The sequence below is a fragment of the Coregonus clupeaformis genome, chromosome 21, assembly GCF_020615455.1.
Source record: "Coregonus clupeaformis isolate EN_2021a chromosome 21, ASM2061545v1, whole genome shotgun sequence".
NCBI classification, from domain to species: Eukaryota; Metazoa; Chordata; class Actinopteri; order Salmoniformes; family Salmonidae; genus Coregonus; species Coregonus clupeaformis.
In genome coordinates, this window is record NC_059212.1 from 24315602 (window position 1) to 24459780 (window position 144179).

Genomic DNA, 144179 nt, shown 5'->3' on the forward strand with positions numbered 1-144179 from the left:
AAGAACCCAAGTTAGTTACCCTTAGGACTCGCAATGACTGTGGTCAAATTCTCAAAATGGCCTAGCTACATTCGTTGGCTTCTTCACGACCATAAAGATAAAATACTAATTAGGGTTGTATCAGATTGCTTTCACCTATAAAGACCTTTCTGATCAAGTCAGAGGAGAGCTGGCATGCAGCCAAAATAGACATCTCTCAGCAAGGGTCTCATTCTTCCCTTCTGTACGGTGGCTGCTCTAGTGTTTAGCTAAATTATTATGCTTATTGCACAATTAAATATTTCTAAAATGTGATTATTAATTGAATTGTTAGTAGATATCTGTAGCAGACAGAAGCAAATGAACACATTTGGCAAGAATGTCCATATGCACTTAAAAAGCCTTTATTTTCCTATTCTGGGGGTAATAACTTCACCACCATGAATCAACCAACGTCATTTAACACTCAAAATAGACATCTACATTTAACATCCAATTAAAATAACTCAACAAGAACTCCGAGTTTGGTTTCCTAGGCGAATATCATGATTCACTTTTATTAAAAGCATCATAACTACAGTTCATCATACATGATGTTCAAAAAAAACACAAAAAAGAAGAAAACATTTACAACTTATGTCTGTAAACTTCAAGGCTAGTTAGAATTGAGGTAATGCATTTCAGCTTGGTGGCTAAAAGTAACAAAAAGCCCATTCAATAGTTATAATAAAAGGTACCTGATTATTTTACTCTTACACCAGTGCATCAACAGGAATAGTGTGAGACAAATTGATTGCAGTACTTTTTCATGTCATCGTTTATATGCGATTTAGTTTCTCTTTTTCACCGACACTTGTGGTTGTGTTTTAATGGGAGAGCGATGTTTTGAGACATTCAAAAGCTGCCTTAGGTTATTGCTGTCTCCTTCCGCGTTGTGGAAGAGAGGTCTCTCCCCTGTTCGGCTTTGTCAGTGTGTCAGACTAAAAACAGTCAGGAGAGTCAGGGCCATCAGTGTGTGAGACTGGAAAACAGTTTCTATAACGATGTGTGACTTGGAAGAGTCAGACAATATGGGTGTTAGTAGTAGTAGGCAGAAAACTGGTACTGGGAAGAGTTTGACTGAGAAGGGTAATGGGGTCGTTTCATAGACTGGGAGAGGAACGGTTGGAGGGTGTGGGTAAGACCGTCCGATTGAGACGGGGAAGAGTTAGAGATTGGATTGTTAATGTGTAAGACTATAGGAAGAAACAGTCAGGTGTGTGTAGACATGTGTGTGAGATCATCAGTGTGAGAGACTGGGAACAGTCAGATTATTAGGCCATCTGATGTGAGGACTTCATCCTGCTCTTCAAGGCAGAACAGTACAACAGAAAAAAATAAAAATATTATCCTTTTCATCAGCAGCATATAGTCGCTTAATGCAGTTAAATTGTACGCCACTGGAGAGTTACGAGATGCTACTTACTGTCACAATATCAAGAGAGTAAAAAAGAAAAGAAAAAAAACAGAAAAGCAGCATAGCACTATTGGAACGATTCATTCCTATAATAATATTTCGGAGGAAATTTCCCATCTCATCTAGAATGCACTGTTCAGAGCACAAAGACCAAAAATAACACCCTTTTGACATCTGCAAACTCTAGTTCAGTTTGCTTTTTCCCTGACTACGCTATTAACGCTACAGTGAGAGCCTTTTAGTTACGTATACTCTCCCTGATTTCATTCTTACCTGTAAAAGAAACAAAGACATAAAACAAAAAAGAAAAAACTAATTTGGATCAAGTTGGTGTGTAAACGTGTCATGAGAGCACTCGGGGTGGGAGGGGCAGTAGAGGATTGGGGGGAAATGTCAAAGGCCAGTTAGTTTCCGTCACTCTTCTCCTCAGGGGCATCCTCTCCTTCCTCCTCATCCTCGGCCGCTAGGTCTTCCGGCGAGTCGGCTTCCTCAGCCAATGCAGAGGCCTCGTCTTCTAGGGCTGACGACTCGGCCGTCTTCTCCAGACTCTCTGCTGAGTCGCTGTCTTCGGCTGTCTCTGGGTCTGCGGTAGCGGCGGCAGGGCGGTCCGGGGCAAGGCCAGCCTGGCTGGGCTCCTTCTCCTGGCCCTGAGCTCCAGAAGCAGCCCCCATGGCTCCAGCCATGGCGCTCTGCAGGTCGGCCAGGGTGGTGGGGGGGAAGCCAGGCATGGTGAGACCTCCCAGGCCAGGGGGCAGGAACATGTAGGGGGAAAAGAGCCCAGGGGCCATGGTGGATAGCAGGAAGGGGTTGAAGGCCAGGGAGTTGGCCGACATGCCGGAGGCGGCCATTGCGGCGGCGGCTGCGTTCAGAGCCGCGGCGTCCCCATTAGCCTTGCTCGACTCCGCCTCCACCCCAGTTTCCTTCTCCTTGTCCTCATCCCCCTCTTCTCCACCCTCCCCTTCGTCTCTCTTCGACATCTCATCCGAATCGCCCTCGTCGTTGGTGCCATTGGAGGCTGCAGCGGGCGTGGCTGCAGCCGAGGCAGCGGCCAGGTTGTTTCCGAACAGGCCTCCCAGGCCGAACATGTTTGGCAGGCCGCCCATACCAGCCATACCAGGCAGCATGAGAGGCAGCATGGCCGAGGCGTGTTTAGCGTCAGTCCCCCCCATGCCGGGGAAGCCCATGAGCTGCAGCTGAAGACTCTGGAAGCTCTGTAGGCCCTGCAGGCTGGTGAGGTCCATGCCTCCAAACAGGCCGTTCATCAGCAAGGGGTTCAGGCCGCTGGAGGATGCAGCCTGGGCCTGAGCTGCCGCGGCAGCCACCGTCGCCTTGGCAATCTCTGATTTGGGGCGTCTCCCCCGACGACGGACGCCCTCCTCACGCACCACGGGCCCAGTCAGGAGACGGTCGAACATGGCCTCAGGGAGGAAGCCCTGTGGAATGAGGGAGGAGACCGTGGTTAGTTAGAAGTCACTCATGGCTGTCAATGACAATTTTGCGATTCGGCAACAATTTCTCCTCAAACATCAGTTTCCAACAGATAAGGTTAAAATCTAAAACAAGTGCTGATTGGAATCATTTGAGGGCTAAATGGGTGAATGACAAGAGACTCACCGATTGCTTGACAATGTCGGTCCAATCAGGAGCGATGGCAAACTCTGGGTTCTCCAGGAGCCATCTGGGCAGTTCCTTCATGGGAGGGGCCATGGCTCCACCCATCTGGAAAAAAGAGAGGAACAAAATGGTTGACAAGATAGCAATACCTTCAGTTTTGCTATGAAAGGCTAAATTAGGTGTTTGAAATAGTTGCCAAACGGTGACCAATGCATTTGTGACAAAGCTAATTTGATTTGTACTGAAATGAACCCATACCTTTCTGCCGTTTCTCCGGTTGACCACGGGAACCCGCTCTTCTCCAGTGAGAGTGTTGATGTCGATCTTGTTGGGGTTCCGGCAGCGGTGCCGCTTCTGCTTGGGTTTGGGGAACTGGGAGGAGAGAAGCAACTCCTCACTCTTCTACAGAGAGACAGACAAGGGAGAGTGGACAGGGGTTGGAATCACAACAGGGCAAGGCATGAAATTCTTGAATACTTCATTATATACTACAACCGTTATGAAATAGAATAGCTAAATGTTATATTTTGTAACCATATTTGAATCACTGAAAGGGTGGTGTAAGAGTTGATTTAGGAAAGGGAACGGGGTTGAAGGTAGGGGTTATGCTCATATTCCACATTGATGGGATAGTTTTACTGGATAGGGACATCTGATAAACAACTATACTGTATTCCATTTTGTTTAAGTACATACTGGTGTGTATGCAGTAGGCATGTCCATGGTGTATGTGGGGTGCTGTCTGAGCCAGTCCCTCAGGTCCTTGTCAGAGGGGGTACCAGCTTCCCCGTCCTCCATAGCGCTGACAGAAGGGACGCGGGCGGAGGCGCTGGGACTGGGAATGTTGTGGCGGTGGGAACGCGGGGGCATCTGCACCCCCTCCACCGATGCTTTGGTCCCCTCGGAATCCTCCTATAGTTTGATTTGTATTACATTTTATCAAAGTCCTACCAAACTTTTATTTAAATGTAGGTTAGTCTAATTGAGATATCCCCTTATCCCAGGCAGACCCGTGCTCATTTGACATTTTATTAAACTTTAACTTCACATCAGACTTTTTCCCGTTGAACCTATGCCCATCAGGTGCTTTATAACTATTTATTAAAGGTCCAGTGCAGTCAGAAACAGGATTTCCTGTGTTTTATATATATATATATATTTGTTCACATTATGGAGGTTAATACTGTGAAATTGTTGAAAATTATGATTATGCCTTTTGGTGTAAACAGCGTTTCCCAAACTCTGTCCTGGGGAACCCAAAGGGTGAACGTTTTGGTTTTTGCCCTAGAACTACACAGCTGATTCAAATAATCAAAGTTTGATGATTAGTTGAGTCAGCTGTGTAGTGGTGGGAAAAAAGTGCACCCAGGATAGAGTTTGGGAAACTCTGGCGTAAGAGCTGGTTGAGTGGAGCTGAAGGTTGGACTAAAAACATACAAAAGATAACAATTTTTAAATATACTGTATCAGTAAAATGTAAACTCAGCAAAAAAAGAAACGTCCCCTTTTCAGGACCCTGTCTTTCAAAGATAATTTGTAAAAATCCAGATAATTTCACAGATTTACAAGATTCTCTGGTCTGATGAAACCAAGATTGAAATCTTCGGCCTGAATGCCAAGCGTCACGTCTGGAGGAAACCTGGCACTATCCCTACGGTGAAGCATGGTGGTGGCAGCATCATGCTGTGGGTATGTTTTTCAGCTCAGGGACTAGGAGACTAGTCAGGATCGAGGGAAAGATTAACGGACAGAGAGATCCTTGATGAAAACCTCAGACTGGGGTGAAGGTTCACCTTCCAACAGGACAACGACCCTAAGCACACAGCCAAGACAATGCAGGAGTGGCTTCGGGACAAGTCTCAGAATGTCCTTGAGTGGCCCAGTCAGAGCTCAGAATTGAACATCTCTGGAGATACCTGAAAATAGCTGTGCAGCGATGCACCCCATCCAATTTGACAGAGCTTGTAGCGTCATACCCAAGAAGACTCGAGGCTGTAATCACTGCCAAAGGTGCTTCAACAAAGTACTGAGTAAAGGGTCTGAATACTTATGTAAATGTGACATCAGGTTTTTTTTATTTGATAAATTAGCAAAAAAAATCTAAAAACCTGTTTTTGCTTTGTCATTATGGGGTATTGTATGTAGATTGATGAGGGGAAAAAACAATTGAATCCATTTTAGAATAAGGCCGTAACGTAACAAAATGTGGAAAAAGTCAAGGAGTTTGAATACTTTCCGAATGCACTGTATGTATGTATATATACATATAAATAAAATAAAAAGAGCTGTTTAAAAATACCCGTTTTGATGGGATGGAGTTTTGACCGGTAAATTAGTTAGTAGACCAATAAGGAAGAGTTCAAAACCTTATAACAGCCAATAACAGCTAGTTTTCCCCTTCCAACTCAGAAAATTCCCAGATAGTCCGAGCAAAATTCTTGCTTAAGAAATTGCTCTTTGCCAATAAGCTATTTTTGTTTCTTTTTGACCATTTTAATTGAACACAATCACAGTACGGTACTTAATTGTTACCCAGAAACCATATGATATCGAGATAAAAACAGCTGAATTGGACCTTTAATAAATTAACAAAATATATTTCCGTAGTGACTGTTAGTGACCGTGTTCCGTACCGTGGCTCCTCTCTTGTTGTTGATGAACAGCAGCTCCAGCCCCTCCACATTTTTCCTGCGGCCTCGCCTCCTCCGGGTGGGCAGGTCAGCCTCGGCCAATGAGCCATTGGCCCTATGTCTGGAAGGCGTGGCCGCCTGCAGCAGCTCCATCTGAGCCTTGAGGGTAGCAGAAGGCACCATGCTGCTGCTGGAGTAGCCCGCCAGGGACGACGCTGACTTGTGGTGGTGGTGCATGCCCTGGAGAAGAATAACATGTCCCAATGTTTAGCAATATGGAACGTTTTCTAAAGCTAACCAGCTTCGGTTAGCTTCACATTCCAGCTCAGGCTTCATCCGTACTACGACGGTGGATATTGCTAATCTGCCTGCCGCTAACTCTAGCAGGCTTGTAACTGCGTGTGCATGTCGCACGTGGCTAGTCGAATGCTGAACTCTTCATTGAGACAATTCTGACACATCAATCCAGAGGCAAGTCAGTACTGCATTTACATTTGTGCCGAAACCAAAATGAAGGAAAAGTTATCTTGCAAAATCAGCAGGCTATGATGTCAAAGAAGCTTTTAGAAATGCAGTCTTTATTTTATTACGTATCATTAATGCAGTCTTTGCATGAGCACCTTTTTCCCCCCACTCCTATCAATAAAATAATTTTACCAAAATAACACTTATTTGTCATATAAAAGTTACTGTCCCCGTGAAGTTTTAAATGCATTTGGTCATTACTAAATAACGTGATAAATTATTTTTACAATTTTAAAATACCTAAAACAAAAAACATTTGATTAATACAATATTTAGTCAGTCGTCTTCCTCAAATGAAGGGGATGATGGCGCAATCTTTGCGAGAGGGAGGGAATCTGATTTCATTGGTCCTCAACTCACAGCTCAGACACTTCATTCAGGAAAATGGAGTTAGGCATGAATTAGTATGCCCCGGAGCAGGTTAGTTCTGAAGGATTCATTGCCATAGGAATTTACCTTGATTGAAAGGTGAGGCACATTCATATGATTGCTTATCCCGAGTTCAACTCAAGAGTTGACCAAAGTTACCTCGCTAACTCCTCAAACCTGATTCGTAGGACACCCCTCTGACCCAAAAGTGTAATTAAAAAGTGATACATAATTCTAAATTTAGAATTAATTCATAAAATTCTAAAGACCCTACCTTGGTGAGGTCCATGGCCTGGCTCTGGGACTCAGCTTGGTGAGACTCTCTGAGCTGGGCCACCATATCCATCAGGTTCCTTCGCTTGGCGGCGCGCTCCGCCTCAATCTCCACCTTCCTCCGCCTGCGACGACGCTGCTTTGGCAACGACATGCTCAGAGCATCCTCCTTTACAGAGAGAGAGGGAGGTAGGAAGGGAGGGAGAGGGAAATATAGGGTTGAGAATTATGTGATCACCAGAACAACGAAAATCAATGTGGAAAATTGGGACACTGGTTTGAAATTAAGTGATTTAAGTAAATTATGTAGTAATAAGGGAATATTCATTTTTCAGACCTCATCCTATATATCAGTATGAATACACTTAAATCACTTTATTTTCCCAAGACAAATCATCTGAGATGCATGCCATGTTAACCATTATACAAACTATTTTTTTACTACTTACGTTAACCTGTGGCGAGAGAGTGAGGTCCTCGCTGCCGCTGAAGCTCGCCTGAGCAGCCGCCACCATCGACAGCTCGGCCAGGCCCCGCCTCTGCAGGGGGCTTTCGGACGCCGTGGGGCCAGGGTATCCAGGCAACAGGCCCGGGATGTCGAAGAACTGGCGGCGGTTGGCGGGCCACTTGCCCTTGATGACCGCCTCACAGATGTTGTCCATGCGATTGATCATCACGCGATCCTGGAAGGTCAAAATGGCGCACAGAGGAATGGGTTAATACAACTAGAGAAGTACTTTGATGATGGAGTGAGGTCCGACTAGAAAACAGGGCTTTTTGCTCCAGTTTTTCTCAATTTTCTTTCTTTACGTAAACTGATTTCTGTGTTTTATATATACACTGCTCAAAAAAATAAAGGGAACACTAAAATAACACATCCTAAATCTGAATGAATGAAATAATCTTATTAAATACTTTTTTCTTTACATAGTTGAATGTGCTGACAACAAAATCACACAAAAATTATCAATGGAAATCAAATGTATCAACCCATGGAGGTCTGGATTTGGAGTCACCCTCAAAATGAAAGTGGAAAACCACACTACAGGCTGATCCAACTTTGATGTAATGTCCTTAAAACAAGCCAAAATGAGGCTCAGTAGTGTGTGTGGCCTCCACGTGCCTGTATGACCTCCCTACAACGCCTGGGCATGCTCCTGATGAGGTGGCGGATGGTCTCCTGAGGGATCTCCTCCCAGACCTGGACTAAAGCATGGTGCAACGTGGCGTTGGTGGATGGAGCGAGACATGATGTCCCAGATGTGCTCAATTGGATTCAGGTCTGGGGAACGGGCGGGCCAGTCCAAAGCATCAATGCCTTCCTCTTGCAGGAACTGCTGACACACTCCAGGCACATGAGGTCTAGCATTGTCTTGCATTAGGAGGAACCCAGGGCCAACCGCACCAGCATATGGTCTCACAAGGGGTCTGAGGATCTCATCTCGGTACCTAAGGGCTGTAAGCACAACCCCCACCTGTGGACGTCGGCCCTCAACACCCTCATGGAGTCTGTTTCTGACCGTTTGAGCAGACACATGCACATTTGTGGCCTGCTGGAGGTCATTTTGCAGGGCTCTGGCAGTGCTCCTCCTGCTCCTCCTTGCACAAAGGCGGAGGTAGCAGTCCTGCTGCTGGGTTGTTGCCCTCCTACGGCCTCCTCCACGTCTCCTGATGTACTGGCCTGTCTCCTGGTAGCGCTTCCATTCTCTGGACACTACGCTGACAGACACAGCAAACCTTCTTGCCACAGCTCGCATTGATGTGCCATCCTGGATGAGCTGCACTACCTGAGCCACTTGTGTGGGTTGTAGACTCAGTCTCATGCTACCACTAGAGTGAAAGCACCGCCAGCATTCAAAAGTGACCAAAACATCAGTCAGGAAGCATAGGAACTGAGAAGTGGTCTGTGGTAACCGGTCCTTTATTGGGTGGTGTCTTGCTAATTGCCTATAATTTCCACCTGTAGTCTATTCCATTTGCACAACAGCATGTGAAATGTATTGTCAATCAGTGTTGCTTCCTAAGTGGACAGTTTGATTTCACAGAAGTGTGATTGACTTGGAGTTACATTGTGTTAAGTGTTCCCTTTATTTTTTTGAGCAGTGTGTGTGTATATATATATATATATATATAAATAAATAAAAAATACTGAACCTAACACTGTTCAAGTACCTTTTGTATATAGTGTGCCTCTAGGGTCCAATGTAAATATAAAAACGCAACATGTAACAATTTCAACGATTTTACTGAGATACAGTTCATAAAAGTACATTGAAATAATTTCATTAGGCCCTAATCTATGGATTTCACATGACTGGGAATACAGATATGCATCTGTCTGTCACAGATACCTTAAAAGGTAGGGGCGTGGATCAGAAAACCAGTCAATATCTGGTTGAATATTTTACTGGTATTTCACAAATGTTCCATCCCATGAATAAAATCACTTTTCTCCCAGGTAACCCGGTATTTCCCGCCAAAACCAGAAGGCTACTGCACATTACGCACGACAGAAAAACATAAAAGCCCATAGCTGTAGCTAGCTATATGCTCTCTTGGGTAAATAAATGAGACTAGCTCCAGTAGGCTAATCGTGTGAACTGTATTACTGTATTGTATTATACTGTATAATATGGACTTGAATTACGCACATTGTTCAAACCATGATAAAGCAGAAGAGAACATGAGATTCTGATGCAGCACATGCCTACAAAGTTACAAGTATAGGCTAGCGAATTTGATTTACATATAATAGGACCTATTTGTATAATTAGTAGGCTGACGCATATATACCTTTCATAATATTTATCCTAATGTTATTAGCCTACCTCCTCTCTCTCTCTCTAGTGTTACTTCATTCCTTCCCCGCTTTCAACAGTTCTAAGAAATACTTTGTTGTCCTTATCTTTATCACTCTAATGTCATCCTTGAATAATATTGGACTAGATGCAGAACGCTTTGAATTCTCTTCATGAAGATTGAACGTTATGGGTCTGAATAAATAACTGCTATAGCCTACCGCCATCGCGCATTCGCTCTTCTTTCAAACTACCCGTGAGTTCTATTGGCCGCTGTATTTAACGTTCAGCAAAAAAGAGCTTGCGTTCCTCTTCGAATAGTCTATTGGTATAAGAAATGCTAAAAAAAAATAATGTCAAGCAAGCTATTCTAGTTCAGCTTTTCCTGTTGCGCAAGAGACTGAGGCTATAAATTAGAAGCTTATTACGCATAACCATAATTAATTACCTAAATATACGGCTAATACTACATTGAATTTATTACCTGAATTCTTATAATAGTTAATTTTTTACTTTTGTTTATTTAGTAAATATTTAATTAACTCTTTACTTAAAACTGCATTGTTGGTTAAGGGCTTGTAAGTAAGCTTTTCACTGTTATATTCGGGGCATGTGACAAATACAATTTGATTTGAAAGAGGTAGGCTAGGACATCTAGATTGATATATAGCCCTATATATAGAACAGGATTTTCTATTTGGAGTTGATGGAGAGAGAGAGAGAGACTGCAGTAGATTTAAATCAATGATATTCGAGTGATAGGCTGTTTTAAAACTCTGCAGCTGCAATTAAAAAAATTATAATCTTTCCAATTAAAAAACAAGGTGACCCCGAAAACCAGATGGAGACGGGTAAATTAGATGCGCATTACTGTAGCATAGACTGGCAACAGCTATGGTGGACATTCCTGCAGTCAGCATGCCAATTGCACGCTCCCTCAAAACATGAGACATCTGTGTCATTGTGTTGTGTGACAAAACTGCACATTTTAGAGTGGCCTTTTATTGTCCCCAGCACAAGGTGCACCTGTGTAATGATCATGCTGTTTAAAATCAGCTTCTTGATATGGATGGATTATCTTGCCAAAGGAGAAATGATCACTAACAGGGATGTAAATCAATTTGTGCACAACATTTAAGATAAGCTTTTTGTGTGTATGGAACATTTCTGGGATCTTTTATTTCAGCTCATGAAACATGGGACCAACACTTTACATGTTGCATTTATTTTTTTGTTCAGTATATATTTCACCACTACATGAATGAATATGAGTATGTATACTGTGGGGAGAACAAGTATTTGATACACTGACAATTTTGCAGGTTTTCCTACTTACAAAGCATGTAAAGGTCTGTAATTTTTATCATAGGTACACTTCAACTGTGAGAGACAGAATGTAAAACAAAAATCCAGAAAATCACATTGTATGATTTTTAAGTAATTAATTTGCGTTTTATTGCATGACATAAGTATTTGATCACCTACCAACCAGTAAGAATTCCGGCTCTCACAGACCTGTTAGTCTTTCTTTAAGAAGCCCTCCTGTTCTCCACTCATTACCAGAATTAACTGCACCTGTTTGAACTCGTTACCTGTATAAAAACACCTGTCCACACACTCAATCAAACAGACTCCAACCTCTCCACAATGGCCAAGACCAGAGAGCTGTGTAAGGACATCAGGGATAAAATTGTAGACCTGCACAAGGCTGGGATGGGCTACAGGACAATAGGCAAGCAGCTTGGTGAGAAGGCAACAACTGTTGGCGCAATTATTAGAAAATGGAAGAAGTACAAGATGACAGTCAATCACCCTCGGTCTGTGGTTCCATGCAAGATCTCACCTCGTGGGGCATCAATGATCATGAGGAAGGTGAGGGATCAGCCCAGAACTACACGGCAGGACCTGGTCAATGACCTGAAGAGAGCTGGGACCACAGTCTCAAAGAAAACCATTAGTAACACACTACGCCGTCATGGATTAAAATCCTGCAGCACACGCAAGGTCCCCCCCTGCTCAAGCCAGCGCATGCCCAGGCCCGTCTGAAGTTTGCCAATGACCATCTGGATGATCCAGAGGAGGAATGGGAGAAGGTCATGTGGTCTGATGAGACAAAAATATAGCTTTTTGGTCTAAACTCCACTCGCCGTGTTTGGAGGAAGAAGAAGGATGAGTACAACCCCAAGAACACCATCCCAACCATGAAGCATGGAGGTGGAAACATCATTCTTTGGGGATGCTTTTCTGCAAAGGGGACAGGACGACTGCACCGTATTGAGGGGAGGATGGATGGGGCCATGTATCGCGAGATCTTGGCCAACAACCTCCTTCCCTCAGTAAGAGCATTGAAGATGGGTCGTGGCTGGGTCTTCCAGCATGACAACAACTCGAAACACACAGCCAGGGCAACTAAGGAGTGGCTCCGTAGAAGCATCTCAAGGTCCTGGAGTGGCCTAGCCAGTCTCCAGACCTGAACCCAATAGGAAATCTTTGGAGGGAGCTGAAAGTCCGTATTGCCCAGCGACAGCCCCGAAACCTGATGGATCTGGAGAAGGTCTGTATGGAGGAGTGGGCCAAAATCCCTGCTGCAGTGTGTGCAAACCTGGTCAAGACCTACAGGAAACTTATGATCTCTGTAATTGCAAACAAAGGTTTCTGTACCAAATATTAAGTTCTGCTTTTCTGATGTATCAAATACTTATGTCATGCAATAAAATGCAAATTAAGTACTTAAAAATCATACAATGTGATTTTCTGGATTTTTGTTTTAGATTACGTCTCTCACAGTTGAAGTGTACATATGATAAAAATTACAGACCTCTACATGCTTTGTAAGTAGGAAAACCTGCAAAATCTGCAGTGTATCAAATACTTGTTCTCCCCACTGTATGTGAATGAATGTACATCTTTCTTCTACAAACCTTTGGCCAGAAGGAGAAGGAGAAGGTTCTCTGGATGGCTGAGGGTTCTCCATCCTCGGGGCAGAACCCATCGCGGGTCTCGTCTCTGGCCGTGGTGCTCAGTGAGGCATTGCTCTCCTCGTCAAAGTTCTTCTGCTCGGAGGTGGCACCCGCTGAAAAATGACACAACAGCGCTTTGTCAATAGCAGCCACAAGAGCATCTACAAATGGCTTCATGTAGTGCTTTCTCAAAATTAGCAACAGCAGAATACTAGAAGGGTCATACAGTGAGTCTTCAATTCAACCATAAGCAGCAAGCTTAAATAGACTATACACAGATATATAGTCGTTTCTAAATGCCAGCTAAAGCAGACCAACTACACACAGCCACTTACTGTGTTGTGGCTGGCTTCAACATAAAGGAGTAGTCATGAGTCATGCACTTGCATGGCCCAACTGTCTATTGTAGACTTCTACACAAACTCACTGTTGATGGTTTGCATGAATTCACACCCTAAAATTAAAATGTTCCTTGTGAAAATGTATTTCAGCAAAGGAGTTGAGAGTAGGATATACCGTCAGCTTGAGAGGACTTCTCAGACTTGTCGTCTTCCTCCATCTTCTCCTCATCCTCCTCTTCGGGCCCTTTCTCAGCCACTGGTTTGGGAGATTTGGGAGACTTGGCTGGGCTCCCTTCTTTCTGCTTTCCCGCCATCTCTTCCTTCTTGGTTTCCTGGTCTTCCGATGCTTTGGAAGACTCCGGTTTCTCCTGGAATTCCGGCTTCTTGTCCTGGTCCCTGATGTCCTCATTGGGAGTGTCTTCTTTCTCTGGTTCGGCGTCCTTGGAAGTCTCTCCGTCAGCATCGCCGTTGACCTCCATTTTCTCCTCTTTCGGTTCTTTGTCTTCCTCGTCTTTTAGGTCCTCTCCCTTCTCTTCCTCCTCCTTCTCTTTCTCGTCCTTCAACTCCTTCTTGGGAGACGCAGCCTTCACTTCCTTCTCCGTCTCCTCTCCCTCCATCTCTTCGTCCTTGTCTGGTTTCTCGGTTTCAGTACACGGAAGGTCGTTGTCACCTTCCTCTTTCACCTCCTTCCCTTCTACCTCCTCTTGCTCCTCTTTGACATGGGAGGGTTTCTCAGCAGCAGCAGCAGCTGTGGCCTGTTCAGAGGCAGTAGAGGGAGCTACATCGCGGGGCGGCTGAGGCACCCCAGCCGATCCCCCCTTGGTAAACTTCCTGTGGGCCTCAAGGAAGCCCAAGGCTGGGTCGTTGAGGATGTGGTAGTCAGTGCGGCTCACGCCGTGCTTGGAGGCGCCCAGGAGGAGGTCGCGGTCATGCCTGCTGCAGTCCCACCACTCCGGCAGGTCAGAGCTGGGCTGGCAGAGGCGCAGGCGCTCGCCCAGCAGGGGGTGGGGCAGCACCTGCTCGCGGATGCGGCGCAGCAGCTCGATGCGGTAAAGGGTGCGTGAGGCGCGCTCCTCCGTGATGGGGTCGATGATCAGGGTGGGGTCTGGAAGCTCTGCCAGACAGAGAGAGGGGGAGGGAGCGAGGAAGAGGGGTGGGGGTAGGTAGGGAGGAAGGAAGGAAGGAAGAGATGAGTGAAGGGAAGAAAGCAGGGGGGAAAAACAGGGGGGTGAGGAGAGAAGAAAAGAGTTGTTGTTAATCTAGTCAGTCTGTCCAGGGAATGATCCTTTGCTTTAGCTTAAGTAAATTTAGGTATGGCTGAAGTTGTGATCAATAGCGTTCTGTTATTAAATATGTGAGGGCCTTTACCTGTGTCGGTCTTGACCTGCATGCGACACACCCGTTTGCACATGGCCACGAAGGAGAAGTAATATTTCTCCAGGCTCTCGTCAGTCTTCTTGTCCAGCCGGGCAAAGGCCCTGAACTGGGTCCAGTCAAAGCGCTGGCGGGCCGTGTCATAGATAACGCCAAACGTGGACACCACACGGTAAAAATCAGCTTCCTCACGCCTGGTCCACCTGACGACGAGACACAGAAGGGTTAATCCAACAACCAATGGGACGGAAAGCAATGTATGAGTAGTGTATTGATAAGGAGACTGGATCATTATGGGTACTGTAGTACATACATCATGTTACAAGTAGGGCTTCTCAAACAAACACCAAACAATCATACAGGAAGTTGAAAGAACTACAAGAAGCTCGACTGTACCGCCTTCTATACAGCCGGCTAACAAATTGGACTGTTTATTATATACAAGTGATCATATAAACTGTTCACATTGTTTATCGTGTATAACATATCCTAAGTAATCTAGATGGAAGTGTGCCTAGAAAACATCTAATAAACTCAACCAATCAAATCAAACTATTCAATGTTTCGATACCTCTGACGCCTCTCTTTGAAGAAGGCCCCTCCTTCCGCCAGGAGAGCCGTCGCCTCGGGAATGAACGCTTTGCCCGTGGCCATATAAGGACTCCCCTCTGCCATGAAGGCTCCGCCCTCCTGCACGTAGGCCCCTCGTCCATCTGTGACCATGGAGAGGAGCTGTTCTCGGGGCCGCCGGCGGCGGCGTCCGTCGGGCCGGGCCATGGCCTCCTGGCGAAGCTGCTCTCGTTTGTGCGTGCGCTGGTAGGCAGTGATGAGGCGGCGGAGTCTTGCGGTGAGGGCTGAGGCTGCCGGCCAGTACAGACGACCAGCCCCTCTGCTGCCTGCTCCATTTTCACCTAGTTTAGCTGTGAGGGGGAGGAGAAAAGGGTGGAATATTAGGACTAGGACAAATAAATGTGTCTGCATACTGTTGACATGGTTCTGAAAAGCAACTCTGGTTTCTTTTGGCGCGTACATTGGTGGTTTGATATAAAAATACAAATTTGTAACTATTGATTGATGGATGGTGAATCCTCTTCAGACTGATATCAGATTGCTAGTAAATAATACATTGTCTACCTTTTTATTGAATTTATCCCAAAATGGTGGTCAATATAGATCTGAGAGCAGAGATGGCCGCTCCACTTACATTCACCACTCTCAACGTCCATAGCTTCCTCTTTGTCATCAAGGGGAGAGTTAGTGAAGTCATCCATCTCATCTTTAAAGGGCATACGGAGAGGCTTGTACTCTGGGTCCTCATCCTCTCTGTACACACAAATAACCAGGGATGGAGAGAGAGAAAAGAAAGATGAGTTTTAAACTTAAAAACAACAGAATCAAACAAAGGAGCGAGGGAAGAAAAGAGGGAGACAGCCAGGAAGAGAAAGGAAGAGAAGATTGAGGGAAATTGGAGGTCAGGAATAAATACACACACAAAACAAAAAAGAGGTGGAGGGAGGGAGGGAAAGGAAGATCGAATGGAGAGAGGGAGACCGAGACAGGAGGTCAAAAAACAACCAAAACAGAGGGAGAGACAGGAAGAGAAGATGAGAGATGGAGGGAGACGGGGACAGGAGGTTGAGAAGAAAAAGAGGAGGAAGAGGGGAAAAAGAGGTGGTGAATTTTGGCTGAGTGTCTTACCCCTCCGGACCATCTGCCATCATGTCCGCCCCCCTCTGCTCTGCAGCGATGGCCTTGGCGTCAGGCATGCCCACCCGCTCCAAGAAACACAGAGCAGGGTCGGCGCGCACCGAGTTATACTTCTCATAGCCTGGGATGGAGAGATATATGGAGAGAGAGAGTGATTGAGAAAGAGAAAGAAGAGGAGAGTGGGTGAGACAGTGGTAGTGTTACAGAGTTCTACTTTTCACATCTGGTGAAGAGGATAAGGAGAGAGGGAGTGGGTGAGAGATGATTGAATTATGACTGGGAAACCACACACACACAGGAACTAGGCCTAGAACTAGGCTGAGTTTGACTTTGACAATTTACAGTGAAAATATGTAGGCTACATACACCTAGGCATCAATCATGAAAGACGCAACAAAATACAAAAGCCAAATGGAGTTCAAACTAAACCATCATGAAGTTCAGAATCAGAACCACATCGTAAAAACCAACTGCCGTCCGTATAAATAGAAGAGAAAGAGAAAAACAGAAGGCTAGACCCCAGGGTCCAGATGCAGACAGAGGGCAGTGCCTGTTGGAGCGTGTGTCTGACTGGGTGTGTCTGTGTGTGTGTGTCAATGTGTGTAAGAAAAGATGTGTGTATGTGCCTAAGTCTGTATGTGTGTATTTGCCCAAGAGAGAGAGTGTGTGTGTGTAGCAGAGAGAAAAGTGCCCGTTGGAGCTTTCCAAGCAGAACAGATTAGAGCCTGCAGATCCCACTGAGCACGGCGGGTGGGAGGAGGGGGAGACAGAGGGGGGAGACAGAGGCACAGGCTGGAGCCCCCTCAACCATGCCAGTGAGCGGACCAGACTATCCCCAACCCCCTCCTCCACTCCTCTCGGTCCGTCCCCCCCTCCCCAAAGCCCCCACCAGAACATCACATTTCAATTAGGATTTATGCGGTGACACATTGTTCCTAACCGCTGCTGCGCCCCGAGCCAAGCGCTAATCATGAGGGGGTTTCTAGGCCATCACTCTTCCCTCTCACAGCCCTGGAGAGTTGTGTGTGTGTGTGTGTACAGTGTGTGTGAGTGAGTTTGGCAGTGTCTGTACGGCGTGTACGGTGTGTGTACCAGACACGTGAGGGTTCGGTGTTTGTGTGTGTGTGCATGCGGGTATGTGTGTGAGGCAGAGAGCAGCTTCCTCCCCCGGCCTCCCAAGTGAATGAGGATTATGATTAACTATATGCTAGCTCTATTATACCCATGTGTGTTTGTGTGTGTGTGTGTGTGTGTGTGTGTGTGTGTGTGTGTGTGTGTGTGTACGCATCAGGGCTGAGACACAGCTCGGATCCATAATTGAATCAGAGAGGGTGGCAATTACGGAGAATAATGACAATTATCCCAAATTAATATTAATGTTTATCAATACAATTGACACTTAAATCGTTACAATTCTGGCTTGTAATCTTGTTTCGCACTGTAATACAATTAAAATGCTTAAATCTAAACCAGCTAGCCCATAGCTAGAAGAGAAAAAACCTTGATAAGTGCATCAACCAATTGTGGTTGATAGAACGCTGGATAACCAGGGACTAGATGGAAGCTGCAACAGGTCTGTACGCACGCACGCACACACACACACCTCCACGGCCTCTCTTCTCGGGCTGCTGGACACAGCCATCAATCAATCTCCTGACGTCTCACTGAGCCAGCTGTGCGCCGCGGTCGCTATGGGAACACCAATCAAGCCGAAGCAGCCAGAACTCAGGCGGTGTGCATTTGTGTGTGAACCGGAGGGGTGGGGCTTACCGTGTTTGAAGACGCCGATGAGCAGCGATTTGTCAGACTCGCTGTCCCACCAATCGGCAGGGACCTCGGCGTGGAAAGGCTGAGGGATCCAGATATCCATTTCACTGTCGGCCCAGACCAAGGAGAGAGGGAGAGAGAAAGTCAGAGCAAGAGAGAAGGAAAGAGTAAGAAAGAGAGGCGGAGGGGAAAACTGATTAAAAGGGTCTAAATCGGTGCGTGTCCATAATAGGCCCCATCTCCAGGCATCTGGGAGGAAATATGGTCATTAGCCACCATGCTGGAACATCTCGACAGCGGGCCAAATGGCACCCTATTTTCCTACATGGTGCACTACTTTTGACAAGAGCCAAAAGTAGTGCACTATATAGGAAATAGGGTGCCGTTTGGGAAGTAGCCCTCATCAGGAAGGAGAACTAGGCAGAACAGGCCTAACCTTATCACCACTACACCAAGCCTGCCCTGATGCCTGCAATGCTATCACCACTAGCAGACTGCCTGGCCTAATCCAATACAGACACACAGGCAGGCTGCACTTACACACAGGCACACACTAACTGGCACATATATGCGCGCACACACAATAATGGCATTGTAACTATTCAGCGAAGAGCCTCAGACGCAATCGACATGGTGTGCACGTTTCTGCATTATATATGCATGCACATCTGGGTGAGGGGTGAAACGAGGGGAGGGAGAGGGGGACGGGAGAGGGAAGAGGTAGTGTGAAGATAAAGCAGGCAGGGGCTTGGGAGTGTTGGAGGGAGAGATAAAGGGATGGAGGGAGGAGATGCCAACCTTGAGTCAGTTCCCTCTAGGATCCGGTCGGCTTGGTCACCGACGACTTCCTGTCGCAGATAGTAGAGCATTCGGACCCTCAGGAGAACTCTGTGTGGAGGGGAGGACAGAGAGAGGCAGAAATAGGAAAGAAAATTTAACAGAGGGGGAGGGTAAAAAAATGAAAGAAAGAGTGTTTGCAACTCGGGTCCCGTGCCCCAGCAGCAGTAGCTGGCTAGAGTGGCTAGCTGCGGCAGTGGATCTTTGGCACTGGCCGTTGCCCATCCATCACGCTGCCAGGCCTGATTAGCCACGCCGCGCGCCAGCCCCTGCGCCTGACAGATGGCACCACATAATCGCCCCTGTGTGTGCCGCCTTTCACCCGCTTCCAACAGGTCTGCCTGGCACCTGGCCTGGCGCGGCGCCAGCCTCAGCCCACAAAACCCGGCCGCCACAAAATCTCCCCGACAACAACAGAGTAGAAAGAAGAGTTGTGGCCAAGGAAGGAGGAGGAGGGAAAGTAAATAGGACACTGGCTAGAACTAAACAAAAGGAGTGAAGTGTGTGTGTGTGTGTGTGTGTGTGTGGCTAGCTGGAGCAATGGAACTCATGTGAGATAGGATTACTGGGAACTGCATTGTGTGTTTGATTTTATTGAATTATAAAGAAACCAACTACCAACAGAGTTGGCCTGCTTATCTGTGGACACTATGGTGGTGTGTGAGTAGGGGTTGTGTTTGAGTTAAGGGTTAAAGGTCAGAGGTTAGGGTTGACCAGTGTTGTGTTCGAGACCACCTAAGCGAGACCGATTCAAGACCAAGACCGGAGGGGGACGAGGGGTGCGAGACAGAGTCAAGACCAAGACCGGAGGGGGACGAGGGGTGCGAGACAGAGTCAGGACCAAGACCGGAGGGGGACGAGGGGTGCGAGACAGAGTCAGGACCAAGACCGGAGGGGGACGAGGGGTGCGAGACAGAGTCAAGACCAAGACCGGAGGGGGACGAGGGGTGCGAGACAGAGTCAAGACCAGAAAAATGTGAGTCCAATTCAGGTCAACGATTGTAAAATTGTTCAAAATGTCAAGTATTTCTGTGTTCATATTTCAGAAGAACATATGGATTCTTTAGACATTCAGAATGGTGAAAAAAATGCATGCCGAGGGCAAATAGAGCCACTCTACAAGTTGTTACTAACCCAAACACAGTGGGGAACAATGAGGGCCTTCTACAATGTCAGAGAAGGGCTAAGGATTTATAAAATAATAATAATATTATTTTCACTGATGTTCTGATTGAATCTCTTCAGTTTTTGTTGGAAATGTAAAGGGTTAACACCGAAGAGGAAAAAAAGATCCAATCAGGATTTTTCTTTGGTGGTCTTTGGGGAGATAAATCTAGCTAGCTAAATTGTATTAGGGAAGCATTTTGGAGTGACAGTGGACATTCAACCAATCACATTTGGACTTTTAATGGGTTGGACTGTTTTAAACAAAAACGTATGGAAACTTCTTCCTTCAAAGGCCAACAGGTCACTGCACAATAGCGAGCAGTAGTTTTCCCACAGTCTAGCTAGCTAGCTTTTGTTGTAGGCTAGTTTGCAGCGGCTGCAGCAGGTGTTATCGAAGAGGATGTTGTTGCTAATTTGTTGGTGAGTGGAACTGTGTTTTTTTATTGCAGTTCTCTTGCTGTTAGCTAAATCTTAGAAAATAACTGTTGCATTTAAACTTTAGATCACTGGTTACTTGGTGTGCTGAATGTGAAAAAGATGTTTGCAATGGGAAGTAATAGTTGTACATTTCGATTGGGAAATACTTAGCCTAATGGTTGTGTTTTTGTATTCTTAGGATTGGGACCTACTGGCTTATTATGTCTGAGAGAATGGGCTGCTTATCCTTTAACATCATGCTGTGTGTGACTGCTGTCTTTCCATCGACCCTATGTGTTTTACAAAAAGTGCGCTCTCCTACATATTACGGCACTGTCCTTTCAGCATCACGAACCTGTCACACTCACATCCTTTGACGTGTCACTGTTCTTGCTTTTGGTGATGGTGTGATCGTGATGGCGTTAGGCTACCATAGGTTGTGCAAGCAGTGTGGTTGTGGTTGTTGGTAGCATTGTCCGTGTGGGTGCTATCTCTTATGTGAGTGGCAGCCCGGAGCTCGGCTCAGCCCTGTTTTATTCAGTTGGGCGCATTAAGTGACGCTATGTTTGTTATTTTTCTTGATTTTTGAGTTTGGTACAACATGTTGGAAGACCCCCCCCCCCTCCCCCAAGGCCTAGGTCCAATAACCACGGTTCGCCACTGCGCAAACATGTATATAATAAATATAAAGACTGTTACAATTCCCCCCGGTCTCCCCTTACCAATAGTGAGCGCGCAACTTTCAAACAATTCCCCCCCACTCTTCCCTAGCAGCGAATCAAGGAAATTCTGATGAGCAAAACAAAGTTTGAGGATATTTTTCAACGAAAGTAATGAACAGTAATGTTACGAGTCAAGTAGGAGGCCCAGGTTTCAATAGGTGATAAGATATTGTTTCATGAATGGAGTGTATATATTTGGCCTGGCAAAGCAGTTTTATGCGCTGACTGAATGGAAGCTGCTAATTACTGTGAGTTTCTTACTCCACTGGTCTCGGGAAGAAATTACGAGTCCTCACTGTCCGAGACCGAGTCAAGACAGAGTTAAAATGTATCCGACAAAACCGAGACACTAAAAACAGGTGGTCTCGAGACCGGACTCGAGCGCTACAACACTGGGTTTGATCAATGGCTCATTTGTTATTGTGGTGTTTGAAGAACGACAGTGTTGAGGTTAGAGTTCAGGATTTGGGGTGACTTACTTGTTACAGTGGTGTTTGAGGTGTCTCTTGTAGCTGTCCTCCTGCAGTAACAGGTCAGGGTTACAGCTGGCCAGCCACTCTGCCCTAGGGAGCTGGGGAGGGGCAGGCGGGGCTGGTTTCCCCTTCTTCCCCTTACGACCCCGTGGTACTGGAGTAGACAGACCTGCAGGAGACATTACAATTTAGAGTCATAGGTTCATTATTTCTCATTGAGATCCCTTTATAAGAGAGACCTGGTTTGGACAAGTCTAGCACCAGCAAGGATTTGATTCATTATTACAATTATTTATTTGAAATCTGCAAACTATAATTGATAACATTAAAAACATTTAAATAGCAAGGAATTGGGCCAACTCCATGGTTCTTGTAGCCAATCAGACTCCACAGTTTGCTTAGGTGTGAAACCAATGAGGATCAAGGTCAAATAAGTAATGTAAAGTCAGACAACCAGTTTGAGCCGGTTCTAGTCCAGGGCAAAAGCAGACAGAGCATAAGGTTAAAGCAAGGTCAGGAGTTGTTGTGGGGGGTTGAGTGAGCGAGTGAGGGATGTTAGTGGTAGGACTGTGAAAATCCTATGGAATTCAATGTATGTTTATTCACTCTACACCTACTGGGGGCTATTGGGGAGGCCTAAAAGAGCAGTTGGTGAGGTTGTTACTGTGAGATTAAGTGGAAAGGTGGGTGTGGTGTGTTGGTTATGTTTTGGTTAAGCTATGGTAATGATGCAGGAAGAGTGCGTAGGGATACGTACCGGAGTGGTTGGTGAGCGTGCGGCTCTGTCCATCCTCGGTGGGCGTGATGAGGTCCCAGATGAAGCTCTTGATGTTCTCGTCGCCACGGTAGTGCAGCAGGCAGTAGGCCAGCAGGGCACGGCAGATGGTCTCCACGTCTTGCTCCCGCAGGGGCCGCTTGAAACGCCCGTGGGACAGGATGTCTCCCCAGCGACCCCACCTAGAAGGGAGGGAACAGAGGAGAGAGAGAGAGAGAGGAGAGAGGGGGGGGAAAGGAGAGGGAGATGAAGAGACAGTCACAGAGAGGAGGAAAGAAAAAGGGCGGGGAGAGAGAGGGATAGAAAGAAGTGATAACGGAGAGGGGGGAAAAGGGAAAACAAGATGAAGGGAAACGATAAGAAAAGAGGAATGAGGAAAAGAAGAGTCAAGGAAAGAAACGAGGAGAAGAGAAAGAGAGGGGGAGGAGAAGTATTTAGTTAAGTGTCTCAAGTATTATCATTTATCCTGAGGATTCACATTTACAGTCTGGAGCTGGAAGGTTTTATATTTCCATGTTCCTCCCCACCCAAACTACTACAGTAACTGAAGAGATGAGGGGGAGGGGTGGGTATGAATGGGGCGATGTTGTTATGTCTGGCTCTCTGCCTTTCAACCATGGTCCAATGTCACACCGCGATCTGATTCTGTGACCCCGTTCGTTCATGACCGCACACGCAACCGACAGCACATCTCACTACCGTGGGTGACCCAGAGTAGATTTCTATTTGTGACAACCGAGCGAAGACTCTTGTCTCTCCCTAAACGTTTCTATGCGGCGGTGAGATAACCCTAGTTGGCATGCCGCCCACTGACACCCAGACGCTAGGAGTGTGTTTGTGGGTCGAGGGAGGCTGGTCTATGGAGGGAGATACAGCGAGGGAGGGAGTCAATGGCAGCAGCGTCAGTTGAAAGGAGTCCTCTCAGACATGATGGCTCTAATTTGCCCTACAGCCCCGGGGTCTAGACAGTACAATTGAGTCGGTCGCATTTGAAAAACAAACCCCACTGCTGGTCAGAGGTGTTGGGTGCATGCAGCCAGCAGTGATCTCTCGCTGAAGAGGGCAGCCAGGCACGGTGACTAATGAGTGTGTGTTTATATGTAAGTGCTGGGACATTGTGTGTGATGTATGTGCTGGTTGGTTGGTTCACTGTGTGGTTGTGTGTTGGGTCATTATAGGAGTGCAAGCAAGATCGATCTCGGCTCGTGTGTTTGCAAGTATACAGGCACGTTTAATGGCCCCTTGTGCCTCAGATTGCTGTGCGTTAAATTACTCTACATGTGCAAGCATTAGTGTTCCGTGGCCGTCATTTCCCCCCCCAGACCACCGCAGCATGACCAGACCAGTCGCCTGTGACTCGTGTTTAGCCAAGCACGCATCCTCAACCTCATCAGCCTACAATGGAGGGGAAGGAAAGATGAGATGGTGCCCTGGAAGCCATGAAACCAGACAGGATATGACATCTCTCAGCAATCAGATGGACTTCCTGACCGAGAAGATGTAGATGTGAAAGGATTGGATGAGTGATAAGCAAGGGATATTGTAATATCCCTCTGGTATGTTTGGGGCAGTTCGACGTATTTCTTACATCCACCTGATTCACCAAACGGTCTGAAGTGTCTAGCGGTGGATATTGGAATGGTTTCCATACCAAATTGACCACTATGGTGACAATCTTTTACTGAATTGCTAAAAAAAACTATTATATTATTTCAAATCTATTAGGGTTAGACTTCCAAAGGGGCTTGGGTTTGGAGAACGGTTAACCCTTCGCTAACACGTTTCTAAGTCGTTCAGATGTCCACTCACCCATAAACCAGCAGGTTCTTCTCCACCCTGAAGCACTCGCTGCGGGGGTACCCTTGGGCTCGGTCTTGTGGCCGCCTGGGTTTGGTCAAGGGCTTCTCGTTCTCGCCGTCGCTCTCCAGCTCGGAGAACTCCGCCAACTCGTCCTCCTTCATTGAGCTGTAGTGGCGTGTCTGCTTCCGCACCCTCGGAGTGTCAATCACCAGGGTGTTCTAAAAAATTTAAATTAAGTCCCACCAATACAATAAAATTGTGTCAAAACCCCCCAACCAACATTTCCCTCCCTGTTAAAATGCTAAAAACGGGTAGCACGTTTTTATTATTGACCTTATTAGCAGTTTCCCTGCTAAGCTCAGTATATGTTTGTATATATACACATACACACACATATATATATATATATACATATATATATATATACATACACACACATACATATATATACACACACATACATATATATACACACACATACTATATATACACACACATACATATATATACACACACATATATATACACACACATATATATACACACACATATATATACACACACATATATATATACACACATATATATATATATATATATATATATATATACACACACATACATATATATACACACACATACATATATATACACACACATACATATATATACACACATACATATATATATATACACACACACATATATACAGTGAGGGAAAAAAGTATTTGATCCCCTGCTGATTTTGTAAGTTTGCCCACTGACAAAGACATGATCAGTCTATAATTTTAATGGTAGGTTTATTTGAACAGTGAGAGACAGAATCACAACAAAAAAATCCAGAAAAACGCATGTCAAAAATGTTATAAATTGATTTGCATTTTAATGAGGGAAATAAGTATTTGACCCCTCTGCAAAACATGACTTAGTACTTGGTGGCAAAACCCTTGTTGGCAATCACAGAGGTCAGACATTTCTTGTAGTTGGCCACCAGGTTTGCACACATCTCAGGAGGGATTTTGTCCCACTCCTCTTTGCAGATCTTCTCCAAGTCATTAAGGTTTCGAGGCTGACGTTTGGCAACTCGAACCTTCAGCTCCCGCCACAGATTTTCTATGAGATTAAGGTCTGGAGACTGGCTAGGCCACTCCAGGACCTTAATGTGCTTCTTCTTGAGCCACTCCTTTGTTGCCTTGGCCGTGTGTTTTGGGTCATTGTCATGCTGGAATACCCATCCACGACCCATTTTCAATGCCCTGGCTGAGGGAAGGAGGTTCTCACCCAAGATTTGACGGTACATGGCCCCGTCCATCGTCCCCTTTGATGCGGTGAAGTTGTCCTGTCCCCTTAGCAGAAAAACACCCCCAAAGCATAATGTTTCCACCTCCATGTTTGACGGTGGGGATGGTGTTCTTGGGGTCATAGGCAGCATTCCTCCTCCTCCAAACACGGCGAGTTGAGTTGATGCCAAAGAGCTCGATTATGGTCTCATCTGAACACAACACTTTCACCCAGTTCTCCTCTGAATCATTCAGATGTTCATTGGCAAACTTCAGACGGGCCTGTATATGTGCTTTCTTGAGCAGGGGGACCTTGCGGGCGCTGCAGGATTTCAGTCCTTCACGGCGTAGTGTGTTACCAATTGTTTTCTTGATGACTATGGTCCCAGCTGCCTTGAGATCATTGACAAGATCCTCCCGTGTAGTTCTGGGCTGATTCCTCACCGTTCTCATGATCATTGCAACTCCACAAGGTGAGATTTTGCATGGAGCCCCAGGCCGAGGGAGATTGACAGTTCTTTTGTGTTTCTTCCATTTGCGATTCATTGCACCAACTGTTGTCACCTTCTCGCCAAGCTGCTTGGCGATAGTCTTGTAGCCCATTCCAGCCTTGTGTAGGTCTACAATCTTGTCCCTGACATCCTTGGAGAGCTCTTTGGTCTTGGCAATGGTGGAGAGTTTGGAATCTGATTGATTGATTGCTTCTGTGGACAGGTGTCTTTTATACAGGTAACAAACTGAGATTAGGAGCACTCCCTTTAAGATTGCGCTCCCTAATCTCAGCTCGATTACCTGTATAAAATACACCTGGGAGCCAGAAATCTTTCTGATTGAGAGGGGGTCAAATACTTATTTCCCCTCATTAAAATGCAAATCAATTTATAACATTTTTGACATGCGTTTTTCTGGATTTTTTTGTTGTTATTCTGTCTCTCACTGTTCAAATAAACCTACCATTAAATTATAGACTGATCATTTCTTTGTCAGTGGGCAAACGTACAAAATCAGCAGGGGATCAAATATTTTTTTCCCTCACTGTATATACACATACACAGTTGAAGTCGGAAGTTAACATACACCTTAGCCAAGTACATTTAAACTCAGTTTTTCACAATTCCTGACATTTAATCTTAGTAAAAATTCCCTGTTTTAGGTCAGTTAGGATCACAACTTTATTTTAAGAATGTGAAATGTCAGAATAATAGTAGAGAGAATGATTTATTTCAGCTTTTATTTATTTCATCGCATTCCCAGTGGGTCAGAAGTTTACATACACTCAATTAGTATTTGGTAGCGTTGCCTTTAAATTGTTTAACTTGGGTCAAACATTTCGGGTAGCCTTCCACAAGCTTCCCACAATAAGTAGGGTGAATTTTGGCCCATTCCTCCTGACAGAGCTGATGTAACTGAGTCAGGTTTGTAGTCCTCCTTGCGAGCACACGCCTTTTCAGTTCTGCCCACAAATTCTCTATAGGATTGAGGTCAGGGCGTTGTGATGGCCACTCCAATACCTTGACTTTGTTGTCCTTAAGCCATTTTGCCACAACTTTGGAAGTATGCATTGTCCATTTGGAAGACCCATTTGCGACCAATCTTTAACTTCCTGACTGATATCTTGAGATGTTGCTTCAATATATCCACATAAATTTCCTCATGATGCCATCTATTTTGTGAAGTGCACCAGTCCCTCCTGCAGCAAAGCACAACCACAGCATGATGCTGCCACCCCGTGCTTCACGGTTGGGATGGTGTTCTTCGGCTTGCAAGCGTCCCCCTTTTTCCTCCAAACATAACTATGTTCATTATGGCCAAACAGTTATATTTTTGTTTCATCAGACCAGAGGACATTTCTCCAAAAAGTACGATCTTTGTCCCCATGTGCAGTTGCAAACCGTAGTCTGGCTTTTTTATGGCGGTTTTGGAGCAGTGGCTTCTTCCTTGCTGAGCGGCCTTTCAGATTATGTCGATATAGGACTCGTTTTACTGGGGATATAGATACTTTTGTACCTGTTTCCTCCAGCATCTTCACAAGGTCCTTTGCTGTTGTTCTGCGATTGATTTGCACTTTTCGCACCAAAGTACATTAATCCCTAGGAGACAGAACGCGTCTCCTTCCTGAGCGGTATGACGGCTGCGTGGTCCCATGGTGTTTATACTTGCGTAATATTGTTTGTACAGATGAACGTGGTTCCTTCAGGCGTTTGTAAATTGCTCCAAAGATGAACCAGACTTGTCATCAAGGCGGCTATTTGAAGAATCTCAAATATAAAATATATTTTGATTTATGTAACACTTTTTTGGTTACTACATGATTCCATATGTGTTTTTTCATAGTTTTGATGTCTTCACTATTATTCTACAATGTAGACAACCCTTGAATGAGTAGGTGTGTCCAAACTTTTGACTGGTAGCGTATATATACACACACACTCATCCAGGGTGACTTGCAGAGATGTCACGTCTGTTTATGCGGCTGGATTAAGTGCTATACTCCAGGGCCCTTGATGAGATGGAGGAGGAGAGAGCGGGAGCGGTGTGGGTTAGAGGAGGAGAGGAGAGAAAAGGACTTGCTCTCTAGACTGACTAAGTGATGTCTCTGTTCCCCTCCGGCAGCAGCATAAGCTGCTTACTGCCTCTGGGTCCACCGAAGAGGGGAATGCGGGGTAATTAAGGAATAGAAAGAGATTCCCACAGCCACCGTTTTAAATGAGCTTGCCTTAGCCCAGTTATGACTGGGGCTCCATGCATGGCTAGCCTGGGGTAATAAGCCATATTAATTAACGCTTTAGATAAGTGTATGTATGAGGGAGATGATACTATTGAGCTCTGATACTTTAACATGTGGTGTCTAAAGGGAGGGGAAACGCTGGTGTGGTGTGACCACCCCAGGCTGGGTTTCTCCCATTCCCATTGTAAATACTGCAACTGAGAATTCAGTCACAGAAGCCAAACTATCATCGCAATCAGTAGCCACTGTCCTCAAGTAGCCGTTTACTGTACGGTCCTTGAGACGGAACTACTGACCAAGCCAAGTCTCTACCCCCTAGGTCACCCCTGTTACACTACATTTCCCACAATACAATTTCCTGAGGCTCACCCGTCCATTGATGGCATCCATGTCGAGTTCCGCCTTCTTGGCCCACTTCTGCCAGAAGTCTGGGTCCTCCAGGGAAATGTCCGTCCTGTTCCCAGCGGCCACGAAGCTCGCCTGGGGAGAAAGGGAGAAGAAGAAACGGTCCCTAACGGTGAATCTCCGGAATGCATTTCCCCCACCTTTTTTTAATCAAATGACGATTTTGATCTCAAAGAAGTACTGCTCGGTTAGCTCCCACTGACTGCAGTTTGATTCTGAAGGAGCCTGGCTCTCTAGTGGTAATGACCATAGAAATATAATTACTAGAATGGGCCGTCGGTCCACCCAGGCCCATAGACTTGAATGGGGAAATCTGTTCTAGTAATTCAATTCCTATGGTAATGACTACTGAAATGAATGAGCACCGCTACAAAAAGGGTGACAAGAATACATAGGAAACAGTGTATTGAAGCTACCTTGGCGAAAGTGGACCCCTTGCCCTCGGACTCAATGGTGATGGTCTGGGTTCGTCTCTGGAGGATCTGGTCAATGTCTTCCTCGCAAAACTTCGAGCCTTCGTCCTCCTCGTCCATCAGAGCTCCGTAAGCTCCTTTACGGAGGAGGTCCTCCACTTCCTTCTTAGACAGCTGCTGCACCTGAGGTGGTGGAGTACATTTGAGGGATTAGATTACTGAGCTCGGCACATCAACAGAAGTTTACCTTTCTTAAGACAATGAAGTAGGGTTGAGAAGAACCTCTTATCAAAAAGACAAGTGTGCAACCTAACTGTTCGATTGATGTACATATGCACACAGAACTTAGAGAGAGACTATAACAAGATGTCCTCAAGCCTGGTCTTGCTATTTGACTGTGAGAAATGTATGTGTGTCGTACCCCATTGGCTGCGTTCTCTCGGCCACTCATGGATTGCAGCACAGCCTTGTCAAGGCCCAGCTTGAGGCTGGCCTTGTCAAACATCTCCCTCTCATAGGAGTTCCTGGTGATCAGTCTGTAGATCTTCACTGCCTTGCTCTGGCCAATCCTGTGGCATCTGGCTTGTGCCTGAGAGAGAGAGAGGAAAAGATAAAGACCGAGAGGTATGGAAAGAGAAAAAAACATGCTTAGATTCAGAAAAGCATAGATCAACTGATAATAACAAACAAAGTCATGGAGTGGTGTACCAGTGTGATAACATATTGTCTGCCCTGTTTTGGAAGGTTCACTCCTGTCTGTGCCCTGTTTTTTGTTTAATTTACAAAACCTGTGTACTGCATTTTGACTAGTGTCTGTCTACTGTATTTTATCGGCACTGTATTGACCTGTGTAGTTATTTGAGTAGTGACCACAGTATTTTCAAAGATTCTAAAAATTGCACCTTCAACTATCAAACTAAGTGGTAAGACTAATTCCAAGCCAAGCCCAGTCTTCACACCTGTAAGTCATTCTGGGGGTTCCAGTCCGAGTCAAAGATGATGCAGGTGTCTGCAGCAGTCAGGTTGATGCCCAGGCCGCCGGCCCGGGTACACAGCAGGAAGACAAAGCGGTCAGAGTCCGGTCGAGAGAAGCGGTCGATCGCTGCCTGCCGGAGGTTACCCCTCACGCGGCCGTCGATACGCTCGTATGGGTACCTAGTCGGATTGAGACGGTCATGGTCAGCTTCAACATCAGATTCAACACAGTCATACTAAAACAACCCACATCTCTGAATCTGTCATTGATGTGCTTGCACAGACTACTAGTAAAATACATAACATTTATATATACACTGCTCAAAAAAATTAAGGGAACACTTAAACAACAATGTAACTCCAAGTCAATCACACTTCTGTGAAATCAAACTGTCCACTTTGGAAGCAACACTGATTGACAATAAATTTCACATGCTGTTGTGCAAATGGAATAGACAACAAGTGGAAATTATAGGCAATTAGCAAGACACCCCCAATAAAGAAGTGGTTCTGCAGGTGGTGACCACAGACCACTTCTCAGTTCCTATGCTTCCTTGCTGATGTTTTGGTCACTTTTGAATGCTGGTGGTGCTTTCACTCTAGTGGTAGCATGAGACTGAGTCTACAACCCAAACAAGTGGCTCAGGTACTGCAGCTCATCCAGGATGGCACATCAATGCGAGCTGTGGCAAGAAGGTTTGCTGTGTCTGTCAGCGTAGTGTCCAGAGCATGAAGGCGCTACCAGGAGACAGGTCAGTACATCAGGAGACGTGGAGGAGGCCGTAGGAGGGCAACAACTGATAGATTAATTTGTATTTTAAGAATAATGACTAAAGGATTTCACCCCAAATACAGTATAAATGTGTAAACTGTGTTACAATTATCAACCCACTAACAGAGGGGGGGGCGGGACTAAACATTCCAGGGTGAAGGAGAAAGGTGGAAACTGTTTAAGAAAGCCTCCTAAAGGTGGGCGGAGCAAAGTGCCTTTGTGTGTCAAGAGGTATAAAACAGTATGTATGTGTTTTGGGCGACAGAGCTCTCCATGAATAAACATACAGATCATTATTGTTGGTTGTGGACCTTGAATCATTTATGATTAAAACCAGAGCCTTACAATCTCTGGTAATGATTCAAGCTTAGGTTGAATTAGAGATAGAAATTCTCCTAACAACAACCCAGCAGCAGGACCGCTACCTCTGCCTTTGTGCAAGGAGGAGCAGGAGGAGCACTGCCAGACCCCTGCAAAATGACCTCCAGCAGGCCACAAATGTGCATGTGTCTGCTCAAACGGTCAGAAACAGACTCCATGAGGGTGGTATGAGGGCCCGACGTCCACAGGTGGGGGTTGTGCTTACAGCCCAACACCGTGCAGGACGTTTGGCATTTGCCAGAGAACACCAAGATTGGCAAATTCGCCACTGGCGCCCTGTGCTCTTCACAGATGAAAGCAGGTTCACACTGAGCACATGTGACAGACGTGACAGAGTCTGGAGACGCCGTGGAGAACGTTCTGCTGCCTGCAACATCCTCCAGCATGACCGGTTTGGCGGTGGGTCAGTCATGGTGTGGGGTGGCATTTCTTTGGGGGGCCGCACAGCCCTCCATGTGCTCGCCAGAGGTAGCCTGACTGCCATTAGGTACCGAGATGAGATCCTCAGACCCCTTGTGAGACCATATGCTGGTGCGGTTGGCCATGGCTTCCTCCTAATGCAAGACAATGCTAGACCTCATGTGGCTGGAGTGTGTCAGCAGTTCCTGCAAGAGGAAGGCATTGATGCTATGGACTGGCCCACCCGTTCCCCAGACCTGAATCCAATTGAGCACATCTGGGACATCATGTCTCGCTCCATCCACCAACGCCACGTTGCACCACAGACTGTCCAGGAGTTGGCGGATGCTTTAGTCCAGGTCTGGGAGGAGAGATCCCTCAGGAGACTATCCGCCACCTCATCAGGAGCATGCCCAGGCGTTGTAGGGAGGTCATACAGCCGTAGGCCCACCCCTGCCTCATTTTGCTTGTTTTACTTATTTTTTGAGGGTGACTCCAAATCCAGACCTCCTGGTTGATAAATTTTTGAGCAGTGTAGTTCAAATGCATCAACAATTCAAAGCAGAAGATGGGAAATAATCTATGGAGAGGAGGTAGGGCACTGGTCTCAAACAAATTTACTAAAACAACTGCGGCCCACATTAAAATCGGCTTACGGGCTGCATCTGGCACACGGGCCACCAGTTTCAGACCCCTGGGTTAGGGGATTGAAGAGAATAGAGGTTAGATCCGCACCGTTTCTGGATGAGGTAGTCCTCCAGGATGTCCAGGCAGCGCACCATCTGGGAGAAGACGAGGACCCTGTGTCCACCAGCCTTCAGCTTGGGCAGCAGCTTGTCGATAAGCACCAGCTTGCCCGCCGCCTGGATCATGGCCTGCAGGTGGAACTGGGCCATCTCGGCATGGTGGTTCTCACGGAAGTCCTCCAGGATCTTCTCCTCTGCACCTAGAACACAAGAGGAGCATGAGAATCATTCAAAGCAGCAAAACTAAACCCAGTCAGTTCAAACAAACAAACCCAAGCCAAGTACCAACAGTGGTTGTCATTTTTTTCCTTAGGCGGGGCACAGGACACCAAATCAACATCCAGAGGGTCCAAAATAAACCGAACTATTTTAGAATGAGTGTGATCTGCGTTAGTGTGTTTGTTCAGTACCGTTGATGAGGTAGGGGTGGTTGCAGCACTTCCTCAACTCCATCATGGTGTTGAGAAGGTTGGGGACCTGAGCCCCTCCACCTCCCCATGCGCCACCTCCTCCTCCTGGTCCTCCTTTAGACAGAAATGAGAAGTTCTTCTCCAGGATGGCCCGGTAGTACTTCTTCTGGATGTTGGTCAGCTCCACCTGAGAACAGGCGATAGGAACGACATCAGTCAGCAAGAGTCCTCATAATACGGCAGTAGTAATCCAACAGAGAAGGTAAGATGGCTTGTACGTTGCAAGAATTGACGTTAACATAGTTACAAACAAGTACAGGGAAACCTCACTATTTGACCATGAGGGACACACACCTCGATGATGGTCTCCTCCTTGGGGGCCAGGTTCTTCTCCACGTCCTCCTTGAGACGTCGCAGCATCATGGGCTTCAGGATGGCCTGCAGCTTCTGGACCTGCTCCTCAGTCTTGAGGTCTCCAAACTCCTGCATGAAGGTGTTCTCTGAGGGGAAGCGTTCAGGCTCCAGGAAGTTGAGCAGACTGAAGAGCTCCTCCACAGTGTTCTGCAGGGGTGTTCCTGTCAGCAGAACCTTGTGCTCCTTCACAGGGGGAGAGAGGAAGAAGTATTTAGTTATTACTATACTTAGTTCCTTCCAGTAGGTGTTTATATACTTTTTTTTTTATTACTCCTGTGATAGGGGAGGAGGAAGGCGGAAACATATTGTCCCATTAATGTCCATGAAATATTAGCATTTCATCAATAATGGTTGCTTATTGTCCAACAGGTCCAATGGCAAGTAGTCTTTCAAAAGACCACAGCCCTCCACAGGAGATAGGGAATATATTTTTAAATGCATTGTATCCACATGTGGTTGCACTGCAAAAAAATTAATAATGAATTGTCAAATAAATCATATATCTCAACTAGACATTTTTTCCGTTTCAACTCACCATGTCCATCATCTTGAGTCCCTCCAGCAGTTTGCAGTTCCTGTTCTTGAGGCGGTGAGCCTCGTCGATGACCACACAGCGCCACGGGACGCTGCGCAGCTCCGGGCAGTCTGTCAGGATCATCTCAAACGTGGTGATGACGGCATGGAATTTGTACGCTCCCTTTATCACACGACCCTGAGGATGGAGGGAGGAGAAGAGAGAGAGAAAGGTAAGCACACAGATAAGATTGAGTGTCATGGTGAACAGTAGATTTTCCTGCCCAAGTGACTCAATCTGGAAAACTCTGGACCCTGGTTATAGGCTTACATGGTCGCTGAGGTACCGGTGGTCTTTTGCGGTACTGCAGGTGTTGCGCAATTTCTCTTTAGAATGTTATTGTCATTTTTGCCAAAGATAACAACAGTTGGGAGCATTAATGGTATTATAATGAATTTTACATTACTTTTCACAATGCTAATTGTAATAATAGGCCTTTAATCTGTTACATTTACTGATAAAATTGACTCTAAATTTGACCACCAAGATATTTTGATAAACATTCCAGAACTGCGAATAGTGGACTTTAAGAACTTTGGACGGTGAGTTGGTGGTCACCGGAACATAAAAGATTGGGAACCGCTGGGTTAACACATTTAAAATGGTTAGTGGGGTAGGTTATGGTCACATTTCAGTCACTGTAGTCTTTATTTGGTCTGGTACGGTCAGTGTGGAGCTCTGGTTAATGAGGTTAAGTACCTGACCATCTCTCTAAAGTGCTTATTTTGGGATTATTCTTAGATTAGGGTTAAGAACCTACTGTACCGTTCTATAGTGTAATTTAAGCCTAAACATCTTGTGAGGTCATGGTTTGTTATGTAATGCTAAAGTTATGATAGAGTTAGGTCATGGTGTGGTTGGGATTTTCATTACATTAATGTCATGTTACCTGTGCGTCTGGCCTTAACGGTCATGTTAAGTTAAGCATGGTCACGTCATACCTGTGAGCCGCAGGAGTTCACCTCGTAGGCCTGGGCTGTCTTGTTATAATATAATAATAATATAATATGCCATTTAGCAGACGCTTTTATCCAAAGCGACTTACAGTCATGCGTGCATACATTTTTGTGTATGGGTGGTCCCGGGGATCGAACCCACTACCTTGGCGTTACAAGCGCCGGGCTCTACCAGTTGAGCTACAGAGGACCACAGTTATAGTTGTGCTATGGTTAGGTCATGGTTACAGTACTGTCACGTTACAGTCAAGACGTACCTGCGCGTCGCGGTAGTTCATTTCGTAGGCCTGGATGGTCTTGCGGCTGGCCTGGCTGCCGTGGTAGACGATGACGTTGAGTTCAGTCCAGGTGCGGAACTCCCTCTCCCAGTTTGGAATGGTGGAGAGGGGGGCGATGACCAGGAAGGGCCCGTGGATCCCCTTCAGGTAGATCTCATAGAGGAATGTGATGGACTGGATGGTCTTGCCCAGGCCCATTTCATCTGCTAGGATGCAGTTCCGTCTGGAGGGGAGGGGGAGAAACAGATATGAACATGATGAAAGGGAGTAAGTCGCTGTTTTAGCAGTAGCGAGCCATCTAAATGTGCAGTTAGGAGGAAACAAAGGAGGAGAGAAAACAATGCAATGAAAGAGATGTAACCGGGATAGTGTCGGTCTCAAATGACACCCTATTGACTATCTAGTGCCCTACCTTTGGCCAGAGTCCTAAGTGTGTCCTTAAGTCTCTGTTCACTCCATTAGTGAGTGAGTAATCTAATGAACAGTTAAGCTAACCCAGTTAGGGCAGATCGATGACATTCAAATTAAGAAGTAGTGTGTGTGTGTGTGGAAGCTTTTCTATAGTGTTATACTGATATATTGGGGTAGGCAGGTTACATTGGTGACGGACGGACGGACGGACGGGGGTGTGTGTGTGTGCGTGCAGTAGTGTGTCGTGTGCAGCAGCGGTAGATCGCACATTAATGATTAGTGTGAGAAAAGCACAGCATGGGTACACACGTCCCTATAACACATGGGTTGGAGGACACCCTTTGGGGAATGGATGTGTTGATTGTATTCACGCATGTTGGGTGACATGTTTAATCCATGCGAATGTGTTGGATAAACATAGCATATACACTACATGACCAAAAGTATGTGGACACCTGCTTGTCAAATATGTCATTCCAAAATCATGGCCATTTGCTGCTACAACAGCCTCCACTCTTCTGGGAAGGCTTTCCACTAGATGTTGGAACATTGCTGCGGGGACTTGCTTACATTCAGCCACAAGAGCATTAGTGAGGTCGGGCAATGATGTTGGGCGATTAGGCCTGGCTCGCAGGCAGTGTTCTAATTCATCCCAAAGGTGTTCAATGGGGTTGAGGTCAGGGCTCTGTGCAGGCCAGGCAAGTTCTTCCACACCGATCTCTACAAACCATTTCTGTATGGACCTCGCTTTGTGCACGGGAGCATTGTCATGCTGAAATAGGAAAGGGCCTTCCCCCAACTGTTGCCACAAAGTTGGAAGCACAGAATCGCCTAGAATGTCATTGTATGCTGTAGTGTTAAGATTTCCCTTCACTGGAACTAAGGGGCCTAGTCCGAACTATAAAAAACCGCCCCAGACCATTATTCCTCATCCACTAAACTTTACAGTTGGCACTATGCATTCGGCCAAGTAGCTTTCTCCTGGCATCTGCCAAACCCAGATTCGTCCGTCTGACTGCCAGATGGTGAAGCGTGATTTGTCATTCCAGAGAACGTGTGTCCACTGCCCCAGAGTCCAATGGCGGCGAGCTTTACACCACTCCAGCTGACGCTTGGCATTGTGCATGGTGATCTTAGGCTTGTGTGCGGCTTCTCAGCCATGGAAACCCATTTCATGAAGCTCCAGACGAACAGTTATTGTGCTGACGTTGCTTCCAGAGGCAGTTTGGAACTAGGTAGTGAGTGTTGTAACCAAGGACAGACGATTTTTACGCGCTACGCGCTTCAGCACTAGGCGATCCCGCTGAAATAGCCGAATCCACTATATATATATATAAAAGTATGTTATTGAGTATTTGTGGGTTTTTATCACATTTTGGAGTAGTTGTTCGATATCATGTATATTATACTATATAACCGTTAAATAATAAACATGTTGTATGATAGTGGGTCACACAGACACATCATACAGCTTAGCACACACACACACACACACACACACACACACACACACAGAGAGAGAGTAAGTTATAGTACTTCTCCTTACGTATTGTACCAGTTGAAGAGCAGCCAGTTCACTCCCTCCAGCTGGTATTCCCTGAGTGCGTTGTCGTTTTTATAATCCCTGGAACTCTCGGATTTCTGCCAGTCGTCGGTGGGAGGTCGCTCCTGTTTCAAATAAAAGCCTGCCGTTAGTGGTTTCCGTGCGACTGCAGGAGCGTGGCCTTGCTGGCTCCGAGTTAAAGGGCGGGGGCCATAAAATCTAAGAAAAAGGCAGCAGGAGAGTCTGTAGAGTGTGAGTGAGTGGAGGTTTTTATACTCACAACCCGCTTGGTCTTGGGCTCGCGGGCCACCACGGCCTCGTACTCCTCGATCTTGGCCTGGTCGATGTCGGCCTTCAGCTCCCACGTGCTGTCCTCATAGGGCAGGGAGCACCACTTCACCAGGTACAGGTTCACAGGCTGGGGAAAGAGGGGAGGCAGAGAGGGGGTTAGTGTCTTTCTGTGACTCCAAGATGAAAGGAAAGGGCAACCAACGTTTGGTCTGAACTTAAAAGGAATGTTCAGCCAATGAACGTCAAAAGAAGGATAAGTCAAGGACATAACCAAACCTATTCCATCTTTGGAGGCCATTTAAAGGCCATATAGAACAGGTAGAAAAGAAACAGAGAGAAGGAACAAACCACTCCGTTCTCATCTGTGCTCTCTGACACGTCCAGGACCCGGTCCACCTCAACATAGTCCGGGTTGAAAGGCTCGTCATCCATCTGCAGGAGGGAGGGAGGGAAAGAAAGAGGTTAGCTTCTGACCATTCTAATGGCAGATGCAAATAGCAGGAAGAGTGAAGGGTAGAGAGAGTCCGTAAGATTCACCCAACCAAATATAACGTTATGTTATTGAATCCTCTGAAGTAGAAAGTGGGAGGAAGGGAAAGAAACAGATTTTACAATGTGTGTCAAAACTGACACAAAATGGCAGCCAAACACTGGGGAAGATAAAGGTGCGGGACTGACCTCCGTCACAAACGTGGCGAGGGCCTGTTTGGCCCTGAACCGTTTGACTTTCTGGTGGATCCTTTTGTCCTTCTCCAGCTCCTCCAGATCTGCCCAGCGACAGTGCAGGTAGGAGCTACACAGAGAGAGAGGGGAACACAACGCGTTACACACACATTTAATTCACACCATAACAAACCATGACATAAACACCATAACAGACACGTCATGACGTACACACCATATACCAATAACACACACTACCAAACATGCGCTAATCTAGAGAATTATAGCATTATATAATGATCTTAATACAAACAGTAGTCCTGTGGTTTACAGAGCGTGTATTAGATTTCACGTTGTATTACAACGCCATTTATCCACCATTTCTCCCTGAAAACTTGAGGTAATCAAATGACATGGTGAACTATGGCCACTGTATTGTAGTGTGTCGGTACATTGGTTACTCACAAGCTCTTGAACTTCACATAGAATTCTTCCACTTCCATTTCCTCCCCGATTCCATCTGTGAAAAAACAAAGACGGAAATATTTGTGTCAGTTGTTGTGGATTACAGTTGGGAGATAGGAGTGTGAGTTTTGGGATAAGATGCAACGTTTGTCCTTGAGCGTGAGCAAATAAAAAATAAAAAATAAATAAAAAATCCAGGCCACCATAACGTCTAACAAATATCTCTTGGTACAGAGTTCTCTGACAAACTGACAATAGCCCCCCACCCCCCATTAAAGACCAACCATCTCCACTCTGCACTGCTGGGGATGACTCATGAATCACTTCTACGCACACACACAGCCGCACTACACACACGGTTCCATTCACAGAGAGCTGACCCGAGGCCTGGCTTCCTGCCAAAACCACAGCGCTACGACAGACGCCAAACTAGCATTTCCTCGGGCAGAGTGTGTGCGTGTGTGTGAGGTGGGGGGGGTAACCCATTCGCAGCTGCCTTAGTTCGAGTCCCAGCCGCCAGCCAGCCTGCACGAGTGTTCGTATTGTTTTTGGCAGAGGTGAACCGAGCTTTGTTTTGGAGCAGCTTTTGAAAGGGAATGAAGAAACACACACCCTGAAGACAGACAGACACACACAACTCTCTCACACACACACACACAGTCTGGAGTGTAATGTACCATACAAAAGCAGCCGGTCTTGGGGGAAACACAAAGCGCTAGACTGTTCTCATCCCTTTCACAATGAAGTATCTGGACTTTTAAGTAAAACAGACTCAAGTCAACTCCCCTGCTGCGAAGGTCTGGTCTAATCCATTCCTACTCCAGCCCAAAAGTCACGAGACCCAAGTCCGCGCAACTCTGTCTCACCGGCTTCTTTCCAGACCATTGCTAGACTGGTCTAAGAAGCGGCTGTCTAGGAGGAAGGATGTGTGTGTGTAGAATCAGTTTAGAGCTGGTTGAGCAGCGGTTAATAAGATGACGCCAGGGCAGGGGTGCTGGTACCCATTTTCTCTCCAGCGACGCAGCTGTCAGTGTGTGTGTGTACGCGCCTCACCTCTTTCTTCCCCAAGCGCATGGCCATGATCTTCTCCACCACAGGCCCCTCTGTCTCCACCACCTCCTACAGTCACACAGATGGAACAACATTAGCAGTCATAAGTAATGAAGAGCAGGGAGCACAAATCTAGTCCCACGCCCCCCCAAAAAATCAGACACTTTCGCTCTCAGTCTGACACGCACAAGCTCTTTCTCTCTGGCACGCACACACCAGGGCTCTCTCTCTCTCTGTGGGTGCTGACCTGCTGTTCAGAGTTGTTGGAGGGGGACTTGGGAGCGGGGGAGTCGTCTCCATCATTGTCCTCATCCGAGATCCTGAACTCCAGTTCCTCTGTGTAGCGCTTCCTCTTCACCTGACGACTGGAGCGACGCTTCTAGAGAGCGAGAGCGAGAGCGAGAGCGAGAGCGAGAGAGAGAGAAGGGGAAGAGAGAGAGAAGGGGAAGAGAGAAGGATAAGGGATAGTGGAAGGTGAGAAGTGAACATTTGTACTTTACAGTACCATGCTAGGGCAACAATCCACAAAACAGAATAACCATAACAGAAAAGTTCATCCTAAGCATGACTTAGAATAGAAATGTGATTGGCAAATAAAACCAGGGTGGAAACCTGGTAAGATACAAATGTAAACACACTAATGCGGATATGATCAATCAGGAAAAAACTAATCTCCAACTTCCACAATCCACAGCCCAGTCGAACCTAGGGACCCAGCCACACATCCATGCTCTAGCGCAGGGCAGGCAGTCGTCTGCCTCTCTCTTAAAGGTCTAAATAGTGTCAGCTGCAATTATGGTATTACATCTGTCAGGCCGTGCCTACTGTTTAAGAGTGGTGGAAATTGGACAATGCCTCAGTGTCAGATGGCTGGGTCACCTGGATGTTTGGGTTGGTGAAGTAATTTGCTGCTAACAGCTCCCATATGCCTGGCTCAGAGCGGGGGAGTGTGTGTTTGTTTGAGTGAGTGAGTGAATCTAGCATTAAGATATTTTTATTGAATTCACTCCTGGAAAATACCGGGACCGGATGAAAAGTCCATTACTTAACACCAGGCCCGTGGCTGAACGCCCATCTAGGAAATAGGGTGCCATTTGGGATGCATACTTAAGACTTAACCTGGCTCTTTAGTTCAGCCATCATCCGTATGGCTGTATTATTAAATCCATATTAAGACCAGATTTAAGTCAATAAATTAACATGGGGGCTTATTGGGTGGCTTCTGAGAGGGTTTACATTGTTGGAAAGAGTGTGTTTGTCTATGTACTATACCACTGATGTTACTCTGTATGAACTGACTTTATTGTGTGTGTGCCACTAATGTTACTGTGTGTGTGTGTGTGTGTGTGTGTGTGTACCTGGACACCGTCGTCGTCCTCCTCATCGGAGGGTGGTGTGGGTGACTTCTCCACATCGGAGTTGACCGAGGGCTCCCTCTTCCTCTTGGTCTCCTTGTTCACACTGCTGCCACTGTCCTCTGCTGCCTCCACCTTCTTAGTGCTGCTGCTGGGGGAGGAACGAGAGGAAGGAGGGATGAAGAAAGAGGGATGAGGAGAAGGATGAAAGAGAGCGATAGAGAGGAGGGGAAGGAGGGATGAAAGAGCGATAGAGGGGAAGGAGAAATATTAAATAAAGAGATGATTATTAGAGAAGACGGATAATAAAGAGGGGCGGGGGTGAGAGAAGAGAAGGATGAGTGAGTCTGAACACCATCTCCTATCATCACCATCTTGTATTGCACATAAACAGATATTGCAGTCAGCTTTTGGTTGTCTGTGTGTCTGATATTCTAAAGTCAACAATGCCTAAAGTATAATTACCTTCACACCATGAGGGACAACCTCTTATCATAATCTGCTCCCAATATAAAGGCTTTTTCCATAGCATGAGAACCTTCTGTAGACACCAGTGGAGACCATTTTCATGACTGTTGGAACAATCAACAATCACCCGTACACAACAGGAGAATTCAGCAGATTAACCTGTGGTTTCAAAGTTGATGTTCGATACACAAGAAGATGGATGTCATCTGGGATTTCTAGTAAGTAACCATCTTGGAGAGACCATGTTTTGACTTAACAGTTTAAGGTCCTTTCCTTGAGGACGGAGGGTTAAAACATGAAAGGGAAGAGAGGGAAGGAGTGTTGTCTCCTCTCTTTCCACTGTGTGTGTATGTACCCCCCACACACAGAGCTCCGCGGCTGCCACAGATTACACAAAGCCCAGGGGGTGGGAAGTCTACCCCCCTCTCGCCTTCTCTCTCTACTCTAGGGCCCCCCTCTCCTTTCATTTGCACGCCAAGAGCAATCACATCGCCCTGGTAACCGGCGATCACATGACCCGCACCTGTTCCTCTGGCTGGACGCCACCGGCTGGAGCCATCTGCTCTACTCAGTCAGACTCCCTCGCTCTTCTCCTTTTCTTCTCTCCCGCTATCGCGTCTCTCCTCTATGGCTCCTCTCTTTCTCCTCTATGGCTTCTCCTTGCTTTCTCTGTCCCTCTTTTTCCCCCCTCTCCTCCTCCTCCTCTTTCTCTATGGCCTCTCCTCCTCCTCTTTCTCTATGGCCTCTCCTCCTCCTCCTCTTTCTCTATGGCCTCTCCTCCTCCTCCATGGCCTCTCCTCCTCCTCCATGGCCTCTCCTCCTACTCCTCTTTCTCTATGGCCTCTCCTCCTCTATGGCCTCTCCTCCTCCTTCTCCTCTATGGCCTCTCCTCCTCCTCTATGGCCTCTCCTCCTCCTCTATGGCCTCTCCTCCTCCTCTCCTCCTCCTCCTCCTCTATGGCCTCTCCTCCTCCTCCTCCTCTATGGCCTCTCCTCCTCCTCCTCTATGGCCTCTCCTCCTCCTCCTCCTCCTCCTCTATGGCCTCTCCTCCTCCTCCTCCTCCTCTTGGCCTCTCCTCCTCCTCCTCCTCCTCCTCTGGCCTCTCCTCCTCCTCCTCTATGGCCTCTCCTCCTCCTCCTCCTCCTCTATGGCCTCTCCTCCTCCTCCTCCTCTATGGCCTCTCCTCCTCCTCCTCCTCTATGGCCTCTCCTCCTCCTCCTCTATGGCCTCTCCTCCTCCTCCTCCTCCTCGGCCTCTCCTCCTCCATGGCCTCTCCTCCTCCTCTATGGCCTCTCCTCCTCCTCCTCCTCCTCTATGGCCTCTCCTCCTCCTCCTCCTCTATGGCCTCTCCTCCTCCTCCTCCTCTATGGCCTCTCCTCCTCCTCCTCTATGGCCTCTCCTCCTCCTCCTCTATGGCCTCTCCTCCTCCTCCTCCTCCTCCTCTATGGCCTCTCCTCCTCCTCTACTCTTTTCTCTTGCTTCTCCCCCTTTCTCGTCTTGGTTAAATAAGGGCAATTACGCTGAGACTCAACTTTTATCTTAAATAAAAGTGTGCCAAACAAAATCCATTGACTTCAAAGTTTAACAAACTCTATGTACAAGGACTAGTTTTAACAATGTACAAGGACTAGTTTTAACAATTTACACAGAAAAGCTGGCAAAAACACATTTACTTGAAGAACAGTGTAGATACAAAATCTTTATTCTGTTACCAAATTTTGCATCTGCACTGTGTAAATTGTTAAAGTAGTCCTTGTGCATAGAGTTGTATGGTTAGTTAAACTACATTTTAAAGTGAAAAACCTGATTCTCATACTTCTGTAACTGTTGAATTGCCCATAAGCTTCCCCATCTCTTTCCCCCTCCCAATCAACCACAGACCTGCTCTTTTTGTCTCCATCCATTCTCCTCTCCTCATTCTTCTTGGTCAGCTGCTCCAATGTCCATCATTCTCCCTCAGAGACTTAATCGCTCTCTTCCTCTCTCATTATACCGTTCCATCTTATTGATCAGTTTCATCATCCCTTCTCTCATTCTCTCTCAGCTTAATCTCTATTTCCCCCTTCTTCCTCCCCTCTTTCCTTCTCCATCTCTTTGGTCAGCCTCTCAATCGCTCTTCTCCTGCCTGTTTTTATACTCCTCTATCAAGTCTCCAATCCTTCACTCTCCCCAATCATCTCCTTCACTCTCCCCATCTCCTCCTTCACTCTCCCCATCTCCTCCTTCACTCTCCCCATCTCCTCCTTCACTCTCCCCATCTCCTCCTTCACTCTCCCCTCTCCTCCTCCTCCTCTCCCCATCTCCTCCTTCACTCTCCCCCTCTCCTCCTTCACTCTCCCCCTCTCCTCCTTCACTCTCCCCATCTCCTCCTTCACTCTCCCCCTCTCCTCCTTCACTCTCCCCATCTTCTCTACCATCAGTCTCTTCTACTCCTCCATCTCATTATCCAGTCACAAGGTATTGTGGGCAGGGTTCAAGGCAAGACTATGGGGCTGTGTGTGTATGCACCCAGGGGAGGGAGGGAGGTAGTGGAGACAGCAACACAGAGGGCTAATGCCGCTAACCAACGCTGTTATAGATACAGCACAAGGGCATGACGTTTCATAAGATGGTGTGGCACTAGTGTGTAGTACCAAAATACCATTCGGCCATGATGGTGCTGTAACTGCATTAACAAGCAGGATTTGTTCAACTGCACTGCTGAAATGAATCTGGAATCTGGTCTCTGGGGTGTACTGAATGGCATTTAGGCATGTGGTCCTCCAGCAGTGGTGTGTGTGTGACTTTGCTCAGTGTGTGTGTGTGTGATGGTCCATGCTGACAGCAAGGAGACGGGAGGAGGAGAGGGAATAGAGGGAGGAGAAGGTCGGAGGAGGGAGAGTTATAGGACACCTGCTGTCCGCTGGTGAGATGAGTCATACACAGCTGGACCCCCTGACACTTTCTCCCCGGGCGCACACACACACACCACACACCACACAGCTTTAGCATACTTGCAAAGGCCAATGAATGCACACAGGAGTATACACACAGCTTCAGCAGAGCGCCTGCAATAACTCTATGGAGACATTAATAAGGGAAGGTTTTCTCAGTCACGTGACTGGCTCGGGAGGGTAGGTGCCTCAATGTGAGTAGGCAACAGATGAAGATAAATGGTCTGGTGTGTGTAGACTGAGGAAGGCCCTTCTGTCAATTCAGTATGAAGGAGACGTTGTGGTATCACACGTTTCAAGGGTTAACAGTCTGTGTTTGCATTAAGGGAGAGCCACAAACACACTCAATGTGAGGTGCTGCATGTGTGCTTCCCTCTTCCTGACGGCTGTGTGTACAGCAAACAAATCTGCCAGCATACACACACACACACACCCACACCACACACACACGGGTGTGGCAGCGAGAGGAGCAACGATGCAGGAGAGGGTGTAGCTATTAATAGCTCAGCCTTCTCCCAGGATGACCGAGCACACAATCACAAGGTCAAAAGACAGCCTTCTACCTGCTAGCCACTGGCTCTCTCTCTCCTGAAGCCTCCCACTCCATCCATGTCAGTGACGCTGGCTAGGCAAGCAGGGGACAGATAAAATTATGAGCACACGGAGTTGAGCCAAACAGAGTATCTCTACACAGTGCAAAGGAGAGGTCTGCTCCATTTCAGCTGTACTCACGACTTATTCAGATATGGCTTCCACCATATTGCTTTCACCTATGCCATCATGGAAGGTACTTTGACCTGACCAGTGTATCAATTCATATAGGATTTTTAGGGTGTTTTTCTAAAACCCAAAGTGTAAGGAAAGGTGACGGGCGGAGAAAGCCACTTTAGACCACTGAGAAATTCAGACACGGAGGTTCCCTCTCTGTGTACTCAGGGAGCAGATGACATGGCCATTGGCCAAGACCAAGTTCTAGGATCAGTTCCATTTTTCCCACCTCATGGTTGAGGCCAGGGTTGGGTTGGAGGACGTCTGAAGATTGGGAGAATGTTAAGTCCACCATTACAGGATGGAGGTTGAGTGAATGAGCTGCCACCATTATCATGCTAAATTAACCCATTGGCCTAGCCATCACAAAATGGAGGAAGGTTATGAAGAATAGTGCTCTCACGATTCCAGAATTTGGCTTTGATACCGATACCAGGTTTAGTATCACAATACTCGTTAATGAATAACACATGTACATATTACCTCAACTAACATGTGCCCCCGCACACTGACTCTGTACCGGTACCCCCTGTATATAGTCTCGCTATTGTTATTTTACTGCTGCTCTTTAATTATTTTGCTATTTATTTTTTACTTAACACTTAATTTTCTTAAAACTGCATTGTTGGTTAAGGGATTGTAAGTAAGCATTTCACGGTAAGGTCTACACCTGTTATAGTCGGCACGTGACAAATAACATTTTATTTTATTTGAAACGATACTCGATACCAAAACGATACTCGATAACGAAACCACGGCAAAAGAAACAAAGTGTATTAGCTAGTCACAGAATAACCACTGGGCTTTATTTTTATTTTTTTACATTGAACAATATGTTGATAACTGGTATAACTAAAATAACAAATATAACATTTCTATTTTATATTCAATTTCTTTCAACAAAAAAAATGCCATATTAAATAAGAAGAATCTTACATTTTCCTTATGCAAAACCAAACCATATGAGAATAATTGAACAATTACATCTAAACTGTTTTAAAATGTAATTTGATACATGTCAGGGTTAATTTGCTCATCTATGGCCGTAATATTGGGTCAATTTACATTCATTACACTTAAGATTCATTATTCATTACAGCTAAATCATTTAATGTATTAAATGAACAGTTTAGTTCCAAAACAACACAAACACTTAAGTTCATTTCTGAAGCTTCTATTTTGCAATAGTCTAGACACCATAGAAATACAATGGATTTTACACGGCACACTACGATTCCCAGAGTGCATTTCAACTCCCAGAGTGCAATGCTCCGCCCAGGGCTGCTGGCTGGCTAATGGTAGCAAGCCCAGACAAACACGAAGTAGGCCAAACTTTAGCTATGACAGCAATATATTTAGACTAAGTTATGAGTGCATTTCACATTACTTTTGGGATGTAATCATATTATAATGCTCACATAAAAGTCACTGAATATATGTTCATGTCATTTTCACTCAAATTATTCGAATTTAGTTGCTAGTAGAATAACGTTACAATGCAAATGTGTGTAAAATTGTTTGTAATTTTTTTTTGCAACTAAACCTCCTTTGCACTGCACTGCTTTGTAACACCTTCTGCATAGTTGTTTCGGTGGGCTTGCCCTCATCGGCGGTGTAAGCAAAGTATTCCCATAGTTCACTTCTGGAGCCAGTTTTGTCAACAAGCTGTGGGCGGAGGTATGATGTTTTCGTTAGAAGAATCCATGCTGTCGGCATTTGCGCTCTCCTCTCGCTTGCTTCTCAAAAGTGGCTTGCGCTGTGTCGGCTGCATGCGCAAGTAGCCTGGCTAGCTTACTACTACCCCATTGAGAAGATTGACAAATTACTAGACATATGGATTGAGAGGATCGAGTCTATGATGCGAGACACATTTGGGCTCCCGAGTGGCGCAGTGGTCTAAGGCACTGCATCTCAGTGCTTGAGGCGTCACTACAGACCCCCTGGTTCGATTCCAGGCTGTATCACAACCGGCCGTGATTGGGAGTCCCATAGGGCGGCGCACAATTGACCCAGCGTCGTCCGGGTTTGGCCGGTGTAGGCCGTCATTGTAAATAAGAATTTGTTCTTAACTGACTTGCCTAGTTAAATAAAGGTAAAATAAAATAAAAAAAATTGAAAGAAGTACCGAAGGTAACAGAAATTCTAGTACCAAACAGTTTTTCATGTTCTAGTATCGAGTACAGACGTATACCATGCAACACTAGTGGAGAAGGGAGTTGGCCCCAATCGATTGGAGCTCATTTACCTAGCCTTTTTGCAGGGCTTCCTTCCAGTGCTAGAGTCAGGCCTGGTGGCTAAATGAGGCAGCATGGCCTTGATTACCATTAGCGGCCATTTTACGCCACAAGATTACCTCCTCCCCCTCTAGGCGCATACACACACGCGCGCGCGCGCAAACAAACAGAAACACACTCACTTCCCTCTACCACACAGCCACACATGAATCTTTTTTTCCTTCCCCCCACCTCTCGCTTCCTCTCACACACACACACCTCCCCTCTGCTGACCCCTGCTCCGGTGCTGGGCCGCAGATGCGTGGCTGACTGGCGGCTCTGGCCCCTCCCTCTTCCTCTGGATGAAAGGGGCCAAGCGGCAGGAGGAGTGACAGCACTGCGGAGTAGGGGAAGAGAGGAGGGGGATGAGGGCAGCGGGATAGAGAGAGCAGAGAGAGAGGTGGGGGTGGGGGCTCTGCTGACACATTCCTCAGGCAGCTCATGTTACTACCTCCACAATGAAAAGGCCAGATCGCTCACTGGCTCGCTCACTGGCTCTGCCCACCTGCTTTGCATTTCCACTCAGCGAGGGGGAGAGAAGGGAGGAGAGAGAGGAGGTAGACCGAGACGCAGGGTCTTTAGCATGCTAAGGGCTCCTGAAGCCATGTGATAGACCGAGACAGAAGCAAGAGACAGGAGACGAGAGAGAGAGAGAGAGAGAGACCAACACTGTCTGTGAGATATGGCGTTGAGGTGGACAGACCCTGTAACATGGAGCGTTTCCATCCATTTCAAGTTCTAGATTAATCATTCAGGTTCACTCAACTTCTACTTACAGGTTAAGTTGACTGGAGATTTTCAGTGGTTTCATATAGGCCATGACTAAATGCTAAAGGCCAACCAACAGCTTGGTTTGGCAGCAACTTGGTGTGCTACTAATGCTGCTGTTAACATCAATAGATGGCTGCTTCACAATTCAGTGTTCACAATTCAGTGTACACTCACAAACCCAGGGCCACTCCACCAGCAGCACAGCTAGTTCACTGAGCCGCATGATCACATAACCAACCAGTGTCCCTGCCTACATGTGCCAAGACCCTGGACGTCACTCAGTCCACCTGGGTGTTCACGAACTCTGGGTCATGACCTGCGTTTCCCACTGACTGACACTTGACTGAAGAGCAAGGTTTATCCAACTAAGTACTAAAAGCATAAATACTGACCTGAACACACACACAGACTCAAAACAGCAAGGCATTCAATAACAGTAGTTAGAGAGCAGCTTATGTAGAGGTATGGGCCTAGATGTAGCCTAGCTAATGTAGTGCTGGTATTAATAGTTAAGCCTCTACTAGAGTGATGTAGCCTACATTAATTTATGTAATGCAGGTGTAACCTACCTGGGCTTCTTGGGCGTCTTGGCCTTGGGGGTGGTGCTCTTGGCCTTCTTGTCCTTGGGCTCTTTGGGGGTCTTGGGCGTTTTCGGAGTCTTGGGCGGCTTGGGCTCTTTAGGCTCCTTGGGCTCCTTCTCCTTTGGTTTCTTCTTGGTCTTCTTCTTCTCCACCGCCGGCGAATCCTCCAGGGCGCGTGTCAGAGGGTCAACCTCCACCCCGCAGCGGTCCCCGACCTCCGGCTTCCTCTCCTCGTCACCTTCCTCTATAACTCCTTTCTTCTTCTTTTTCTGCTTCTTCTCCCCCTCTCCTTCCTTCTCATCCTCAATCACCTTGGCTTTCTTCTTCTTCTTCTTTTTTGGCTTCTGCTCTGTGTCCGTGGGCTGCTGGTCACGGTAGGCTGGCTGGAGGTTCGCCCCTGAGGCGGATGTCCTGTCGGAAGCTGTCGTCTCAGATGATGGATCTGACGGGGAATGCTGCCAGGAGAAGAGAAGGAATAATAAATGAGTAAATATTTTCAGCAGCAGTGGAAACAAAAACAACACTGAGGCAGTTCATCAGATAACAACTCTTTAGGGTTAAACTGTTTTTGTTCAGATTTGAACAAAAGATGTCTTCCACAAGTTGTCCCAACCGTTCCCCACCCTAGTCCTTCCCTCTATCCCAGCATGGCTATTGCTAGCTTGATACTTTTCTTAAAGCTTCTACCCCCAAGCCATAAGACCGCTAAATAGTTAGTTAAATAGTTACCCAATAGCTAGCTACTTCTTTTTGTACTAGCTCTTCTGACTCATTACATATGCTGCTACTACTATTTATTATCTATCCTTGAACACTAATAGAATAAAACAATGAATAAAAGTCCCATGATGCTTAGTGACTGCCCATTACTCCTTATCATTTATTAACCATCATTTATTTACATTACTTTCCTGTAAGTCGCTCTGGATAAGAGCGTCTACTAAATGACCAAAAAAAAAAAAAATATATATATATATATATATATATATATATATATATATATATATATATATATATATATATATATATATATATATATATATATATATTTTTTTTTTTTTTTTTAAATAAATAAATCAAAAAGAGAAAAATTAATTATTAAAAAATTGAAAGAAAAATAAAATACTTTTAAAAATATTTCAGTAGTGTTTATTACATTTGTTTTATTTGATGACTATTATTTCATTCCAAGTCTTCATCTCATCTCTATAGAGCTGCTGCATATGCTGTCTGACAAAATCACTATTTTGTAGATCTTCAAAGTAAATAAGGCAAACTTATATGACTAAGTAAGGCATACTTTTATGACTGCTGAATACCAACAATCATATAGATCATGTATTTTCAGGTAGAGTTTCCTCGCGATACCCTCACGATCGCGCATTCTTCTCTCTTCTGTAGCATGCGTAAAAGAAACAGACAGGACAAGTAGATGTGCAATGGATTATGGTCATTGTAGTTAATTACCACGTTTTATCTAGAATATTGGCCTGTTGGAAACTACAACTCCCTACTACATCGCACAGTTCAGGCTGGATCTGATTTATCTCTAGAGAAACTGTGCAATGTGCGACATTGAGCTCACAGAAGAAAAAAAACGAACAAAACAAAATTCAAATCTACTGAACAAAAATATAAAAACGCAACATGCAACAATTTAAGATTTTACTGAATTACAGTTCATATAAGGAAATCAGTCAATTAAAATTAATTCACTAGGCCCTAATCAATGGATTTCACATGACTGGGAATACAGATGTGCATCTGTTGGTAACAGATATACATTTTTTTTAAGGTAGGGGGGTGGATCAGAAAACCAGTCAGTATCTGGTGTGACCACCATTTGCCTCATGCAGTGCGACATCTCCTTCGCATAGAGTTAATCAGGCTGTTGATTGTGGCCTGTGGAATGTTGTCCCACTCCTCTTCAATGGCTGTGCGAAGTTGCTGGATATTGGCAGGAACTGGAACACGTTGTTGTACACATCGAGCCAGAGCATCCCAAACATGCTCAATGGGTGACATTTCTGGTGAGTATGCAGGCTATGGAAGAACTGGGACATTTTCAGCTTCCAGGAAATGTGTACCGGTCCTTGCGACATGGGGCCGTGCATTATCATGCTGAAACATGAGGTGATGGCAGCAGATTAATTGCACGACAATGGGCCTCAGGATCTCGTCATGGTATCTCTGTGCATTAAAATTGCCATTGATAAAATGCAATTGTGTTTGTGGTCCGTAGCTTATGCCTGCCCATACCATAATCGCACTGCCACCATGGGGCACTCTGTTCACAACGTTGACATCAGCAAATCGCTCGACGCCATACACGTGGTCGGTGGTTGTGAGGGCGGTTGGACATACTGCCAAATTCTCTAAAACGACATTGGAGGCAGCTTAAGGTAGAGAAATGAACATTTATCTGGCAACCGCTCTGGTGGACATTCCTGTCGTCAGCATGCCAATTGGGTGCTCCCTCAAAACTTGAGACATCTGTGGCATTGTGTTGTGACAAAACTGCACATTTTAGAGTGTCCTTTTACTGTCCCCAGCACAAGGTGCACCTGTCTAATGATCATGCTGTTTAATCAGCTTCTTGATATGCCACACCTGTCAGGTGGATGGATTATCTTGGCAAAGGAGAAATGCTCACTAACAGGGATGTAAACACATTTGTGCACAACATTTGAGCGAAATAAGCTTTTCGTGTGTATGGATCATTTCTGGGATCTTTTATTTCAGTTCATGAAACCAACACTTTACATGTTGCGTTTATATTTTTGTTCAGTGTAATTGAACCGACGTTGGTCAATTAGTTTAAAACCCCCCAAAAATAACACATTTTGGTTAATCGCTCAGCACTAATCCCTACCTATTTGTACACATCTACTTCAATTACCTCATACCCCAGCACATCGACTCGGTACTGGTACCCCGTGTATATAGCCTAGTTATCGTTACTCATTGTGTAATTCTTCCTTGTGTTATTATTTTTCTATCATTTCCTCTGCATTTTGGGAAGGGCCCGTAATAAAGCATTTCGCTGTTAGTTTACGCCCGTTGTTTAAGAACCATGTGACAAATACAATTTGGTTTATTCTTTAGTTCAGCATGGAGACAATTTACTAAATCTAAACCGATAGGTCTATAGAGAAAGAGCAAATCTCCAAGTTAGCCTTATAGAGACAATACATGCAAATTATCCAGACTGTGCTGGCTCTAATCTGAATTCTATTGTTAAAGAGTCAGGGGCTAGTTCTAATCTAGCCTCTATTCCTATAGCGAGTCAGGGGCTAGGTCTAATCTAGCCTCTATTCCTAAAGAGAGGGGGGACTTCATCATTCTAATCTAGCCTCTATTCTTGTAGAGACAGAGCTAGCTCTCCTCTCCCCTGCTCTCTATCCCCAGTAGAGCTGGGCTGACAGGAAACACGTTGGCAGCTGTTTGGGGCTTCCAGCTGCCCGCAGTCCCAGTAGCAGATGGGGCGAAGGCATTATGACACGAATAAATTATATCCATACTTCAAAAAAAAAGGAGGGGGGGAGTGCATTTATGGACATAAGCAAATTTACTGCAATATGCCACAGCTCTCTCCGAAGGAGTCTCAAAAACATCCCTTGTCTGAGCTAGTTTGAGTGTGTGCAAGTATTTCCACTAAAGGGAGTAGAGAAAGAAAGGAAGGAAATTCAAAAGAATGAAAGATGAGGTCCCGTTTGTAGCATGCTCGTTTTATCTCGGATGCCTGCAGATCGCTCAAAGACAAAAAACTTTTTGAGGAACCTCAACCGCGGCAGTCAAATGCAAATTTTCTGTAAACAAGTGAAGAGACAGATTGGGTGCATGGTGCATGCCAAACATCACCAAGGTCACAGAATGCATTCACGCCCATCACCAAACAGAGGTGTGCAGAAGCCAGGCTGGCCATAGAAATAGAGAGGCGAGAGAGGAGGGCTTGGGCTGCTGCTTTAACGGATAAATGTCTCCTCTTGCCCAGCTTCCCCGATAATCAATCACATGAATGACAATGGGCCCGGTGCACGCACGCACTCACTGCATCGCTAATGTGACAGCAGCAGCGCAGAATACGATACGGCCGGTATTGGGTTTCATCTCTCAGAGGGGGAAGAGTGACGTGCCGGTTATTCTGGCAGCCAAAGTGCTCGCTCTCTGAGCTAAATACTCCCTGAAGGAGCAGAGCAGAGGGCGGCCACTGCTGCTGAGTGGCTGTGGTCCTTCACCACAACACTTCCAGGGTGAACTAAGCCATTGCAACGCTACAAATATGGCCCTCCATTTTTCATATTCAGTATTCCTTGAAGGAAGCATAAAATATGGACAACGATGGCATTACAAATAACAGGCAAGATGTTTAGTCAACTGTATAGTCTCTGGTGATCGAGAACCATTGGCTTGACCGTCTGGGGTTAGTCAATTCCTTGCAACTAGCAGACCCTGTTTTGCTCCCAGGCTAGGGTTAGAAACTCCTGGGACCCCCTGTCTTTCAATAGCCCTGTGCCAATCATGGTTAAGTTCAGTTTCATTACAATTCAGGAGATTTCTTTACAATGCTGGTTGTTCAATTAATTTTTCTGAATAGAAAATTCGTCCCATCTCTGATGCCAATTCAACACTCCTAAAACAAAATGGCAGGCCTGTGGCCTAGGGGTGTAAAAGACCCCAGACACCCATCAACTGCTGTTTCCTTTTGTTGTGGTTTTTGGAGAGGGTGGGGCACCTTATGAGTCTTTTGGAGTACTTGAGGGACAGGGCTGAATATCCTAAAATGGGCCTTACCGTCATTGGAGGATAAGTTGGTGTTCCAACAGCCCCAAGGAATAAGGGAACTGACTTTAAAACATTAACTTAATTTGACTTTGTTGATGCCAACCAAAAAGAATAACATTCACTATGCTTTAGCCAGGAATGAATAGAAAGCTATGAGCTAACCAGGTACATAATTCCTACAACAGCTGAATTTGACAAGGCAGAGAATCTGCAAAGATACCTTTTCTTATTCAAAAGTACTCTTGAATTCATCTTTCAGTTTATCCCCTTGAAAACAAAATGGACTAGTGGGAGCTGAAGTGATAAACATGTGCCAGTTCCAGCAGACCTTTGTAGACATTAACTCCGTCAAATCTGTCCAGTTCGCTAGCATCTACTCATAAAATCTATGGGCTTTTTAAACTTGTCCATACTCTGAATGGGATCATTATGGATGCAATGCTACTGAAGAATGCCATCCATACTTGTAGCCTTCAACACTTGCAGGTGCAGCTTATGGCCCTCGTAAAGCATTTTATAATGAAATACATATAGCCGGCACCGCCAAAATGCAAAGCAATATTTTCCAACTCTGTAGGCACAAGGCAGACAGATACATTCATAATATTCCAGGTAGCTTGGTAATCCATTGTTTCCCACATCATTGCTTTGGCAGACGGGGAAATGATGAATCAGAGTAGTCTCCACAGACTTGTTCTGCTGCCTCCTTGCCTGATGGGAAAAAAAACGGGCATTGTGTCGTTCGGTTGGAAAAGTTGATGCCACCTGCTCTACTAGCTACCCATAACAGGGTTCTACACTAACTTTTTCAGTTGGTGGCACCAGCACATGTTCGGTCACACCCATTTGTTTATGTACTTTATTTATAGATTTTCAGATATGAGAACAGAAAGAAAAACAGTACAACAATCCCAACCCCTTATTCCTCCACCCACCCCTCCAAGGCATCATACAAGGGTATCACAGAAAAGTAAATTAAATACAAAGAAATGGACAATGATAGAAACAAAAACAATGGGGAAAAATACAAATAAAAACCATATCACAATATATGGCCACTAGATCAGACATGACTGCTTACTAAAATATACAAGTTACACTATGTAAAAGACAGGCTCTCCACGTATTGTATGAATGGGGGCCAGGTTAAGTCAAAGTTTTGTTGGGACCCAAGCACAGTGTACCTAACCTTTTCCAGAGTCAGAGATGACATCGGGTTATTTAAAACCCCTGAAATAGCACATTTACATAAGTATTCAGACTCTTTACTCAATACTTTGTTGCAGCAGCTTTGCAAGCGATTACAGCCTTGAGTCTTCTTGGGTATGACACTACAAGCTTGGCTCAACTCTATTTGGAGTTTCTCCCATTCCTCTCTGCAGATCCTCTCAAGCTCTGTCAGGTTGGACGGTGAGCGTCGCTGCACAGCTATTTTCAGGTCTCTCCAGAGATGTTCGATCGGGTTGAAGTCCGGGCTCTGGCTGGCCCACTCAAGGACATTCAGAGACTTGTCCCGAAGCCACTCCTGCGTTGTCTTGGCTGTGCGTTTAGGGCCGTTGTCCCGATGGAAGGTGAATCTTCACCCCAGTCTGAGGTCCTGAGCGCTTTGGAGCAGGTTCATCAAGGATCTCTCTGTACTTTGCTCTGTTCATCTTTCCCTCGATCCTGACTAGTCTCCCAGTCCCTGCCGCTGAAAAACATCCCCACAGCATGACGCTGCCACCACCATGCTTCACCGTAGGGATAGTGCCAGGTTTCCTCCAGACGTGACGCTTGGCATTCAGGCCAAAGAGTTCAAGCTCTGTCAGAGTGACCATCGGGTTCTTGGTCACCTCCCTGACCAAGGCCCTTCTCCCTCGATTGCTCAGTTTGGCCAACTCTAGGAAGAGTCTCGGTGGTTCCAAACTTCTTCCATTTAAGAATGATGGAGGCCACTGTGTTTTTGGGGACCTTCAATGCTGCAGTCATTTTTTGGTACCCTTCCCCAGATCTGTGCCTCGACACAATCCTGTCTCGGAGCTCTAGGGACAATTCCTTCGACCTCATGGCTTGGTTTTTGCTCTGACATGCACTGTCAACGGTGAGACCTTACTTAGACAAGTGTGTGCCTTTCCAAATCATGTTCAATCAAATGAATTACCACAGGTCGACTCCAATCAAGTTGTAGAAACATCAAGGATGATCAATGGAAACAGGATGCACCTGAGCTCAATTTCAAGTATCATAGCAAAGGGCCTGAATACTTACATAAGGTATTTATTTTTATTTTTTATTTTTTTTATTACCAAAAAACTGTTTGCGCTTTGTCATTATTGTGTTTTGTGGGTAGATTGATGAGAATTTCTTTATTTAATCAATTTTATAATAAGACTAACATAACAAAATGTGGAAAAAGGGAAAAGGTCTGTATACTTTCTGAATGCACTGTATTCGCTGACCAGTAGTAGTGTAAAAAACTGGGACGGTCCAGCCTGCCTGCGGGCTTAGGTCTCTCTAGATATACCTTCCTCATTCGTGGATTGAAGTTGGAAATGCAGCTGTCCAGTTGTTTGAACATCGACTTTGGATAAAAATGGGAATCATTTGGAATAAGTTCAAGAACATAGGTAGTACAGTCATCTTGACAGAATTAATGCGACCTGCTAATGAAATGGGAAGAGCCACCTTACGGAAACCTGCTTAGTGCGCTCCATACTAGTATGTACACTACCGTTCAAAAGTTTGGGGTCACTTAGAAATGTCCTTGTTTTCGAAAGAAAATCAATTTTTTTGTCCATTAAAATATCATCAAATTTTGCAGGTACTATTTAATGAAGCTGGCAATTTCTCGCATGGAATAGCCTTCATTTCTCAGAACAAGAATAGACTGACGAGTTTCAGAAGAAAGTTATTTGTTTCTGGCCATTTTGAGCCTGTAATCAAACCCACAATTGCTGATGCTCCAGATACTCAACTAGTCTCAAGAAGGCCAGTTTTATTGCTTATTTAATCAGCACAACAGTTTTCAGCTGTGCTAACATAATTGCAAAAGGGTTTTCTAATGATCAATTAGCCTTTTAAAATGATAAACTTGGATTAGCAAACACAACGTGCCATTGGAACACAGGACTGATGGTTGCTGATAATGGGCATCTGTACGCCTATGTAGATATTCCGTTAAAAATCAGCTGTTTCCAGCTACAATAGCCATTTACAACATTAACAATGTCTACACTGTATTTCTGATCAATTTTATGTTATTTTAATGGACAAAAAATGATTTTCCTTCTAAAACAAGGACATTTCTAAGTGACCCCAAACTTTTGAACGGTAGTGTATGTGGACACCCCTTCAAAATTAGTGTATTTGGCTATTTCAGCCACACCCGTTGCTGACAGGTGTATAAAATCGAGCACACAGCCATGCAATCTCCATAGACAAACATTGGCTGTAGAATGGCCTTACTGAAGAGCTCAGTGACTTTCAACATGGCACCGTCATAGGATGCCACCTTTCCAACAAGTCAGTTCATCAAATTTCTGCCCTACTAGAGCTGCCCCGGTAAACTGTAAGTGCTGTTATTGTGAAGTGGAAACGTCTAGGAGCAATAACGGCTCAGCCGCGAAGTGGTAGACCACACAAGCTCACAGAATGGGACCACAGAGTGCTGAAGCGCGTAAAAATCATCTGTCCTCAGTTGCAACACTCAATAACGAGATCCAAACTGCCTCTAGAAGCAACGTCAGCACAATAACTGTTCGTCAGGAGCTTCATGAAATGGGTTTCCATGAGCGAGCAGCCGCACACAAGCCTAAGATCACCATGCGCAATGCCAAGCGTCGGCTGGAGTGGTGTAAAGCTCGCCATCATTGGACTCTGGAGTGTTGGCGGAGCGTATTTCAAGTTTGGGGAAGCAATTTTTCCCATAACAATGCACCTTTATAATAAAGCATTCCCTGCATCATCGCAAAAAATACCTTTCAATGCATGGCTGAGCGTGTCGTGGCATAGAGTAGGCCTAGGCTATATCAGATACGTTTCATGGCCTTTTACTAACACATTTCATGCAATTCTACTACACTTTATATGACTGAGATATTAGTAAAATATTTTTTATTATGACAAATTACAGGGTAGCCTACTCTGCTGCCAGTGACTAACAGATCAATAAAAACAACATTGTCTGATCCATATAATAGGCCTACGAGAAGGGGAGACACAAATAGCCTACAATATGACATCTATCTAATCTGGAGGAGGAAATTATCCAAAAACGAACTTTCAAGCGGCACTGACCCAACAATGATAGAGTTAATAAGCACACTCACCAGGGATATGGCCAATGCTCTCTTCTGGTGCCAATAAGATAGGCTATACTGTTCAATCAATTAAGTTGAGAATTTTGATAACTATAAAAAGACAGTCTTTTCATTGTAGTTTTCCAAACAATGATGGAATATTGTGATATGCCTGGCTGGGCCTCTACTTTTCACTGACAGTCACAACTCAACAATCTATGTGGTATATGTATAGACAGGAGTAGGCTAATTAGGCTATATCATTGACAATTTAATTTACTTTAGGGGAAGCTTAGCTTATGGACGCACCGCCTTTGTCTGTAACGCACTTGTGATACAGTGAGGGAAAAAAGTATTTGATCCCCTACTGATTTTGTACGTTTGCCCACTGACAAAGAAATGATCAGTCTATCATTTTAATGGTAGGTTTATTTGAACAGTGAGACAGAATAACTACAAAAAAATCCAGGAAAAAAATGTTATAAATTGATTTGCATTTTAATGAGGGAAATAAGTATTTGACCCTTCTGCAAAACATGACTTAGTACTTGGTGGCAAAACCCTTGTTGGCAATCACAGAGGTCAGACGTTTCTTGTAGTTGGCCACCAGGTTTGCACACATCTCAGGAGGGATTTTGTCCCACTCCTCTTTGCAGATCTTCTCCAAGTCATTAAGGTTTCGAGGCTGACGTTTGGCAACTCGAACCTTCAGCTCCCTCCACAGATTTTATATGGGATTAAGGTCTGGAGACTGGCTAGGCCACTCCAGGACCTTAATGTGCTTCTTCTTGAGCCACTCCTTTGTTGCCTTGGCCGTGTGTTTTGGGTTTTGGGTCATTGTCATGCTGAAATACCCATCCACGACCCATTTTCAATGCCCTGGCTGAGGGAAGGAGGTTCTCACCCAAGATTTGACGGTACATGGCCCCTTCCATCGTCCCTTTGATGCGGTGAAGTTGTCCTGTCCCCTTAGCAGAAAAACACCCCCAAAGCATAATGTTTCCACCTCCATGTTTGACGGTGGGGATGGTGTTCTTGGGGTCATAGGCAGCATTCCTCCTCCTCCAAACACGGCGAGTTGAGTTGATGCCAAAGAGCTCCATTTTGGTCTCATCTGACCACAACACTTTCACCCAGTTCTCCTCTGAATCATTCAGATGTTCATTGGCAAACTTCAGACAGCCCTGTACATGTGCTTTCTTGAGCAGGGGGACCTTGCGGGCGCTGCAGGATTTCAGTCCTTCACGGCGTAGTGTGTTACCAATTGTTTTCTTGGTGACTATGGTCCCAGCTGCCTTGAGAGCATTGACAAGATCCTCCTGTGTAGTTCTGGGCTGATTCCTCACCGTTCTCATGATCATTGCAACTCCACGAGGTGAGATCTTGCATGGAGCCCCAGGCCAAGGGAGATTGACAGTTATTTTGTGTTTCTTCCATTTGCAAATAATCGCACCAACTGTTGTCACCTTCTCACCAAGCTGCTTGGCTATGGTCTTGTAGCCCCTTCCAGCCTTGTGTAGGTCTACAATCTTGTCCCTGACATCCTTGGAGAGCTCTTTGGTCTTGGCCATGGTGGAGAGTTTGGAATCTGATTGATTGCTTCTGTAGACAGGTGTCTTTTATACAGGTCACAAACTGAGATTAGGAGCACTAAGAGTGTGCTCCTAATCTCAGCTCGTTACCTGTATAAAAGACACCTGGGAGCCAGAAATCTTTGATTGAGAGGGGGTCAAATACATATTTCCCACATTAAAATGCAAATCAATTTATAACATTTTTGACATGCGTTTTTCTGGATTAGTTTGTTGTTATTCTGTCTCTCATTGTTCAAATAAACCTACCATTAAAATTATAGACTGATCATTTCTTTGGCAGTGGGCAAACGTACAAAATCAGCAGGGGATCAAATACTTTTTTCCCTCACTGTAGTTATCAAAACAAATGGACACTGGATTGCTTCTTTTTTTTTGTTTTAAATCGCATTGCAGCCCAAATTGCATTTCCATCTACACAAAGACCGTTAGGCTATCATTAGCATTGCTAACGGCTACACAAAGTGGTAGACCTATAGGCCCTACGCACACTTCAGAAATTTGGTTTATTTTTGGTCAATTGCACATTACTGTTTGAGTAAATCCTGATAATAAAAAAATAAAAATAAACATCATCAAGGCAAAAAAATAAAATCACTGGCACCCTTATGACCAATTCAAAATGTGTGTCGCACTGCCAAGTTTAACGGCCGCAAATGCGACTGTTTTGGTCGCAATATGGAACCCTGCATAACCATATTACAGCAGCCAGGGCAGACACGGCTGAGAGCTAAAGGCGCTGGTGTCTGACTTTCAGGAACCCTATTAAGTTATTAGAGAGTAGTGATGCAGAGCTGAGAGCTGAAGAGCCAGACACTGCTACCGCGACCGGGGTGAAAAATCAGATCCACCACAGGAACAATAACGCCGTCATGGTCATCAGACGTCCTCGGGCGCATTTCCCTCAGCCAGACTAACATATAACGGGGGTACATTCTTGCAGCCAGGGACCGAAGCGATGCTATGAGGCTTTACTGTGTACCTAACATCTAGGTCATTCGCGTTGGGCAAATTAACTCTGACATCTTAAATGTCAACCACAAAACTCCCTGATCGGAGTCCCGATATCAGGGGGGATGGGGCCACTGCTGGTAAAAGGGAAGAGGAGGAGTGGAGAGTGGTGATGGTGTGAATGAGGAAGAGGACTAATAGAGATGCTAAGTGTTGGATGTGTGTGCTGCCACAGGGCGGCCATTGTATGTGAATGGGTCAGCAGAGAAAGAGGCTTTGAGCACAAAACAAGCGAATGGAAGCCAGGACACACAGCAAACTATTGAGAGCTGCTAACCTCCACTCCCCACTGGCTCCCCCCTATCCTCCCTCCCCCGCCCCCCTTCCCTCCCGACAGGGCACATCCTGCTGTACACCATTAACTCACGCATGAGTCCTCCGAGACAGACAAGGAAAACACACACAGAGAGCAGAACGAGAAAGAGAGAGATACAGCGAGAGAGATACAGAGGGAGAGAGAAAGAGCGAGACGGGGGATAGGAGGGAAAGAGAAAAATATAGAGGGGCAGACAACGAGAGAGAGAATTAAACAAACAAGAGAGGGAAGTGAGGAGGGAATAGAGGGAGAGAGAGAGAGCAGAGCAGGCGGAAAGAGAGCAGACGGGGGAGGAGAGAGATGCTTAGAGAGCAGGAAGGGAGTTTTCCCCCTCAGAGAGAGGGGAGAGGGGGTGGGGGTGGGAGGGGTTTAGGAGATTAGCACTGTGGCGCCTGGGTCTTGGGGAGGGCCAGGATATGCAGTGGAGAGGAAACAAACCGCTGTAAAAATCCATTTCCCACACACACACACCTCAAAACACCCATTCAACCTCCACCCAGAGCACCACTGAGTTTTTAAATGTCACAGACCCACACACACACGCACCCATACCCCCACGCACATGAAAACAAACCCACAAAAACCCACACACACAAACCTCCACATCAAAGCAAACTCACCTGAATGTGAGGCACTTTCTGGAGGGTTGGAGGCGACTGGTGTGGTGGCGGCACCCAGGGTGGCTGGTTGGGCGAGGAGCTCTGGTGGTGGGGGCCGGCCAGGTGTGTCTGGGCCTGTGACGGGGGCAAAGCGGCCTGGGCGGGGTGCACCTGCTGCAGCTGCTGGAAGGCCATGGGAGGAGGCTGCAGCTGCTGCCCAGGTCTGGGAGCCTGTTGCTGGGGAGGGAGCAGCCGCTGGTCCTGGGGTCCTGGAGGCTCACCGTGGGCCATGGGACCTGGAGGTCTCACCTGGCCGAGTGGGACTCGCTGGTTAGGGGGCATGCCGGGGTATAGCTGCTGGCCCGGGGGCATGTGGGGGTGCTGCTGTGGGTGGGAGGGGTGCTGAGGGTGGTGTTGCAGGTGGGGGTGTGGCTGCTGAGCACCCATGGGAGTGGGGTTTCTCTGAGGGGGGGCCATGGGGCTAGGGGCCTGGAGTGGGACTCCTGGGTAGCCCCCTACCTCTGGAGCCAGGCCGGCACTAGAGGGGCGGCCCTGTTGAGGCGGAGGTGTTCCCCCCGGGGTTCCCATGCCCCTCATGGGGGACATGGAGGGGGGAGAGCCGTAGGATCCCTGAGGTGGTGTGGGGAGGTGGGGCTGCTGTTGGGGGGTGGCCTGGGCCTGGGAGGGGTGCATGGGCTGGGAAGGGTGCATAGGCTGTCCGGTGATTTGGTTGGGGTGGACAGGCTGCTGGTGTACCTGTGGGCCAGGGTAGCGCTGTGGGGGCCCCCCTACGTTGGGGTAGCGCGGGACCTGGGCTGGCCCCATGGGCCCACTGGCGTTACTGTTGTTGTTGGTGCTGCTGAGGCTCATCCCAGGACTCATCCCTGCAGTGCCGGCTAATCCCTGATTAAGGTTGCCGTACTGGGGATAGGGGGGGTACTGCCCTGAGCTAGTTACAGCACCAGGGGGTGCAGCCTGGCCGTGCATGTTGAACCCCATGTTCTGGTGGGGCCTCCCGGCCAGGACCTGCTGCTGGCGAGAGGGGCTGTGGGGGAAGCGAGGGGTGTGGGAGGCCATGGGTTCCTGGGGGTGAACGGGGCCCTGGCCGGGCCGGTGGAGGAACTGCTGGGGAGGCTGCTGTTGCTGGGCCGGGTGGCGCATGGGGGGACCTGTCATACTGGGGTTCTGCTGGAGCCCCACGTGGCCCATGTAGTGGTTTGGTTCCTGGCCCATACCTTGGGGGAAGTGGTTGACCCTAGGGGGCGTCTGGGTCTGGCCAGGGTGGCCCTGCATGGTGGCATAGTCGGCACGGCCCATGTAGGGGCCCATCTGGTGGCCGTGGCCCTGGGGCCCTGAGGGGCCGTGCTGCTGGTGGGAGGGGGCCTGGGCGGCAGCCTGTTGCTGCTGGAATGGAGGCCTGCTCTGCCCGGGGCCAGCCTGGGGGCCCCACACGGCTCCTCCGTCAGGGAATGGCTGGCCGAGCCCGTCACCCTGCGCTCCGGGGTAGACGTGGTGCCCCCCTCCAGGTTGTTGGGGGTTGTTGTGGTAGCGCGAGTGTGGGGATGCCATGCCGTTGACGGCGGGGCCGTTGCCCAACATCCGGCCCTGCTGCTGCTCGTAGCCCGCGAAGGGGTCGTAGGGGTGGCCCATCTTGGGCTGTCCGGGAACGGCCTGCGAGGTGTGGTGGAGGGAGTTGGAGGACAGCGACCCATAGCCCTGGTGCTCGTGGGGCATCTGTTGCCCCATTGGGTTGGGCTGGCCCTGGGGGAAGCCACAGTCCCCCAGGCCCTCCAGCCCGTCCGAGAACAGGTTGGCGTCGTCCCCGAACAGGCTCAACATCCCCGGGTCGGCCATGGCTCCTGGGGACCTGGCGGCTGGGGGGAGCGGAGCTCCAGGGAATCTGCGTTCACACAGAGGTGGATGTCCTCAAAGCCGCTAATCCGCTAACTAATCTGCAGCATGTCACTCCATATTTCCCTAATTCTCTCAGAGAATGAGAACGCAGTGTCAGGCAAAGCCAGGTTATGGGACCTGGAGGGAAGGAGAGAGAGGAGAGCAGTAGGAAGAGGAGGACAGAGAGGGGGAAGAGAGAGATAGGAACAGAGTATTAGAATGGGCTATATCAGGTCCATTGTGCAACCCTACTCCTGTTCTTTAACCTTCTGCTAACTGAATTAGATTTCTTAAAAAGTGGCACATGTTTAGCAGTTTAATAAGTTGTTAAACCCCCCTCCATAGCCCTTTCATCCCCATCCCCCACCCCACCTCTGTTTCCATTTGCTTTCAAACAAAAGATTTTCTTCCAACACACACACAAGCCTAAACTCATTCATTCTTTAGAATGGGTTGTTGGTTGGAAAAGAACAAAGGCCTGGGCAGAAGCAGGGGTGTTTAAACAGCAGCAGCTGCCAGATCAGCCCGGCAGATGTGAGAATACAAGGAGGGGAGCCACCTGCTCAAGCGTGTGTGTGTATGTGTGTTTTGTTGGGGAGAGAGAGAGAGAGAGGGAAGGAGAGAGAGGCAGAGCTCTTGAGTGTGAGTGTGTAAGAGTGAGTGCATACATGTTTGTGTGTGTGTGTGTGTGTGTGTGTGTGTGTGTGTGTGTGTGTGTGTGTGTGTGTGTTTATGGGTGCATCATGAGTAGGGCTGCACGATTAAATAAAATGTTTAATAGAAATTGCAATATTGACATGCACAATATCCATACCGCAAGATGCTGCAATATTTTTTAACGCCACTTAGCTGTCTGTAACGCCATTTTTTAAAACTTTAGATTTACTGCTCTCGTGACACTGCTCGAGTTGACGGAGTTCTCGCTCAGTCTCGCCCCTGAGCACTTCACAATCCCACACACAACAAGACCCGCCCTCAGTTCCTCGTGCTCGAGATTCACTCTGCATGCATTGACCAAACAGTATGCAGTCAACAGATTTTTCCAAACAATAATAACGCAGTTTTCCACTTTGCTTCTAATATAAATCCACGTTTTCTATATTATACTATTCATTTGTGTAACTCTCTCTCTGCAAAACTCTAGTTAGTTGGTCTTAGCAAGCTGCAAATGTGCATCGAAAATGTGTGTTAGCCCCTAACGCTAATCGCTAGCTAAATCCACTGATCTTGCTAGCAAACCTTCGCTCTTATACAGGCCGGTACGAGAGGTGGAGTACATCAGTGTTGCTTGTGCAGCTTCTTAAAATCAGAGGGAAAGGTGAATGTACCCATTGTCTGAATGTACCCTTCTATTTAAACCTAATTAGGGTCCCCTGGGAAACAATTTGGATCCTACTCAGTCACAACCATCTCCCTTACTTCCATTGTCATGCATTCCCACTGTTTTCTAACTATAAAATTAGAATGATCATTCTATTTCTATGGTTCCACCAAAAGTTTAGCCAAGTGTAAAATCGCAATATTTTGTACAGAAATCGCAATTCGATTTTATCCCTAATCATGTGTCCTCAACCTGCTCGTCCCCTGAGCTCTGTAATCAGATGAGCAGGGGGTATTATGGAGGTGGGAGATAAACCAGGCTGAAAGGAGACTTAGCACAGGGATTGGGTGTCCAACTCAACACGTGATGCGTGTGTGTGGGCTAGGCTTGAGGCTGTGTGTGTAGTAGGGCCATATAAAATCAGCGTTGTCCAGACATTCAAACGGAATTCAACAATATTACATTTATTGAAATCAACTGAATCTATTGAACTTATTGGAAAATGCATGAATCTGCCTAAGTGAATCATAAGACATTAACAAAATGCATCAGCGATTCGTATTTTCATGCAACTTTCTGAAACGTTAGCAATGATGCTAATGATAACCTTCTTCTGGTAGAGATGGAAAGGCTTTCCCAAAAACCTCAATTAAATGTTAACACCAAAGTAGCCTATGCCTACCTGGCAGAATGTTATCATGATTATTTGCGTCATTCGAGTGGCCATTTGTTTTGCAAACTCTGCAATCACATGAGCACTACAGCAACACGGCTTAACCAAACAATGGTCTCTTCCTGGTGTGCACTTGCATTACATTTCTTCAATTTTTTCCAGACCTCAAAAATGGTCTCCTGACGTGGTTTAAACATTGTTGTGGACTGAGAAAAACAACAACCTTGAATGTTCTATTAAAAAAAAGAGTGCATTTTGAGAGTGAAAACCTGAAAAAAAGGGAGGGAAACAGAAACCTGGAAAAACAAAACAGAGAAAACTGAATCAGGCAAAAAAATATAGGGTCCTAGTGTAAGCTTGTGTGTGATGAGGATAGTGTGTGTGTGTGTGTGTGTCACAGTACGTAGGTGGGGTCTTACTTAGTATGTAGCTTGTGTGCGCGAGTGGGGAGAAGGAATGTGTCGCCCGAAACTTCACCAACACTTCAACTTCCCCCACTAGGGAATCCCCCCCTCCTCTGTTCCCCTCCCTCTGCCCCACCCCCAACTTTCCTCCTTCTTTCAAGCCTCTCCACAGGGTTGCTAGCATCAGCCCCACGCACTACTACCACTGACCTTTCTAGTCAATGAGCAGAGGGGAAGCAATTTCCTGCTAAACAGCAACTCTTCAAAAAGGCTACATTAACATACCGGTGAGCATTCGTAAAACGCAATTCAGACACACTGAATTTCACCTTCTCAAACTCAAAAAGGAAAGACATCTCAAAAGGAGAGAATGATGCTCGCAAGTTGCAACACAACAAGCTTTAGCAACAACCTCAGACAAAAGGAATTAAAAGAAAAACTTGCTGGGCGACTCACTAGATGAATAAAGAACAAACTGTAACAGATCTCTAAAAGACAAACCACAACACAGCGGGGAGTGTTGACACACACAGAGACAAAGAGAGAGAAAGAGAGCGAGAGAGAGAAAGAGAAAGAGTGACGAAACATGATTGAGTAAGAAGCGTGCGTAATGTCACATCCGGAGTGAGCCACCAATGTGGCGGAGAGTGGAGCGGCGTGACATGCCTGGAGCTGTCAGACTTCCTGTTTATTGTGGTGAACACAGACTCACACTACAGTGTCTATGGCCGCCATGTAGGCCTACGCAGTAACAAAGATATAGTAACAGATATTAGGGCTATGACGGTCATGGAATTTTGGATAGCAACAATTGAGCAGAAATTACAGTGGTCACCGTAATAACTGTCAGAATAGCACAAAAAATAAATATTTTTTGTATGCACCATTTCTCCTCTGTTCCTGACTGCATGTGCTGCCATAGAAATAGAATGAATAAAACGGGCGTCCCATTTCAAGTCAATGATGGCATAATGGGTGGACTGGAGGCCATTGCGAGTGTACCCATAGGAGCAAAGCAGGAAGTAAAATTCATTGCATGAGCTATATCAGTTAACATAATTTGAATGAAAACTCTACATTACCATAGAAATTGCGTCACAATACCAGGCAGCCATTGCGAGTGTCCTAGGGATGTGACAAATGGAGGAAAAAAACATACCGTTTCAACCGCCATTTTGTTAATGGTTTTCTGTTAAAACGATAAAACGCACAAAATTACATGTGAATTCACAATTCAGCTGCCAGCAACTGTTTGGTTCTCATGGTGCGTCCCTTTCAGATAGTTAAAGATTGCACCTGTACTACCATTACTGTACCTCAATTCCACCTCGCAAAGTTAGCATTTCCTTCTCATTTAACTTCAAAGTATTGCCATAAAGGACTTCGCTGCTGTCGCTTGTCTTTGACATTTTTCCAACTGGTGGAGAGTCGACACCAAAATAATTGATTGCTCGACTCCTTGCACGTCGATTCCTGGTGTCGACTCACATTTCTGAGTCTCAAGATTCGATTCCTCTAGAAATCGAATCCTAAGATGCAGTATTTTTGGAACGGAGGAGACTGATTAGTTGCCGTACTTCCGAGAACACAAACACTCGCATCTTTCATAGCGAGGGATGGAGAGAGAGGGGAGGGGCTCAGTATAGGCAGGTCGGCCACCAGGCAGACAGTCAGAACCGTGCACTAGGACCATCTATCGGCAATCAAAAGATGTATCTCGCAATTTATTGGCTTGCAATTTTTCACTTCCGTAAAGCAGGGCCTCTCATCAATGAATAGACTAGGATATTCTACACACAACAGACTGAACACACACTCACATCATTAGCCATTAGCCAAAAGAAAGAGCAGGAGAGCCAGTGCGAGGGAGAGAGAGGAGGGGGCAGGCAGAAATAACTGTTTTCAATTTTATTTTTACCTTTATTTAACTCGGCAAGTCAGTTAAGAACAAATTCTTATTTACAATGACGGCCTACTCCGGCCAAACCCGGATGACGCTGGGCCAATTGTGCGCCGCCCTATGGGACTCCCAATCACGGCCGGTTGTGATACAGCCTGGAATCGAACCAGGGGGTCTGTAGTGACGCCTCAAGCACTGAGATGCATTGCATTAGACCGCTGTGCCACTCGCGGGCCTAACTGTGTGCATAGGTCTTGGTAATCTGTATCTTGCAATGTCTTGTATGCCTCGCAGATTCACCAAAGTAGCCTAAAGTTTGCCTCTTCCTCTCTGGTTTCATTTAAATTAAACATTTCCACAGGCCTTTATAGCGTTTCGTCTAGTTAGGCTATAACATGGGAAATAATATGTTTTGTGATAACTGCACTGTGATCTAAATTATGAGGGGAAAATGTGTTTAGTTCAGGGACTTTTCATAAAGTTTTTTTTTTTTTTTTTACATTTAAAAGTGAATGAGTAGGTGTGTCCAAACTTTTGACTGGTAGTGTAGTATGTATATATACACTACCAGTCAAAAGTTTGGACACACCTACTCATTCAAGGGTGGTTCTTTATTTTTACACAAAAAAAATGACATTGTAGAATAATAGTGAAGACTATCAAAACTATGAAATAACATATGGAATCATGTAGTAACCAAAAAAAAGTGTTAAACAGATCAAAATACATTTTATATTTGAGATTCTTCAAATAGCCACCCTTTGCATTGATGACAGCTTTGCACATTCTTGGCATTCTCTCAACCAGCTTCATGAGGTAGTCAACTGGAATGCATTTCAATTTACAGGTGTGCCTTCTTAAAAGTTAATTTGTGGAATATCTTTCCTTCTTAATGCGTTTGAGACAATCAGTTGTGTTGTGACAAGGTAGGGGTGGTATACCGAAGATAGCCCTATTTGGTAAAAGACCGAGTCCATATTATGGCAAGAACAGCTCTAACAAGTAAAGAGAAACGACAGTCCATCAAGACATGAAGGTCAGTCAATCTGGAAAATGTCAAGAACTTTTAAAGTTTCTTCAAGTGCAGTCGCAAAAACCATCAAGCGCTATGATGAAACTGGCTCTCGTGATGACCACCACAGGAAAGGAAGACCCAGAGTTACCTCTGCTGCAGAGGAAAAGTTCATTAGAGTTAACTGCACCTCAGAAATTGCAGCCCAAATAAATGCTTCACAGAGTTCAAGTAACAGACACATCTCATCATCAATTGTTCAGAGGAGACTGCGTGAATCAGGCCTTCATTGTCGAATTGCTGCAAAGAAACCACTACTAAAGGACACCAGTAAGAAGAAGAGACATGCTTGGGCCAAGAAACACGAGCAATGGACATTAGATTTTTGGATCCAACCGCCATGTCTTTGTGAGACGCATAGTAGGTGAACGGATGATCTCTGCATGTATGGTTCCCACCGTGAAGCATGGAGGAGGTGGTGTGATGGTGTGGTTGTGCTTTGCTGGTGACACTGTCAGTGAATCATTTAGAAATCAAGGCACACTTAACCAGCATGGCTACCACAGCATTCTGCAGCGATACGCCATCCTATCTGGTTTGGGCTTAGTGGGACTATCATTTGGTTTTCAACAGGACAATGACCCAAAACACCTCCAGGCTGTGTAAGGGCTATTTGACCAAGAAGGAGAGTGATGGCGTGCTGCATCAGATGACCTGGCCTCCACAATCCCCCGACCTTATCGCACTGCTTTGCTTTATCTTGGCCAGGTCGCAGTTGTAAATGAGAACTTGTTCTCAACTGGCTTACCTGGTTAAATAAAGGTGGGAAAAAATGTATATCTACGGAAGTGATTGAACATTGCTTCTAAACCGCCATATAGGCCTACAGCACAGACTACGACATCTTACCATTATACCACTTAATACTCTTCATCTACAATTGAACACCTACAATTATACACCCACCATCATGCTCTTTACCTTGCCCTATGTTGTTTATTTCAGCCACACAGTAGAAGCAGAGCGAAAATAAAGCAGTAGGGAAATGGCCATAGCATTCAACAATTACACTCACAAATTCATTTAATTCCACTTGGGCCAGCGAGGGAAATACTTGAGAAGAATGATAGAGAACAAGGCAAAGGGACGTTATTCATATCAAAATAAAATTAATTCGGAAACTATCTATTGCGTGCTTTGGCCTACATTTCACAAGACTGAGCCTTGCTATGATTTAAAACGGCCCAGAATGAGAGCAGAGGGCTCCAGTGTGGTGGGCCTGTGGGCCCTGACAACACTAGCTGCTTTCATCACCTCACAGCTCCCGCTAAGAGCAGGAAGAGGATTGCCCTGCTTCCTCTCCTCCTGGCCCATAAATCACCTCCTCTTCTCCCATTAAGCAGCTCACTCCCACAGCCTCCCTATGACATTGCACCGTCGGGGGGGGAGATGAGGCGGTGTAAGTGTGTGTATCCATGTGCGTGTGTGTAGGGTGGTGAGAGGGGGTGGTGTAAGTGTGTGTATAGGGGTGTGGGGTAGTAGGGGGGTGAGCGAGGTGCGCAGCGGGGCCATGCCAAAAGCTGCAAATTTGAATCCCTGTGATCAGATTTGGCGTCTAAGCCGGAGGGCTGACCATTCACCTAATTCCCTCTAGAGTGACAGATGTGGCTCAGTGCAAGAGTCTCTCTCTGTGTGTGTGTGTGTGTGTGTGTGTGTGTGTGTGTCTGAGAGGGAGGTTTAGGTGTGTGTGAGGGAGGGCGAGAGAACAAGCTATATGTAGAGTAGAAGGTGGAGAGAGAGGGGGAGGTGGAGAGAGTTCAGTCAGCGGGCTGGGTGCCAATCAATGAGTGTTTGGTGACATGCGGTCAGGCATGCCCTGATGCTGGAGACTACGACGAGTCACCTGCCCGTACACACACACAGCAAGACCACCACAACCATCCTTCAATATCAGACCCGCACATTCCCACCACCACTTGCTCTCTTGGGGTTAGACTACGTGTTGTCCACTAATCACTAAGGATGTGACAAATGGACAATTTCTCTTACGTTTTGCGGTTTTCTGTTAAAATGCATAGAATTCCACATTAATTCACAATGCAGCTGTGCTGATGACAGCAATGGTTTGGGCCTCATGGTGTGTGTCCCAATCAGATGGTTAACATGCTGACTAGACCGGGCACGCACGTGCGTCCGCATGTTGATTTTGTCCATCCACACCAGACGCGATCAGAACACGCAGGTTGAAATATCAAAACGAACTCTGAACCAACTATATTCATTTGGGGACAGGTCGAAAAAAACATGAAATATTCTTTATGGACATTAAGCTAGCTAGCTTACTGTTGCTAGCTTATTTGTCCTGGGATATAAACTTTGGGTTGTTGTTTTACCTGAAATGCAAAAGGTTTTTTTTCTTCTTGATCTTGGTATAATTTTCACCAATTTTGAGTCACAAAATCGTGTGTACTCTACTCCGACAATTAATATACAGTTAAAAGGGGAAACCTAGCTCGTTTCTAGTAATCTCTCCTCCTTAAATCGTCTTCTATGGACTTTATATGGCAGTTGGCAACCAACTTTAAAGTAAATTACCGCCACCAACTGGAGTGTGGACCTCAGTTCATCTTTCAATCACCCACGTGGCTATATGCTCCTAAAACCAATGAGGAGATGGGAGAGTCGGGACTTGCAGCACGGCAAGCATAAAAAATGGCTACGCAGACACTCGTTGCCACACGCAAGCAGTTTGAATAACATGCATGTTAGGGTTGCACGATATTGGAAATAACTGACATTGCGATATTTTGTTTTTCTGCGATATATATTGCGATATGAAAAAAATACAGGATATATGTATGATCCCCCTTTGCAGTTTGCAATCAGCGACTTTTTCAGGTGGAAGTCCTCATTAATAAAGTGTACGGTCAGAGTTATGTAGGGCTCCGTTGTCCGGCTGGACCACAAGTCCGTTGTTGCTGTATAATATTCCACTTGTGACAGCTCTGTTTCAACTTGTGCAAAAAATAGTTGCGTGATGGCATTACATACCGCTTGTCAAGTGACAGGATCATGTTTTTAAAACCCTCTGTGTTAATTGGTACCATGTCTTTGGCGACGTGAAATGTTATTGAATCTGTGATTTCTCTCTGCCGTTTGGAACCTTTCTCGTATGGTGTAATAATGGCAAAGGAATCCGAAATAGATTTATCATTACCATTATCAGCAACTATCAGTCCTGTGTTCCAATGGCACGTTGTGTTTGCTAATCCAAGTTTATCATTTTAAAGAGGCTAATTGATCATTAGAAAACCCTTTTGCAATTATGTTAGCACAGCTGAAAACTGTTGTGCTGATTAAAGAAGCAAGACTAGTTGAGTATCTGGAGCGTCAGCAATTGTGGGTTCGATTACAGGATCAAAATGGCCAGAAACAAATAACTTTCTTCTGAAACTCATCAGTCTATTCTTGTTCTGAGAAATGAAGGCTATTCCATGCGAGAAATTGCCAAGAAACTGAAGATCTCGTACAACGCTGTGTACTACTCCCTTCACAGAACAGCGCAAACTGGCTCTAACCAGAATAGAAAGAGGAGTGGGAGGCCCCGGTGCACAACTGAGCAAAAGGACAAATACGTTAGAGTGTCTAGTTTGAGAAACAGACGCCTCACAGGTCCTCAACTGGCAGCTTCATTAAATAGTACCCGCAAAACACCAGTCTCAACATCAACAGTGAAGAGGCGACTCCGGGATGCTGACCTTCTAGGCAGAGTTGCAAAGATAAAGCCATATCTCAGACTGGCCAATAAAAAGAAACGATTAAGATGGGAAAAAGAACATAGACACTGGACAGAGGAAGATTGGAAAAAAGTGTTATGGACAGACGAATCGAAGTTTGAGGTGTTCGGATCACAAAGAAGTACATTTGTGAGACGCAGACCAAATGAAAAGATGGAGGAGTGCTTGATGCCATCTGTCAAGCATGGTGGAGGCAATGTGATGGTCCGGGGGTGCTTTGGTGGTGGTAAAGTGGGAGATTTGTACAGGGTAAAAGGGATCTTGAAGAAGGAAGACTTTCACTCCATTTTGCCATACCCTGTGGACCCTTGATTGGAGCCAATTTCATCCTACAACAGGACAATGACCCAAAGCACAGCTCCAAACTATGCAATAACTATTTAGGGAAGAAGCAGTCAGCTGGTATTGTCTATAATCGAGTGGCCAGAACAGTCACCGGATCTCAACCCTATTGAGCTGTTGTGGGAGCAGCTTGACCGTATGGTACGTAAGAACTGCCCATCAAGCCAATCCAACTTGTGGGAGGTGCTTCAGGAAGCATTGGGTGAAATCTCTTCAGATTACCTCAACAAATTGACAACTACAAAGCCAAAGGTTTGCAAGGCTGTAATTGCTGCAAATGGAGGATTATTTGACGAAAGCAAAGTTTGAAGGACACAATTATTATTTCAATTAAAAATCACTATTTCTAACCTTGTCAATGACTACATTTCCTATTCATTTTGCTATACTTCCTATTCAAACTAATTTCATGGAAAACAAGGACATTTCTAAGTGACCCCAAACTTTTGAACGGTAGTGTGTGTGTATATATAGTAGGAGCTACCGAATGTCATTGTTGGTGAGTTTGGACTTGTACAAGCAAATGTGAACGAGAGAAATTGTGCAAATGAACCAAGTGTTGATGCATGCTTGTCTGAAGGAAGAACAGTACTGGCTTTGGAGCAGCATGTGTAGACGCTGTTTGGAGTCTGGAGGACAACAGGCCTGCCTGCACTGCGCGGAGAAGATGGGGGAGGAGCAGACGGGTCAATAGCTGAGAGGAGAAAAAAGGAAATCAAAAGATACCAGTGAGGGACGGAGGGGTAGGGCACCGTATAGGCAGGTTGGCCACAAAGGCAGAAAGTCAGAACCGTGCACTAGGCTTATCTATCGGCAATCAAAAGCTTTCTCTCGCAATGGAATGCTGTTTCTCGCAATTTCTTGGCTTGCAAGGTCTCACAACTTCAGTAAAGCTGGGCCTATCATCAACGAATAGGCTAGGATATTGAGATGAGCAATACAGTCACACAGTATCTGCCTAGGTGCACAGGTTCGCTTCACGCTGTTCACAGTGTGGTAGCCAGGGCACCAAAACAGTGGAGAAGATTAGCCTCAACACTCTTAGGGTCTTTACACTTAGACTTTTGGCTAAAATAGACTCGACTACACATATGCTGCAATGTAAACTTGTCACATTTCGACCGCGCACAACATTCGCCCGACAGTTGCTAGCCTCTAAGCAGGGCAGTGTAAACAGAATTCTCATTTAACCAACACTCACATAGAAATGTTTTTAAACAGCTGGAATGTAGATATTTTCCTTCTTTTTTTTTTTTACTTTTGTAATTGAGTTAACTGAAATTGTAGTAACATCCTGTTACATTCTGAAAACGTCACCATAGTTGTAAATCTCAAGGGAAAAACTGTTTTTGCTTGACTGCACTGAGCCACCGAGGTCCAGGCAAAAAGCAACTCCCCAGGGAATTATCAACGCTTTCAGTCGCAATTTGCTTTTACCTCATATGACTTCCATGATATAGATCAAATTAAGCCTGGTTTATTCTACGGTAACTTTAATGCGGTAGCTAGTGTAAGCCTAAGATCTCCTTTCTAGCTATGGTTCAGCTAAACATCAGCATTCAGCTACAGCCAGCACATTTATGTGAGGATGCAGAAATGATTTTGTTTAGCTAGTAAGTTAGCTTGCTAGCTAACGTTACATAGTTGTGTAGCCTATATCATAATATGAATGACACTGATAATGTTACTGTACTTTTATATTCGTATGGGAGGGGTAAACGTTCATTGATATGCTAACGTTACTTGATCATGAAGCATGTTGTTAGCTAGCTAGCAGGAGTTAGCTGTGTATTGTCAGCTAATTTAATGTGTACGGACGAGAAAATAAACATTTTAATTGCCTGCACTTGCTTGTGGATTGTTGCATTATTCAAGAGTGTAATATGGTTTGGTTGCATTACTCAATATTGTAATATGTTTAGGGCGGCGGGTAGCTTAGTGGTTAAGAGTGTTGTGCCAGTAACCGAAAGGTCGCTGGTTCTAATCCCTGAGTCGACTAGGTGAAAAATCTGCCGGTGTGCCCTTGAGCAAGGGACTTAACCCTAATTGCTCCTGTAAGTCACTCTGGATAAGAGCGTCTGCTAAATGACTAAAAATGTAAATGTATAATGTTGCTCGGATTGTTAAATATTTAGTGCTTACTTGCTAGTGGCTACTGTGATATTTATGGTCAATTTGAGCTGCGGACCAAGAATGTCACGTTACGGTAAGGCAATGATGTAACGTGAAATGAAAAGTAGAAATCTCTTTCGCCACGACGCTCCTCAGACTCCATCTCTCGTAGTGGGAATAGGGCGGAAATTAACCCACTATGCGGTTTACTTCATATCTACTTCATATGGCTGAGTCAACATTTAAAATTACACCATTTTCCCCAGGCCTTTATATCCTATCGTCTAGTTAGGCTATAACACAGAAAATGTTTTGTGATAACTGCGCTGTGAATAATTTTGTGGGGAAAAAACTAAAAAACAGTTTTTCCATTCGGGATTTTAACTTTAGGTGAAGGATCACAATTTCGTTTAAACGCCCACACCTCTACTCATGACAACGTGTATTTTATTTTTTACACTAGAACAGGGTTTCCCAAACTCGGTCCTGGGGCCCCTTCTGGGTGCACGTTTTGGTTTTTGCCCTAGCACTACACAGCTGATTCAAATAACCAACTCATCATCAAGCTTGGATTATTTAAAAAACCCAAAACATGCACCCAGGGGGGCCCCCAGGACCGAGTTTGGGAAACTCTGCACTAGAACATCCAAACCATAACTGCTAGTTGACAGCTCTGTGTCAGTAACTACCATTGTACGCGAAACTCGAGTTATAAAATGGACTGTAGCAAGTTGAAAAAGCAACAGAATAGAGAGGGACTAGTTATTTCCCCCTCTGCTCTCTTGTGGGTTTAGATGAATACTTTTGTCCAGGAAATCCCCAAAATGTAAACAGGAGGCATTTCCTGTGGGCCACATACTGGGCCTGATTGGGAGGCCATGTCACATACAACAATACCATTTTTACTTTCACACAAACACCAACAGTCAATGCATCATAATAATAGCCTTTCATTAGAAATACTATCAGAACATGGCCATGCACATGGATGGTAGGCAGACCGTGTGGGGGAGGGAAGTGGAAAAGTTGATTGTGTCAGATAGCGCAACCACAGGTATTTTCACAAGAGGTACTCTGCTGTTCTGGTTTGAAGGCTGGCTGGCTCTCCCAACTGCTGTGCTGCTATTGACACAAGCACCAGTGTGACACAAGCACACAGACAAGCATATAATTAAACATGCTTACGGACTAGGGGGAGGACTATTAAATTCAAATGACGAGAAAAAAAACAGACGCCACTAGTATCCACAAACTGCACCGTATCATGGTTGTTTGTTTCATATGCAAAGGTCTGATTCAAGTCAGAACAGATTAGTGAAGCAACAGAATGCTTGCCCAGTACGGCAAGTAGAGAAGTTCTGCTTTCCAAAATGATCTTGCCCACACCTTTTTAACCAAGCCTATAGAAAATATTGGAGCACGCTCAAGAAATTATATTTTCGACACTGAAAAAAGGGAGCAAATTTCAGACACTTAATTTTATGAGACTACAGAAGCAGCAAACCTACTTATCACACCATAAACACCCTAAGCTAATGATGGCTCATGTGCTTTAGCTTTAATGATAACACAAATTAGGTACATGTGAGTAGTAAGCAAGCTTACTATGAGAATAGTTTCACTTCAGGGTATCTGAACTAGTTGTTAGAGAGGCTGTGTCCACAAGGAATCAATTTGAAGTGAGTTAGCCATCATGCTACAAGAAGAGTAGGTGGTCCAGGTTTGTTGGCTACTGGCTGGACCTCTGCTTGCCTAGACCTACGCTTATCGAATATGATAGTAATAAGTCATTTTCACTTGACATGTTGAAAAGATATCCTGCAAAATAATTTGAAGACAAGTGTAACCTTACAGAACAGTTAGAAGACAAATTACTTTAACTTCTGAAGTGTCCTAACCAAACCGTAAACATGGGCGATTCCCGAGTGGCGCAGTGGTCTAAGGCTAGCTGTGCCACTAGAGATCCTGGTTCGAGTCCAGGCTCTGTCGCAGCACAATTGGTCCAGCGTCGTCCAAGGTAGGGGAGGGTTTGGCCGGCAGGGATGTGGGTTCGTTTCCCACGGGGGGCTAGTATAATTTTTTATATAATTTTTTATAACACATGTATGCATTCACTAACTAAGTCGCTCTGGATAAGAGCATCTGCTAAATGACTCAAATGTAAATTCCAAGATGAATTGTCGTACTCAACCGTCTGCTCTTTTCTTTGTAGACTCAAAGCAGAGTGAATAAACACTGCCATTCTAACTTCCAAAAGCTAACCACACTTAGTCCAAAACCAAAAGTTATGGTCACAGGGGTATTATTTTTGGACATATGAAATTACTCATAATATATGAATAAAATGCCCTACAGAGCTCTTAATTTCTGGGTCCCACTAATCCAGGGCCATGTGATTCAGCAGTGGCCCGAAGAGCCCTGTGGACTGCCATGGTAGAACCACCTGTGGTGACTCCCTCCCTGAGCCCTAGCCCCAGAGTACAGGCAGTGCATCAGGTCCCAGCAAGGGGCCAGCTCTCTAGAGGCACACCACCAGCATTCCTTTTATCTACCCTCCCCCCTCCCAGTGCACCCCCCCTTCCACAAGGGGCATGCGTCCGAGTATAATTTATACCTCTGCTCCACTGGGGGGAGAGCGAGCATGCTGATGTGTGTGTGCAGACGGGGAAGAGGAGGGTATGGATGCATCGGTTATGGGTAGCTAACAGCACAAAGACCGTGTGTGAATGTAACTGGATGTGAGCAGTGGGGAGATGGGAGTAGGGAGGCAGGGGAGAGCAATAAGTTTAGGCTGGGATTTGAGTGAGTGGGCAGGAGGGGCTATGGGTAATCTGGTTGTTTTACGCACTGCTAGCTTGTTAATTTACTTTTTTTTTTCTTTACAGCAGGGAGGGGGAAAACAGGAAGGAGTTCTGTTTATGCAATCTGCTCTCTGCTTTAAACATGTGGGCTTAATATCTCCAGAAAAATCACTGTCCAAATCAGAGGCCTTTTCGTGGTCAAACATGGGGCAGAGAGGAGGAGTAAGAGAGGGTGTATGTGTGTACATGAAAGGTAGAAATAGGCGGCGTGGGGAATAGAAGAGGTTGTCAGTGATATATTCAGCAGAACTTTGACCTTGACTCCAAGGGAACAGCGCCACATTGCCTTCCTCTTTGGCACTCCTCGTCTAACTGGCTGCCCAACGGCTGAGGGACCTGCTGCAGGGTCAGCCGGGGTAAAAGCCCCCCCCCGGGGGGTTTGGGTCGGCCCGTTGCAGGCCTGGGGCAGCAGCCATGCTTGTGGTCGTGACACTGACTTGAGGGAGGAGGGGGAGAGAGAGGAGTTTTAACTTCCTGTCAAGGACTTCTGGTCCAGGAGAAGAAAAACACAAAGAGATGGGGAAGAGGAAAGAAAAGAGACAAAAGTAGGGTTGGGCGGAATCCATACAATTTTTGTCCCTTACAAAAATGAATTCGTTGCAGCAAAATCCCCACACATTGTTGCCAGAAGTTTGCAAATGTTTGCCACTAGTTGTGAATCTAGCAACAATATTTAGTCGTTTCTGGTGAACACATGAGCTCCAAGACCAGTAACCGTTGACGACTAATCAGGGGGATTAGAAAATCTGCTGGGAAATGGAATCTACCTACCAAAGTTGTCCGGGGAGTGTAATTTATTAATTAAACTTCCTAATAAACTGTAAAATTGTGTTAGCTAATTGATGCCTAGTTAGCAATGTCATGTTTTATGGGATAGAGTGCAACATTTTGTTGATAAGTTTCAATCTGTCAGCGCCACTGATGGGCTAGCGCTTAGCCATCATAATAATAATATGCCATTTAGCAGACGCTTTTATCCAAAGCGACTTACAGTCATGCGTGCATACATTTTTTGTGTACGTGTGGTCCCGGGGATCGAACCCACTACCTTGGCGTTACAAGCGCCGTGCTCTACCAGCTGAGCTACAGAGGACCATCATATTTTAAAACAATTGTGATCGCTAGCTAGCTAATGATTTGCCTAAACACATATTTTTTGGTGAATACGTTGCTGTCTTTTAATACCAATATGCTGGTGTCACTGTTCAGTAGCATGTTAGCTAGCACAACTGCTTAGGTAGCAACAATATGAGCTGACTTGACATCAAAACTTCACTTTTGCAGATGGATACTCTTCCCCTACCTGTGGTGTTGGAAGAAGGATGCATCAACACCCTGGAAATATGTTTTTTGAGTGATAAATAGCTGTACTATTTTACCTGGAAGAGTTTTGTTTGCAAATCAGCTAGGATCATGTGCAATTACAGGTTATTCGTCTCTAACAAAACTAGGCTAGATCATACTAAGTTTACTCCTATAAAATGCTAGTTATATAGTTATGTTGGGATGACATTTGAGCAATTAACTGGCACCGCAAATAACATGTGCAATGCTAGTCTTAATATGGTCAATTTGACAGCTTCCAAGACAAACCGTTTAAAAAAATAAAACCTCCATTTATCCCTCCGTTTTCAAGAATAAATTACAGGATTCCCAGGGCCTCCCACAGGAGCTAAATCATTTTCCAGAGACGACCGACCATGCTGAAAAGTGTTCAGTCATTCAGTGGCTGGGAATGTGCAGGAGAAGGCTGAAAGGCCAGAGCCTCCAGCCAGGGTTACTGGTTTTATGACACTTCCTCAGGGCTGATGATTTCTGTCAGTGTCCGTCCTGATGCACTTCTGACGGAACAGAACAGACCGTGAGGTAGGCTTACACGTTGTTACCAATCCCCTGATCCACGGTCGGGTATTTTCATCATGTCTAATGGTTACGGTTGGGATCAGGGGTAGAGGCAATCTGACCCCAGATCTGTGGTTAAGGGTGGCTTGGGGCGTGTGGGACAGGAAGAGGATTATCCTGGGTCAGGATGGGGACTGTGTGCCTCACTTACTCTTCCACTGCTACTCTGTGTACACTGTAGAGGCTGCCCTCACTTCCCACTCCAGTGGAGGGACTCAATAGTCATGAATGGAGCCTCCTTTTCTGCTGCTGCACTGATAGCACTGGACAGGTGAAAGCGATCCCTTGTTGGTCTTCTGCCGTATTGCTTTCACCTATTATTAAAAAATTGATGAAGGACCTACTTAGACTAGGTCTATAACGGTCTATAAATCTCCTCTAGGCTATATTGAGATTCAGTATATCTCAGACCCTAACACTTAACCACTACACTGAATCTCAGCTGTGACTGTGCCATTGTTTGAATAAGAGAGGGGATAGTATTGTTGCCTGGCTACCCAAACAAACTCCATGCTCCGGTAAAACGCTACTTCACTCACATTAGTTTTGTTATCTGCAATGAGTCTGGATCTGAGTACCTCCCCAACGATTTCTAGAACGGCAACACATTCTAACTGGTCCTAGAAACCGATGGGTTGGGCCAGAGCCTGAACACAGGTGGGTAAAGCTGCGTTTGGAAAATTAATAATTGGCTTTCATACTCTGATTGGTAAGGGATGATCCAATCGCTTATGACTTTGTTTAGTACAACACCCCACACAGATGACAACGATGGCAGTCTCATACTGAAGTTTTTTGCGAACATAGAGCAGCGGAAAATTCAGTTTGAGTAGTCAGGCAAATAGTACTGAGGGAAATGGCAATTCAATGAATGGATAGAGGGAAATACCCTCTACTTCAGCCATAATAACTAGATGGAGCAACTGCAGTATGAAAATGAGCCATCTACAAATACATATTCGACAAAGCTTCCTCGCATGAGCCATACATGGACAATTAGAGCGAATAACAATGCATCTAATCAGCTGTGGTCAATATATAACACGTTCTGTTTAGAAGAAAGGAACTGTGACACACAAGCAAGGCTTTGGGGCCGGCTAGACTAGAAGCAGCATCTCAAATATTCCCTTCAAGAAGAGTGGTCCATAAGGCCAGGACTATGGGAGGTAGAGGTGGTGAAAGAGGGATGAAGGGAGGGAGGAGGGACAGCTTGTTTTCCAGGCACAACAGGCCACCACAACCCTCCTGCTAACCTCGGCCCTGGAGAGGAGAGTGGCAGAGAGGAGGGGGGCCTGGGACATGATGACAGAACTATGCTCAACTTCTTCCACTAAGAGGCGCAACAACCTCCACATTACAAAACAAAATGGCAGCCGTAATAATAAGTGGTCAGATCAGATCCACACAGACAGTGCCCATTGTATTCATACAAGGGCTAAATTGGGATTGAGTGTACCTCTGACACTGGGGATCAGATGAGGCTGCCGAGACAGGATTAGGACTGCAGTTCCAGGTCAAGGTGTTAGCCAATAGGAGCAAGGCAGGGATGAAAGATGGGCCTTGAGAACAGGTGTGTTTTTGACACACTACTGTAACTCAATAAACCCTGGTTTGAATCTGAATTAAACCACATTAGGTCTACATTTAGAGATCTGTGTGCCACTCAAACTGCTTTGGCAACAATCAGACTGATTTAGTGGATATGGAGGAGAATGAAGTACCTTCACTTTTACACATTGGCTTATATATGAAATGTTAACTATTTCCCCACAAATCTGCCAAAATACCGTTATTGACCCCTTTCAAGTGAGAACTATTCTAAGGATAGCGTCCCAGCTAGCTGCCTCTTCAAACGGTGCCCCTGAACAACTTACATTTTCATAACAGTACTTTACCAATTAAGTCCCAGTAGTGGTTTGAATAATATATAATAACATATGCCAGGGATCATCAACTTTAAAATAACTTGGAGCTGATTTCCTGGTGTTTTTACAGTCTTATGTCCCACAATGAAAATGTAAACAACTAATATTTATATATATATAGTCATGTGTGCATATGTTTTACATATGGGTGGTCCTGGGAATCGAACCCACTACCCTGGCGTTACCAGCACCATGCTCTACCAACTGAGTGACAAAGGACCACTGTGCAACAAACCAGGAGGAGTTAATGTAACAGTATTGCTTCCATCCCTCTCCTTGTCCCAACCTGGGCTCGAACCAGTGACCCTCTGAACACAACTGCCTCCCATAAAGCATTGTTACCCATTGCTCCACAAATGCCACAGCCCTTGCAGAACAAGGGAAACATATACCTCAAGGTCTCAGAGTGACATCACAGATTGAAACACTACTAGTGTGCACCGCTAATTAGCTAGCCATTTCACACAGGTTACTTAAAGACGCTTTGGATGGGCCCACTGCTTCCCAGCATGCATTACTCTACACTCCAAAGCGGGGTGACAGAAACAATGCTCATTTTTACAGCAGAAACAATATGGCACTGTTCACAAGGGCCCCCCTAGTGTTCACTGTCAATAGGGAAACACTGTCTTAAATGGTCAAAATGGCCACATCGGTTTTGTCTTTGTTTCTCTCAACTATCTCCCGCTTTGCATTTTAAATAGTTTCTCGAGGCCGGCCTTTAGGGATCCACGGTGTATGCTGGTTAGGATCCTGTAGTTACATATTTGGGGGAAATACTTTTCAAAGTACACTTGTGGCAGGATGGAGCACAAATTCCAAGTTCATCATCCTGCAAATGAGCTTCAACTCTTAGACTGCTTTATGATAAAAGGTTTTGCAAAAACAGTCGACTTGTAGTGCGGCATCAAAGAAAACTCAACTCCACCACAACACTAGTGCCATTGCTAAAAACTTTTGTTCAACAGAACACCACCACACTATACCCGGCCCCTTCATAAAGTCAACGCAGCTATACAAGTCAGTCGGGAAAAGTACCTCAACAACCACAAGAAAATGCAGGCTATGGGAGAATCCACAATAGTGAAGAACATCGGTTCTGCCCGCCATACCCGGGGCCTCTTATCTGTTGGCGGAGTGGACCGACACATTAGAAGCTGCCATCTTAGGTTAGAGACTTCGCAGAAGGTGGGGGTAGTTATTCGGTGATATTTCATGGGATGCTCGATTATCAATTAACGTAGCTTGGTCGTTAAACAAAACTTAGTGTTATTTGCTATGCGAATACTTTTTTCGTTTATTATCAATGAGTTTTCGTTCTATTATGAAATGTTGAAAGTAGTCACTGTAGTTGCTGGCAACCCGCATTATGCTAACGTTAGTTGACTGATTACAACAATGGAGAGAGAAAGAGAGCAACACGGCCGGGAAAATTTAGGAAAATAATGTCAGCTTGCGTTTACAAATTCAGCAACGCACAATACAGCAGCAGGTGTTTTAAAATCGAAAATCGCTGGCTGAACATAGGCTAACAAGTTGAGAAAGTTCTCCAAAATACTGTAGCTACACGTCTCTTGATAAAACAAGCCCTCTTATCAAACTTTAAAACGCGGAAACAAACTGCATGCTGTTGAACAAAGTGGCATGAAGTAACATTCGCCATCAAAGTAGCTATTAGCACATGATTAGCCTTTGGGCTAGCAGCAAGACAATGAGGGCGATGATAGTGGCCGAATGTTGGCTACAAGCGCAACTTCTCCACTACAAGCAATGGGCCACCTCCAACTAGCTAGCAGCAGGCTAATTAGGCTACATTATTACGCACATTTTGGACGGAAACGCACCACTCACCTCGGGTTATTCCCTTCAAAAATGTTTTTATCTCGAACAATATAAGCTGAAACCCAGTGTTTTGATTATAGCCCATGTATTTTAACAATTATATGGATAGATCAGGGCGAGAAGATAGAAGGCTAACTAAACAGGGATGACCGTCTGGCCTCAAGCAACCCCCTGTCCCTATCCATCGTCCTATAAAAACACAACGGACAGGCTACTGTTCACCCCGTCGTTATCAAGTTAAATCTCATGTGAACGCACTCAATTTATGAAAGGCAAGTTAAACTTTAGTCACAAAATCCGATTGTGTGGTTTGCAGTAACAAATTCCCTATTTGTCATAGTGCATCCAGGGAATCTCCCTCGCGCTAGCAATCTATACTAGGTTACTCACTCATTCATCTCGGCCACTGACTCACCTCTACGTTCGAACCACCTCGTGTCTCACTAGCTAGCTCAACACACAATTAGCTAACACAAGCTAACGAACACCCACCCTTGCAATATTGTATTACAAAAACAAGGTCACAATTCAACATTTTTCTAAATTCAAGTTGTTCACAATTGTCTGTGTTTATTGAGAGAGCTCACCGTCTTGGCTAATATTCTTCACTTGGTGAAAAAAACTCAGGACTCACTCTGCTCAGTGCAGCGGGTGGGGAGCTAAACTTGCTAACTGTAGTTAGCATTTTAACATGGTAATTTACGGACGTTCAATGACTTTTGTTCTAAAATGAGAGAAAGGGCACACGATTTCCTGCTCAGAATAAGTTTTCTACTTAAAGTTATTTGCTAAATAGACGTCCCAGCTACCAAACCAACTTCCATGGTATATTAAAAGTCGATTGTAAGTGGGATCTAGTTTTCAAACATATTACTGTACATGTCATTGGTTATTTACAAGTAAGAATAACACACAACTAGTTAATTTACCATGTGAACAAACTGTTCTGAGCGAGTATGGAATCCAACCGTTTAAAAAAGCATTGCTCACTTACCCAACAAGCTTGGTTGGTCAGTTCAGGGTTTCGCAAATTAACTCCCGTAGTAGCTATCTCCAGTAAAATCCTTTCTGGTCCGTTTATAAATAAATCAATTCAAGTTATTTTCTAATGTTCCGCGTGTCGTTATCCCTTCCTCGCCGACTCTGCCTCTCTCATTTGTGTTAATTTAACTCAAATCGAGTTTAATCCGATCGATCCCGGCGGTCGCGTTCTCGAGTCCTCTCCTCCAGACATTCGCTCACCTTCTACGGGTAGGGGGCGCGTTCATGGCTCCAATGGATAAACATGCGTGCGCGTGATGACCCTACTGGGCTGTGACGAATGTGCGCTTTATTATTCATTTATTGTAAAATAGTAGACGCGATTAAAGATAGATATTTTCATTTCTTATTTCGGCGTAGGGTTGTAGGAGTTATTCATACATGTAGTGTGGTAATTTTGTAAATCAGTTTCCCTGTGTACAGATGCTAATAAAGCGTGGCAGAACAGAGTTGTGTAACAGATAAATTCATATGACTGTAAGAAAAAAATGTGTTGTGGATTCAAGTTGCTTCTCAAATGATAAATCCTATCACTTTTCATGGGATATTAAAATCTCTAAATAAAATCTTTATTTCAATTTTCTGTTTCAACCTGAAATGATGGACCTGTAAAAGCTCAAAACGAGTTTCAGACAAGTGTTCTCAATTGAAATGGATCTGTACCACATGCAATGAGTGGGTGGTTTTTATTTGTGGTGCATCAGTTCGACCCCGAGAATTAGTTTCATAATTCCATGTCAACTGCAGATTAATAATTATGATCATTAGAGATGGACATCATGCAAATTCACGATTCATATTTACATATTTGCTCTTCTACCGAGGGAGCCTATTATTCTACCTAGTCCCTTGGGCACGCGCATGGCCAACCTGAGACCCTGTCGATTTCAGAGTAGTTTGAGACCTTTTTCACAGTAAAAAGCTAAACATGTGCAACCAATTGCGGTAGAAATATTTCAAGATGAAGAAATAAGTCTTTCACACAATCACACTTTTGTGAAGGTCTCTTCCTTGATGGATTGCACAGTATAGTACAGAAGAATCATCGGGCAAGTAACCCGGATGTCCCTTGCGCGGCCATTCATTTGCTTATCATAACGACCTGCCCCACAAGAGTAGTGTATTTGAAGGCGCATGCACTCCCTTTTTGTATGTCCAATGTCCTCTCAAATCCACTGTATATCTTACTTATGCTTGTAAATATTCCAATGGATTACTTATACATTTAGCAGTTTTTTGCACAGCATTTAATAGTTTGTCTTTAAAAATACATGTAGTTTGTGCTTGTGGGTATAATTTGCCTGTGAGAAGGCCATCTTGATTTCACATCTACTGTGAAGGTCACTACTCTAATTGCATTCACTAAAATCAAACTTTCATTTTCGAAATGGTTAATAAAATTCATGCAGGCATACTACCTCTACCGTTTCAGATGGTTCACTAATCTGTTCAATTTCAAGTTACATCCAAATGTTGGGGGATAGAATAGGGATGAGTAAAAAAAAATATCTCATGAACTGTCTCTATTGCTGACTGCAATCCATTCCCACCTGAAACTAATTTGCTGTACTGTAGGCCTATTTGAGAAGCATGTGGCGCAGTGTTACAGTGGGGATTTTATTTTATTTTATTCAGCCACCAATTGTGCAAGTTCTCCCACTTAAAAAGATGAGAGGCCTGTCATTTTCATCATAGGTACACGTCAACTATGACAGACAAATTGAGATTTTTTTCTCCAGAAAATCACATTGTAGGGATTTTTATTGAATTTATTTGCAAATTATGGTGGAAAATAAGTATTTGGTCACCTACAAACAAGCAAGATTTCTGGCTCTCACAGACCTGTAACTTCTTCTTTAAGAGGCTCCTCTGTCCTCCACTCGTTACCTGTATTAATGGCACCTGTTTGAACTTGTTATCAGTATAAAATACACCTGTCCACAACCTCAAACAGTCACACTCCAAACTCCACTATGGCCAAGACCAAAGAGCTGTCAAAGGACACCAGAAAGGTGCAGTGATCATTTGGGAATGAAGCCTGCAATTCCAAGGTGCAGTGATCATTTGGGAATGAAGCCTGCAATTCCAAAACTCCACACAGCTCTGAGGACAAGCATGCTTTGTGTTTCACTTTATATATTGATAGATCAGAGCTACAATACAGTATGGATACATATATAATTGTTTCATTCATATAGCAACAGACACACAGAAAATAACTATAGACAGACCAGAGGCAAAATATCACTTCTAAAAAGTAAATTACAAAAAGAAAATTTTAAACATAGCAATTTCCCCCCCACATGACAATAAAATATTTCAGTTTAGAATGTTTTATTATAGTTTGTGATATCATTTTTTCATTTTTAAGAAGAACCAACACAGCAAATAACGTCTAGGGGGTCACATAGATACTCCAGGTTTGGCTTTTCCCGCGCCCCTCTGACGACAGACGAGATGTTCTCCATAATATCTACTAACCGAACGCACTGCCAAAGAAAGCAAGGCTGTACACAGCCACTCACACACACCTACAGGAAAACGCTGCTCTGCACCGCCGCTCCACAATGGACTGAATGAAAAACAAATTCCTGAAGAGAAAATATATATATATATATATATATATATATGCAGGCTTGTATGTATAAATAGACATACACAGGTTGTGTGTGCGTGTTTGTTTGTGTGTGTGTGTAAGTATACATGTATGCATTTAAGCATGCATGTACTTTCTAAATATGTGCATGTATACATTTAGAGTATGCAATGTGTGTTTTATGTAATAATGTGTCTATAAGCATGTATGCATGTATAAGAATATGCAAAATGTAGTTACTGGAATGATTCCTTCGCAACCTGATTATGTTTTTCTCATATTTTCTTCTGCTGTCCCAATCTTTCCGTTAAGGCAAACAGCTGCGATCTCTTTCCCGAGCAGAGGTGATCAAATTCTGGGGTTTGTGGTTATTGAACACAGGTAAACACAAAATGTTGGCATTAAAATAGATAGATGCAGAATATTGAGCCAAAGTTTCTATACACAGTCATTGTAGATCTAGGGCACAGAGATAGAGAGGAGGAAGGCAGGTGGCAGGACAAACAAAGTCAATTACGTAAAATATCTTAAAATTGTGTCAAAGCAGTTTTTTTTTAGCAATACTGTTGCAGTTTCAAGCTCTATTCGTACAGTATAGATTTCCCCAACAAATTCATCAAAGAATTCTAGCTTGGTCAACACACACCAAAGTAAGAAAGGATAACTATAACTATATATACAGAATGTGACTGATAAATACAGAATGAAAACAGTCCTGCTTTTTATCTATTTTCTTCTTTTAACTTCACTTTAGACATGGCCGTTGCTTCTCTTTTATTTCAAACTTCGAGTTCACCCCACTTTCCCAAAGCTTTCTTTCTCCCACATGAAACCGATTAAAATACTATCGATGACCAACCTTGTAGTGTTAAATACAATTAAGCTTTTAAGTCAAAAGGGCACAAAGAAAAACAAAACAAAATCCTTACTTGGGAGTAAAAAAAAACAACAAGAGACATGATCCACAACTGGCTGACAGATGTACAGATAGATATGATGAGTCCCGGTCCTAAAGCATCCTGCCTGTTTTACCACAATAGTAACAACCTATCAATCTACAACCAAGACAGGCTCCAATGCTCTTATACAGGGGAGCGTTTTGCCCCAGGACCGGGGTACTTTAACGTGTTTTGCTTGGTATTTTTGACTGACAGCCACCTAGTGTAAGATTAGACTCTCTGTTGGCAAGGCTGTGGGGAGGGAGGGGTTAAGAAAATGTTAGTGAGCCCGACCAGTCCAGTAGAAACGCAAGGGGCGGGGCAAGGTGGGGTGGTTGGGAGGGGTATGAGACATGGGGGCGAGGGGTGTTCAGCAGCATCCCCCCCCGGCCTGTTGACCCCCCTGGCTACCAGAGAGAGTGGAGTTGGTGGCAGCGTGCTGGGGCCCGATCTTAATGCCGTTAGCCTGCCGAGACAAAACCACAACACAATGCAACCGGTTAGTGGATTCAGGCAGTCAGGAAAATGGAAATTGATGGTGGTCAGGTGTGATTTGATGATTGTGTTTTTATGGGGTGGATGAAATGGACATCATAACAACCAATATCAATGGTGGCAAATTCTCTTTGGCTCACAGTCCTTTGTACACATCATCTCTCCCACACAAACACACACTAACGTACACAGGCACACTCAGCAGCAGCAAGCAGCACTTTCATCCATCGCACTGCTTTCATCTCCCCAGCCCTTCAGTGGCTGAAGAGAGCGCAGAACGGCTGAAAGGCGGCACTCCATTGTGAGCCTGGGCCGCTGTGACTTTCAGCAGTAGTAGTAGCTCTTAAGGAAACTCTGCATCGCTCTAAATCAGATTTATAGTGTTAAGGGAAGAGGAGGAGGTGGAGGGGGTTCCTCACTACGTTTGCCAGTGAGCGTGGGGGATTCTAGCCAGGGCTTCCCCCTTCGTCAGTCAGCTGATGCGGTTTGGACCGTGTGCCTGGCCTCGCTTTTTCTCTCTCCCCTCTTTCTTTTTTGTACTCTTTCCTACTACTCTAATAAAAAGCATACCCAATGGCTGCTCAGGGGCTCGCCTCCTTCAGGCTGGCTGTAACCTTGTGGGATGTGAGGAATTTATGCGCTGGCCAGTTGCCAGGGCTAGTGGAGAGAGGGAAGGAGGGAGAGGAGAAGGGAGAAACGGTGGAAGTTTTGCTTGGCTCGGCAGACTGGAACCTGCTCCGCTTCTTCTCTCCCTCCTTTAGAGAGCGATGGAGTGTGGGCTGCTGCAAATAAGCCGAGGCGGAGACGCTGCCTCCAAAATATGAAGTGCAGAGAAGGACGCATCGTCTCTCAGAACTATGTGGCTACGTAATAGGGTTAGCTAGCTAACACAATGGCGTTCTGGCCTTCAAAATGACCTTTGTTAGATAGGACTATATCCAATGGCTGTTCTGTCAAGGTTTTATCCTTATTTACTCCTCTTCACTCTGTTTATGACGTGGGCTTAGGCCACTACGAAGGGAGCAAGGGCGTTTGACCACTTGGCCATACCTCAGTTGATGACTTATAACGAAAAAGTCAAGATATGTCAAAAAGATGGTATTTGTCAAAGCTGCAGTATACAAAATGGACACCAAATGTGTTTCTCTCATGTCAAATTACCTCATTGTTGATGTCGAAGACACCCTCCTGAATCTTCTCGTATATCTCCTTCGCTGTGTTGATGAATGCCTGAAAAGAAGAAAGACAGACTAATTAGTACAGGATCAGAGCTAAAATCCACACAACCTAGACGTGACAGTTATAATAGATTATAAAAATCGGCAAGCCTGCCAGATATCAAGCCTCGGACCAATCAAACCAATATATGTGGGTCTCGTTGACTGAATAAGCCCTAAAGAGTGGGATATACAGGAGTTTAGGATGAGTAGCATTAGCTCATGAGGCTCTGGCTTGTTGCCACAGAAAATAAATCTACAGCGCTCCGCTGTACAAACGACGCGAGCAGACGTATAAACAGAGATGATCAGTTTCTTTCGGTTGTACAGTACAAACATTTGAAGACCATTGAATTGGGAGTTTTAGCCTTAGTTTTAGCCTGAATTTACACCCCAGTTTAGGCCGTATAATCATAACCTTATGTACACCTCAAAAACGAGTCTAGGGCAGGGCCCTCCTCTACAGTAAATGCTGACTGAAATTCATATTTTTAGCACGGAATGAGGCCTGCTGCAGAATCTGAAAACAAATGTCCACCTCAGCTCAGGAGACCCCGACCTGGTCCTGTCTCTACCCTCCCTGCCTCTTCACGCATTAATATGTTAAACAGCAACAGATGTGTTTCCCTCCGCCTGAGGCAGAGCGCCCCCACCTGGCCATAGAGGCCCAGGGCATAACCCAGGGACCCAGCATTAGCCTCAGCACAGGCAGAGAGCACATCTCTCTTCATATAGTGCTTACTGTAGGAGCACAGGGTCAATGAAATATAAAGAATGTCCACCCACCCACCATACCGTCTAAAAGATGAGGCCTGATTGGCTTTCGGCTGTCGCGGAGGACAGGGGAGGGGACGTTATGAATATGGATGAGCTATAAGTGGGCGATGTACACGTCACGTCGCAGTGAGGGAGAGGGGGAAGGAGATGGAGGAGGAGAGGTATCGGGAGGATTCAGGGGACACTAATGAGACAAATTAATCATACCAGGGGTTTCTGCAGGGGGAGGGGGTTTCCATAAACCAGTCTCTCCATGCCTTAAATCCTCAGAAATAGAGCCTGGCTACCCAGCACACTGGAGAACAGACATGCATGTGTGCATTGGAGTGTGTGTGTGTGTGTGTGTATATTTGTCAGAGCAAGAAAGGGGGGTATATTAATAGGCAAACGTGTGAGTGTGAGAAAATGATGTTGACATAACACACACACAATAAATAGCACAGTGTGAGCAAGAGGTACCTCTTCTACGTTGGATGCAGTCTTGGCGGAGGTCTCCATGAAGATGAGGCCGTGCTCTCTGGCAAAGGCCTCTCCCTCCTCCTTCTTCACCTCTCTCCTGGACTCCAGGTCACTATGTGAACAAAAAACCCACAGTTGATATACACAGTACCATAGCCCTGTGTTACGCTAGTATGGTCTTGTGTTTTGCACCAAATTATCTGTTAATTCATTCTGTCACTTTTGCCAGTTAGGAGATATGTCATCTAACTAGAGGAGACAAGAGCACACACAGGGAGCAGGGGCTGTGAAACTGGGTGGGTGCATCTCAATTGTCAAAAATGACTTCCGCTCCCTTTTTCCTTTCCTTCATCGGCAATTGTATCATAAAATTGACCTGGTGAAAGCAAATTACACACTCAAGCATCCACCATTTTGATTTTACATAACCTACACTTTCAGATATATTGATGAAGAAGAGGAAATGACGAAAGGGTGCCATTTCAGACCTTTGAGGCGCACCCAGTTTAGTAACACGTTTAGTAGCCATGACAACCATGACAGGGTTGTTTGGTAACCATGAGTGACAAGGAGATGAATCTGACCTCTTGTTCCCAATGAGCATGATGACCATGTTGGAGTTGGAATGTTGGCGAGCGTCCTCTAACCACGTTGTCAAGTGGTTGAAGGTGTCCCTTCTGTAAAACAGGAACAGACGAGCAACATTGAGCATAAGAACACAATACATTGTCCTTTCCTAGTAAACTAACGTAATTCATTAGGTGAATGTAGGTCCCTTCTGTAACAACAAAAGTTGACCTACATGAGCAAAATAAGGACATTGGGTGGGAGACATTGCATTCAATGAAATCCCAAATGTATTATACAAACATCAATCTCAGTCGCTCGAACTATGGTTAAACTGAATTAGCTGGATAAGAGATGACCTTTCCTCCTACACAAAAGCATTAAAAATCCATTATTTGTTAAGAGCAACAGTCGTGACCTGAACCGTAGGGTAGGACCTTGGGTGAGGAAAGTTGACTTAGTTGCCAAAGTAGCCCTAGTGTTTATATAGAATGATAAGGCCTGGGGAGAAAATGGCTACCAGACTGACCTTGTGATGTCGTACACTAGCAGGGCACCGGCTGCCCCTCTGTAGTAGGACCGGGTGATTGAGCGGAAGGATTCTTGGCCGGCCTGAGAAACACACACACACAATTAGCACCAAAGACAAACAGACATAGTACACACACACAGATGCTCAGTTAAAACAAAGACAAACCTCAGCACAGAAGCATAGCAACCTATAGTTAAAGGGTACAAAGAAGAGCCAGCAGTACTACAAAACAGTAGTAGCAGTAGTAGTAGGGTTAGGCTATTTTACGATTGCATCGTCTATCGACGATTGTTTGACAGCCATCGTCGATGGTGACGACATCGTGATGTCACAAACGATGGTTTAGCATATTTGAATGAGACTGCACCTCCGGAGTCTGGCAGCGCACTACAACGCAGCGCAGTGAGCACACAGCAGGGCAAAACAGTAGTAGTAAGCTGAATATAGTATCAACTCTTAAAGGAGTCTTACGCTAAGTGCTCAAGGGTACGTTGGGACAGACCAAATGCTGTTCATACCAATACAGTGTCTGGTATACCGTATTAGTAGGGTCAGGGTTTTTTTTATGAGCCCAAGTCCTGAAAAACTCCTGGAACTAGCAATGTTTTACTCATTCATGACCTGCCTAGTGCCTACCCCACTCCTCCAGTCCAGGTTTCCCAGTGCCTTTCCCTAATCTATACACATTCCTAACACCATAGAAATTCCCAACTAGAGAGCCATTACTCCAAAACCAAGCTTCCTGGTTTTCCCTCTGCAGCTTGGCAGAGCACAGGCAAGCCCCTGTCACTGTGTACAAAAGGCTCCTCTCTTTCTCTGCATCCCTGACTGACTGACTCCTCACAAACAAGGGGCCTACTGTGTTCCACACAGCCCATAATATAACATTCTACCACTTTGGCCAATCACAACTCCCCATTCTCTCACTCTCCACAGTCAGTGTTGGTTTGTATAGCAGGCAGGCAGACCAGATCTGTCGATAGATACTATTGTCATTGTGTTACAAGATGGCTTCCCTCTTCCCTGGCTAACGGCTGAGGACTATTGAGCCTTGATTCTGTTCTCCTCTGGCCTAGCAGCAGGTGAGTGCGAGCCAGGCAGCTAACGCTCTAGCACATTTGAATTCAATAAGGCCCAGTCAGTCCCTCAGTTAGTCCGTGGCAACAGTCCCCCGAGGCAGCTGCTAACATTGGAGCTAATGGAGGCCATTGTGAATAAATGATGAATGACACTTTTATGCCTGCCATCTGCCAGAGCTCAAAGGTTACAGGAAGGCCAGAAATGCAGATTTGGGCTATTACATCACCCCCAGGGCAGGCAGTGCCTCCCGGCTCCTCCTCCAGTGCTCACACACACGGACACCCACACACTGATAAGGCTACACGGCCAGTACACACACCCTGTGTTTGATTGTGACTGTCTTCTAATGGAAGGGATATTCATAGTGGTGTGTTGAAAATACCCATACGATTTTATTAGGTTGATAACCAAAGTTCGCAATCAAAGGTTGTCGTTTTTATCTCCAGATATTACATTTACGTCATTTAGCAGACGCTCTTATCCAGTGTGACTTACAGGAGCAATTAGGGTTGTGTGCCTTTCTCAAGGGCACATCGGAAGATTTTTCACCTGGTCGGCTCGGTGATTCGAACCAGCGACCTTTCAGTTACTAACCGCTTGCTAGGCTACCTACCGCCCCATCTCTCTCCGCATCTATTTCTGCTGAATTCCAGCCTTACCCCTTTACATCAACCAAAATGCACCCAAGTTACCATGTGGCCTAGTAAGCACACAGCAGCAGCAGGCTCTACATCTGTGGCCCAGAAGGCCTTTCTAGGGCCTAGGACCACCAACACCATCAGCTTTACTGCTGTGGATTCTATTCGTATTTGTAGGGCTGTGTCTCCCCCTACAGGCCAATTGTCATACTACTCCTACACCAGATAATCTCCTGTTGCGTTCATATTTTCTCAGCACTGCACAGGGAATCACCAGAAGGCCACAATGGGAAATCTTAATTATCACTTCACACTTCAACCTTCACTTCTAAAACACAAGTCAAATTCAAAATAGAAAACTTCTCACAAGGACAAAGCTGAGAGATTATTTGAAAAGAGGGTGAAACGTGTGAACAGCGAACTGACATGCTGTTGTGTAGGCGCTGTCATTATTTTCCTTTGCAACATGTCCATGCTGACACACGTGCTGAACGAAATGTTCACTGCATGTCAAAGGGGGAAAAAATAGCTAGTCCTGCTGTACAAGAGTCCATTAGGGAGATACACCATATTGGATCTAATATTTAAGACTATTTAAATGCTGTGTGTGTTTAAGACTTCAAAGAAAATACAACTTATTAGACTTGTTGGGTTAAATTGGGTGAATTACACACTGTGAGTGGGTGCCACTGGCATCATACGATATAGATGCGATCATCACTACGTGGAAAATATTTTTATCACTTTGAAAAACAGTATTCATACATTAATGATTACGGTTTACTCCTGATAAGTGCAATTCAGATAAATTCAAGTTCCATTTAATTGAATCGGGACAGTATAATACTAGATACATTTAGGGTGTCCAATAAAAAACAACCAATTTTGACCAATGGGTAAAATAATATGTTAATTGTGTAGACACTCCTCTAAGAAAACCAGTAGTCCAAACCTCAATCTCTATCATAATCCGTTCAACATTTTTAGTGTTTATCCTTGTAGGATGGCCAAGATTAGGGTGACAAAAAAAGTGGTCAGAAACCATGAAAATAGCATTGCGTCAGCTAGACTGGATGCTGTGAGAGAGTTAAGGCTACCTGAGAGGCTCACCGTTGGACTCGTCATCTTTCTTCTCCAAATCCGGAGGACATAAAACAATAGAGGTAAGATTGATATCGATTTTGAGACATTACATATTTTAGTATACGCTTTTCATTAATGCGAAATTCCTGTTATTGTTCGAAAATGTCTCACAAAAACAAGCGTATGTCTGAAATGTCAACGGACCACTGAGCGTAACTTGTTTTTATTTATTTTCAAAGCCTTTTACAAATAATTCCACTCATGTCATGTAATTTTTGCGACCCGCGGAAACAACTTTGCAGACGACCACCACATGTAAAAATCCTCAAAAGTCGCAGCGAGAAAGCGGCACCGCTCTGTCAACAGAGCTTGTGCTTATTATCGGATGTAGTATTAGGTTACAAAATCAGACGTTTTGGATATAATGTTAATTCATCATATATGAATCACAGTTGTCTTAGTAAATGTGTTTATAACATAAGGAAGTGAAATGACCAAAGCGTGTTTTCAGCCACTCTGGGCAGGACATTAATACATTTTACTTAATCGTTCTGGATAACAGGATGCTATCACAAACAGTCCCAAGGCGTTGCACAACGTCAATTTCAGTTGCACAACGTTTTGAAATATTGTGCTACACTGTGCCCTAATGAATACCACCAAGGAGTCGCCTGTATTCAGGTAAAATCACATCTGTTCATGTGGTACAGGGCAGGTATCTTACCGTGTCCCAGATCTGCAGCTTGATCTGTTTACCGTCTATAGTGATCATCCTCGCCCCAAACTCCACACCTGGGAAAGACACCCACCACCACCAGGTTAAACTGTCAGTCTACAACTCCTGCTGAAAACACTGAGTTGGTCCAGGAGTTTTTCCATGACCACGTGATCTGACCAGAAAAAAAAACATGGGCCCTAGTTCTAGGCTAGTGTTTAATGGTCAGGTCATGTGGTCAGGGAAAAGACCTGGTCTTAATCATAAGCTAGCTACCTGCTTCCACCACAAATACGCCCTAGCTAAAAGCCAAATGGTGTATAATGGTTACAGCTGAGATGGTCTCATCTACTATACTGTCAGACACTGGCCAAACCGGTACACATGAAATCATTAAAATGCTAATACATCCAGCTCTCTCCTAATGCCAACACATCTCCCTCATCTTCACAGGTTAGACCAGAGGCGAGGGATGAAAATCCTTTAGAAATGAATGAATACGATGAGGGGATCTGAGCCGAATGCTGGGATGATTTAGCTGAGGTCCCTCCAGTACAGCTAGGCAGTGCGAATGCAGGATACATTTCAATCACAGTCGGTCGTTAAACCTTATAATGAATAATGACGTGTGATATAGAGGAGTCTTACCGATAGTGAGGTCGTGCACCGGCTGAAACCGCTTGTCTGTGAACTGTAATAATAGGCATGATTTCCCCACACCTGCAAAACAAAACAACATGCGCATTTAAAAACAGAGGAACAAATAGTCACTCCGTCTGCATAGGGGCAATTCCACAGTAAGGAAATTATGCGGACACTCAGATTTTTCACTTATACATTTCAAAGTTTAACAAACCATACAACTCTATGCGCAAGGATTACTTTTAACAATTCAGACAGAACATTTGACAAAAACACATTTATTGGAATTACAGTGAAGATGCAAAGTTTGATAACAAAATGACAGTTTAATCTGTTAGCAAACGTTGCATCTGCACTGTTCTTCCAAGTAAATGTGTTTTAGCCAAATTTTCTGTGTAAATTGTTAAAAGTATTCCTTGTTGGATGGTTTGTTAAACGTTGAAATCAATGGATTTTGTTTGGCACACATTTTAAAGTGAAAAATCTGAGTCTCAGCGTAATTCCATTACTGTGGAATTGCCCACGACTAACATTGGCAAGTCACACACACACGCTTTGTAAAACCAACCACGCTAGTCGGCTGAACCTATGCCAAAACTCTGGTATTTTTCATCATATAGCTTGTCCTCCATCTTCTTTTTAAATAGTGAGCCAACATGTTTTCAGCACTTATTTCCATGACTGATCAAAACTCATTTTCTCATGCTCTCTCGTCTCTCTGCAGCAGACATATAAGTGAGCAATACGTTTGGAATATCAAATCGCAATATATATAGAATCGTGAGATTTGCAATACATATCATAGCAGCAGCTAAGTATCATGATAATATCGTATTGTGAAGTCCCTGGCAATTTCCAGCATCTGGTCTCACGCACATGAAAGTCACTGAATCTCAGTCTTTAATATGATGTTAGACATCAGAGTAATAGAAAGAGAGAGTAAAATGTCAGACTGTATCAGGCCCTACACCCACACAATGGTAGAAAAGCTCAGTCAGTCCTGCTGGAGCCTTCGCTCTAGTTAGCATATCAAGATGCTTCTGGCAGGTGGCTGGTCAAACAAGTAGAATTCTGATTATCATGCATTTCTGGAGTAGGTAGAGGATGCTGTAAACCACAGATTCAGGGTCAGATATTGTTACATCCCCTCAATGGTTCAGTTTGGGAGTGGGATAGTGTTATCTGATCTTAGATCTGTGGTTAAGAAGAGTGATTTCTTTCAAGATAGTTTCTTCAGAAGGACCTATATTAGAGGCCATGTCAACATGATGAGGACGCTCCTGATAGGGCCGGCTATGTTATCCATAATGTCAAATGCCATGACTCATGAGGTTGTTTGGTGTGATGAAACCAAGATACTCCTAGGTAGCACAGACTATAATGACTGCAAAAATGTGCCTAATGATTGGTAGCCAAATCAATTATTTGTAGACTCAGGCCTAAAAATAATGTGTGATGTGCTCCTGTGTGAGAGAAAATAATCAAATGTGACCGTGAAACACACCGCCATACAGTGGAGGAGGGACCTGTGAAAAGCTGTGTGCAGCACCACATGGTTACAATGCAAACAAGTAGGGCTGGGACGATACCGGTATCGCGATACTCGTTAGTATTGTGGAAAAGGAAACGCAGCACGAAGCGGGTTTAACTTCTGTAGGAAAACAGCCCTAATGTTGGAAACAAACATCATTATGTTGTCATCCAGAGTCATATTTATTTATTTTCCAAGCTATAGCACACAATATTTTACATACAGCAGGTTTTTGAAGGACCAAAGAGTTTTGTCTGCTTAGTGTTTTCATTTTTGCAATGGAAAAAATATTGAGATGATACTGGTATCGTCAAAGCCCTACAAACAGGTGAAACCTTCAGGACACCAGAGAAGGCTTTCATTAGTGTTTCTATGGGTTACCACCGCCGTTGCTAAGCAGGGGAGCCAGGGTGATGGAAGACATCATGAGAAGGATGTACAGAAACAACAAAGCAAAGTCACCATTACACAACATTACCATGCACCTGCTAGCCAATCAGCCTCTAGCTCTGAATAGATGTGTGCATCTGGTTCTTTAGTGGTCAGGTCATTACAAACAGTGGTACTGCTAGTTCAATTAGACAGGCCTGCCAAATCAAAGATTAGCCTAAGCAACCTGTAGGCTAATTGCTATGGTGAAAATAATGAGATGAGCATCCCATACTTTGAAGTGTGATTCCATCTAGTGTTCTGTGGTGCATATGGTTGTTTGAAAACAGCTGTTGCTTTTTAATGATATGCCTATATGCCTAAAAGCTTTTCATTGTACTGTGTACCATGTGTATTCTGTGCATATGACAAATAAAACTTCACTTATTGAAATTCTGCATTTGATTTGGCACTGGTGTGAAAATAAACAATCCATTGTGAAAACGCTAGGTTATGGAGGCTGAGAGAAACACCCATCCTTTTGGACAGGTGGGGATTCTCCACAATCACCTCATCTAGCCTAGTAACCAACAGGATATATCTAACAGCTCCATCAGCTGGGATAGCCATACCTAAACTGCAGTCATGTAGAATGGGAGTGAGCAATATGATAGCTTGGGTTGCAGGTGCTCACATGATGGTCCACAGTGAAGCCAGGGGATGACACAGGTCTGTGGTGTTACAACTGGACAAGTCTGTTTACTGCTAGGCTTAGTATCAGAGGCAGAGAGGACAACATGAGTGATATCTGCTCCCAGTATGCTCTGTCTTTCATGCCTGCGTTCAGAGAGGGAAAACTCTAATTTATAGATGTTTAATGATTGTCTTTCTACTAATTAGCTAGATGCTGAGGTCTAGGCGTAAAATGATTTTTGGACAGAAAGGGACATGGGCCTAGGCTACTTAAATGTGTACAGAGCATAGAGCTGGGACGATAAACTGAAAGATATTGACACCAACCATACCGATCACTTATCGCAGACATTTTGCTGATATCGTTCATGACGATAAGTACCCTATCCTAGGGAAATGTGAAGTTTGAAATGAACTAAGTTTGCTAATATGGGTGATTGTTAATGGGACCATTGATGGCTACAACCATCAAACCACTAGTAATAGTTTAAGGGCTTTTTTTTTTTTTTACTGTGGTGCACATTGTTATTACATTTACGTCATTTAGCAGACGCTCTTATCCAGAGCGACTTACAGTTAGTGAGTGCATAATTTTTTTTTTTTATACAGGAATCGAACCCACAACCCTGGCGTTGCAAATGCCATGCTCTACCAACTGAGCTACATCCCTGCCGGCCATTCCCTCCCCTACCCTGGAAGACGCTGGGCCAATTGTGCGCCGCCCCACGGGTCTCCCGGTCGCGGCCGGCTACGACAGAGCCTGGATTCGAACCAGGATTTCTAGTGCCACAGCTAGCACTGCGATGCAGTGCCTTAGCCCACTGCGCCACTCGGGAGGGACAAACGTATCGTTCTATTTATTGTTATCGCATGAATCCAGGCAATTTGCACTACATTACCAAACGTATGTGGACACCTGCTCATTGAACATCTCATTCCAAAATCATGTGCATTAATATGGAGTTGGTCCCCCCCCTTTGCTGCTATAACAGCCTCCACTCTTCTGGGAAGGCTTTCCACTAGATGTTGGAACATTGCTGCAGGGACTTCAGCCACAAGAGCATTAGTGAGGTCGGGCACTGATGTTGGGCGATTAGGCCTGGCTCGCAGTCGGCGTTCCAATTCATCCCAAAGGTGTTCGATGGGGTTGAGGTCAGGGCTCTGTGCAGGCCAGTCAACACCGATCTCGCCAAACCATTTCAGTATGGACCTCGCTTTGTGCACAGGGGCATTGTCATGCTGAAACAGGAAAGGGCCTTCCCCAAACTGTTGGAAGCACAGAATTGTCTAGAATGTCATTGTAGGCTGTAGCGTTAAGATTTCCCTTCACTGGAACTAATGGGCCTAGCCCAAACCATGAAAAACAGCCACAGACCATTATTCCTCCTCCACCAAACTTTACAGTTGGCACTATGCATTCGGGAAGGTAGCATTCTCCTGGCATACGCCAAACCCAGATTCGACCGTCGTACTGCTAGATGGTGAAGCGTGATTCATCACTCCAGAGTACGCGTTTCCACTGCTCAAGAGACCAATGGCGGCAAGCTTTACACCACTCCAGCCGACGCTTGGCATTACGCATGGTGATCTTAAGCTTGTGTGCGGCTGCTCGGCCATGGAAACCCATTTCATGAAGCTCCCGACGAACAGTTATTGTGCTGACGTTGCTTCCAGAGGCAGTTTGGAACTCTGTAGTGAGTGTTGCACCAAGGACAGACTATTTTTACGTGCTACGAGCTTCAGCGGGCCCGTTTGCGGCTGAGCTGTTGCAATAGTATTTCTAAGTAGGGCTGGGATTTTTTTCTTCCTGTGAACTAAAAACTCATGGCCCTAGTTTCTGGTCAGGAAACTCTAGTAATGAGTAATTACACAAATAAACTTAAGGAGTAGGCCTAACTCTTTATTTATTGCCTTACCTCCATAACTTGCTACATTTGCACACACTGTATATATATTTTCTGTGGTATTTTTGACTTTATGTTTTGTTTTACCCCATATGTAACTCTGTGTTGTTGTTTTTAAAATCGCACTGCTTTGCTTTATCTTGGCCAGGTCGCAGTTGTAAATGAGAACTTGTTCTCAACTGGCTTACCTGGTTAAATAAAGGTTAAATAAAAAAATTAAAAAAATTAAACACTCTCCTGGATGTAGGCAAGTCTGGAAAATAATGCACTGACAGATCTGTACTACTCCCAAACGCTAACCGCTGAGTTTTGGGTTGGTAATGGCGTCTCTGGTATTGAAACAAGCATCATATGATATGCTGTCAACAAATACTTCAAGTCGAATTCTGCCCTTTCATCTTAGAGAAATGCAGGGGCTCGTGCTGCTAAATATGTTTTTGGCTTTCCTGTGTGTAGGATACACTTCACTTCACTGATACTTTTAAACAGAGTAAATCAGTAAGTTGTTACTTTTAAAGGCCTCATACACCCTTGAATGTACAGGCCTTAGTGATCAATCACTGAAGTGATGGAAGTCTAAGCATCACTCTCTGTGGACTTGAGATACTAACCAGGTTACAGGTACACTTCATGTCAGGTGGACCAGCGACATGTGTTTATTTCTCTGCGTCATCATACACTGACATTCTCTCTAGTCAGAGATAGTTAAAGGTAACCTATCTCAGTATCTCTTTTGCACTGGGAAAAATGCAGAGCTAATAGGCTATTTCAACAAGGATCCAAGTTGAGCTGTTAAGCAAAATATGTATAATAACACTGATCTAACCAAATAAGATGATGAAGCACACAGCTAGTTGCACTGTTTTTGATAAACAAGTACCTACGTTGAGTGCTTCTAACAACCTACAGGAAGTTATCTGGCAAATATATATAGGCTTGCTTTGGCAGCATCCACGATATTTCCTCGGTTACTGTTCTAGGCCCTCATCTAGCAACAACAAATGACAGCAAACTGCGTAACATTATTGACGCAACACCCGTGTAAGAGTACATTATCTCAGTTAAACACGACCATGAAAGACCGCTACAGTAAAACCCTAGCCATGGAGGCGGCCGTAGGCAACCGTACCAAAACTCTGTAAAACTCAATTTCGAGGGAGAGGACTTGACGCTTGTGGCCTTGCTTTGTGGCTCAGTTACAAGCTCGCAAAAAAACAGAAATCCCAAAACATTGATGTGAATGAGTCCAAAGGGGCTGACATGGTCTGTGCAAGCACCCATGTTGTGGAGGGGTGTCAAATTAGATAACGGTTATTGATGTCGCTGTAAACAGCTAACGTTAGCTACAGTAGCTAGCTAGCTAACCAACCAACGACGTTAGCCTAGTACGGTAGCATAACACCACTCTCACAACGCACAGCGGAAAGACAGTAGGCCGTCAGCTTGTTGGATGTGATGTCAACAGTTGCTAAATTAGCACACTAGCTGACCACAAATTGTGCAAATAATGTTTTCTATTTCACGTTAAAGACAAGCGAATGGCATACTATTAACGATGTTAGAAAGCGATAAATAGATATGTCATCCCAACCCTTGCGTCTCCGCTTTTACCACGTCACTGGACTCTCCACCACTGCGGAAATAAAAGATAGCTGCTAGCTCCGTTAGCAATCTTTGCTACCAGTGACTACTTACCCGTATCTCCGATAATGATGTATTTGAAGAGGTACGCATATGCCATGGCCACTGGGTCCTGTGTCAACCTGCCTCGGCCGTTTACTGTGGCTTCGCTACTTTAAACTGTATGAAAATTGTATCGGTAATCGTTAGCGTTTTGCCTTGCTAGTCTTCGTTCTATCTTCGATGGGAAGGAACAATAAACACCTCCGAGCTTCGGCTGACGACGTCATATGTTCCGCCCTCGCCACGCACGCTAAAAAAAAATAGATTATTCTGCCCCCGGAAGTCCGTCAACTTGCCCCCACCACCCAGTTATTCTTCTTCTTCTGAGGTATAATGGCGTTACCATAACCATTTGCTACTAACAGTTTTTATTAAATATTATGTCACTTAGAAGACTCCTCTTTTTATCTCAATCTACTGAATTTAACAATTTGTAAGACATATCAACAATTTGCATATGATATAGGCTAGCTATTATACATTTACATTTACATTTACGTCATTTAGCAGACGCTCTTATCCAGAGCGACTTACAAATTGGTGCATTCACCTTATAGCCAGTGGGATAACCACTTTACAATATGTATTATTATTTATTTTTTGGGGGGGGGTGGGGTAAGAGGATTACTTTATCCTATCCCAGGTATTCCTTAAAGAGGTGGGGTTTCAAGTGTCTCCGGAAGGTGGTGAGTGACTCCGCTGTCCTGGCGTCGTGAGGGAGCTTGTTCCACCATTGGGGTGCCAGAGCAGCGAACAGTTTTGACTGGGCTGAGCGGGAACTGTGCTTCCGCAGAGGTAGGGGGGCCAGCAGGCCAGAGGTGGATGAACGCAATGCCCTCGTTTGGGTGTAGGGACTGATCAGAGCCTGAAGGTACGGAGGTGCCGTTCCCCTCACAGCTCCGTAGGCAAGCACCATGGTCTTGTAGCAGATGCGAGCTTCAACTGGAAGCCAGTGGAGTGTGCGGAGGAGCGGGGTGACGTGAGAGAACTTGGGAAGGTTGAACACCAGACGGGCTGCGGCATTCTGGATGAGAGACAGATTCTCGCCACGCCACTTGGTAGGAGCGACCTGTCAGGTAGGACGCAATCCAGGAGTGAGCCGCGCCGGAGATGCCCAACTCGGAGAGGTTGGAGAGGAGGATCTGATGGTTCACAGTATCAAAGGCAGCATACAGGTCTAGAAGGACAAGAGCAGAGGAGAGAGAGTTAGCTTTAGCAGTGCGGAGAGCCTCCGTGACACAGAGAAGAGCAGTCTCAGTTGTATGACCAGTCTTGAAACCTGACTGGTTTGGACCAAGAAGGTAATTCTGAGAGAGATAGCAAGAGAGTTGGCTAAAGACGGCACGCTCAAGAGTTTTGGAGAGAAAAGAAAGAAGGGGTACTGGTCTGTAGTTGTTGACATCGGAGGGATCGAGTGTAGGTTTTTTGAGAAGGGGTGCAACACTCGCACTCTTGAAGACGGAAGGGACATAGCCAGTGGTCAAGGATGAGTTGATGAGCGAGGTGAGGTAAGGGAGAAGGTCTCCGGAAATGGTCTGGAGAAGAGAGGAGGGGATAGGGTCAAGCGGGCAGGTTGTTGGGCGGCCGGCCGTCACAAGTTGCAAGATTTCATCTGGAGAGAGAGGGGAGAAAGAAGTCAAAGCATAGGGTAGGGCAGTGTGAGCAGGACCAGCAGTGTCATTTGACTTAACAAACGAGGATCGGATGTCGTCAACCTTCTTTTCAAAATGAAGTCATCCACAGAGAGGGGGGGGGGATTCAGCAGGGAGGAGAAGGTGGCAAAGAGCTTCCTAGGGTTAGAGGCAGATGCTTGGAATTTAGAGTGGTAGAAAGTGGCTTTAGCAGCAGAAACAGAGGAAGAAAATGTAGAGAGGAGGGAGTGAAAAGATGCCAGGTCTGCAGGGAGTCTAGTTTTCCTCCATTTCCGCTCGGCTGCCCGGAGCCCTGTTCTGTGAGCTCGCAATGAGTCGTCAAGCCACGGAGCAGGAGGGGAGGACCGAGCCACAATGATTTAGGACTAGCCAGCTAACAATTCTAGGGAGAGAGAATGTTTTTGTAATGTTACCCGTAATGTTCCCTTAATGTTTGAGTGTCCAGTTTTCTGTTAGTTATGGGAACATTCTATGTTAGCAAAATCCTTCTGAGAACCATTTTAGCATGTTTTCGAATATTCCATCAACTTCACATCATACATACCCTGCCAGAACATGGTTGCCATGTTCTCATAATATAAGATATTAGTGTTCTAGACACGCTTCATGAGAATGTTGAAAGAACATTCCTGTGTCAAGTTTTCTGAGGGTTAGGAGAATATTCCATGACCGTCTCACCAAACATACACAGAACATGGTTGCTATCTCAGAATGTAAGATATTCATGTTATAGACACATTTCATGGGAACGTTGCAAGAACATTTCTGTGTATCAGTTGTCAGGATGTCACCTAATGGTCCCAAAGAAACGGTCTCCCTCCAAAAAATGCATTACACATCATGCCTTGTTACTGTTGCCAAGCTCATCAAGACCCTGATTAGTGAACCACTGATCCATTTACAGCTCTTTTTGTCTGTTGGCAATGTTAGGGATACTCACACACACAGTGCTTTTAACATACAGCGTTTTCATCTTACATATTTGACACACTTTGTCATACATGATTAAGGTGTGCTTGTTCATTTATACAGTAATTCACACCTTAATTGGGGAGGGCGGGCTTGTGGTAATGGTTGGAGCGGAATCAGTGGAATGGTATCAAATACATCAAACACATGGTTTTCCATGTGTGTGATCCCATTCCATGTACGCAGTTCCAGCCATTATTATGAGCCGTCCTCCCCTCAGCAGCCTCCACTGCAGTAATTATTATTCAACATGTCCTCACCTGCGATTTGAACTCACAACCTCTAGGTTCACAACATTCAGAGCTTTCTACTACACCATCATGTCTGTGTCAGTTGTCAGTTAATTTGACTTTTCTCTCATCATTGATTTGATTGACTTATTTCAACAATTTAAGGGCTTTCTGTATAGTTATCTAATGTTGGTGGGGCATATTAACCTGTTTTAATGATACTCCTAAATCACTATGATCAATACGATATTTTCTTGAGCCTACTTTTAACAGAGCTGAGATTTACTTCAAAGTGCATTCACCCTATTGCTTACACCTATCAAGTTGTTTCAGATCTACACAAGAGCCTAGGGAGGAGGGGTTAGGGTTTCTTCCGGACCGGGCCTAACTATACTGGCCCAATAAGCAAATGCCCTACAGATGTCCCTTATTGGGACAGTGGTGTTTGCCATTGGTGCTGGTGGCCTGGGTTTAAGACCCGCTAGGGGTTATCCTACTCTCTCATTCTTAACAATATTTGTTAATGTCATTATTTGGCAACAGTTACAACACACCTATCTGATCTAATTAAAATGTGTTTCTCAATAAAAGATGGGAATCGGTAGAATTCTAAATAGCTGAGCATCTCAAAGAGAACTCTCTCATCTTTTTGAAATCCACACCACATATAACATGTAGAACAAACACGTGTCTCTGATAAGGAATCACATCAGCTCTCATCATTGCATTTCTATTTGTAACATTTCTAATCGGTTGCTGAAACATGGCCCAGGTGGTAGTGTTGCTTCTGATAGAAACATACCCAGAACATGGTGGCCATATTCTCAGAATATCAGAAATGTGTATATTTACAGTAGCATGTCTGTACTTTCTCACATTTCCCATTTAAGCCATGATGATGCCAGTTATACCAAAACAATACACAACACAGAGTTCCATCTAAAGTTTTAATGTGGAAAAAAAGACAAATTGCAACAGAATCACTTGGGACCAGTTTTGGGGGTAAGAATTACTTACAGTTATATATTACAGTTTTATGAGTAACAGAGTAATATAACGAGTTACTGTCTTCAAATATTGTAATATTATTACAGTTACTTTTTCAATTAACCCGTATATTACTTTCAGAAGCATATCTCTACCAGCGTGTTATACAGTGAGGGAAAAAAGTATTTGATCCCCTGCTGATTTTGTACGTTTGCCCACTGACAAAAAAAGTATCAGTCTATAATTTTAATGGTAGGTTTATTTGAACAGTGAGAGACAGAATAACAACAAAATAAATCCAGAAAAACGCATGTCAAAAATGTTATAAATTGATTTGCATTTTAATGAGGGAAATGAGTATTTGACCCCCTCTCAATCAGAAAGATTTCTGGCTCCCAGGTGTCTTTTATACAGGTAACGAGCTGAGATTAGGAGCACACTCTTAAAGGGAGCGCTCCTAATCTCAGTTTGTTACCTGTATAAAAGACACCTGTCCACAGAAGCAATCAATCAATCAGATTCCAAACTCTCCACCATGGCCAAGACCAAAGAGCTCTCCAAGGATGCCAGGGACAAGATTGTAGACCTACACAAGGCTGGAATGGGCTACAAGACCATCGCCAAGCAGCTTGGTGAGAAGGTGACAACAGTTGGTGCGATTATTCGCAAATGGAAGAAACACAAAATAACTGTCAATCTCCCTCGGCCTGGGGCTCCATGCAAGATCTCACCTCGCGGAGTTGCAATGATCATGAGAACGGTGAGGAATCAGCCCAGAACTACACAGGAGGATCTTGTCAATGATCTCAAGGCAGCTGGGACCATAGTCACCAAGAAAACAATTGGTAACACACTACGCCGTGAAGGACTGAAATCCTGCAGCGCCCGCAAGGTCCCCCTGCTCAAGAAAGCACATATACAGGCCCGTCTGAAGTTTGCCAATGAACATCTGAATGATTCAGAGGAGAACTGGGTGAAAGTGTTGTGGTCAGATGAGACCAAAATTGAGCTCTTTGGCATCAACTCAACTCGCCGTGTTTGGAGGAGGAGGAATGCTGCCTATGACCACAAGAACACCATCCCCACCGTCAAACATGGAGGTGGAAACATTATGCTTTGGGGGTGTTTTTCTGCTAAGGGGACAGGACAATGTCACCGCATCAAAGGGACGATGGACGGGGCCATGTACCGTCAAATCTTGGGTGAGAACCTCCTTCCCTCAGCCAGGGCATTGAAAATGGGTCGTGGATGGGTATTCCAGCATGACAATGACCCAAAACACACGGCCAAGGCAACAAAGGAGTGGCTCAAGAAGAAGCACATTAAGGTCCTGGAGTGGCCTAGCCAGTCTCCAGACCTTAATCCCATAGAAAATCTGTGGAGGGAGCTGAAGGTTCGAGTTGACAAACGTCAGCCTCGAAACCTTAATGACTTGGAGAAGATCTGCAAAGAGGAGTGGGACAAAATCAAATCAAATCAAATCAAATCAAATTCTATTGGTCACATGCGCCGAATACAACAGGTGCAGACATTACAGTGAAATGCTTACTTACAGCCCTTAACCAACAGTGCATTTATTTTAAACAATTTAAAAATAAAACAACAACAAAAAAAGGTGTTGAGAAAAAAAAGAGCAGAAGTAAAATAAAGTGACAGTAGGGAGGCTATATATACAGGGGGGTACCGTTGCAGAGTCAATGTGCGGGGGGCACCGGCTAGTTGAGGTAGTTGAGGTAATATGTACATGTGGGTAGAGTTAAAGTGACTATGCATAAATACTTAACAGAGTAGCAGCAGCGTAAAAAGGATGGGGTGGGGGGCAGTGCAAATAGTCCGGGTAGCCATGATTAGCTGTTCAGGAGTCTTATGGCTTGGGGGTAGAAGCTGTTGAGAAGTCTTTTGGACCTAGACTTGGCACTCCGGTACCGCTTGCCGTGCGGTAGCAGAGAGAACAGTCTATGACTAGGGTGGCTGGAGTCTTTGACAATTTTGAGGGCCTTCCTCTGACACCGCCTGGTATAGAGGTCCTGGATGGCAGGAAGCTTTGCCCCAGTGATGTACTGGGCCGTACGCACTACCCTCTGTAGTGCCTTGCGGTCGGAGGCCAAGCAGTTGCCATACCAGGCGGTGATGCAACCAGTCAGGATGCTCTCGATGGTGCAGCTGTAGAATTTTTTTGAGGATCTGAGGACCCATGCCAAATCTTTTCAGTCTCCTGAGGGGGAATAGGCTTTGTCGTGCCCTCTTCACGACTGTCTTGGTGTGTTTGGACCATGATAGTTCGTTGGTGATGTGGACACCAAGGAACTTGAAGCTCTCAACCTGTTTCACTACAGCCCCGTCGATGAGAATGGGGCGTGCTCAGTCCTCTTTTTTTCCTGTAGTCCACAATCATCTCCTTTGTCTTGGTCACGTTGAGGGAGAGGTTGTTGTCCTGGCACCACACGGCCAGATCTCTGACCTCCTCCCTATAGGCTGTCTCATCGTTGTCGGTGATCAGGCCTACCACTGTTGTGTCGTCGGCAAACTTAATGATGGTGTTGGAGTCGTGCCTGGCCATGCAGTCATGGGTGAACAGAGAGTACAGGAGGGGACTGAGCACGCACCCCTGAGGGGCCCCCGTGTTGAGGATCAGTGTGGCAGATGTGTTGTTACCTACCCTTACCACCTGGGGGCGGCCCGTCAGGAAGTCCAGGATCCAGTTGCAGAGGGAGGTGTTTAGTCCCAGGATCTTTAGCTTAGTGATGAGCTTAGAGGGCACTGTGTGAAAACCTGGTGGCCAACTACAAGAAACATCTGACCTCTGTGATTGCCAACAAGGGTTTTGCCACCAAGTACTAAGTCATGTTTTGCAGAGGGGTCAAATACTTATTTCCCTCATTAAAATCAATTTATAACATTTTTGACATGCGTTTTTCTGGATTTTTGTTGTTGTTATTCTGTCTCTCACTGTTCAAATAAACCTACCATTAAAATTATAGACTGATAATGTCTTTGTCAGTGGGAAAACATACAAAATCAGCAGGGGATCAAATACTTTTTTCCCTCACTGTATACAGAAAGCCCTTCAATTGCTGAAATATGTAAATCAAATCAATGATGAAAATAGTCAGATTAACGGAGTACCATGAACCAAGATGTTGTAAGTTAAAATCCCAGGTGAGGACATGTAGAATAATAATGACTGTATAAATGAACATGACAATGCAATCATGTGTGCCAATTATGTAAATTGAAAACACTGTATGTTAAAAGAACTGTGTATGAGTATCCCTAATCTTACCAACAGACAAGGAGCTATGAATGGATCAGTGGTTCACCAATCAGGGCCATGATTGTCTCGGCAACAGTAACAAGATATGATGTTTAATACCTTTTTCTTTGGACACATAAATGTTCTTGCATCGTTCCCATGAAACGTGTCTAGACCATTCATATCTTATGTTGTGAGAACATGGCAACCATGTTCTGTGTATGTTTGGTGGGTGTCACGTATACGCCAGGAGGCAGGAAGCAGGTGCAGAAGGTGAGTTTAATAATGAAGAGTGCAGATAAACAAAACATGAGAAGCGTACAGAACTTGAATGAAAACAAACCAATACTGCCTGATGACTGAGGCTACTGAGGGCTAAATAAAGGGAAGGTAATGTTGTGGAAATTACCACCAGGGACACCTGAAGTCAAACTTAAATGAATCATTCTTTATTATCAGCAAGCTGGAGAGGTTCCAACAAACTCAATGCACCATAGTGCACGAATGTCGGGAGCTCTGCCTGGGTATTGTCATGAGAATTTCTATCTCTAATTCAACCTAAGCTTGAATCATTACCAGGGGTTGTAAGGCTCTGGTTTTAATCATAAATGATTCAAGGTCCACAACCAGCAAGAATTATCTGTATTTTTAATCATGGAGAGCTATGCCGCCAAAAAACATACATACAGCTTTATACCCCTTGACACACAAAGGCACGTTGCTCCGCCCACCTTTAGGAGGCTTTTTTTAACCAGTTTTCTCAGTCCCCTTCACCCTGGAATGTTTAGTCCCGCCCCCCTCTGTTAGTGGGTTGACACTACATTATAACTCTAACACCGTTCACACATTTATACTGTATTTGGGGTGAAATCCTTTAGTCATTATTCTTAAAATACAAATTAATCTATCAGCAATCCTGTTAGTTCTCTTATATACTGCTTTACACTAGTGTTCTATTTATACAGCATATTTGGGAATAGTACTCTCTCCTTTCATATCTTCACATACAGAATCCCTATATAACGGTATAAATCTTAAATTCACATCCACACCACTCCATGTGCATCTTTAACGATTATGTAATTACATCCCATGCACTTCAACGGATCTCTAACCTCCCAGAAACTATGGTACAGTGGTCCCAGACCACATAGACAATTCCCAGAAATGCCTATAGACTTGCAGCTACTTAATAATATAATAATATAAATAATATAATAATATGCCATTTAGCAGACGCTTTTATCCAAAGCGACTTACAGTCATGTGTGCATACATTTTTACGTATGGGTGGTCCCGGGGATCGAACCCACTACCCTGGCGTTACAAGCGCCATGCTCTACCAATTGAGCTACAGCTCTACCAATAAAACAACACCCGTGCTCAATAACACCTCGTGCTATTACTAGTAGTCCCAGACTACGATGGGCGGTGGTGACGGAACCCCTAGATAACGTTATAGATCGAAACACTCAGCTCACACAGAACTGGTTGGGGTATTCATTCAGACACGGACCTCTTTCACACCGGAGCTAGTCCACTGACAGCTCTCATTCACTCAGTACTTAATAGTAATAATATCTCTTATTATCTAAATTTCAATACTCTTATTATCCCAAATGTAAATCCTTTGTTGAACTCAGTTTACCACTTATTATCCACATTTTAATCTCTTAACACTAATATTTCTTATTATTCAAATTTCAATCAGCTTAATATCCACATTTCAATCCTTTTACTATCCACATTTCAATCAGCTTAACATGTCCTTTCCACACTCACACAACTCTCACATCCACATTCACTTAGTACTATTCACATAGTTGTGGAAATTACCACCAGGGACTCAAAGTCAAACTTAAATGAATAATTATTTATTAGTAGCAAGCTGGAGAGGTTCCAACAAACTTAACGCACCAAGTAGTACACGTCTGTCAGGAGCTGCCCCGGGGCAGACCCGTTAGTGCTCTTATATACTGCTTACACAGACAAGTTATATTTGCATGATTTAGCTTATTCATTATTCATAATTAATTCATCATTAACATTTGGTTCATGCATGTGACCAACCAATACCTCACAAGGCTTCCTCTCTCCAAGCTGAGACCTTGAAACTGAGACACCCTTTTCGGTTCTCAAAACAATGTTCTGGGTGTACTGCCAAATTGCTTATACTGATATTAGAAAAGCACAAACATAAAATGTTCCTTCACAGTAGTCAAGGTGATGATGAAGTCCAGGTGTGCGTAATGATGGGGAATAGGTGTGCATAATGAAGATTGCCAGGGCCGGTGGTTAGTAGACCGGCGACGTCGAGCACCGGAGGAGGAATAGCCGTGACAGTGGGATGTTGAGGGAATATTCTCCTAACCAACAGAAAACTGGACACATTAATGTTCTTGCAACGTTCTCATTTAACGTGTCTAGAACAGTAATATCTTATATTCTGAGAACATGGCAACCAAGTTCTGTGTATATTTGGATGTTGATGGAATATTCTTCTAACCCACAGAAAACTGGACATCGTCAGGACGTCACCTGATGGTCCCAAAGAAACGTTCTACCAAGAAAAACAATTGTTTCATCATTACACATCACCCCTTGTTACTGTGGCTGAGCCCATCAAGGCTTTGATTGGTGAACCACTGATCCATTCACAGCTCTTTGTTTGTTAGCAAGGGACACTCATACACACACAAACAATGCTTTAACACACAATGTTTTCAACTTACATATTTGACATACATGATTACATTGTGCATGTTCATTTATACAGTAATTATTATTCAACATGTCCTCTTCTGGGATTTTAACTCACAACCTCTTGGTTCACGGCATTCCGATATTCCTGCTATGCCACATAGTAAATCAAGGATAGTTTAAATCACAGTGTTAAATATTTTTGGGGTTAAATTGACTCTACTGAGAGTTTTCTTAACCCTAAAGACAGTGATACGCTCCCTGGAGTTAGCGTTGATAACGGGAGTTAATTGGGACTGTAAAAAAGGCCTTCCTGCTCCCCTCCTCTCTACACTACACGACTTTCAAAATCCTAAAATTGCTGAGCCTTTCACATTAAACGACCATCAATCCTGTAGTTTTTCTGTCTTGCCAACGTAGTGTTGCTCCCACTAAACGATGTGGCACAGACAGGAGTCACACACTACAAGATTCTTCACTTGGTCATAAGGATTGTCAATACCACGCTGTCTCATAAAAACAATGATGTGATGATGTGATTACATTTAACGTAGCTAGAACAAGCGGTGGCTCAAAGCAGCCTCATAAACGTTTTCAGTCAGACATTCACGCTTGCCATACAGAGTTGAAATATCTAGCCAACATTTTGAATTGAATAACATTGCTTGTGAATGTCAGCGCTGTAATGATTTGACACTTTGGCTTTGGCAGGTACAAACACATACTAGTAGTAGTCATCGCTCCTGCTCGAGTCCACACATTCTGGGTGATGCAATAGAACTTCATAATCTCACTGGCTTCTTCTCTGGTGAGCTCTCATTGGCTATTGCTGATCACCGTTCTCAAAACTTGTTGTTGCACATCTCACACTACAAGAGCATTGCAGATTTTGTGCCGATAAAATCAAAAGTTTGAAAATATCTGGACGTCTCGGACTGCTCAAAGACGGGTAGGCAACGACATGGGGATTTTGTCTCCGATCTCAAAAACTTGTCTGTGACAGCTAAATCGGGGCCAAAATCGTGTAGTGTACACCCGGCTTTGCTGAGATAATTTTTCTCATACAGGAATATTAAGGCCCAGTGCACTAATTTTGTGGAATAAAAACATATAAAAGGAATCAAAGAAGATCTGATTTATCAGGGGGTGCTGCAACACCCTCAGCACCCCTACTTCCCATGGCAATGCTAAGTGACATTATTGCATTGGTTGCACAAGTGCTTATGCAGAAGTTGTTTTTTGCTCGTATTTATAAACAGTCTTTTGTATGAGCACGCTAGAGTGTCTTATTGCGCTGCCATAGATGCAGTAAAAAAGTCAATCGAACTCGACCAAAACAATGGAATTGCCATGGAAACACGTGGGGAAAGGGCCGTGGGGGAAAGATCCAGAGTCTCCTCATTGCCTCCCAGCAAAATGTGTATAATTTAGTATAATGTATAGTATAGTATAACACTTGTATGGATGTCAACCCCAACACATGTTTATGTCATCATTATCAATCAACTGCATCACAGTAAAAAATTACTTTGACTACCACCACCGATTTCTGTGTGCTAGCTATGCTTGCCAGCTTATAATAAAATAGTTTTGCATGAGTGTACTTTTAACAGAGCTTAGATTTATTTCAAAGTGCATTCACCCTATCTCTTAGACCTATCCAATTGTTTCAGATCTACACACGTGCCTAGGGAGAAGGGGTTAGGGTTTGCTTCTTGACAGAGCCTATACATTATGACAACATTTTGTGACGTTTTGGTGTTCGGCTGTTCTAGCACACAACATTTTGGGTCTGTTTGACATTGCAGCCAACACTGCAGGTGGCTGCCAACTGAATAATCTCAAAGAACCTTGCATCATAAATAACTTCTCATGATTATTTGTAAATCAGTCAATCAGTCACAATTTACCCATGATACAGTACTGTTTTGACCCTCTTGAACACAGTCTTTTGGGTTGTTTGACATTGCAGCCAACAGTGCAGGTGACTGCCAACTGACTGATCTACAAATAATTTAGCAGTCACCATTTACCCACAATGCATCATGGATTTGATGCTCTGGAACACAGCTTTTTTCATGAGGCATGTCGAAGTTCGGTAGCCGAAGTCTACGCCCCTTCGTTGGTGATTGGTCAACAGTAGGGATTCTCCAATGAAGTGTTTGTTGTCATTCAACGACAGACTACTAGTTTTCATGCAAATGTTTTCACTGAAATACTGCACCAAACATCTTCGTTAGATGCAAAATTGAGCAACTGAGACCTCTGCAAAAACGTTCAAATTAATTACAGATTTCTTCAGTTATCTTAGATTAATTCTGACTATTCTGAGGAAGTGTACAGGCTACGGCAGCTTAAGAGGGACAAACAGTAATATTGTCGATTTTTTTCTTGTTTTTCAAGCGAAGGTATTTTAATATTTTAAGGGAGTATGCAACCACAGACGTTCACTTTGCCTAGCCAAGTTCTGCTAGGAGCAAACCAAACCTATGTATGCGTACTGCTTTAATGGGCAGGGCAGATTGGCCATCTGGCAATTCTGGCAAATGCCAGATGAGCTGTACCGAAATTGACACACACTTTAAAAAAAATAAAACAGTGAAAAATATGACATGGCCGGCATCCCATGGGCCTGTTAATATAGTGTTTTAAATATGTTTTATACTAATCTATAATGAGCCTTTGGCTGATCAGTCGGCCGGACCGTTTTTCTGATTGGCTGAGCTGAGGTCATGCAAACTCACATTCATACTCTGTCATCAGTTAGACAGCCAATATCATGGATTGTAAAAAATGGAAAGAGTGCCTATAAACTTAGAAAGAGCACATTCTACGTTGACACCTCACTCAAAACTTCCTATGATTTGGTCAAACAGTAAAGTGCATTATCCTCATGATTCCTGTAATTGAATTGTTTTCCCTGCCGTTGTGCATGTGTCCTCGCTGAGGCCTGCTACTGGGATGAGCGAGCCCCCCACATCGAGAAAAACATGTGTTCTGATCATATAACATTTCAAAATGCAACTGCGGGAAAAACACAGCTTTGGAAGCTTCTTCCCCTTATCCTTGTCGAAGTGAGGAGGGTCTCAACATTCTGTAGGTTTAATTTTTATTTCTAAGCTCTCAAAATCAGCTCAATAGCAACCATTTTACAACCAAGATATTTGATATGGCTTTGAGATAGGGAGCGGTGCGCACGTGAAATGTGCACCGGCCATTGCGAGGGCATAGGCCTATTAGGTCTCATGGGTAGTAACTGTCAGGTGAATTTCTATCTCTAATTCAACCTACGCTTGAATCATTACCAGAGGTTGTAAGGCTCTGGTTTTAATCATCAATGATTCAAGGTCCACAATCCACAAGTATTATCTGTATTTATATTCATGGAGAGCTCTGACGCCAAAAACACAAACATACGGTTTTATACCTCCTGAACTTGACTCCTCCCACCTTTAGGTGGCTTTTCTAAACAGTTTCCGCCTTCCCCTTCACCCTTGAATGTTTAGTACCGCCCCCTCTGTTAGTGGGTTGACACTACATGATCATTCTAACATTTATACTGTATTTGGGGTGAAATCCTTTAGTCATTATTCTTAAAATCCAAATTAATCTAACAATCCACCCCTTTGACTAAATATTCCCACATTCAGGATAAATGTATTTTACAAGCATGATTAATCTCAGAGATCACATCAGAACTAATAAACATTTCATCCAATTGCGGTCTTTCAGGGTCCAAATCCTCGTCATCCACCAAGCCTGGAGGATCGTTTTTCACATTCCCCTGGTCAGAGTCCGGAGTCAGTCCATCTCTCATCATTGTTTAGATACTGCATTTCACCAACGCCTGACTCACCAATCCTCGGACACAGGGAACAAGACAACAACCACATAATACAAGAATACCCATACAAACACTGACCGCTCCTAAGATGGTTACTGCTATGGTTTTCCATTTACCAAACATGGTATCAAACCATTCTGTCCAAGATGTACTAACTCCTGAGTTTTCAGCCCATTCTTCACTTAGCGCAGTTAATCCTGCAAGAGCTCTGGTGACCGTCCCCTCCGGTGCGGTGTTGTTAGGGATAAATGTGCAACAATGGCCCCCCACCATTTTACAGACTCCACCCCTTTCTGCCAGCAACATATCCAGAGCCAACCGATTTTCCCAAGTCATGAGTGAGGTGGCGGATAATTGTTCGGAGATCCCCTTTACTGCATCTCTAGTCTGGTTAATAAATCGTTGTTGGTTGTAATAGATATAATTAATCCAATCCACATTTTTGTTTTTATTGTCACCCACCAGAAAAATGTTGTGGTAAAACCCTCCCATATTTGATTCATAGCTTTGTATTCGTCTGGAACACCCCTGGGGATGCCGATACCATCTATCCAAATTGGGCTATTTCCTTCCTGACCTATATTTCTTTTTCTCCTGTTTATTCTTCCTTTCACTGGTCTTTGATGACTAATTCTTACAGGTTGGACCAACAATACTGGTGCACAAGTACCCACCCATCCCTCTGGTAATGTCTGCCGAATGCTCCCTTTGTTAGTGCATGCCCACCACACATCAGTCAGAGGGATGGTTAGGCTCCTAATTTTTTTTTTCTCCCTCCCTTCCTTATCTAAATCAGTCACATTAATTATCTCCTTACAGCCATCAAAATCACCCAAGTTACGGGTGCCATTTCTATGTATGTAACACTGGTATTCGCCAGGAGTTAAAGTGAATCTAGGTGGGCTGGCCCAGTATGTCAATTTTGCCAGCCCAATCCCTGTGCAATTTGGCTCTTTTTGATTGGACCCCAGGTCTAATACACAGGGAAACATTGCCTTTGGCATTGGGGTGGTCAACATTGTCGGTCGCCCAATGGAGCATGCATAACAATTGGTCTCCCCCAAGGCCCTAGCGGTGTATTTCATCCACTTTAACCAGAGATTCTCATCAGGGACCCCCTCCACTTCCCCATTGTTCCATTCTTGGAGGAGAACATCTTTCATAGTGGACGGGTTAGTCGAATTGACTCCGTCATCCCTTGACTGATTTACTCGGTCTATTGCCATTAATGGATTAATGACAGTACCTGCTCCCTCTATATCTTTTGACTCCATCAAATGTAATCTTAGACAAGTATCCCGTCCTTATTCGTCCGCGCAAGCCCAGTAAGTTATTTTCATGTCCTCTTTAGTGACTTTTACTATCGTTACTACCATCTCCGTGGGGATGTCGTTATACCTTCTTATCCTCCATCTGGACGTCCAGCCCCCCCCGTCTCATATCTCCGTCCCCCAGTATGTCTAAATACCTGAGCCCAGGAACAATCCGCCGAGGGAGCTGAACATAAATACAACGGGATCTTATAATCCCATGTTGCTTGCTTATCCGCTCTGATAAGATCCCTAATCCTAATTTTGAATCTTACTCCCCACCCTTCTCTGACTCCTATTTTGAAGATCACTCGCCCTTGACGGTCAGTATGTCGGGTCGCTTCCCTTTTATTTCTTAATAATGGTAAGGCCATAGCGTAATTGGTGCGAGGTGGTGGTGGATCTTGACATACCAAGACTATTGCCGAGACTATGATGCAGCTCAGGGTCACCCATATTCCCAAAAACCGCCAACCCTCTCCTGCCTTTGGTCCTTCTGCTTGGTACCACCCCATACTCACACCCTAAGAACACACTACAGTGATGATAGGTCGGGGTAGGAGATCTTCGTTGACAGAGGTGATCCCCGGACCCTATTCGGTCTAGTTCTTCTCTTCAACTCTGCGTGTGCTAAGTGGTGCTTGTATGTGGTCTTACCTTCTTGCAGTGGGTAACATGGACCCAGGTTCCTCTCTCTGCTATTCTAATGGCCAAGGCGGTGACCAACATAACCTGATAGGGCCCTTCCCAACAGGCCTGCTTCCAGTTTTCCTTCTAGTGACTGGATGCTCACCAGTCACCTGGTTAGATAGTGGATCACCTTCTCCTTTAGTTCACCTGTGGGGCACAAAACCTCTGACATACGGGTGTGGTTAATAAACTATCTTCACACATGTTCAGATTAATCTAACAATTTCTGACTGCATTCTCTTTTTAGACTGTATCTAAAAAAATGTTTTTTTAAGTATTTTGTCCTCTCCTTCGTATATTATTTAATCCTACAATTAGCCTCTTCCCCCCTCTTGACACATAGTTCTGCTCATGTGTCAATATTTACCACCTACCTAAACATTCCCTTAGGTAATTTATCAACCAATTGCCATGCCTTTCATTTTTGAGATTGTCTTTTGCTTCTTTATTGCTCCTCCCACTTCCTTTGTCTTTATGGCGGCTAAATTCGACTTTCATTCAGTTCAGAATCAATTAGTAATCCAATCAATCAATCTCTTATCTTGTAAAAACACTTATGTTTAGTTCAACCTCTGTTCTACCCCGGCTCTCCCGGGCTTGACCTGAAGACTGATTGTTGGACATGACAAGTCCATATTTAGGTCACCTAAGTCTTCTGCCTAGCAACAAAGAATAAAAACCTCTATGTTCGTGATTAACCCAGTTATCTCTAATAGCCCACCAAAAAAAACAACATCATCTTTAAATCACGACCAATGTCATATCCCTCTTTACTCTCTACCATTTGGGTAACATCCCTGATATATGTATGCCTCCCTAGAGTTCCAAATGATTTTACCATGGCCCGCCATTGCCTTCCCATAGATAAGATCACTTAATTTACCCGTATGCAGTACATAATGGAGTACCCAAGCTTTACAGCAGTCTATCCTTACCAAAAAGCTCATAATTCTTCATCTAATTTTTTTTTTCTCTAGGCCCTATCTACCTGATCCTATTGCTAAATCAATGATCTAGGCAATAGTTGTCTCGCCTTAGATTGTACATTCCTCTGATTACTGCAGCTTATTCCATTAATTTAGTTTCAAATATCCCCCAACCAACCGTTCCATCCTACAGCATAGTAAATACCACCCATGAACTGCTGAAAATCCCCTAAATTCAACATAACAACCCTTTATAAACATCATGCTGGGTGTGTTTTTTTGTTTTGTTTTGAAAAACACAATTGAAAAACAACAATCAAAGATAGCCAGGCTCAACTTAATTTTGTAGCTCCCTTTTATGACCTAACTTCACTACTGCTTCCCCTTAGCAACATTCCAATGAGATAAGCTAATCTCTTTCTCCTGGTTATATATTTTGTTAACCTTCAATTACCATCAGTAATCTAAAGATGGTAGTACACACAAAACATGATACAGATATCCCCAGTCCTAACCCATCAATAATGTTTGTATCAATCTAATTCCTTATAACTAATCCATAAAATCACTCAAAATTCCTCGAGTATACAATTATTATTTAATTGATTACTCTAAATCTGCTACATGTGATCTCATTTCAAATGATCCATTATGAATTATTTGATCCACCCCCTAAGAAAATCTCTCTCCCCTTCTATTCTGGAGTTCTACCTCTACCAGCTATTTCCCCTAGTGGCCATTAAATACTCAGCTCCCGTATGTTCTTTTTCTTACTCTATCCTGTCTACTATTCCGCTCATGATGGATTGCATATCTCTTGACCTCGGTTAACGAAGTAGTTCCCCATCCCACTAAAGTCCTCTTAATATTCCTGCTTATTTCTGGTCTCATTCCACTAAGGAATGCTATTTTTTAGCTGCTGATGGTACCGAGTATCATTTCCCTGTCCCTGGGGAGGCTCAGGTATGCCATTTGGCTGATGGTCTCACTGTCTTTCTGTTTACATTCATGTACTTTGGAGAAGTCAGCATGTCGATGGTAATGTTCCCTTAAAGTATTACACAACTCAGTTATTTTCCCAACATATTGCCCATAATTTGCCCATGGTAGGACTGCTCCATTGGCATCCCCTGAAACCCACTGCCCCCGAACAGCTGCCCAATCTTTCCCAACTAGGGTTCTGACTGCCCTCTCAATTTCCCCTGTGTTTAGCTTAAAGCTTGCTGCTAGACTCTCCAAATCCCTCCTGAACCCCTCTATTCCTGTCTTAGGGTGCACTACACCCTCTATAGCTCTTACTACATCTCCTCAACTCCCTGTGTTTAAACTCTTTGAGTTTACTTTCTCTAGCTCTTCCTGCCTCTTTCTCTCTATCTAACTCTACCCTTAACCTGCCTATTTCCTCTCTACCCTTCTATCATTACTGAATCAATGATAATAACTGCAATAACTATCAATAATAATTATAATAACTATTACGAATTATATTGTCCTTTTTCTGATGTTATAATTGTAGTCTATTCCATCACTTTAGTTTAAAATATAAATTTATTTATAACAAATCCAGAACCCACCACAGGCTGGCGCTATTCCCCCAGCACAACAGCCAATGCCACTTGCTTCCCTGTAACGAAAATAAATTATCGTTTTAAAATTTTCCAACTATTTGTATTTTCCCGCTACCCCATTTCAGTTCGCTATTCAATCTCTTTAACAGTTCTCTCTGATTCGGCCCCAATCAATAAAACAAATGCTTGATATCGTTGATCAGCATACACTTAATGACATTCCTACCATTTGAACTATGTACTGTCTCTCACATCCTCCCCCTCTCCTGCTCCTTCCTACATTATGGGGGAGGCGCGGGAAACTTCCCTACAATCTTCCTTCTTAGGAAATAATGTCATTCGTACTTGTAACATATTTTCATAGACCTATCTAGAATATTACTAAAGCTATCTAATGCAACTTTTAATACACGTAAAAACTCTCTCTCCCTACACCCATTCCCCATTGAATAAGTGTGTCTTCCTAGTTACCCCATAACCACGCCTCAAATCTCTTATTCAGCATTTAACCAACCAAATACTAAGTAGTATCCGGTTATCATTCATACCCGCCGTTGAATTCCCTCCTACACACATATTTCACCTTATGCCATTCAAATGCCCAACACAACATAATAGTTCAATGCAACCCTCTATTGGTTCTGCAAGTCGCTCCGGACCAGAGCGTCTGCCACATGACCAAAAATGTAAATGCAAATATTCTCTACTTTCTCACTCATGACGTACGTCTACGTTTGAGTGAGAAAGTTCATACATATGCATCGTTGGAATTTTATAGGTACCTCTCAAATAATCGCTTCGTGGTGTTTTTAGCCAATTCTTACTTGACACAAATCATTTTTTCAAACATTTTACCCGTTGAACCAAAAAATTGATTGTCCTATTCCTTTTCTTTACCCCTGCAGTCACGATGGTTAAATATTCCTTTGTTACCGTTAAAGCACTTTCGCGCTTAAAAAAACACTCGCTGTCTCTAGCCCCTCCTTTCGCTGTTTTTTCAAATCCGTTTTACATGCATCTGCCTAATCATATAACTTCTAACTTTTTTACTTCGAGATGCCCAATAAATTCATACCTCTTCTCCCAAATGGATCCATAAAACATATTTATTCGATCTCTTCCTAACATATATCTTTCATCCCCCGTTAATTCTCGGACCTCTTTAGAAGATTTATTTCCCATGGTGGAAAAATAAGAAATCCCCCCCCTTTTTGTAATAATTCAATCCCAAATTATTTTCGTAGGAGCTAATATTTTAGTGTGCCTCTTGAGCCAATGTATGATCTGCTTTTGTAATTAACCATTTAAAATTATTTAACCCCTAACCCAGAGTTTTTATTTAAAACTCCAGTTTCATGAAAAGAGTCAGTTAACCATTTTTTCTCACGCGACTTATTTTTAGCTCCTTCCTTGAAACAATTATCACGTATTCCGATGGATTAAGTCTCACACATATACGACCTTATACAATCATTTGCTAAACTTATTTGCAAAGTTCTAGCAAATCCCCAGTCGTATACGCTACTCCCGACTCATCTATCTCACACGATGATAATTATCTCCCTGTTTATACTGTTACACTGCATCTCGTACAATGACAATATTAACTAGTTTACATTGGTGATGGCCATTCACCCCATGTCATTTCGGACTAGTTTATTTTTGTAATAGCTATTTACTTAGGGTCATTTTCAGACCCTCCCCAGTCGTAATAATTATTACCTCCTTTGAGATTTTGGTAACTATTCTCTGCCCTTTACAAGAATTCCTATTCTTATACAAGTTCAAATCATTTCACCAAAGCCATGAATAAAAATTACTGACCTTTTCCTTGCAGTTTGGATTTAAATGCTTTTTCAAACTCGTTAACGTCTTTATCGTTCATAAGAGTAATCACCGGCCTGTTTATAACCTTAACGTCGAAGGCCAGGACTATTCTCCACGGATGCAATCACCCGGCCGTGCACGGATTCGGTGTCCTTAGAACGATAAAGACGTATTTAAGCTCCGCTCAAAGGACCAATCTGTCAGGTGAATTTCTATCTCTAATTCAACCTAAGCTTGAATCATTACCAGAGGTTGTAAGGCTCTGGTTTTAATCATCAATGATTCAAGGTCCACAATCCACAAGTATTATCTGTATTTTTATTCATGGAGAGCTCTGACGCCAAAAACACAAACATACGGTTTTATACCTCCTGAACTTGACTCCTCCCACCTTTAGGTGGCTTTTCTAAACGGTTTCCGCCTTCCCCTTCACCCTTGAATGTTTAGTACCGCCCACTCTGTTAGTGGGTTGACACTACATGATAATTCTAACATTTATACTGCATTTGGGGTGAAATCCTTTAGTCATTATTCTTAAAATCCAAATTAATCTAACAGTAACATACAACTGCAAAGTTTTTTTAGGACATTACATTTACTGTTGGATGAATACATGGATACTAGCAATGGGTATTATATTTAAAGTTAGCAATCTTGTTAATGCTTTTTGAGTTTCCACTTCCTCAGGTGTTGAACCCCTATGATATTAGTTAGTGCACATAAAGATGTATATAATTCACCTCTATTGAACCCCCCCAAAAAATCTGGAAAGTCTGGAGTCCTATTTTGACAGTAAAAATGGCAACTGTAGTCTAATTGTCAACCCAAAATTCATGACAATCACTGGATTAGGTTGCACATTAACACATGCTTGGACGTGTTAGATGAAACAACATATTTAATGAATAACTCAGTAGTCTATTTATTATACTTTTTAATAAAACACTATGAATTACTTTATAAGATGATTACTCATGATTTGGGTCTGACCAAATCATGGGCTGGTGCCACCATGGGAAACTGTTAGTCTGGAGCCCTGTAATAATAATTAACACTTAGGGTAGGTGTTGATTCAGGGGAACACAAATGACAGGCATTAATTTGCAATGTAGCCTATGTCGTTATATTGGTGTTTATAACGTATAAGGCTTAAGCAGAGAGACAGACTAAACAAGAAGAAGCAGGTCGGCAAACAAAATGACTAGTGCAGAAGCACTGTTATAGTGGTGAGTTGCATCTCCAGTGGTGTTTTTACATATTGTATTTGTTTTAAACATCCTCATGAAGAGGAGACGCCGATGCAGGGGCCGCAGATCCGGGGGCTTGGTGAGAATTAGTTGGCGAGTGGATAATCCACCTTTACCAGCCATCCTACTGGCGAACGTGCGATCACTGGTGAATAAACTGGATGAGCTCCATTCGAGACTATCCTACCAACGGGACATTAAAAACTGTAATATCTTATGTTTCACTGAGTCGTGGCTGAACGAGGACTTGGATAATATACAGTTGGCTGGGTTTTCCGTGCATCAGCAAGACAGAACAGCAACCTCCGGTAAGACGAGGGGTAGTGGTCTGTGTCTATTTGTCAATAGCAGCTGGTGCGCGATCTCTAATATTAAGGAAGTCTCAAGGTTTTGCTCGCCTGAGGTAGAGTAGACCACACTATTTACCAAGAGAGTTTTCATCTACATTTTTCGTAGCTGTCTATTTACCACCACAAACCGATGCAGAGACCAGAGATAAGCAGGACCATTAAAAATACTTTGATAGGGTGGAGAAAAGCACAGCAACACTGATTGAGGTTAAAAAAGTATGCAGTTTACCAAGAGCAGATTGGGAGAGAAAAAGAGGAGTAAGAGAGATCTTAAGGGAGTGCCAACTCTCGGGGAGATAGTGAGGCCAGAAACAAAAGGGCAGTGTCCTAGAAATCACAGTCTGTTTTGTTTTTTTCAGTTCTGCTGGGAGTATATTTGATGATGGGGATTTGTGTTGAATGAGAGGCTAGAGACTTCATAAAATAATAATTGGAATAATAATTATATATTAACTTGCTCACCCAAACGTAGACATACATCATGGGTGAGACATAATTAATATAATATTGTACAAAGCCAATTTAGGGTTTCCATTAAGGAACGTCAATCACTACATTGGATATTAATACTATGGAGATAAATTCAATATATGCTGGTAACTACGGCATGTGTTTGGTGTTATTTGTAGCCTACTTAGAAAGGACAGTTACCTATATCTGCTGTATTCTAAACAATGACAGATTGGGGGTTTCATAAGAGGTGGCTATAATTTTAGTTGATAACAGAGGTATTTAGATTTGAGAAATGTTGAAAAGTAATGTTAGATGGAAAGTCAGCAATAGAGGATAGAGATTGTACAGGGTTTCCTGTGTGAAAAAAAGTAATAGAAATTGGGTGATAAGAAATGTTGAATTGCATTGTTTAAGCAAGAATGGCATTAAATTCATGCTTTCTAGTTATGTGTATGCAAATATGTTATTCGTTTTTGGTGGTGTGTGGATAGAATTTACTAATGTCAGGATTTAGTAAACTAAGCAGAGAGATGTAGTGAGAGCAGTGGAAGGGATACCCCACCCTAAGACGGGGGTACACTAGTTCAGAAGAGATATGGAAGGGCTGACCGCCAGCTTTAAGCTGAATACAGGGGAACTAGAGAGGGCAGTCAGACAGATAGTGTTAAAGGACTGGGCGGCAGTGAGAGGAAACTGGGTTCCCGGAGATGGGAATGCGCCGGTTCTAGAGTGGGCAGAAGGAGGGGCTTATGGAGATAAATTGTCACAACTCTGTGATAATCTGAGAGAATATTGTCACAGACATGCCGACTTCTCCAAAGTCCACGAGTGTAAGCAGGGAGACAGTGAGACTATTAGTCAATACCTAGAGAGACTGAGAGATGTGTTCAATGCAAACAGTGGATTTATTAAACAATAGGTTTATATTTTAAAAACATCAATGCAACAGGTTGCGATGATTAAATTAATAGAAAGGGGTTATAGGTTTATATTAGTAGGTGTAGTGAACTTAATGAAACGTGGTATTATATAGTGTCTTCCAGGATTGATGGAAGTCTCCTATAGCATTATGTTAAGGGGATGCCTGGGATAAAATATAATGTCTTACTTACACGGAGTATGTGATTGTATTGGCTAATGAATGAAATATGACATTTACAGGGGCGACAGGAACAATAGAAGGGGAGACAGATTTTCCTATGGTGTTGATCAAATAATTGATAATGGATCATTTGAGATGAGATCACATGGAGCAGATTTAGGGGTTCAATAATCATTGTGAGATTTAAAGAGGATATGATCTGAAGGGTAATCAATTAAACATAATCATTGTATACTCGAGGAATTTTGAGTGGTTTTATGGATTAGTTATGAGGAATTAGATTGATACAAATGATTATTGATGAGTTAGGACTGGGGATATCTGTATCATGTTTTGTGTGTACTTACCATCTTTAGATTACTGATGGTAATTGAAGGTTAACAAAATGAATAATTTCTCTTCCAGGAGAAAGAGATTCGCTTATCTCATTGGAATGTTGCCCAGGGCTAGGGGGAGCAGTTTAGTGGAGTTAGGCAGTGTTTAGGTCGTAAAAGTGAGCTACCAAATTAAGTGGGGCCTGGCTATTTTTGGTTGTTGTTTTTCAATTGGGTTTTTCAAATAAAAAACAACACACCTAGTATGATGTTTATAAAAGGTTGTTATTTTGATTTTAGGGTATTTTCAACAGGTCAAAGGTGATAAGTCTTAAAGGAGCACACACAGTGAATTTTATGGAGTTTTTCGGTTTTGACTGAGTTTAGGGTATACATGATTTCTTATGAGAATAAATGTCATGAGGACTTAATGAACACTTGGGATAAGTAACATTTATGAAATATTTAGGATGATGGTAATGTTTAGTATACTATGGGATGGAACAGTTCGTTGAATGATTTCAATGGCCTCTGAACTCTGTTTTGACTTTCTGGTGTGAATTGATCATCCACACTGGTAAATTCTAAAGGCATGAGAGGAGGACTTTAAGATAGTTTATTTTACCAAGTTGAGGGTAATTTATAGTACTGTGAAAAGTGTGAAGAACTTTATAATTTGGTAATAATATATATGATTCGAACCATAAAATAACAGAAGAGAGAGAGAGAGCTTTCCCTGAATGAGGGATACCTGTTGCTAGTAAATTGTACTAATGTTGGATTACTTTTACCGGATAGAAGTAAGTTGAGGTATTATCAAATGTTGTCAGCAGGGTTAAAACACTTCTCTGGTCCCAGTCAGCTGTCAAAAGAGGAAGTTTCGATAGATAGAGATCTACTTATAGAGAGCTACAGTAGGGCCCCAATTAAGGAAGTTCACAGATGGGTGAAGCAAGGCGCAATAAATAGGGAAGGAATATGGGTCAAAGATTGCTTACCAATTCTCCCGAAATTACTGTTTAGATATGCTGCAATATTGACACACGGGCAGAGCCATGTGTCAACGGGAGGGATGGATGGTAGAGCAGATTAGACAACACTTTGTTGCATATGGGATTACTAGTTATTTTACCAAAAAAAAACTTTGGTTCAAGATGTGTTATCTGTGCTCAAAATAATCACCAGGGCAGACAAAGGGCACCTCAGGGTGAGTATCCTCTGGCTAAGTACCCCTTCCAGCAATTGGAAATTGATTTTATAGAGTTATCACGGAGTGAAGGGAAGAAATTTAGAGTAACCCCAGATAAAGATGGGTTATCCCCCTTTGAGAAAGTGTTTGGAAGACCTTACAGAATGCCACAGTTGGCAGGACCAGAACAGGCAGACATAGAACTAGAGAATACACTAGCAGAACACAGAAAATTGTTCATTAACCATACCCGTATGTCTAAGAATTTGTGTCGTACAGGAGAATTAAAGGAGAAGGTGATTCATAGTATATAACCTGGAGACTGGGTGTGGATCCAATCGTTGAGGAAAAAGGATTGAAAGCAGTCACGCTGGGAGGGACCATACCAAGTCCTATTGGTAATTGCCTTCGCTATAAGAATAGCTGAGAGAGCCACTTGGGTCCACGTTACCCACTGCAAAAAGGTAGGCCCACATACCAACACCGTTGAACACACACAGAGTTAAAGAGAAGAACGGACCCACTAGGGTTCGGGGGTAAACTCTGTTAATGAAGAAACCCTACCCTGACCTTTCATCACTGTGGGGTGTTTATAGAGGTGTGGGTATGGGGAAGTACCAGGCAGGTGGGTCAGGGACAGGATTGGGATGCGGTTTTGGGGATTTTGGGGGACTCTGAGCTGCATCATCATGTTAACCATATTATGGATTAATCCAGGTCAACCTAAACAGGGAAATGATGCACTGATTCGATCTCGTAGAAATACTGAAACCAATAAAGACTATTGGGGGAATTATTATTTTATAGTTAAAGTCAGTTTAGGACAAGATGGGGGATTCAAGATACCATTCGACTTCTCCCCTGAAGAGATAGGAGGTTTTGGGGGCTTTGGTAAGAAGGGGGCGTGTACAAGAAAGTTAGGTCCTAGAAGGTATGGTAAATACATTTGCACTGGGGAACGCTCATGTCCTTGGGCAAGGGTGTTTAAACATACCTGGGGAACATACTATGAGAATGGAATGGACGCAGTACACCAATGGGGAATTAAACAAACCCATGATAAATGTAAAACGGAACTGGTGATAACGGTAAAGTCAATTATGCAAGATGACATAGCAAGGAACTATTGGGTCTGTGTTGATGATGTCGGGGCAAATACATGTGTGAGACTCATTTTTCAGGAGAGAAATGAATCTTCCACCCCCGAGACAGAACAGCAGGTAGATCTAATGTTATCACCAGAGGTACCAAAAACTAGTCTAATACCCCTTGGAAGGCCCTCAGAAGGAATCCTAAATAGCACTAAACCACCAAGGGTAGAATATTTCCTCTTGCAGGAAATGAACCAAGGAGAAGTAGAAGGAATTTCAAATGAGAACTTCTGGGTAAGGTGGATGAACTACACAGCTAGGGCGTTGGGTCAAACTAATTGTTATGCCTGTTCAACAGGTAGGCCAACCCTTCTAACTGCACCTATGCCTCAGACCATATTCTCTTGTGTGATAGATTTGGGATCAAACCAAACCTCACCTAATTGTTCTGATATTAAAATAACCACTCTTAAAAAGGATAATATTAAGGCACCCCAATTCACCATGAACCCCAGAGATTATCAATGTTATAGACACCAAAGTAATGCGAATCACAGATCAAATTGGAGAAGGGTTTACATCAACGTTTTTCTGGTGGGTTACAATTGATTAAAATGTTGACTGGATTAATTACATCTACAAAGGTTTGTTAATTAGACAAGGGATGCAGTGAAGAGAATCTCAGGCCAACTATCCGCCACCTCACTCATGACCTGCAGAATAGTTTGGTTCTCGAAATGCTTTTAGCAGAGAAGGGCGGATTTGCAAGATGGTGGGAGGTCATTGTTGTATGTTTATCCCCAACAATACAGCCCCAGATGGTACAGTAACTAGAGCACTGGCAGGTCTCACTGCATTAATTAAAGAATGGGCTGAGAACTGGGGGGTGAATACATCAATGACTGGTTGGTTTGATCAAATGTTTGGTAAATGGAAAACTATTGTTGTAACTATTTTAGGCGCGGCAATCACGTCTATGGGTATGCTTGTTCTTTGTGGATGTTGTCTTATTCCCTGTGTCCAAGGGTTGGTGAGCAAGGCGTTGGAGAATGCAGTATCAAAGCAGATGGTGAGATACGGCCCAATCCCGGACTCCGACCTAAGGAATGAAGAATATGACCCACCAGGCTTGGTGGAGGACGACGACGATTCAAATAGTTTGAGACTGGATGTTTACCTATAACTATAAATCTCTAGTTTAAAAGTTATTGTAATGATCTTTTGTGTATTAAAGTCTTGTTTTAAGTATGATGTACTAGTTAACTGATGTTGCAGGATGTGATGAAGCATAGGTTCTTCACTATAGGCTTAGATAGTTGTTTCCAGATAGTGGGTAAACAGGTTAGGTACCATTGCTAAAGAGTAACGTTACACTTTTAATCATGGGGTAGCCCTAATGAACCTGTATTGAATGAGACAATTTTTAATGTTTTTATATGCAAATCAACTTATATGCTTCAATGTGTGTGATTAATTTCTATAACAACATATATTTTGTGAGTATGTGTGTAATATTTAGTCAAAGGGTGGATTGATAGAATAATTATTAATGACTAATTATTACACCCTGAAACTGTGTGAAATGTGTTAGAATGTGTGAGTGTAGGACCAGTAAAGACTATGACATTGAGCTACTATTTAGCAATGTGAGTAAGAGTTAGACCAGACAACAAAGGACAAGGAGAACTGTCTACAGGCAACTGAGAAACCAAGATAACTGAGGAATTTAGGGAGGAGAGAAACTGTTAGGCTTGGAAGAGTGCATGTGTGTGTGTGTGTGTATGTGTGTGTGTGTGTGTGTGTGTGTGTGTGTGTGTGTGTGTGTGTGTGTGTGTGTGTGTGTGTGTGGTACTGATGGTCAGGAGAGCAGTTTTAAAGTGGAAAACTACAGCCCGCCTACAGAGAGGAGGGATTTTTGTATGACGTGTGAGTATAAAAGATGGACTCTGAAATTGTGATGGCAGAATTCTCAATGAATAAATCTCTGACTATGCAGACCGGGACTCTGTCCGTTTCTTGATTTTGGGAGACGCACAGAGACACTGAAATAGTTTGTTAAATAATTCACGTAACAGATTGTGATATCTCACATCTCAAAATAGGGCTACTTAATGTTAGATCCCTCACTTTCAAGGCAGTCATAGACAATTAACTAATCACTGATCATAATCTTGATGTGATTGGCCTGACTGAAACATGGCTCAAGCCTGATGAATTTACTGTGTTAAATGAGACCTCTCCTCCTGGTTACACTAGTGACCATATCCCCCATGCATCCCGTAAAGGCGGGGGTGTTGCTAACATTTACGACAGCAAATTCCAATTTACAAAAAAAAAGAATTTTTCGTCTTTTGTGCTTCTAGTCATGAAATCTATGCCGCCTACTCAATCACTTTTTATAGCTACTGTTTACAGGCCTCCTGGGCCGTATACAGCGTTCCTGACTGAGTTCCCTAAATTCCTATCGGACCTTGTAGTCATGGCAGATAGTATTCACATTTTTTTTTTGGTGACTTCAATGTTCACATGAAAAAGTCCACAGACCCACTCCAAAAGGCTTTCGGAGCCATCATCAACTCAGTGGGTTTTGTCCAACATGTCTCCAGACCTACTCATTGCCACAGTCATACCCTGGATCTAGTTTTGTCCCATGGAAGAAATATTGTGGATCTAAATGTTTTTCCTCATAATCCTGGACTATCGGACCAACATCTTATTACCTTTGCAATCGCAACAAATGATCTGCTCAGACCCCAACCAAGGATCATCAAAAGCTGTGCTATAAATTCTCGGACGACCCAAAGATACCTAGATGCCCTTCCAGACTCCCTTCACCTACCCAAGGACATAGGAGTACAAACATTGGTTAACCACCTGTCACACCCTGGCTCTGGGACTCATTATGTTGAGCCAGGGTGTGTTCATTCTATGTGTTCTGTTTCTATGTTGGGTGTTCTAGTTCGTCATTTTCTATGTTTGACTGAGTGACTCCCAATCAGAGGCAACGAGTGTCAGCTGTTTGCTGGTTGTCTCTGATTGGGAGCCATATTTAACTGTCTGTGTTTCACTTTGGGTTTGTGGGTTTTTGTTCCGTGTTCGGTCATTGTCACCGTGGACTTCACGAGTCGTGTTTTGTTTTGTTTAGAAACTTTAACTAATTAAAGTCATGTTTGTTTCTCACGCTGCGCCTTGGTCTACTCATTACTACGACGATCGTGACAGAAAAACCCACCATACCAAGACCAAGCAGCGTGTCCAGGAGCAGGCAGCCTGGACGTGGGAGCAGATCTTGGACGGGCAGGGGTCCTGGACCTGGGAGGAAATCCTGGCCGGGATGGATCGCCGGCCATGGAGTGAGACGGTGGAGGCGCGCCGTAGAGAGGAGCTACGGCGTGATCAGGGTCGTCGTCGGACGGTCGTGAGGCAACCCCAGAAAACTTTTAGGGGGGGCACACGGCATGGACGACGGGGCTGACGGAGGAGAAAAGGGGGCGGATCCAGAAGGCCACCAGGCCAGGGGTACACCGCCCTGTACGTCCTGTGCGGATGCCTCACACAGAGTGGCAACTGCTTGGCCTCCGACCGCAAGGCACTACAGAGGGTAGTGCGTGCGGCCCAGTACATCACTGGGGCCAAGCTTCCTGCCATCCAGGACCTCTATACCAGGCGGTGTCAGAGGAAAGCCCTCAAAATTGTCAAAGACTCCATCCACCCTAGTCATAGACTGTTCTCTCTGCTACCGCACGGCAAGCGGTACCGGAGTGCCAAGTCTAGGTCCAAAAGACTTCTCAACAGCTTCTACCCCCAATCCATAAGACTCCTGAACAGCTAATCATGGCTACCCGGACTATTTGCACTGCCCCCCCCCACCCCATCCTTTTACGCTGCTGCTACTCTGTTAATTATTCATGCATAGTCACTTTAACTCTGCCCACATGTACATATTACTTCAACTACCTCAACTAGCCGGTGCCCCCCGCACATTGACTCTGCACCGGTACCCCCCTGTATATACAGTGGGGGAAAAAAGTATTTAGTCAGCCATCAATTGTGCAAGTTCTCCCACTTAAAAAGATGAGAGAGGCCTGTAAATTTTCATCATAGGTACACGTCAACTATGACAGACAAAATGAGATTTTTTTTCTCCAGAAAATCACGTTGTAGGATTTTTAATGAATTTATTTGCAAATTATGGTGGAAAATAAGTATTTGGTCAATAACAAAAGTTTCTCAATACTTTGTTATATACCCTTTGTTGGCAATGACACAGGTCAAATGTTTTCTGTAAGTCTTCACAAGGTTTTCACACACTGTTGCTGGTATTTTGGCCCATTCCTCCATGCAGATCTCCTCTAGAGCTGTGATGTTTTGGGGCTGTCGCTGGGCAACACGGACTTTCAACTCCCTCCAAAGATTTTCTATGGGGTTGAGATCTGGAGACTGGCTAGGCCACTCCAGGACCTTGAAATGCTTCTTACGAAGCCACTCCTTCGTTGCCCGGGCGGTGTGTTTGGGATCATTGTCATGCTGAAAGACCCAGCCACGTTTCATCTTCAATGCCCTTGCTGATTGGCTGGAGGTTTTCACTCAAAATCTCACGATACATGGCCCCATTCATTCTTTCCTTTACACGGATCAGTCGTCCTGGTCCCTTTGAAGAAAAACAGCCCCAAAGCATGATGTTTCCACCCCCATGCTTCACAGTAGGTATGGTGTTCTTTGGATGCAACTCAGCATTCTTTGTCCTCCAAACACGACGAGTTGAGTTTTTACCAAAAAGTTATATTTTGGTTTCATCTGACCATATGACATTCTCCCAATCCTCTTCTGGATCATCCAAATGCACTCTAGCAAACTTCAGACGGGCCTGGACATGTACTGGCTTAAGCAGGGGGACACGTCTGGCACTGCAGGATTTGAGTCCCTGGCGGCGTAGTGTGTTACTGATGGTAGGCTTTGTTACTTTGGTCCCAGCTCTCTGCAGGTCATTCACTAGGTCCCCCCGTGTGGTTCTGGGATTTTTGCTCACCGTTCTTGTGATCATTTTGACCCCAAGGGGTGAGATCTTGCGTGGAGTCCCAGGTCGAGGGAGATTATCAGTGGTCTTGTATGTCTTCCATTTCCTAATAACTGCTCCCACGGTTGATTTCTTCAAACCAAGCTGCTTACCTATTGCAGATTCAGTCTTCCCAGCCTGGTGCAGGTCTACAATTTTGTTTCTGGTGTCCTTTGACAGCTCTTTGGTCTTGGCCATAGTGGAGTTTGGAGTGTGACTGTTTGAGGTTGTGGACAGGTGTCTTTTATACTGATAACAAGTTCAAACAGGTGCCATTAATACAGGTAACGAGTGGAGGACAGAGGAGCCTCTTAAAGAAGAAGTTACAGGTCTGTGAGAGCCAGAAATCTTGCTTGTTTGTAGGTGACCAAATACTTATTTTCCACCATAATTTGCAAATAAATTCATAAAATATCCTACAATGTGATTTTCTGGATTTTTTTTCTCAATTTGTCTGTCATAGTTGACGTGTACCTATGATGAAAATTACAGGCCTCTCTCATCTTTTTAAGTGGGAGAACTTGCACAATTGGTGGCTGACTAAATACTTTTTTTCCCCACTGTATAGCCTCCCTACAGTTATTTTATTTTACTTCTGCTCTTTTTTTCTCAACACTTTTTTTGTTGATGTTTTATTTTTACTTTTTTGTTTAAAATAAATGCACTGTTGGTTAAGGGCTGTAAGTAAGCATTTCACTGCACCTGTTGTATTCGGCGCATGTGACCAATAAAATTTGATTTGATTTGATTTGATTTGAAGTCAATCTCTCCTCCACTTTGAGCCATGAGACATGCATATTATTCATGTTAGCTCCTTGTGTACATTTAAGGGCCAGCTGTGCTGCCTGTTCTAAACCAATTGTAATTTTCCTAAGTCCATCTTTGTGGCACCTGACCACATGACTGAACAGTAGTCCAGGTGCGACAAAACTAGGGCCCGTAGTACCTGCCTTGTTGATGGTGTTGTTAAGAAGGCAGAGCAGCGCTTTATTATGGACAGACTTCTGTTGTAGCAACATGTTTTGACCATGACAGTTTACAATCCAGGGTTACTCCAAGCAGTTTAGTCACCTCAACTTGCTCAATTTCCACATTATTCATTACAAGATTTAGTTGAGGTTTAGGGTTTAGTGAATGATTTGTCCCAAATACAATTATTTTAGTTTTTGGAATTAACTTAACTTATTCCTCGCCACCCATTCTGAAACTAACTGCAGCTCTTTGTTAAGTGTTGCAGTCATTTCAGTCGCTGTAGTAGCTGATATGTATAGTGTTGTCATCCACATGCATAAACACACTGGCTTTACTCAAAGCCAGTGGCATGTCATTAGTAAAGATTGAAAAAAGTTAGGAGCCTAGACAGCTGCCCTGGGGAATTCTTGATTCTACCTGGATTACATTGGAGAGGCTTCCATTAAAGAACACCCTCTGTGTTCTGTTAGACAGGTAACTCTTTATCCACAATATAGCGTAGGGCGTATAGCCATAACACACGTTTTTCCAGCAGCAGATCATGATCGATAATGTCAAAAGCCGCACTGAAGTTTAACAAGACAGCTCCCACAATATGTTTATTATCAATTTATCTCAGCCAATCATCAGTCATTTGTGTAAGTGCTGTGCTTGTTGAATGTCCTTCCGTACAAGAGTGCTGAAAATCTGCTGTCAATTTGTTTACTGTAAAATAAAATTGTATCTGGTCAAGCACAATATTTTCCAAAAGTTTACTAAGGGTTGGTAACAGGCTGATTGGTCCGCTATTTGAGCCAGTAAAGGGGGCTAATGACTTTGCTTCCGTCCAGGCCTGAGGGCACACACTTTCTAGTAGGCTTAGATTGAAGATATGGCAAATAGGAGTGGCAATATCGTCTGCTATTATCCTCAGTCATTTTCCATCCAAGTTGTCAGACCCCGGTGGCTTGTCATTGTTGATAGACAACAATACTTTTTTTCACCTCTTCAACACTCACTTTATGGAATTCAGAATTACAACGCTTGTCTTTCATAATTTGGTCAGTTATACTTGGATGTGTAGTGTCGGCGTTTGTTGCTGGCATGTCATGTCTGCTAATCTTGCCCAATGTTTTTTTTTTTGTGGGGGGGGGGGGTCGATCAGCTTTAATATTGCAGATAGATTGTAACTTCCATCAATGTAATTGTCTGCATCACTTCCAATCCCCCATAAAATGATGAACTTGGATTAGCAAACACAAAATTGCTGATGCTCCAGATACTCAACTAGTCTCAAGAAGGCCAGTTGTATTGCTTCTTTAATCAGCACAACTGTTTTCAGCTGTGCTAATATAATTGCAAAAGGATTTTCTAATGATCAATTAGCCTTTTAAAATAATAAACTTGGATTAGCAAACACAACGTGCCATTGGAACACAGGACTGATGGTTGCTGATAATGGGCCTCTGTACGCCTATGTAGATATTCCATAAAAAATCTGCCGTTTCTAGCTACAATAACCATTTACAACATTAACAATGTCTACACTGTATTTCTGATCAATTTGATGTTATTTTAATGGACAAAAAATTGCTTTTCTTTCGAAAACCAGGACATTTCTAAGTGACCGCAAACTTTTGAACGGTAGTGTATATTTACAGTAGCATGTCTGTACTTTCTCTTATTTCCCATTTAAGCCATGATGATGCCAGTTATACCAAAACAATTCACAACACAGAGATCCATCTCCAAGTTGAAATGTTGAAAAAAAGACAAAAGGCAAAAGACAAATCACAGAAATCACAATATCTTAAAGGGGTAATCTGCAGTTGCTACGTCCATTTTGGAAGGTGTGATGGATCTGCACTCAAAAATATGTTGCATAAAGCTTACTTCTTTTCACTGCATCAGGGATAGCGTACACAAATATTTTTCATTTAAAACAGCATTTATAGTGAGTGGACACCTAATGCAATTGATTCATGAGCGGTTCACGCCTGATACCCCCAATTGCCCTTCGTGCCCACTCCCACTCCCATACCCTATAATGATGTATTTCTTTGTGATTTGAACTTGTATACTGGTAGACCACAGAAGCAACATCCCTGATTCACAGATGAGTGGCAACCCTGATTAGAAGCATCTGCTGCTCATTGGTTGCTCACCTGTTTTCCCTATTAATGCTATTTTTAATGACAAATATTTGTACCTATACACTGAGGAAGGCTGCAAAGCGGAAACTTCTGTGTACGCTATCCCTGATACAGTGAAAAAATATTTTAAAAAATGAAGTAAGCTTCATGAGACGTCTTTTTGAGTGCGGACCCATCAAACTTTTTTGCTTATCTGAATTCACGGGTTTTACACACCAACCATACTTCTAGGAGAGCGCGATGGTCCCCTTTTTATTAAATTAATTATACATGGTATGTGGTGTGGATTTCAAGAAGACGATGGAGAGATGCTCAGCTATATAGAATGAATAAATACTGATAATTTATGAGAGTTAGTGGAAATGTGGTCATAATTTGTGCTCAAGGGGTAAGCCTACAGATTCCCATCTTTCAATAATAAACTGATTTTAATTAGATCAGTTAGCGGTATTGTAGCTGTTGCCAAATAACGACATTAACATATATTGCTAATGTGATGAGTGTGATGGAAGGAGTCAGGTGCAGGAGGGTAATCACTGAATACAGAGTTTATTCCTTCGTTACACAAAATACGCTGGAATAGCGACAAACGAAACAGGCACAGGGGAAACTATCTACCCTGGCAATACACTGTAACGGTATCTCCATACAATACATAGGCACAGGTGAAATATCTACCCTGGCAACAAAATGGTACGAGTAGCTCCACCGAGCTACACTACTCTCACATTCAAACAATCACCCACAAGGACAAGGGGGCAGAGGGAACACTTATACACAGACTAATGAGGGGATCAGAACCAGGTGTGTGTGATTGACAAGACAAGACAAATGTGATGATGATAATTGGGGCGGCAGTGGTTAGTAGGCTGGTGACGACGAATGCCGAAGCCTGCCCGAACAAGGAGGGGAGGCAGCCTTGGCAGAAGTCGTGACAGCTAAGAATGTGAGAGTAGTGTGACTCCCATAGAGGGTCTTAAACCCAGGCCACCAGCACCAATGACAAACGCCCTAACCACTGTCCCAATAAGGGATATCCCTATGTGCTTACTGCTTATTTGATTTATTGGGCCAGTATAGTTAGGCCCTGTCCAGAAGCAAAACCTAACCTCTCTCCCTAGGCACTTGTGGAGATCTAAAACAACTGGATAGCTGTAAACAATAGGTTGAATGCACTTTAAAGTAAATCTCAGCTCTGTTAAAAGTAGACTCACATTAGACCACTATACAGAAAGCCCTCAAATTGCTAAAATAAGTAAATCAAATCAATGATGAGAGAATAGTCAGATTAACTGCTAACTGACACAGACATGGTGGTGTAGCAGAAACATCAGAATGCCGTGAACCAAGAGGTTGTGAGTTTAAATCCCAGGTGAGGACATGCTGAATAATAATTACTGCATAAATTGACATGCACAATGTCATCATAGTGTGTCAATATGTAAGTTAAAAGCACTGTGTGTCCCTAAACTTGCCAAAAAACTAAGATCTGTGAATGGATTAGTGGTTCACCAATCAGGGCCTTGATGGGCTCGGCAACAGTAATAGGGTGTGATGTCTAAGTTAAAAAATATTTCTGGAGGACGTGTTTTTTGGGACCACCAGGTGACGTCCTGACAACTGATACACTGCAACGTTCCCATGAAACGTGTCTAGAACATTAATATATTGGCAACCATGTTCTGTGTGGTGCGATGTTGATAGAATATTCTCCTAACTCTCAGAAAACGACACAGGAATGTCCTTGCAGCATTCCCTTGAAACATGTCTAGAACATTAATATTGTATATTCTAAGAACATGGCAACCATGTTCTGTTTATTTTTGGTGGGACGTTGATGGAATATTCTCCTAACCCTCAGAAAACTGGACACAGGAATGATCTTGCAATGTTCCAATGAAACGTGTCTACAACATTAATAAGGGATATTCTGTGAACATGGCAACCGCGTTCTGGGTAAGTTCTGTTAGACATTTAGGGAATGTTCTCCTAACTCTAACCCCAAAACATGCAAGCATACATAGAATATTCCCCCAACTAACTAATGGAAAACTGGACACTCAAACGTCTGGACTTTACAAAAATGTTCTCTCTCCCTAGAATTGTTAGCTGGGTGTCTTTCAGAACTGTTGGAGAGCTAAATGACAACAATGTAAGTATTTTGTCTTAGGATAGAGTTGATTACCGGGACGTCAAACTCAGTGCATTATAGCTGATGGTAGGAGCATCTTGCTCTGATGCTCTGTAACAATCCAAACAACCCCAAAAAGTATAATAGCCTTACACTCACATGGATATCAGGCATTCAAGCTATCACAACTAATTATATCACCATAGTAATGTTTATTTTGACATCATGTATGGTTACCACTACCATGTAGCATAAGGTTGAATTTTATTTTTTTACTCAGTCTCCTAAAACAGGATATCTGAAATAATACATTTCCCAGAATGCATTACATCAAACACTGCAGTATGGAAGGGAACAATCTAACATCTCATGACAAAGAAAAATACTGTTTGAGTTATCTTTGAGTTGTAATCAAACACATTTTTGAAATGGTATGTGTATTCTATATATTAATAAGTGGTATATCCTTTTGATAAAATATTTATGAAATTAATGAGACTTTCATGTTTCACTTCTCAGTTGAAAAGGTTTTAAGTGGTTTTAATTAAATTATACTTCCTTCCATTCAAATTCAATTTAAATTATGCTTCCTTTGAGGTGTTGCCAATTCAAATTAAATTAGTATTCATTTTTTGGGTCAATTCGGAATTTCTGAATGTAATTATATTTAAACAATGAATTTGAATTGAATTTGAATTGGCCACACCCCACAGGTGTGTAAATTGGCCCCTGATGATATCAAAGCAGGACAGAACTTACAGTGTGCATTGTTCCATGAAACGTCATAACCATATTTTAGCCACTCTTTGTGTCACAAGTTACAGTCAGTGAACAGGGTTTAGAGGCCTAGAAAACATTGGCCTAATGAAACACTGAGTGTAGTGCATATTATAACATTCAATCTAACTAACTAAAATGACCAATTCAAAATGATTGAACTAATTTCATACAACATTACAAATAAAGAGATACAAAAGAGTTAAATACATATTTTTTTAAGAATGTAACTCAGGGTTTCCCAAACTCGGTCCTGGGGCCCCTTCTGGGTGCACGTTTTGGTTGTTGCCCTAGCACTACACAGCCGATTCAAATAACCAACTCATCATCAAGCTTTGATCATTTTAATAAGCTGTGTAGTGCTAGGGCAAAAACCAAAACGTGCACCCATTGGGGTCTAGGACCGAATTATGGTGGTGTAGTGTGACATCATTTATAGTCAATCACACTCAGCAAGATAAGTGTCCTGCAAGATCCTATAGTGTCCACCAGAAGGCGGTGTCATTATTGATTTGCGATCCAAATTGAAAAAGGTGTCTTGGACAGGAGTTGAGAATCGGACCTGGCATATTCTGCTGGCTGGATAAAAATAAGAAATACCTTGAGCAATAATGGAAATCTGACAGAATACTTAGCTATAATAATACTATACTATAATACTAATAGACATAGTGAGTATATATGAATGACCAATAATGACTAAAGAAGACTTAGACTAATTAGGCCTGAATGGAAAAATGGTTCTAATAAATCAAACAAAGAATATGAGAAACATATGCAATAACATGAAACTTTATGAAAAGCCAATATTAGAAAATAAAGAAAAGTAGACCAGTGTCAAAAGTATATCCATGATTTATTTGCTGCTGAACAGGGTTATTAGGTTAAAAGTCATGCTATTTAAAACCCAATTGTTTTAGCATCATATCTGGTCCTCTGGGATCAAAATGATCTCATTATGAAGATTCTGACAGAGAGTGGGTTATGCAATCTATTCAATTTAGGAAATTAGTAATGAGGGTCAAGGTGGTTTCCTTTTACAGAATATAAAGCAATTAATCCGTCTTAAGCCCTTTGGACAAATTCTACACTTTGGGACAGGAATAAGACACAGCGGGATATATCATATCATGCCAGAACAGTACCGGTCAGTTCTACTCTGTAAACTCTATTGAGAATGACAATATACTTTGTATTTATTGAGAATTACATTATTGGTTTACTATTTGCTGATAGTCAACAAAAAACCTAGCCTGTAAAGGACTTTAAATTCCACAGGAAGGTTCACATGTGATATTTGACACCAATATTACATAAACCTTATATTTTCCAATAATATTGTTGATCTGTTCTCTTTGCACAAATAAATGCAAATAATGAACCAGTAATCTCTCAGAGGTAAGACAAATCTTGAGAAATAGATCACAGTCTAATATTTAAATGCTGACTGGCACTTTCTTCACCTCAAAAACATCAGGATCATAATATCTATTCCTTACAGTAACCCCTCTGGAAAGCTCTCCACCTCTCCCGTCTCTCCCGTCTCTCCCGTCTCTCCCTCTCCCCCTCTTTTTTTGTGTGTTTTCACTACCACTCCCCGTCTCCTTCACCCTAGGCGGATCTCTGGCCTCGTGTCCAAGAGAAACATAATTCTGACTCTGACCTTCCTGCCAACCCCCCTGTGGGCTGCTGGTGCTTAGAGACAGTTGTGAAACTCTTAGCTGCTGGCACTGACCTACAGTGTCTGTAGGTGGGAGAGTCTACACTGCAGCCTGGATACACATAGCTTGACAACAACAGAGAGAGAGAGAGATTTCACTTTTGTTTACTATCTACTTCCCTTGCTTTGGCAATGTTAACACACGTTTCCCATGCCAATAAAGCCCTTAAATTGAAATTGAAATTGAGAGAGAGAGAGAGAGAGAGAGAGAAAGAGAGAGAGAGAGAGAAGATAGAGGGAGGGACTTCCAAGGAAGGGATAGTGCTTTAAGGACCCTCACTCTCTCCTATTTGATGGACTGCGCACCCCCTTCATCAGTATTTGGAGCTGAACCGCTGTACCAGCACATACTGCAGCACCTCACTGAAGACAGGCTCTCACAGTCACTGGCATCTGACAGACTACCCTCCCTACCTCACAAAGAAAGGAAGGAATAAAACAAAAAGAAGACATAAGAACAAAAGCCAGAGACTGAGTCTGACTTCAAATCAAAGCCAGTGTGTTAAGTAAGAAGACTTGTTCCGTACTTCCACAGCCATGGCAGACAGTGTGATTGAGGAGTCTGACTACTACCCTGGGAAAGATGAATTGGACTGGGGATATCAAGAAGGTAAGGTTTTACTATACACTTTGTTTCCTTTCACTATTTTTCTCGCACAAAACAGAGCTTAGAAAAATAACATGTTCTTTCCCATTTTGGCACCAAACACAATGCATGCATTGATATGGAAATACAGTACTTTCTTCATAGATATAAACAGAAAAATACAAATCTCTCTGTCTCTTTCTCTCTCTCTCTCTTTCTCTCTTCTCTCTCTTTCTCTCTCTTTCTCTCTCTTTCTCTCTCTTTCTCTCTCTCTCTCTCGCACATACAGTAGGTAAAGAACCCAAAGAAGGTAGGGTCATTATTGGGGTAACTTGATCATGCAAATTAGCTGTCTAGAACTGAATTTGAGATTCATGAGTCACACCAATGATTTAGTATTCTAAGAGAGTAGTGGTCTAGCTACCATGCTTTCATGATTCTGAGCTTTTACCAGCTCATGTCCAGGGCTCCATTGTGTGCATTGTATGTCTCAAATTTGCCTCTGGGCTCTTAGGGTAATAGTCAAGGTTTCCAGTAACTGGGAAAAGAACATGAGAGATTGTAAAATCTAAGTCAAGAGCTATCCTTTTAGTAACTCTAATCAAAATCTAGTAAAAGTTGTGTCTAGTCATATTATTATTGGTGTTGACTTGAGATATAAATATATATATTGTTGGTATGGGATAAAGTCATCCATACACTAAAGGAGGAGAGAGGACTTGTCTGTAGCGCTAACTAACTTAGCCACATTAGCTGCTTCATTTACTAACTCCTGGCTTTGCTTCAGAAAGCTTGTTTTTTCCGCACATGTTTTTGTGTTATGTGCTCCCTCTGCAATTCAAAGCCATGGTTTCATCATCTTAATTACAAGGCTAAGTAAGTGTGTGTGAGGTCAGACACTTCAGAGTGGGTCTGTATTTAGATTGGGTCAGTGATGTATGAAGGGAGAGCTTTTATCCAGTTTATGTCCCCCATCATGGGACTAGAGGGAGAGACACTGTAGAAGGGTGTGTCCCTGACAGATTGTATATCAAATCTGATTTGATGAATTGCGTTTTGCACTCTCTCTGCACGTACAGCACAGTGATAAATGACTATGAAATAATTCAGGGCATGGTATGGAAAGACCAGAGACCTAAGACAGCTAGCTAACAGAGTGTGCTTACAGAGTGTGAAAAGATGTGAGACAATGATAATGAGGATATTTTCACAAACCATTTACACACAGAATGGAGAGATGTGGGATTAACAGTGTGTGAAAAATAGAGGGGGGAAAGGGAGGTATAGACAGAGAGTAAGAGACAAAAGAGAGAGAGAACGTGTGAGAGGTGGTAAGAAACAAGAACTAGAACGTCCTTGAATCCTGGTGACAGTTATTCTTGGTACCGACTCCCCAAGTGCTCAGCGTAGTGACACTGAGGGATTGGCGTACTCTTTAACTCCAGTGTGTGTGGTGTGTGTGTGCATGCATGTGTCTGTGAGAGTGTGCATGCGTGCGTGTGTGTGTGTGTGTGCATATGCACACATTTGTGTGTCCTCAGTTATACACTTTGTTTATGCTGCTTGTGTATTCAAAGGCTGGATTTACACTCCACTAGACATACTCCGTCACCACGTTGTGACTTCACCACGCACCGCATGGAGACCTCTGCATGGAGATCTCAGTGCATGCCAGTGCCCAGAGGTTGTCACTTTACGCAAGCGTCAGTGACGTTGAGTGTCAGGCTAAGTTGTGTGTGTTTTCAGGTGTAGAGTGGGGTTTGCTGTTCCCTGATGCTAATGGGGAGTACCAGTCACCCATCAACCTGAACTCCCGGGAGGCGCGTTATGACCCCTTGCTCCTGGATGTGGGGCTCACACCCAATTACGTGGTGTGTCGGGACTGTGAGGTCATCAACGATGGACACACCGTACGCATCATGCTGAGGTCCAAATCAGGTGCAGACACACATCCCAAAAGTTTATATAACATTGCCATGGTACACATAAAAACAATTAATGGGTTCAATTTATGAAAAACCCTCCACAATAGTGATGATCTTGAATGCACTTTTTCAATGATCTTACATTAGCTGTGACCACTGAAAGTTGAGTCAATGACTGTGTGCTGCATGGGAAATACAGATACACTTCAGAGTTTAATCAGAATTCAAACCTACATTCAAAACCCCAGATCATCTGATGTGGTCTGCATTTCCTGTGTCTGCTCTCCCATGATGCTCTGGGTTTCCTGTCTGCAGTGGTAACTGGCGGCCCATTGCCAAGTGATCATGAGTACGAGCTGCATGAGGTGCGCTTCCACTGGGGCAAAGAGAACCAGCGGGGCTCAGAACACACTGTCAACTTTAAGGCCTTCCCCATGGAGGTATGGGTCTCGGCCAAACACACACATGCGGGCCATCAAGAAAGCGTGCACACACACACACACGCATACACACACACACTGTCCGCTTCAAGGCCCTGACCATGTTTATCTAAGTTAGAGGCCACTGTTACAGTACTCAGAAAGAGGGACTTGTTATGTTCACATAAAAACAGGTTATTTTGGGTCAGGGCTTTAAAAGCTCATTACTTTGTTTCATATATTTGCACATCACTCAGGCCATTGACGCGTTTGAAAGGGCCTGAAGAGGCTATGCCACTGGTGGTTTGGCTTTATAAGCTTCATTCTCTATTTAAGGTGCTTGGTGCTCTATTTAAAACTGTAGAGTGCACTAATGTCCCTTACACCTGCTCTGTCTCGGCCCTGTCTTCTGCAGCCTACCTCTGTCCATCATTCTTTCATTTTCTTTCCTTCTTTCTTTCTTTCTTTCTTTCTTTCTTTCTTTCTTTCTTTCTTTCTTTCTTTCTTTCTTTCTTTCTTTCTTTCTTTCTTTCTTTCTTTCTTTCTTTCTTTCTTTCTTTCTTTCTTTCTTTCTCTGAATATCATATGTGATCGGCTTCACTATAATATGGTACAATACAATACATGTGCTTCCCCCCAGCTCCATCTGATCCACTGGAACACAACCCTGTTCAACAGTGTGGAGGAAGCCCTGGGTAAGAAGAACGGAGTTCTCATCATCGCTCTGTTTGTGCAGGTATTGATTGCTTTGGTCTCACTCTAAAGTCATATGAGAATCCCCTCTTCTCATGGTCTGTATGGTTCTGTTAGGCACTTTCCAACTTGGTTTGTTATTACTGTAATTTATATCATATCATATTCATATCAGCTTTGACACTAAAGATTTGACACTAAACATATCTTTTTTTAATTGTACTGAGAAAAACCACCACATTGAAATAACCAAGA

General features: G+C 44.0%; 3 protein-coding genes across 10 annotated transcripts in view; 1 reads left to right on the forward strand and 2 right to left on the reverse strand.

The window, feature by feature from the left end:
• Positions 1-367: 367 nt before the first annotated feature.
• On the reverse strand, positions 368-84092 carry LOC121535131 (chromodomain-helicase-DNA-binding protein 7). The gene is made up of 38 exons (XM_045206263.1): positions 83846-84092; positions 60889-62898; positions 48276-48742; positions 40497-40644; positions 39386-39517; positions 39135-39207; positions 38089-38143; positions 37639-37753; positions 37309-37392; positions 36950-37087; positions 36673-36794; positions 34695-34938; positions 33443-33619; positions 32848-33090; positions 32494-32680; positions 32073-32283; positions 29770-29965; positions 29232-29399; positions 28814-28993; positions 28362-28472; positions 23994-24202; positions 22167-22366; positions 21416-21578; positions 18592-18681; positions 17797-17900; positions 16018-16147; positions 15524-15642; positions 14891-15239; positions 14314-14522; positions 13121-14059; positions 12566-12717; positions 7296-7529; positions 6848-7015; positions 5683-5919; positions 3746-3961; positions 3308-3451; positions 3050-3154; positions 368-2868 (listed from the first exon to the last, which is right to left on the reverse strand). The coding sequence occupies exons 2-38, from the start codon at positions 62719-62721 to the stop codon at positions 1840-1842; spliced, it is 9681 nt and encodes a 3226-aa protein (XP_045062198.1). The 5' UTR covers positions 62722-62898; positions 83846-84092; the 3' UTR covers positions 368-1839.
• A 2117-nt stretch (positions 84093-86209) lies between these two features.
• On the reverse strand, positions 86210-102042 carry LOC121535132 (ras-related protein Rab-2A). The gene is made up of 8 exons (XM_041841876.2): positions 101824-102042; positions 95638-95709; positions 94999-95066; positions 91471-91553; positions 90959-91051; positions 90375-90486; positions 89083-89151; positions 86210-87892 (listed from the first exon to the last, which is right to left on the reverse strand). The coding sequence occupies exons 1-8, from the start codon at positions 101867-101869 to the stop codon at positions 87797-87799; spliced, it is 639 nt and encodes a 212-aa protein (XP_041697810.1). The 5' UTR covers positions 101870-102042; the 3' UTR covers positions 86210-87796.
• A 38532-nt stretch (positions 102043-140574) lies between these two features.
• Positions 140575-144179, forward strand: part of LOC121535133 (carbonic anhydrase-related protein) — a 17627-nt gene continuing 14022 nt past the window's right edge. For 4 of the 8 annotated variants that reach the window (XM_041841877.2, XM_041841880.2, XM_041841878.2 and 1 more), the window contains exons 1-5: positions 140575-140911; positions 141177-141197; positions 142634-142825; positions 143128-143252; positions 143872-143967. In XM_041841877.2, the coding sequence (XP_041697811.1) occupies positions 140839-140911; positions 141177-141197; positions 142634-142825; positions 143128-143252; positions 143872-143967 (507 nt within the window). In that variant the 5' untranslated portion in view covers positions 140575-140838. The remainder of the gene's footprint in view (positions 140912-141176; positions 141198-142633; positions 142826-143127; positions 143253-143871; positions 143968-144179) is intronic. The other 4 variants (XM_041841879.2, XM_041841884.2, XM_041841883.2 and 1 more) reach the window with 3 other exon arrangements.

Bases quoted from the DNA above. Each gene is read 5' to 3' on its own strand.
- LOC121535131 (XM_045206263.1), bottom strand. From the start codon at position 62,721: ATGGCCGACCCGGGGATGTTGAGCCTGTTCGGGGACGACGCCAACCTG. The intron at 40,645-48,275 runs GTAGGTTACACC...TTCCTCCCCCAG, and splicing joins AAGACGCCCAAGAAGCCCAG to CAGCAGCACTAAGAAGGTGG. The intron at 29,400-29,769 runs GTGTGAAGACTG...TCTCTCTCTCAG, and splicing joins ACCCCCAGAATGACTTACAG to GCACAAGCCAGATGCCACAG.
- LOC121535132 (XM_041841876.2), bottom strand. From the start codon at position 101,869: ATGGCATATGCGTACCTCTTCAAATACATCATTATCGGAGATACGG. The intron at 95,710-101,823 runs GTAAGTAGTCAC...TTTGTTTTGCAG, and splicing joins CATCATTATCGGAGATACGG to GTGTGGGGAAATCATGCCTA. The intron at 95,067-95,637 runs GTAAGACTCCTC...TGTCTTTCCCAG, and splicing joins GGTGCACGACCTCACTATCG to GTGTGGAGTTTGGGGCGAGG.